The 144,179-nt window shown below is 44.5% G+C and overlaps 2 protein-coding genes across 3 annotated transcripts in view; both read left to right on the forward strand.

The window, feature by feature from the left end:
• Positions 1–14,692: 14,692 nt before the first annotated feature.
• Positions 14,693–67,320, forward strand: GASK1A (golgi associated kinase 1A). The gene is made up of 5 exons (XM_040353062.1): positions 14,693–15,145; positions 44,464–45,855; positions 59,623–59,745; positions 64,885–64,988; positions 66,915–67,320. Exons 1-5 carry the CDS (start codon positions 15,143–15,145, stop codon positions 67,114–67,116), a joined length of 1,824 nt encoding a protein of 607 aa, XP_040208996.1. The 5' UTR covers positions 14,693–15,142; the 3' UTR covers positions 67,117–67,320.
• Positions 67,321–81,939: 14,619 nt separating this feature from the next.
• NUP214 (nucleoporin 214) overlaps positions 81,940–144,179 on the forward strand; it is a 140,011-nt gene continuing 77,771 nt past the window's right edge. Inside the window, exons 1-20 of one of the 2 annotated variants that reach the window (XM_040353063.1) lie at positions 81,940–82,203; positions 86,752–86,947; positions 91,045–91,196; positions 93,880–94,075; positions 96,511–96,581; positions 102,613–102,676; positions 103,689–103,792; positions 105,441–105,550; positions 109,844–109,910; positions 113,537–113,663; positions 115,780–115,938; positions 125,159–125,756; positions 127,581–127,753; positions 129,436–129,518; positions 130,460–130,501; positions 133,924–134,073; positions 134,820–134,978; positions 135,090–135,193; positions 138,552–138,725; positions 142,778–142,866. In XM_040353063.1, coding sequence (XP_040208997.1) covers positions 82,162–82,203; positions 86,752–86,947; positions 91,045–91,196; positions 93,880–94,075; positions 96,511–96,581; positions 102,613–102,676; positions 103,689–103,792; positions 105,441–105,550; positions 109,844–109,910; positions 113,537–113,663; positions 115,780–115,938; positions 125,159–125,756; positions 127,581–127,753; positions 129,436–129,518; positions 130,460–130,501; positions 133,924–134,073; positions 134,820–134,978; positions 135,090–135,193; positions 138,552–138,725; positions 142,778–142,866 — 2,860 coding nt within the window. In that variant the 5' untranslated portion in view covers positions 81,940–82,161. The remainder of the gene's footprint in view (positions 82,204–86,751; positions 86,948–91,044; positions 91,197–93,879; positions 94,076–96,510; positions 96,582–102,612; positions 102,677–103,688; positions 103,793–105,440; positions 105,551–109,843; positions 109,911–113,536; positions 113,664–115,779; positions 115,939–125,158; positions 125,757–127,580; positions 127,754–129,435; positions 129,519–130,459; positions 130,502–133,923; positions 134,074–134,819; positions 134,979–135,089; positions 135,194–138,551; positions 138,726–142,777; positions 142,867–144,179) is intronic. The other variant, XM_040353064.1, reaches the window with a different exon arrangement.

The raw sequence follows: 144,179 nt of genomic DNA on the forward strand, positions 1-144,179 counted from the left end.
TTGGCACCTGGATCTCCTTCAGGTAGTTTTGAATTAGGGTACCGACTGACATGCGGCCAACATCCACCCTCTCAGTGTCAGGTTCCCCTGACCCCCGATGGATGGTCAGGCCCCTATCGGAACACCAGCCTCTCTGTGTACTCCTCAGGCAGACTCTCCACCGTATGGCCTCCTCCAACTGGACGGACGGCCCAGGAACTCCTTAGGTGGGACCCAGTCGATTACTGAGTCCCCAAGTGGCAGATCAATTGCTCCGGGCCAACGTGGTCCTGAAGCCAGGATCCTTGCGTTGCACGCGCACCCCGGCCCGGAAGGCCATTTGCCGGGGCGGCGTGAAGTGGCTACCCTAAAGGTGGGCGCCACACGAGGAGAAGCCCAGGAAGATGACGTCTGCCCCACAAATACTCTCTCCCAGCATGCACAGCGAGGCCAAACCCTCCTGATAGGCTGCACCCAATCCTCGACACCACTGCTGCCACCTGCCGACCTGGGGTGAGATCATCACCTCAGAAACGACAGAATGGACCCACAGCACAGCCAAAGCTGAAACAGAGACTCAAATTTGGACAAATCAACATGGTCAGAGTTAACTAACTCTCTGACCCCCTCTAAATTTAACATAGCACCGGTTCTGAAAAGTAACCAGGTGCTACATTTGTTCCTAAGATTTTATCCTAATTTATATCTTCTAGCAAGGTTCATAGTTTAGGGAAGTTGGCTCTTTTGAAATTCAGTGTCTTTGTGTTCCCCTTGTGTTTCCTATTTGTGTGATTTATACTGCAGCCAATTGACCTGTGATTGTTGTTTCCTAAATTGCCTCATATTTCCATATTAGTGATCAGGTCTGTATTGTTGGTAATCAGAGGATCTCTTAACGCCTTGTTTCTAGTCGGTGCATCTACCATCTGACCAATGAAATTGTCCTGCAAGACATTTAGGAACTGGCGAGCCTTAGACGAATGCGTGGTTCCCTTCGCCCAATCTATGTCTGGATAATTAACACTCATGATAACACTTCCCATTCTTGCTGCTAATCCAAATTGTGATAGAAGGTCCATCACCCCCTCCTCCATCAGGTTAGGGGGCCTATAGCATACTCCCAGTATTATTTTCCCCTTAGCATCCCTTTGGAGCTCTACCCATAAGTATTCCACCTCCTCCCTAGCTCCCTTATTGATGTCATCTCTCACATTCACTTGTACATTATTCTTGATATATAGGCATACCCCTCCCCCTTTTTTACCCTCTCTATCCCTGCCATAAAACGAATACCCTTGAATAGTTGCCAGCCAATCATGAGAGCTGTTGAAACAGGTCTCTGAAATTCCCACAAAAATTCCCACAAAAATCTAAATCCTCCTTGTTCAACAGTATCTCTAGTTCACTCATCTTATCCGCCAGGCTCCTGGTATTGGTGAACATGCCACGTAGTTTAGACCTGTCGCATCCTGTTCTCTTAGTGGGGTTTTCCGAGATTTCAAATAGGACTTGTTACTATACTTACCTCAGGTTTATATGCTTTAGTCAACCTACCACTAATGCCCCCAATACTACCCTCTGGAATATGTTAATTGCTTACTATCTCTACCTCTGTACCTTCCCCCCCCCCTCGCCTAGTTTAAAAACCCCTCTCATTTAGGTGCACCCTTCTCATTTAGGTGCAGCCTATCCCTTCTATAGAAATGGTGACCGACTGAGAATTCGGTCCAGTTCTCCAGGAACCCAAACCCCTCCTTACTACACTAGCATCTCAGCCACTTGTTTATTTCCCTAATCTCCCTTTCTGGTGTGGCTTGTTAGTTTGTTAACCCCTTCCCACCCAAAATCTGGTGTCCCTTTTATAGGGTCTTTACACCCTGGGAAGGGATGGACCAGCCGCACACCTGAACGTGCTCTCAGCACAGAAAGCTCTGCTGACCATAGAAAATTAATATATGTGTAACATGTGGGCTTTGAAGCCAACCCTCTTTGCTGCAGCACAATTGTATTACATGGGTGGCAAGAAGTTAATGTATGCAAAATTCAACAATAGTGCATGTTACTCTTCTATTCATTTTAGCTTCAAGGTTCCTCGCTAATAGCACTGCCTAATGTACTGTAGCAGGAACGTGGGAGAACGATCACAGCCACGAGAGCTAGAACGGGGATGTGTGTGTGTGCAAACACACACATTCCCGTTCTATCAGGAGAGAGACTTTCCCTCCTAATTAAGAACAGCGATATGTCTCCTCCAGTCACTACACTGCCCCCACAGTAAGAAACACACACAAGGAAACACATTTAACCTATTGATCGCCCCCTAGTGTTAACCCCTTCCTTGTCAGTGACATTTACATAGTAATCAGTGAATTTTTATATCACCGATTGCTGTATAAATGTCAATGGTCCCAAAAATGCGTCAAAAGTGTCCGATCTGTCCGCCGCAGTGTCGCAGTCCCACAAAAAATTGCAGATCGCCGCCATTACTAGTAAAAAATAAATAAATAATAAAAATGCCATAAAAATGTCATAAATCTTTCCCATAGTTTGTAGACGCTATGGGGTAGATTCACGTAGATCGGCGTTTCTTTGTGCGGGTGTAACGTATCCTATTTACGTTACACCTCCGCAACTTCCAGGCAAGTGCCGTATTCTTAAAAGAAAGTTGCGTCGGCGAAGCGTAAATAGGCCGGGTAAGCCCGCCTAATTCAAATTGTGAAGAGGTGGGCGTGTGTTATGTAAATTAGGCTTGACCCGACGTGATTGACGTTTTTCCCGAACGGCGCATGCGCCGTCCGTGGAATTTCCCAGTGTGCATTGCTCCAAAGTATGCCGCAAGGACGTCATTGGTTTCGACGTGAACGTAAATGACGTCCAGCCCCATTCACAGACGAATTACGCAAACAACGTAAAAAATGCAAAATTCGACGCAGGAACGACGGCTATACTTAACACTGGTACGCCGCACTTACACCACCATATAGCAGGGGTAACTTTACGCTGGGAAATGCCTAACGTAAACGGCGTAAATGTACTGCATCGGCCGGGCGTATGTTCATAAAATTGGCGTATCTAGCTGATTTACATATTCTAGGCGTAAATCAGCGTACACGCCCCTAGCGGCCAGCGTAAATATGCAGTTAAGATCCGACGGTGTAAGAGACTTACGCCGGTCGGATCTAATAGAAATCTATGTGTAACTGATTCTATGAATCAGGCGCATAGATACGACCGGCCGGACTCAGAGATACGACGGCGTATCTGGAGATACGCCGTTGTATCTTGTCTGTGAATCTACCCCATTTTTGGGCAAATCAATCAATATACGCTTATTGCGATATATTTCACCAAAAATATGTTGAAGAATATATATTGGCATAAACTGGTGAAGAAATGTGTTTTTTAAAAACATTTTAGGGGATATTTATTATAGCAAAAAGTAAAAAATATTGTAATATTTTTTTTTCAAAATTGTCGCTTTTTTTTTGTTTATAGCACAAAAATTTAAAACCGCAGAGGTGATCAAATACCACCAAAACAAAGCTCTATTTGTGGGAAAAAAAGTATGCCAATTTTGTTTGAGTACAGCGTCACACAACCATGCAATTGTTAGTTAATGTGACGCAGTGCCATGTCGCAAAAAATGGCCTGGTCATTAAGCAGGAAAATCTTCCGGTCTGTAAGTGGTTAAACTAAAAAGTATAAAAATATACTAATATGTCTATAGTACAGTATTTTTCCCATTCAATAACTATACAAAAGGACCACCTTGAATTGTGCTGTTAAAATTAATATTCTGAATGCTTTCTTTCAATCGTACTAATATATCTGCAGGCTAAACAAACGTGGCTAGGTTACATCAGGCCAAGTTGTACATTCCAATATGTATGACATCTTAAGGGCAGGATTCATTTTGTAGGAAGATTACTCTTTCACAGAAGAACACATTTTATTTGAGAGAAAAATCAGCTTAACAACCAAATTAACCTGTCCAACAGTATGCGTTAAAAACAAGGGTTTAGCTAGCACACAAACGCCTGCATAAGCTGCAAGGCCTCTTCATGGCACCCTGTATCGCGTGCAGTCCTAACCTTCTAAATTTATGAGGGTCTCCACAATGAAAGCACATGCATTCTAATGGATAGCCCAGTCCTCCTTAAAGGCACAGGGGCACACTGTACACCCAGCACATAGCACAATGGCAGCAAAGCTGCATATTGTGTCCCCTGGTCAAATTTTCACCAGTATCAAAGCGATGGTCCCTGCCCCCTACCTATAACTGGCCTTCCCAGCAAGGAGCATATGGAAGGGCAAACGCATGAAAGACAAAACCAGACAAAAGCAGGGGTTTAGTTAGCACACATTTGCAAACGCATGCGTAAGCTGCAAGGCCTCTTCGCTTGTAGTCTTAGGATCCTAATCCTAGGATTGTAGATAGTGTATATGTGTCTCATACGTTTTTTACATACACATGGTGAGACGCTCCGGGGTTTATGACTGATGTGGTAAAAACAAACATTTTGGAGGTAGTCAAGAAATTAAATGTGTATTTTATGTCTCTAGAACGCCTGATGGTGCTCCCTGCATGGTGGGCCTCTGTATGTGGCCAGGCTGTGTAAAAGTCTCACAGATGGGGGGCGTGTCCAAGATGGCGACGGAGATGGACGCTTAGCAGAGGAGCTCCGCAGCCATACCCGCTAATTATCCTGTTTCCCTGCGATTTATCCTGTCCCTGACGATTGGGGACCTTACCGGATTGCCCCCTGGGCGGGTATGCCCTACAAGCGGAAGAAAACCACCTTTCAGAAGTCTCCTCCAGCCCGCGTTCGTCCTAGTGGCGGGAAGCCCGGATCCCTCGTGGTGTCCAACATGGCATCCCAAACTGATGAAGCAGACCCGGCGCTGCAAGACCAGGACCACTTCGCTGCTCTGATGCAAGCCATCTCCACCTGCCAATCCACCCTGACCGAGAAAATAGATGGCATGCAGCTGGAGATGGGTTTTATCCGGAAGGATATGGATAAGGTCCGGACCAGACTGACGGAGGCCGAGCGCCGCGTGGGGGACGCGGAAGAAGTGCTCGGGGACCATGCCTCCTCTATTCGCACCCTTACTACCAAGGTCAGAGCCCTCGAGCACCGCGCAGAGGACGCGGAAAATCGTAACAGGAGGAATAATCTCCGTATCATTGGCCTCCCGGAGAGGGCAGAAGACCCGGACCCCGTCGCTTTCACAGAACGCCTCCTTCGCCAGCTGCTCCCCCAGGCTCCCTTCTCTCCATACTTCACCGTGGAAAGGGCCCATAGGATGCCGGCCGCCCGAGGCCCCCCGGGTGCACCCCCACGCACTTTCATCCTGCGCCTTCTAAACTTTCGGGACAGGGATGCAGTGCTACGTGAAAGCAGGAAGATTGAGGCCCTGCGCTTCGAGGGAGCTCGCCTAATGATTTTCCCTGATTTTTCTGTGGAGACTCAAAAACAACGGAAATCATTCGACCAGGTGAAACAGGCCCTACGCCAGAGAGGGATCAAGTACAGTATGTTGTTCCCCGCCAGACTACGTGTCCAGGATGGGGAGTCCCATCGCTTTTTTGTGATTCCTGAAGAGGCGGCTGCCTGGCTGGAGACCCTTCCGCGCCATTGATCAGCTATCAACACAGCAGGTGTGCTCTCTTGTGGAGCCTTCCTGACCGTCGCTCCCGATGATCTTCCGGACGGATCCCGCTTCCACTTGATCAGCTTTGTCTCCCCCTGCCCGCCCTGGTGTGGACTCACCTCTCCAGTCTTCACCGGCCGTGCGTCACCACCCCGAGTCCTGCGGGCACCGATGGGTAAGATGCTTCCCCCCGCCATTGGATGCCTGACCATGGACCCATTTGTGAGTATGTGGGGCGCTGGGGGACGAGACTACTTTATTACTTTATTACCTGCTGCCCGGGGACCCGGGAGAGGAGGAGATTCGGGTCCTAACGAGGTTCCGTTACATACGTTCCTTGGTTTGTAACAGTTGACGGGGGACGGAGCTACTTTATTACTTGCGGCCCGGGGACCCGGGAGCGGAGCAGATTCGGTTCCTAACAAGGTTCCGTTACCTACACTCTTGGGTTGTAACAGTTGGCGGGGCACCGCTTAACCCCCCTTTTTTTTTGTTTTTAAGAACGTGCCCCCAGCAGTAGCTGGGTGATTAGACTCCTTCGCAGGGAAAACGTTTATATATACTTTCTCTTATCCGGAATCCTTGCTTCTATGCAACTTTTTATTTGTTTTACACTTCCTTTATGAAGCGGGTGGCATAGATGCAGGTCCATCTAGTGGACATCTTCTGTTGGGCCTCCTAGGCGCCCTGTTGGTGCATTGCCTCCCAGAGACTATTAGTCATGGACTGTTTGGGATTTCAAACGCGCCCGAGTTTTAGCGGTTGCGTGGGGTGGGGGGAGGGGTTCAGTTCTCTTTTCTGTTTTTTCTTTTTTTTCGGTTACTGGTACGGTACAGGTACATTTAATAATAGATGTGATTACAGGCTTAATTTTGCTCCCCTAATGACTATGCAGGGTATGATGTGGTTGCTGGAGGGGGTGTGTCCTTGCTCTCTAACTAGGGGGATGGGCGGGGGTCCGGGAGACGGTGGAGCGCAGTATATTCTCTTCCCCTTGCTATGGCTCCCCTGAGAATATTGTCTTGGAACGTGAGGGGGTTGAACTCTAAATTTAAGAGGTCCCTGGTGCTCTCATATCTCAAGAGATATCACCCGCACATAAGCATACTCCAGGAGACCCATCTTACTGGCTCCAGGGTTCTCTCACTTAAAAAGCCTTGGGTGGGTTCTTACTTTCACTCCACCCACTCCTCTCACTCCCGCGGAGTCAGTGTCCTAATTCACAAAGCGCTTCCATTCGTCCTCCTGGATCTACGCCTGGACCCCGATGGCCAATATGTCATTATACATGCTCTCTGTGACAGACTGGAGGTAGTGATCGTCGGACTGTACCTGCCCCCCTCAATGGGCATGACGGTTCTACGCAAGGTGCAGACAGCCATTGCTGATTACCCCTTGGCCACGGTGCTCTGGGCAGGTGATTTCAACATGGCCCCCAAGCCCATTGTTGACAGATTGAACCCTGACCAAACGACTGACTCAGCATTGTCTAGATGGGCAGAGGTGTATGGACTGACCGATGTATGGAGATGGAAATACCCGCATGACAAACAATACACATGTCACTCAGCCACCCACGCGACACTGTCCCGGATAGACTTGATGTATGTCACAGACCCCCTCCTGTCCAGGGTGCAGGCGATATCCCACCTGTCGCGGGGGATTTCGGACCATGCCCCGGTCCTCTTGGAGCTCTCCACGGACACTGCCGCGGCGCAGGGTCTGTGGAGGCTCTCTAGATACTGGATTACTGACGAGAGACTGGAGCCCCTAATGCCCTCGGAGCTTGGAGACTACTGGACGCACAATGACCGCACGGCGCCCCCTGGGGTGGTTTGGGACGCTTTCAAGGCCTATACCAGGGGAAGATACCAGTTTAACATTTCCAAAGTGAGAAAAGAGTCCAGGTTGGAGCTAGCTGAGGCAGAGAGACAGGCCATGAGATTAGAAAATAGATATGCAGAGACACCCGACCCGGGATCCCACGCCGACATGCTCACTGCCTATAGGGAGTTGGCACTCATCCGAGCTGCCTCCTGCCGCCGTTTCCTTCTGGCTCAAACTCAGCGAATATTTGAACAGGGGGAGCGGGCGGGTAGGATGCTGGTCTGGCTGGCGACTGAGCGATCGGGGAACTCCTGTATAGCAAATATTAGGAACGAGGATCATACCCTGATCTCGGACCCTCTGTTAATCAACGCTAGATTCGAGCGCTACTACCAAGACCTTTACACGTCCAGAGCTTCCTATACCATGGAAGACCTTGACGCTTTCCTGCACGCCCTAGACTTCCCCTCCTTGACCTCCGCTGCCAGCCGAACCCTCGAGGCCCCTGTCACGCTGAAGGAGGTCCAAAATGCAATTAAATCTATGCAGGCAGGTAAGACCCCAGGCCCTGACGGACTCCCCGTGGAATTTTACAAATCTAATCTTGAGGTGGTGGGCCCCTATTTTCACTCTACACTCTGTGCAGCGCTGGAGAGCCAAACCCTCCCGCCTTCCATGATGGATGCAGTGATCGTGGTAATACCTAAGCCTGGGAAAGACCCGGAGCTGTGCTCATCCTACCGGCCAATATCACTACTCAATGTAGACGCCAAAATTCTGACTAAGATCCTGGCCGGTCGGTTGAACACAGTGATCCTCTCGCTGGTACATGGTGACCAGACGGGATTTATGCCAGGGAAGGGCACGGATATAAATATTCGCAGGCTCCACACTAATATAGCACTCTTTAGTGAACAGAACACTGAGGGGGCGGTGGCCTCACTGGACGCAGAGAAGGCTTTTGACTCGGTAGAGTGGGCCTTCCTGTGGAAAGTGTTGTCTAAATTCGGCTTCGGCTCTAGGTTCATAGGCTGGATCAAGTTGCTGTATGGATCGCCTACAGCCAGGGTTCGCACTGGTAGTAATATATCCCCCCCATTCAGTTTGTGTAGAGGGACGCGGCAGGGGTGCCCACTATCTCCAGGACTCTTCGCCCTGGCTATCGAACCTATGGCTATTATGCTCCGTTCGACGCACGAGGTGAGGGGTCTGGAGGTAGGCCCGTTGATTGAAAGGGTGTCGCTCTATGCTGATGACACCCTTCTATATCTTGGTGACGATTCCCGATCCCTTGCGGCAGCCCTTGAAATTATTGACAGGTTCGGTGGGTTCTCCGGGATCCGAATTAATTGGGGGAAATCTAGTCTATTTCGCTTGTCTTCCCTCAACCCCCCCACGGCGGACTTGACGCCGTTGAGTAGGGTGTCTAAGTTCCGCTACCTTGGCGTGGAGATCAGTAATTCCTTGGACCACTACCTCACTGACAATCTATACCCGGTTCTACAGGCCCTAATTGTGAAATGCCAGGCCTGGAGGACCCTTCCTCTGACCCCGGTGGGAAGGGTGAACCTACTCAAGATGGTTTTTCTCCCCAAGTTACTTTACATCTTCCGACATACCCCGGTCCCTATCCCTGCCTCCTTCTTTCGTAAATTGGACAGCGTGGTCTCCTCATTTGTCTGGGGGGGGAAGGTCCCTAGAATAGCCTTGCGTAAGCTCCAGCTCCCCCTGTCCTCAGGGGGATTGGCCTTGCCCTCTTTTAAAAAATATTACTGGGCGGCGGTGCTGGTCACCGTGCGCTGGTGGTTCAAACAGACTAGGTCCAATCCCGCTGTGAATCTCGAAGCTGCTGCCTTGGGCTCATACGCCGCCCTCACGAATCTGGTCTACAGGGGGCCCAGGGCCTCTCCACAGGTTACCCTCCCAATGCGCACCACAGTCCAGGTGTGGGATGAAGTTGTGGCCGCTATGGCGGCCCCTGGCTCCATCTCGCCCCATGCTCCCCTTTGGGGCAACCCGAGGCTCTCACATTTCAGATCTATCCCGGACCCCAGCGTCTGGGCAGGATATGGAATAATTAAAATTCAGCATATCATGCCTGCTGGAACGCTGCTCTCATTTCCGGAGCTACGAGCGGCATTCGGACTTCCGTCACGGATGTTGTTCAGATATCTGCAACTGAGACACGCGGCCCAGACACAGTTCTCCAGGACAACTTTGGTAGAACCACATAGGATAGAGAGGTTCCTTATCTCCCGGGGGATTGACAGGATAGTCTCATCCACCTACCTCCGACTCACGTGTGAAGACTCAGGAGGGGAGTCCCCCCTTCTCAGAGTGTGGAGAGTAGACATCCCGGGTCTCTCGGATGATGACTGGGAGACTGCGCTGACACATTATATTCCAACAGTCATATCTGCTAGGGACAGATTCATCCAGCTGAAATTTTTACACAGGGCCTACTACACCCCCCAGCGGCTTGCCCGGATATACCGCACCCAATCGGACCAGTGTCCGAAATGCCAGGGAGAGACGGGAACGTTTTATCATGTGGTGTGGGATTGCCCGGTGATCCGGGGTTACTGGGAGGAGGTGGCGGGCAAAATTGCTGCCGCCACTGGCCTCCGAGTGCCACTGGACCCTAAGGTTCTTCTCCTGGGTATCACGGAGGGGGTCACACAGTCTACACACGCTGGCCTACAACTGTTCTACCTTAGTTTCTACGCCAGGAAGGCACTTTTGCGCCAGTGGAGACTAACGGCCCCCCCAACGGTGGCTCAGTGGCTTGCCCTGGTAGACTCCGTGTTACCTCTCTTCAAGCTGACATACATGGGGCGGAAGTGCCCCCAGAAATTTGACAAGGTCTGGGGTTCGTGGGTGGCGGCTGGGTCCACCTCTGTGCGGTAGTGTGGCTGACGACACCCTTAGACCTGTGACGCCCTACATGACCGAATGCCTGCCCTTATTGCCGTGTCCAACCCCACGTGCTACCCCCTACATGCTGAGAGTGCCCTGCCCTTGGACGGGGACCCCGGGGTCACGAATCGCTAAATGCCATTGATCCACAATGAAAGACTACCACAAGCTCTCTCCTCTGTACCACTATAGAGACTTGCGCCTCGCCCCCCCCCCCCACTCCGGGGGGAAAATGATTATTGCCCTGCACTACACATGAGCAATCTTCATTTTATCCGACCTCCCGACCTAGACCCGGCTGGGTCTCATTCCAGTGTCATACTCTGTACCTAAGTTAGTAATCATAATGTATTGTACTTCCTGAAATACTGAATTTTGCTGTACCACAGTTCTGTTAAGCTGTTAATCTAAAACTCTGCATTGTCCTGTCTCAAATGCTTCCTTTTGTATCAATAAAAACATTTCTGTTAAAAAAAAAAAAGTCTCACAGATGTGGTATTACCATACTCAGGAGAGGGAGTAGAATGTGTTTTGGGGTGTAATTTGTGGTATGCATATGCTGTGTGTGAGAAGTAACCTGTTAATTTAACAATTTTGTAAAAAAATAAAAAAAATCTTAATTATGCATAGAATTGTAGGAAATACTAATACTAAATACCTTGGGTAAAGGGCTCATTTGAGGGGTATGTGTACTGTCCTGGCTTGTTAGGGTCTTAAGAAATGAGATCTGTCAGTACCTCAGGTGTGATAAATTTTCAGTGATTGGCACCATAGCTTATAGACTCTATTAGGTAGATTCAGGTACAATGGCATTAATTTAGGGCGGCGTAGCGTAGCCTGTTTAGGCTACGCCGCCGTAAATTAGCTAGGCTAGTAATGATTCTCAATATACTTACCTGCTAATTTACAGCGGCGTAGCCTAAAACGAGCGGGCGTAAGGGCGCCTAATTCAAATGGGTTGGGGGGGGGCGTGTTTCATGGTAATTAGGCTTGACCTCATGTTTTTGACGTTTTTTGTCACTGCGCATGCGCCGGGCGACTTCCCAGTGTGCATTGCGGCTAAGTACGCCGTACGGGCCTATTGATTTTGACGTGGACGTAAACGACATAAATCCCGATTCGCGGACGACTTACGCAAACGACGTAAAAATTTCGAATTTAACGGCGGGAACAGCGGCCATACTTAACATTACTATTCCACTAGAGCCTAGCACTAACTTTACGCGGCCTATCTCTTACGTAAACGGCGTAAAAAAGTACTCCGTCGGCCTGGCGTACGTTCGTGAATCGGCGTATCCCCTCATTTACATAATCTACGCCGGCCGCAATGGAAGCGCCATCTAGCGGCCATCAGAAAAATTGCAATCTAAGATAGGACGGCGCAAGCCGTCCTATCTTAGATATGTTTAAGCGTATCTCTGTTAGAGAATACACTTAAACATAGGTCGGTGCAGATTCAAAGTTAGGTCGGCTTATCTGTAGATAAGCCGGCCTAACTCTTTCTGAATCTACCTATATAACTTACACAAAGACCATATACACTTGGATAATAATGAGATAACCCAAATAAGTGTTATTTGGGTTATTTTTTACCAAAGATATACAGTATAGCAGTTCAAATTTTGGCCAAAATGTATCAAGAAAAATTACTAATTTGCAACATTTCATATACAAAAATGGATGGCCGATAACAAGCTAGGCTTCAACGAAGTAAGGACTGAGGTGAGGTTGGTGGACCCTCAATCAACCACCAATTTTCTCTTGGCCTGGCTCATCTCATTTTGTCCCACCCCAACGCCAGTAAAACAGGTCAAGAACCTAGGCATCATCTTTGATTCCTACCTGTCATTTATACCTCACGCAAAACTCTGTATCAAAAACTCCAACTTCTATATACAGAGACTTTGGAAAATTAAAGATTTGTTTTCGTATGAAAACCGGCTAACTCTTGTACAGGGCCTTGTGGATTCCCGGTTGGATTGCTCTAACATCTTTTTTCTTGGACGTCCACTGAAGTGGCAAAGAAAATTGCAAGTAACCCAGAATCAAGCTGCGCGCCTGGTTTCCGGATTCGCCAGAACAGACCACATCACTCCTGTACTGGAAAAACTGCACTGGCTCCATATCGCCAAGCGAGAACAATTCAAGGCACTGTGCTATATGTATAGGGCACACCTGAAACTGGGCCCAATCTATCTGTCTGAATGAGCCTCTCACCATGTACCCTTAAGATCACTTCGTTCAGCCAACTTACATCCCACAGAACCAATAATCAGCAGACTACAATCCACTGGCAACAGACGCCTGGTCACAAAGGGCAATGAGATGTGGAATTCCCTTCCAGTGTCTCTAAGGTCACTCTTACCCTCCCTCCTGAGTTTCAGCAAGGGTTTAAAAACCTACCTCTTTATTCAGGGCTACGGATAATCTGATGAAGAATAGGAATAATGCAATAACATGGACTTTGAATGCTTTTTTTCCTCCTCCATATGGAGAGTTAGCCACCCCTCCCCAGTTTTTTCTCTGTTTTATGTTACCTCTTTCAAATTCTACACCCCTTTTACCTTTGTATTGGTAATTCAAGTTTGAAACGGGGGTCTCTGCGCACCTAGACGCGCTCCCAAAGGAGCGCATTCGGCGCAGTACAAATCCTATATCAAATCAAACCAATCAAATCCAACTGCTCTTACGAGGGTGGGCAACAGGGCTCAAGTCCTGCGGGAACACGTGGGAACGGAGTCCCTGCACTTTTTTCACAGCAGGAAAGCAGTTCCCTTTGCAGGACTAGAGCAGCCTCGAGCAGCCGAGCCGCCCGAGCCAATACGATGCCCAGCTCGAGTCATTGTCAGGGGCAGGCGAACCTTAGTAATCCTTTATGTTACTGGCCACTTCCTGTATATGGATTCATCGGGTAGTGTGCGGGTATTCCGTCACTTCCTCGATGCTGCAATGTCTCCTGGGAGCTTTTGTCATTGTTCCTAGGAGACATTGCGGAGGTCTGCCGCGAGTTATCGCGTGATTTAGAAAGAACTTGAGTTCTTTCTAAATCCCACGATAACTCGCGGCAGACCTCCGCAATGTCTCCTGGGAACAATGACAAAAGCTCCCAGGAGACATTGCGGCATCGAGGAAGTGACGGAATGGCCGCACACTACCCGATGAATCCATATACAGGAAGCAGCTAGTAACATAAAGGATTATTAAGGTACAGTGGATCGAAAAAAAATAAAAAACATGTGGTTTAGTAATTATGCATATGAGCGTATCATTTTTTTTTTTTGGTGGGGGAGTGGATCTTGGGTGGGAGTTCCCACACTTTTTTCCCCAGGACTTGACCCACGGTGGGCTACACATACCTAAAGCAGAGCTACAGCTTTAGTGGACCATTCTTCCTGTTATGGTAACCTTTGTCAGCAAGACAAAAAGTGAGAGGTAATCTAAAGCCTCGTACGCAAGAAAACTGCTGGCAAACCGTGCATGTGTACGAGGCTTTGAGGTTTCTCGTCAAGAAAACTGCCCAGAATCTAGACGAGAAAAATAGAGAACCTGCTCTCTATTTTCTCGTCGTGATTCTCTGCAGTGTTTTCCTGCCGAGAAACCCGAGCGTCTGCATACTTACCTGTCGCCATGGAAACCCGTGCAAGGTGCCGGCAACGGGATCGAATGTGACAAGCGCATGCTCACTGCATTTGTGCCATTCAAAAGAACGGTGGTTCTTTTGAATAGAGTGTGTGTACACTCGGCCGGCAAGAGAATATTTCCAAGAATCTCGTCAGGAAAAGTTTTTTCCTGACAAGATTCTGGGCCGTGTGTACAGGGCTTAATTGTAATACAAATGTAAAATTTGTCACCAGAAGAGGAGGCCTTACAATGGGGACACCTGTTTAGGTGACAACTGCTAAAATTGGAAAGACATCTCACTTTCAGGAACTTTCTCTTCCTTTGTTGTCTCCAGGACACAGAGTGAAGGAGAATCTCTCCAAATGTGACACCAATTAAAGAAAATCTGAGTTTTATCCCTTTCCCTTGCTGTCTATAACTAGAAAAAATATCCACGTAATTCATCCCAGATAAGACAATACTGTAATATCCTGAAACAGAAGTAAAATATGGCATTGACGTCGCTATTGTGCAGAAGCCATGCGTTTATTAAAGGTCTTTCTCCAAACTTTTTAATAAAGGAAAAAAAGGGACTTCTATTGTGAAAAAAAAAAAAGATCTTCATCAAATAAAGGAGCGACTCCTTCCTTGCTGCCTCTGCCAGACCCCCTTTGAAACATCACCCACCCCCTCCTCTGCCTCACCTCCATCCCACCCTCTCCTCCTGTTCACAGTCTGGTCTGAGCTGGCTGCAGCCCTTGCTTTACTGAGTGACACAAATAATTTGGCTGATCCAGCACACTCAGCCCTGGGGGGGGGATCAAATCATCTCAGAACGTATAAATGGAAGCAGGAAGCTAATAGGTTCTTTAGTTGCAGGGGTAAGACCGCCGGCTCAAAAGTTTTTATGCGAAATAAGCAGAAAGTTTGGAAACAGTAACCATTGTCTACAACGCATCTGGATGGGATTTGCAGAGGGAATACAGACAGCTTGCTGCAGGAGTGTGAGCCTTGTGAATCTGATACTCCCAACTTATGAAGCACTTGTAGGATCCTAAGGAAAGAAAGAGGACAAGGCACTCCCTGCCTATGGAAAGGAGGTCCAGAAGAAGGGCACACGACTACTTTGGATGGCCGTTCAGCCTTGTGCACTGTGCTATATGACATGGTATGGATTGCTCAGTCTGTGAAGTCGCTTTTGCTATAGTGATGAGTGTGTGGTGAGTGGCCGGGCATTGTGTTCAGCATTGCTAGGCATCAGCTTACAGCATTTGGCATATACATTTCACATAACCCTTCCAGTGCCTGTAGGGGGTGACAATGTGGTCACTGTCATGAGATAACTACTTCCGCTGACCCCAACAAGATCTGACTTTTACTTTTATATCGCTGTTCACTATAGATGAATTACATTTGTTATATAAATATTGTTACTTGCTGGATGTTGGATAATCAACAACACCACATCTCTAAATTGATATAGATTTAGTAAAGAGAGGATAATGGGATTTTTAAGGCGCCACAGAAAAATTACAAACCGATTTATAAAAAATATATCAAATTTATTAATACAGAGATTAAATCATCAGGATATCATCATACAATAATCATATGATAGATGAACAGAAGTAACTTCTTGCTTTACAGATAAACATCTATTTATATAGGACACATTGTTCAGGAAGGGACACATTGGGTTTATTTTCTTATCCAATGCATGTTCGCAATTTTTTAGATGTGTTCATATACTTGTATTATGATGTGATGTTTTACATCAATTATGCATTTTGTAATATATTGTTCATAACTTGTAGTGACCATACATGCAGTACTTACCTGAAATCTCCTGAGGAAGCCATTATATGGCGAAACATGTAGAGCAAGAAGTTACTGCTGTTCATCTCTCATATGATTATTGTATGATGATATCCTGATGAATTTATCTCTGTATTAATAAATTAGATTTTTTTTTATATATATATGCGTTTGTAATTTTTCTGTGGTACGTTAAAAATCCCATTATCCTCTCTTTTTTAAAATTATTTGTTATATAAAGTAATGAAGATACTTTGATGAAAAACGTTGCACCCCATACCAAAGGCAATATGCTATTAGTGGTTCAACAGAGCTACATCAGGGACAATTGAATGTTCTTAGGCATTTTAATGCAGAACAGCATAGAGTGACATTAAAGAATTCCATTACTTTTTTTAAGATAAGTGTAGTTAGAATGTTAAAAGCTCAATCTGTGAGTTTCTGAATGCAATTTTTTTTTACGTATTGGTATAAGATTTCGCAACTTGCTTAAATATACATTTGGGGATTGTTGCATCATTAGCAATGTTTTACAAAATTGCAAGTTTCAAAAGTTGCAAGAATCACAAAGCACTATGTGCAATTGTGATTAGTGATTATCTATCTATCTATCTATCTATCTATCTATCTATCTATCTATCTATCTATCTATCTATCTATATATATATATATATATATATATATATATATATATATATGTATATATTTTTTTATTATGTCTGCACTGATACTGTATCTCTAACCATGTATAAAAAAAGGCATCAGTGATTTAAGCAGCAACCAAAGTTTCAACAGGGTTACTTTTTCATACTTGGGCTGTCTTTGAAAATCAGGGACAGTTGGCAACTTGGCAGGCCACCTTTATTTCCTGCACTTTGTGGATCAGTCTGCCAACTGAAATGTGTTGCTTTATACATGGCATTTCCAGAGACTGTACTGATTTTATATAGACATAAACTGACACATGCTTTCTACCCAGAAATGTTGACATGTACATGTCACAGCTTTGATCACTGTCTATGTAAAGTTTTCAGTTAATTTGAATGTTGAATGTTGATGTGTAAACTAATAAAATAAAGGGGAGTTGAAAAGTGCCAATTCTCTGAATAGATTTCTGTGGTTAAAGGCTCATTCAGTTTGTTTAGAAGATAATAAATAACAGCTGGCCTTTAAAAGTCATTACCTAGGGCACTAGACTGTATAGTTTTACAGCATTTGCTAAGGTAGGAGGGAAGTTGATATTAGAACAAGATGGGCAATTATTGAGATTGAGGGTAGGTCTTGTAACAGCTAAGGCTGCATTCACACCTGAGCGTTTTGTCACATGAAGCGCGACTCTCAAAAACGCTAGAGGGGAAAAAAATACATTATTCCCTATGGAGATGGTTCACATCTCCACTCCAAAATGCCTGACACCGAACGCCTGAAGCTCAAACAAGTTCCAGACCCTTTTTTGCGCGAATCGGGCGGTTTGGGCATTTTTGAGCGTTTCTATTTCCTATAGAAAGTAATGGAAACGCTCGATTTAAGCGACTAGCGCGACAACGAGCGTTTGCTACGGGCGTTTTGTCACTTTAATCAATAGAACATTTCACCCAGGCAGAAGATAAAAAAAATCTACCAACATAGCAACAAGTGATGAAAAGATGATCATTTTTCCTATTGGCTAAAATAAAAAACGTCGGACGACGCTGTATGCAAACGCGCAAACAAGCATAAATACGCGTGAAAAAACGACCGAACGACCTACGCGCAGGTGTGAATGCAGCCTAAATGGAATGTAGCACAGCTCATCCTTGGCACAGGGAGGGCCATAGATGTTTTCTCAATATGTAATATTTGATCATGATCTTTTTTTCATAGAAAAAGAGAGAACGGAGAGAACAATTGTTTTGCTACATATAGACCTAAACTTTACTGGCTTACTGGCCTTTGGAATGCACTGCCATTTTGCAGATCAAGTGATACTGAAGCAAAAAGCATTAATTTTGTGCTGACAGTGCACCTTAAGGCACCTTTCACATGTAGGGATCCCGTGAAGATCCGTACATGTCTTATCCGCTTGCTCAGCCGTCTCCAGAATCGGAGCATTGCAGACAACGATGAGATCGGGTGTCAGCGGATGTTCATCCGCTGACACCCGCTATCTCATAGGGATTAATGTATGTCCCTTTTTCCTCCGTAAACGGATGGATGAAAAAGCAGACATACAGTCCGCATGTGTGAAAGGGGCCTATGGCACACCGCAGCGTTTTGTAGCTTGAAGCCTGAAGCTCTACAACGCTGGATGAAAAAAATCAATTATTTTCTATGGAGATGGTTCACATCTCCACCTCAAATCGCCTGAAGCCAAACGCCTAAATTGTTGACCTTTTGACCTGTACAAAATCGTGGCAAAAATCGTGGCAAAATTGCGTGACTTTCTGCCTGAAAACGATATGCTCAGGTGTGAATGCAGCCAAAAAAAAGGAGCATGACCATTTTTTAAATGCAGCGCACCAACACTATGCACCATGTGCATTGCACTGTAGCACTGTTCCAGTTCACTGTATTGTAGTTGTTTGTTGGGGTGCTATTCTAAATGAAGTGCACTGCTCATCTAGTGTGAAAGTGTGCTGATGCAATACACACGCACATGATAAGTAGTAGCAACTGTAACACATTTGAATGAGTTTTACCTTAGTTGGGTCTCTCCTTCAACAATCTAACTACAACTCTCTGTGAATCCTTGTGATGCATTTTTTTCTTTGTTGTGGATAGCGTGGGGAAGGATTAGCCCCTCTTTCTGGTTTTACTGCCAATCATATCTCCTTTGGAGAGATTTCTCCTTCCTGCTGACAATCGTTTCCCAGAGAGAAAGTGAGGGAATATCTGAAACAACAAGTGTTCTAGCCTAAAAAAAAAAACAATATTGTCAGCAGACGAAATCTCTCGAATGGATCCCGAGATAACAGTAAAACCTCAAAACACAAAAATGTAGTGCACACTGTGTGTTGTGGTGCGCTGCAGTGTGTTGCAATGTAGGTACATAGAAGTATAGCATATGGCTTATGTGATCGGACTTTAAAGCATTGTAATGCTAGAGAAGAGAAAGGGCGCTTTGGATCGATGATCAGCATCCCATGTTCTATTTCAGGGTATAGTCGGCTATGTAACAGGCCAATATGGAATTACTATTTATACAATGATAGTGTATGTTGACTTTTGGATATGCATTATGGTAAAAATTCCCTTAGTTTGCAGTTTACTCCATTCCGGCTTGGACTAAAAGGGCCAGATTCACGTAGATCAGCGGATCTATAGATCCGCTCAATCTACGTGATTTAAGATCCGCTCCCGCAAGTTTGAGAGGCAAGTGGCTAATTCACAAACCACTTACCTCCAAACTTGCGGCGGCGGATCCTAAATCCCCCGGCGGAATTCAAATTCCGCGGCTAGGGGGAGTGTACTATTTAAATCAGGCGCGTTCCCGCGCCGATTTAAATGCGCATGCGCCGTCCGGGGAATTTCCCGGCGTGCATTGCTCCCACTGACGTCACTAGGACGTCAGTGGTTTCGACGTGAGCGTGACTTGCGATGCGCGTGTTTGTGAATCGGCGTACGCAAACGACGTTAGAAAATTCAAATTCGACGCGGGAACGCCGGCTATACTTAACATTGGCTGCGCCTGATAAAAGCAGGGGTAAGTATACGACGGGAAAGCCGCTACGGAAATGTCGTAAGAAGACTGCGTCGGGTCCGCGTACGTTCGTGAATTTGCGTATCTCGCTGATTTACATATTATTCAAGGTAAATCAGCGGGAACGCCCCCGGCGCCATTTTTAAATCGAAAATAAGATCCGACAGTGTAACACATTGTAACACTGTCGGATCTAAGCCCTATCTATGCGTAACTGATTCTATGAATCAGGCGCATAGATAGGACCAGTGTAAGTCAGAGATACGATGGTGTATCTGTAGATACACCGTCGTATCTCTTTGTGAATCTGGCCCAAAATGTTCCTAAAAAGGACCCAACAGATGTGAACTAGTAAGTGATCTGCAGGACCCATTTACTGGATCACCAAGCAGATCGCTTTACATGGAGGCAAAACATCAATCAGTGTTGACTTGAAGGATTGGCCTGACCCATTTCATATCCTTTTTATATGAACAAATCGAACTTAGTCTGGAGTTAGAGTCAGGCCTCGTACACACGACCAGTTTTCTCGGCAAGAACCAGTAAGAAAACTGCTGGCAGAGATTTCTTGCTGAGAAAACCGTTCGTGTGTACAAGGCTTTCAGGCTTCTCGTCAGGAAATCTGGCCAGAATCTCGACGAGAAAAATAGAGAACCTGCGTTCTATTTTCTCGTTGAGATTCTTGTCGGCCTCTTTCCCGACGAGAAACCCGAGAGTGTGTATACTTACCTGTTGCCGTGGAAACCCACGCATGCTCAAAATGACTTTGGCACATGCGCGGTAGCTTCCACGGCATAGGTAGGGTGAAGCAAGATGGCGGCGACAGCATCGAATGTGGCGAGCGCATGCTGGTCGTATGCGATGACGTCACCGCGTTCTTGTCTGTCAAGAGAACCGCGGTTCTTTTGAAAAGGTTAGTGTGTACACTCGGGCGGCAATAGATTCTTGCCAAGAATCTCGTCGGGAAAAACTACTTTCTTTTCCTGACGAGATTCTTGCCCGTGTATACGAGGCCTCAGAATGTAGTGATGCTTAAGTATTGGTTTGAGAAAGCACAGATTTCATGCTCACCTATGAAATCAGCATAATCAGTATATCCGCTTCTGAACCTGCTGAGACAGGGTGGCCCATACAGGCACAATAAGGTATCTGTATATCGGATGCGGTTTCCGGGTTGGGGGTGTTCTATCGAAAATGCCTCTGATGGGTCTGCGCATGCACAGTATGTAACGTCACTCCAGCTGATATGTTGATCAACTGGCTTCACGTTAACATAGCGCATGCGCAGGTTCTCAGATTTAGTATCCAATGATCTACAAAAAGCCGAGGGAGAACATACTTGTCAGATTATGCCTCGCTGTTGTGGGGCGTGTTATGTGTGTTGAAGGATGAGTTTTGTGTGTGTTGTAGGGTGGGTTCAGTGTGTTGAAGGGCATGTTTTATGTGTGTTGCAGGACGGGTTCAGTGTGTTGAAGGGTGGGTTTTGTGTGTTGCAGGGTGGGTTCAGTGTGTTGAACGGCATGTTTTATGTGTGTTGCAGGGCGGGTTCAGTGTGTTGAAGGGTGGGTTTTGTGTGTGTTGCAGGGTGGCTTCAGTGTGTGTTGCAGGGCGAGTTCAGTGTGTTGAAGGGTGGGTTTTGTGTGTGTTGCAGGGCGGGTTCAGTGTGTTGAAGGGTGGGTTTTGTGTGTTGCAGGGTGGGTTCAGTGTGTTGAACGGCATGTTTTATGTGTGTTGCAGGGCGGGTTCAGTGTGTTGAAGGGTGGGTTTTGTGTGTGTTGCAGGGTGGCTTCAGTGTGTGTTGCAGGGCGAGTTCAGTGTGTTGAAGGGTGGGTTTTGTGTGTGTTGCAGGGCGGGTTCAGTGTGTTGAAGGGTGGGTTTTGTGTGTGTTGCAGGGCAGGTTCAGTGTGTTGAAGGGTGGGTTTTGTGTGTGTTGTAGGGCGGGTTTAGTGTGTTGAAGGGTGGGTTTTGTGTGTGTTGCAGGGTGGGTTCAGTGTGTTAAAGGGTGGGTTTTGTGTGTGTTGCAGGGTGGCTTCAGTGTGTTAAAGGGTGGGTTTTGTGTGTGTTGCAGGGTGGGTTCAGTGTGTTAAAGGGTGGGTTTTGTGTGTGTTGCAGGGTGGGTTCAGTGTGTTAAAGGGTGGGTTTTGTGTGTGTTGCAGGGTGGCTTCAGTGTGTGTTGCAGGGCGGGTTCAGTGTGTTGAAGGGTGGGTTTTGTGTGTGTTGCAGGGCAGGTTCAGTGTGTTGAAGGGTGGGTTTTGTGTGTGTTGTAGGGCGGGTTTAGTGTGTTGAAGGGTGGGTTTTGTGTGTGTTGCAGGGTGGGTTCAGTGTGTTAAAGGGTGGGTTTTGTGTGTGTTGCAGGGTGGCTTCAGTGTGTGTTGCAGGGCGGGTTCAGTGTGTTGAAGGGTGGGTTTTGTGTGTGTTGCAGGGCGGGTTCAGTGTGTTGAAGGGTGGGTTTTGTGTGTGTTGCAACCTGCACTAAGGCTCCATTCACACCTAGGCGTTTTAACGCCTGAAGCCCGATGCTATTGCAGCCTAAAATACGCTGGAGGGGTGATTTAACATTGTTCTCTATGGAGATGGTTCACATCTCCACGCCGAACGCCGAAACGCAGTACGCCTGAAGCTCAAAACAAGTCCCTGACCCTTTTTTTCAGGCGGCTTCGGCGTTCGGCATAGCCGACAATGTGTAAATCACCCCTCCAGCGAAAACAAGGTTAAAAAATGATGCGTTTTGTCACAAGCAAATCGCGGTACAAAACGCTGCAATTTGTCATGGCAAATCGCGGTACAAAACGCTGCGCTAAGGTGTGAATGCAGCCTAAGACACTGCCAAAATCCGCTGTTCAGCACACTGAACCCACGCGACAGCGAGGCAGCGAGGGTGGCTTCAGTGTGTGTTGCAGGGCGGGTTCAGTGTGTTGAAGGGTGGGTTTTGTGTGTGTTGCAGGGTGGGTTCAGTGTGTTAAAGGGTGGGTTTTGTGTGTGTTGCAGGGTGGCTTCAGTGTGTGTTGCAGGGCGGGTTCAGTGTGTTGAAGGGTGGGTTTTGTGTGTGTTGCAGGGCAGGTTCAGTGTGTTGAAGGGTGGGTTTTGTGTGTGTTGTAGGGCGGGTTTAGTGTGTTGAAGGGTGGGTTTTGTGTGTGTTGCAGGGTGGGTTCAGTGTGTTAAAGGGTGGGTTTTGTGTGTGTTGCAGGGTGGCTTCAGTGTGTTAAAGGGTGGGTTTTGTGTGTGTTGCAGGGTGGGTTCAGTGTGTTAAAGGGTGGGTTTTGTGTGTGTTGCAGGGTGGGTTCAGTGTGTTAAAGGGTGGGTTTTGTGTGTGTTGCAGGGTGGCTTCAGTGTGTGTTGCAGGGCGGGTTCAGTGTGTTGAAGGGTGGGTTTTGTGTGTGTTGCAGGGCAGGTTCAGTGTGTTGAAGGGTGGGTTTTGTGTGTGTTGTAGGGCGGGTTTAGTGTGTTGAAGGGTGGGTTTTGTGTGTGTTGCAGGGTGGGTTCAGTGTGTTAAAGGGTGGGTTTTGTGTGTGTTGCAGGGTGGCTTCAGTGTGTGTTGCAGGGCGGGTTCAGTGTGTTGAAGGGTGGGTTTTGTGTGTGTTGCAGGGCGGGTTCAGTGTGTTGAAGGGTGGGTTTTGTGTGTGTTGCAACCTGCCCTAAGGCTCCATTCACACCTAGGCGTTTTAACGCCTGAAGCCCGATGCTATTGCAGCCTAAAATACGCTGGAGGGGTGATTTAACATTGTTCTCTATGGAGATGGTTCACATCTCCACGCCGAACGCCGAAACGCAGTACGCCTGAAGCTCAAAACAAGTCCTTGACCCTTTTTTTCAGGCGGCTTCGGCGTTCGGCATAGCCGACAATGTGTAAATCACCCCTCCAGCGAAAACAAGGTTAAAAAATTACGCGTTTTGTCGCAAGCAAATCGCGGTACAAAACGCCGCAATTTGTCATGGCAAATCACGGTACAAAACGCTGCGCTAAGGTGTGAATGCAGCCTAAGACACTGCCAAAATCCGCTGTTCAGCACACTGAACCCACGCGACAGCGAGGCAGCATCTGACAAATACGTTCTGCCTCCGCTGTTATAGTCGGATAATGCCACGTATGTGTTAACGTCACGCCCGATCAACATATCTGCTGGAGTGACGTTTGGTACTGCGCATGTGCGGACCCATCGGAAGCATTTTTCAACAGGAGCCAGTTTTCGACAGGACACCGGCACTATCATAGTCCGACTATAATGCCGCGTACACACGATCGGATTTCTGATGGTTTAAAATACGATGGAATTTTTCATCGAAATTCCGATGAAGCTGACTTTCATCAGTCTTGCATACACACTATCAGACTAAATTCTGACCGTGCCAAAACGCTACGACGAGCTGAAAAAAATGCAGTTCAATGCTTCCGAGCATGCGTCGACTTGATTCTAAGCATGCGTGGATTTTTGTCCAATGGAGTTCCAAACAGACGATCGGAATTTACTATCGTTTTTTTTTTTTTCATCGGAAAATTTTAAAACATGTTCTATCATTTTACACCTATGGAAAAAAGACTGATGGGGCCCACACACGATTGGTTTCTCCGATGAAAAAAGTCTGTCTGAAAATTTCATCGGAACTAGTATACAAAATAAATAAATAAAAACTCCAGCATATATATACCATAGTTTGTAGATGCTATAGCTTTCATGCAAAGCAATTGACATGTAGCAAAATACATTTTGACCTAAATTTATGAAGAAATAAATGTTTTTTTTTACCTATGTTTTATAGCAAAAAGTAAATAATATTGTTTATTTTATTTTTTTTCAAAATTTAGATTTTTTCAATTATATAATAAAAAAAACTGTGGTGATCAAATACCACTGAAATAAAGCTCTATTTGTGTGAAAAAAATATATAAATTTAATTTGTGTACAGTTCACACAGGGGAAACCCGACTTACAACACGACTTTGCAAGGCAACTTCAGCGCGACTTGGAGCAACTTACAACGTGATTTAAAATTGCCTCCAGGACAGGCGACTTTGGCTGTGGCCAATCACAGAATAATCAGCTCTGTGGGAGGGAGGGGTTTGCCTGAGTAAACTATTTTCTCTTCCTGTAAAATTGCTTCAGTTAAAGCGGAGGTGCACCCTCAATATCAACTATTGCTTATTCAGACCATCTCAGTATTTACATATACATTCTGCTATTCATAATTTTTTAAAGCGTTGCAATACCTTTATTCTGTAGACAATAGCAGACACTTCCTGGTCTCCCTCCCACGGGAGTGGGCGTGTTTCTTCATTTCTCAGTGCCCCAGTGTCTCCTGGGAGCACAGTGTCACGCTTCCCATGAGGTGAAAACATTACGTTATCATCAGCTGCTCAGTGCACGTTCTGAGCTATAGCTGATATCTGTGATGTGCATGTCGTCACAATGGGGCGTGGACTTTTCATTACCTTGGCCTTTGTGATGGCAACTGCGAAGTGTTGATGGCGCTGCTCGCCGTCACTGCTCATGCACGGGTTAGAGCGGTGAATGCTGGGATATCAGCATTCACTGCTTCCCGGGAATATTTGCTTGTGGGCTTCACGCTGCCCACAAGCAAAATGGAAAATTCCTGAGATTTTTATAAGTACAGAATTTCTGACGATTGAGAATGCGGAGGAGTAGGCGCTTTAAACATGTGAGTACAAGCTTGGCAGGATTATAAAAGTTAAATTCACAGGAAAAAAAAACGTCCGCCCGCGGAACCCCCGTTGATCCGACTTTGGAGGCAACTTCTATTGAAATCAATGGGTACAAGTTGCCTAGAAGTCGCCTTGAAGTAGTACAGGAACCTTTTCTGAAGTCGGAGCGACTTCAGTAGTGTATATTAAAGGGGTTGTAAAGGTAAAAAAAAGTTTCTCTAAATAGCTTTCTTTACCTTAGTGCAGTCCTCCTTCACTTACCTCATTCTTCGATTTTGCTTTTAAATGTCCTTATTTCTTCTGAGAAATCCTCACTTCCTGTTCTCTGTCTGTAACTACACACTGTAATGCGAGGCTTTCTCCCTGGTGTGGAGAAAGCCTCTTGAGGGGGGAGGGGGCGAGCAGGAGTGTCAGGACACTCTCTAAATTTGCAGATAGAGAAAGAAACTGTGTGTTAGTGGGCGTCCTGACACTCCTGCTCGCGCCCTCCCCCCTAACGAGGCTTTCTCCACACCAGGGAGAAAGTTTTGCATTACTGTGTGTAGTTACAGACAGAAGAACAGGAAGTGAGGATTTCGCAGAAGAAAGAAGGACATTTAAAAGCAAAATCGAAGGATGAGGTAAATGAAGGAGGACTGCACTGAGGTAAAGGAAGCTATTTAGGGATTTTTTTTTACCTTTACAACCCCTTTAAGACGGCTCTCATTCACTTCAATTAAATTTCTCATGTCGCACGACTTGGGGCGACACAAGTCGGATCCCAAGTAGGGGTAGTGTAAACCGGCACTTACATGACCGCACATTTGTTTCAAACTCAACTTATAATTCTGTAAAACAAAAACATTTTTCTGATGGCCCCAGTGCTCCTCCATATTGGTAGCACCAGTTGATTTAGTCTTGTTTAGGGTGTATGTAAATAGAGGATTCCTCTATGGAACCACCACAGATGTCGTTCAGTAAATATTATTATGGAAAGGGAGTTTAACATTTTTGCCAGAAGCCGTTAATGTGAATCAGCTGTGGAGACGCTTTTTGAAATATGTTTAAGATGTAAAGTGAATTGTTTTTCTTCCTGCTCAGGAGAAGTTTGGAATTTCACGAAGGTGCTCTGCAGGTCAGTCATTGGGAGATGTAAACTTGCAGCCTTCACAATTCAGCTCCTGCATGCCTTTGTGGAAATATGACACTGTCTTTTTCCTCCAGCAAATGTTTAAGCTATTCGTAGTTCTCCTCCACATTACCTTTTGTATAGAAGAAGAGTAATACGTGTCCGTTTGGAAGCATGTGTAAATTTGTTTTACCCTTTCCAAATTTCTGGACACGTAAGCATAAAACAGAGTTAAACTGGGACTCCAGCTGAAACTTTTTTTTATATTTTAGGTGTGTAAAGACTTAGGACCGCTGTCAGGTTTTTATTGCTGTGTCCCCATCGGCAGATTTTGAATTGCTTTCTGGTGGATCAGTAGGCCAAGAAGTGATGGTGAATTTCCCCAACAAAACTAGTGAAAAACAGTCAGAAAAGATGAGTAGGGAAAAAAAATGTCAGACACCTCCACCTAAAAAAACATTCCTGTTTTGGAGGTCGTCTCATTGTTGCCCATCTAATGCACCCGTCATCAGGGCTTTTTTTCAGGGGGAACTTGGGGGAACTCAGTTCCACCACCTCTGGCTCAGACCCTTTGGTGCATGCTCACCACAATCACTTGTAAACACAGAAGTCTGGTTTCTGTGTTTACAAGTGACAGCTCTGCACTGTGTGTAACCCCCCTGAACTCTGTACTCTGTATGTAATGCAATCCCGGTATTTAATGCCCCTTTAAGACCCTTCTACTGTTTGAGAAATCTGAACGGGGTCATGGTTGAGTTCCTGCAACTATTTTCTGAGAAAAAAAGCTCTGCCCGTTGTTAATTTCAATTATCAGCAAAGCAGCTGAAACTGATTAAAGTGGAGGTTCAAACTATAAAAAATTTCTAACACTACACCCAGCACCGTGCTGCATATAAAATGACACTGACCTTTACTTTTTTTTTGCCATAGATATCGTTTAGCCGTGGAATTCACCGCGGCTTCCGGGTAGGGAATCCCGCGGGAGTGGGCGTTCCTATTGTCATGCCAATTGATTGACATGCTAAACGACGGTGCACACAGCGCGTCACGACTTCCCGAAAGAAGCTCGGGTCGGCTCGGCTCTATTCGGCGCCGGTGCGCAGGCGCCGAATCGAGCCGACCCGAGCTTCCTTCGGGAAGTCGTGACGCGCTGTGTGCGCCGTCGTTTAGCATGTCAATCAATTGGCATGACAATAGGAACGCCCACTCCCGCAGGATTCCCTGCCCGGAAGCCGCGGTGAATTCCACGGCTAAACGATATCTATGGCAAAAAAAAAGTAAAGGTCAGTGTCATTTTATATGCAGCACGGTGCTGGGTATATACACCCCTCTCGCTCTGCTACTTAACTGACCAGATCAATATCCCAGGAGTTCTGATTTAAAAGTGTTCCTTTAATTTTTTCGAGCAGTGTATATATATGTATATATATATATATATATATATATATATATATATATATATATATATATATGTGTGTGTGTGTGTGTGTGTGTATTACATCTTCTTTATTTTATTGAAAACATTATTAAGCCTTTAAAGTGTTACTAAACACAGGACCCTGCATTCATTTTATTTGGTCTCCCACAGTAAATAGAATATGGAAATGCATTTATTTTAGAAAATGGAAACTGCTAAATACCTTTTCTCATCAGCAGTATATAGAAGTCTTGTGACTTCTATCAGCACTGGTTAAAGCTTGTAGGAGTTTTCATCCTCCCCTGACTGTCCTATGAGGCTGCAGGACCCCCGACCCTCTGCCTTTCCAGTGCTGATTGGCCCTGTGCTGATCACATGCACCCTCCCACAACAAACCGTGCATGTGCAGAGTGCCCCCAAGGCTCTGTACTATCAGACAATGGATTGTGGACTGTGGAAGAAGGGAGGGTTAGAGAAGACAGGATCAGACAGCCTTTTTACACAATGTGGAGGATTAACCCCTTAGGTTCCACAGTGAGTATCTAGTAAAGCGTGCTTTACTACATAATAAGACTGATTTTACTGTTATGGGTTTAGTTAGTAACACTTAATAATACTTTCTAGATTCACTAAAGAAGCCTCAAGTTAATCTCCTTTTCACGACTGCTTTCATATTGAGACAATTTTAGCCAAACTGTATTGCAAATCCTTATCTGCCTGTGATATGTATATATGGACATAGACTAGTCCAATGGGCTTGCCAACTCTCTTTGATGTGGATGTGGGAGGTTCTTCCTCTACTATCCTTGATCAGAGGATGACGGTAAAGGTGATGGACTGGCCAAGCCTGTCTCTAGACCTAAACCCTTTTGAGCATCTGTGCGGCATCCTCAAATGGAAGGCAGAGGAGCACAAGGTCTCTAACATCCACCAGCTCCTTGATTTCATCATGGATGAGAGGAAGAGGACTCCAGTGGCAACCTGTGAAGCTCTGGTGAACTCCATGTCTGAGAGGGTTAAGGCAGTGCTGGAAAATAATGGTGGCCACACAAAATATTGACACTTTTGGGCCCAATATGGACATTTTCACTTAGGGTTTACTCACTTTTGTTGCCAGCGGTTCAGACATTAATGGTTGTGTGTTGAGTTATTTTGAGGGGACAGCAAATATACACTGTAATCCGGCGTACACACGGTCGTTTTTTGTGATGAAATAAAACAAACGTCATTTAAAATGATCGTGTGTGGGCTTCACATAGTTTTTTGTCTTCTAAAAAACGACCAAAAAAAAATTCGAACATGCTTCAATTTTTTATGTCGTTTTTCAAAATGTCGTTTTTTGTGTCATAAAAAATGATCGGGTGTGGGCTAAAACGATGTTTTAAACCCACGCATGCTCAGAAGCAAGTTATGAGACGGGAGCTTGAATGGAACAGAGTGCAGTCGTACGTGTTGTACGTAACCGCGCTTTGCTAGAGCATTTTCAGAAAATTATGGTGTGTGGGCAACGTCGTTTTTTATGATGAAGTTAGAAAAACTTTGTTTTTTTTTCATGATGAAAAACGTCGTTTTATTTCATCACAAAAAACGACCGTGTGTACGCGGCATTATACAAGCTGTACACTCACTACTTTACATTGTAGTAGAGTGTAATTTCTTCAGTGTTGTCACATGAAAAGATATAATAAAATATTTACAAAAATGTGAGGGGTGTACTCACTTTTGTGAGATATTGTTTTAATAGCATTTAATCTCCTAATCCATTAACATGGTCAAGAAGTAAGGTAAGGAGCCTCGCAGTGAACATAGCAAGCTCAGGGAAGGAACAACCTTCACTCACATGAGGTAAAACTGTATTGTGCTGTGAGAGAGAGCACACAGCCAGGGTTGTATAGCAAAACTCTTGGACAGTAAAAATTGAATGGTCCTTTGAATAGACTTTGGTGGACAGCTGCGATTTTTGAAGAACAAAGAGCCGAAGAGTTGCTCTTCCTGTTTACTCCCATACACATCTGCAGCTGTCTTTATTTATACTACTCTCCTTTCCACTGTCATCCCTCCCAGTAGCTTGTATTAATTATTAGGCCTCATGCACACTGCTGCTCCTAAACTGCCATTTTTGAGGCTTTTGGTGATTTTGGTGATTCTCAAAGGGCTTACGACGGCGCAACGCAATGTGCGCCGTCGTTAGTCCTAATCTGGGCTGTTGTATCTATGCGACTGATTCTTAGAATCAGTTACGCATAGATAACCATGAGATCCGACAGGCGTAAGGCTCTTACGCTGTCGGATCTTAAATGCAATTTTTTTTTCGCCGCTAGGTGTCGCCTTCCCGAACGTACGACCGGCCGACGCAGTGAAGATACGACGTTTACGTACGATTTGCGACGCGTAAAGTTGCCCCTGCTATATGAGGGGCAACCAATGTTTAGTATGGCCGTCCTTCCCGCGTCGAAATGTAAAGATTTACGTTGTTTGTGTAACCAATGACGTCCTTGCGACGTCATTTAGCGCAATGCACGTCGGGAAATTTTAGGGACGGCGCATGCGCAGTACGTTCAGCGCGGGAACGCGCCTAATTTAAACGATTCCACGCCCCCTACCCGGATCATTTGAATTAGGATGGGCTTGCGCCGGAGGATTTACGATACCCTGCCGCAACTTTACAGGCAAGTGCTTTGTGAATCAAGCACTTGCCCGTAAAACTTGCGGCGGCGTAACGCCGCATTTTTAAGCCAGTCTACGAGAATCTGGCCCTATATGTCCATGCACACATAGGGCCGGATTCAGAAAGAGATACGACGGCGTATCTCCTGATACGCCGTCGTATCTCTGAGTTCCGCCGGTCGTATCTATGCGACTGATTCAGAGAATCAGTTACGCATAGATATCCCTAAGATCCGACAGGTGTAAGTGTCGGTGTACCGTCGGATCTTAGGCTGCAATTCCAGGTGGCGCTTCCGTATTTTCACGCGAGGAATATGCAAATTAGGATTTACGCCGTTTCAGAAACGAACGACCGCCCGGCGCTTTTTTTTTAAGCCGTTTGAATTCGGCTTTTTCCGGCGTATAGTTACCCCTGCTATATGAGGGGTAGCTAATGTTAAGTATGGCCGTCGTTCCCGCGCCCAGTTTTGAAATTTTACGTCGTTTGCGTAAGTCGTTGGCGAATACGGCTGGACGTAATTTACGTTCACGTCGAAAGCAATGACGTCCTTGCGACGTCATATAGAGCAATGCACACTGGGATATTTTACGGACGGCGCATGCGCCGTTCAAATAAAACGTAAAAAACGCGGGGTCAACAAAAATTTGAATAAAACACGCCCCCTACATCCCCATTTGAATTACGCGGCCTTACGCCGCAACACATACGTTACGCCGCCGTAACTAAGGGTGCAAGTTCTTTCTGAATAAAGAACTTGCGCCCAAAGTTAGAGCGGCGTAACGTATCGGAGATACGTTACGCCGGCCGGACAGATACGCCATTGTATCTGAATCCGGCCCATAAGGCATTTAGAGGAGTTTGGGAGCAGCAGCAATTGGAGGCAGTCAAAGCTCCTTCTGAACGCAGATGAATCACGTTCAGGAAAGGAGCTTTTAAGCATAAAAAATGCTAATCGCGTCTAGTCACACCTAAGCACTAGGCGTGTTTAGCGCTTGAGCATATATTCATTTAAATAGCCAGAATATAATAAAATTCTGGCCAAATAATTAAATGCCCAAACAACAAAACGCACCTGAATGCATCTAAACACATTTGAAAAAAAATGCAGTTTAGGTGGGTTTTAACTCTGATTTTCTCCTGTCCGGATAAACAGCGTTTACAATAAACGAGTCTGCCTTATGTGTGTGCTTAGACATCTGCCCCACTGCTTTAATCTTCTGCTCCCCTGTTCCTAGTCTGAACATCTCCCCTAACTACTTGATTTATGATATTATACAAAGCATTGTGGGCAAATTGTGTAATTTACAGAATAAAAACATGTGCAAACTTCATATTCCTGAAAGTTAATTCTGAGGATTCCCATTGAGAGCCGGTTCACACACAGGTGGTACGACTTTGTGGGGCGACTCGGCAAGGCGATCTCAAGATGACTTGAGAGGTAACTTGCAAAATGACTTCTGTATTGAAGTCAATGCAAGTCACCCCGAGTGGCCCCTAAAGTCGTATAGGAACCTTTTTCTAAGTCTGAGCGACTTGCGTCGCTCCTATTACAACGGTTCCATTAAATAAAGCGGACCGCGACTTGTCAGGCGGCTGAGTCTTCTGACAGGTCGCCCCTGTGTGAACCGGCTCTTAGGCATGTTAAATTTAAAAGCCAATGGCTGTGGAACTTTAACTGTCATGTACGTGGACCTTCACCCAAGGTTTCTACCTTCAAGAACATTGCTCCCACCCCTTCTCCCACAAAATCTCAGATATATTATGTAACGGCACCCCAAATGCGAAAGGGGTCAAAGCCGTTTAGGATATTCCCTTTCTGAACACAAGGCAGCTACCGACACTCCACAGTCAGGCGAATGAGACCCATAAGAATAATTCTTCCCCAGATGCGAGACACAGCTCTTTTTTTAGGTTTCCAGCAGGTCTGACAATCTTTATTGAGAAAGCAGGCTCTTAAATACACCAAAAGAATAGTGCAGTACCCAAATGAACAATGACCCAACTCCACCCACAACATCACACAATGGTTACATAACGAGCCCCCCAATACACATCTTCTTCAATACATCTCTTAGCAGACACACTGACTCCGGGACCTGACCTAATTTACATGAGCTAATTAACTACAGCTGATGACTCAGACACATGACCTTTAGGCTTCCCAGTCTGGCTGTCTGCTAACTTACAATACACATTATCATCAATACACCTTTACACAATTACAGGGTCAATTAGCACAAGCCACAATTAGATGCAGAGCAGCCACACTAGAATGAGTCACTATTCTAATATGGCATATATCCTGGGAGATATTGTGAATTACAGACCTATTTTAAAGCAATCCAAGACATATGAATGTCCATTATTTTCTGGCTCATACTTTCTAAGAGCTTCTGGGTTCCACGGGCCCTCCCGTTACATCTTATTTTTTTTTGGGGGGGGGGGGGGGGGGTAAAACCTTTCTTGTGGTAAGCAGCCTGCTGTTTCACCTCACTTTTAGCTTCCATCTGGGATACTATCCTTCAGGGATACTCGTGCAACACTCATCTGAGCAGGCAATCTACAACACATCTTGCAGAACTGCATCATCAGGGGGCTGGCTTCAAAAACCAGGACGAGACAGCCAGCTCCTGATGACATAGGAGCAGATTACAGCGGCATGGGACCTGGTGGGCAGCACAGTGGTGTGGTGGATTACAGTAGGGCAAGGCAGAAATGTGTTAGTATGTTTTTCGAGGATAACAAAGCAAACAATATAGGAAAGGAAAAGAAACATGAATATGGGTGGTTACATAGTTACATAGTAGGTAAGGTGGAATAAAGACAATAGTCCATCCAGTTCAACCTGTGTAGGTGTATCTTTGTCAGTGTCGATAATCATTTCCCATATCCCTGTATGTTGTGTTCACTAAGATGCACGTCCAAGAGTCTTTTAAAAATATAACTACTTCCCGCTGACACCACTAATTGTGGAAGAGAGTCACACATCCTTATCGCCCTGGCAGTGAAAAAAACCCTACACAGCTGGTAAAGTTCATCTTTAAGAACCTACTAAAAGTACTGCCTCTGTACTGCTCGGTTGGGGAGCAAGGCTAAACAACTACATCATCATAAAATACAGTGTGCTCTATTGTAGTCAGAAGATGACTGATTACAAAATATACAAGGTATCTATCTGGAAAACCACCATCCTCCAGATGTTGCTATAAAACATAAATATATTTAAGAAGGCAAAAATACCGTTTTTTAAAATTATCACTCATATCTGGCTTACGAGTGAGTGTAAGTGGTCAGTTGATATCCACAAAGTATAGACCTGCCAGTAAAAATGTTTAAGTACACAGCGACCCTCTCGGCGGACGCTGAGGTTTGGATGTGCTTTCTTGTAAACTGGTTAATTTGAGTTATTTCCAGAAGTTTTTTTTTAAGTATTAAATAAATTACATGGTCAGTAACTTTCAACCAACATGTTATTGGAAAAACAACTATTCATAAAGTGGAAGGATACACTAATATTGATTTGTCGTTCTGGAAGGCAGCCAACATAAAGATAATTTTTAACAGGGAGATAACATAAAATACTGAACATAGCAAGAATTATCTAATAAGGCTGTACATAAAGCAAAGAAACACATATATAAAGGTAAAGAAATTCACAAGAGTATATCCAAAACTGATAGATCACACAATTTTATGAATATGGATCACCTTATCTGATGAATGTTAAGTGCCAAACGACCAAGACCATCTAAATCTCCCCACATCCGATGATCTCATAGTGGAGAAATACAAAGGAGAAGGACTGGATTGTATACATGTGCATTCGTTTTCGTCCGAATTTTGGGTATTTTCGTTATAATTTTAACAAACAAAAACGAACACGCAGAATCCGAAATCCGAACGATCCGACATAAAAAATAAAATGCTTTATTTTCGTTGCTACAACATTTCGATATAGATAGGAGATTCGACATGACGCTGACAATAGCAATCTGTGTCTATCGAATTTGCGGTCGAATCTGCCTAACCTTAACTCTATTAGTCCAAGATTATTCTACATAGAGAGGAAAGATTCGACATAGAGAGAAAAGATTTGACATTATAGAGACAGTGTTGGGGTAAACCATTCGACGTGAATGACAAAGATTCGACGAAGCAGCGAAAAACATACAAATGTTGAATGTTACAAATGTTGAATCTGTCATTGAAGGCTTATGGTGTCTGTCGAAAGTCCTAAGAAGATTCGACAAGCAGCTAAATGGAGATTCGACAAGCAGCTACGCCACAGTCATACATTTCCGGTCAAATGCTCGGCCCATAGGCTATAGAAGAATTTGAATGTTGGTTAACTAGCAATAATTATTTATAAATATAATTATTACTAGTGTCCTACAACATTAGAATTCTTCTATAGCTTGTAGGAACATTCGGCCGGAAATGTACATTTGCGGCGTCGTACAGTTTAGCTGCTCTGTCGAATCTTCTTAGAACATTCGACAGACACCATAAGCCTACAATGACAGATTCAACCTTAATTAATTCGGATTTTTGGACAAATGTATTTTTTAACAAAACAAAATAAATAAAAACGAATTTCGGGAGTAACTAAATAAATGGTTGTTTTCTGTGGTTTATGGTCTATACAGATCTTACATAACATGCAATGAACAATTAAGTTTTTCTTTAGAAGTACGTTTGGCTAGTGGCTTGAATTATGTATTTATCCTACTGCCAAGATCCTGTAAAAAAAAAGACGTTTGAGCTAAAGATGTTCTGTTCTTTAGATCTTCTTAGGTTCAGAGCAATACATGTGGAATTAATAACTCCCTTAATTAAATACAATATAACATTCACTCCCTTTTTTTTAACAGACGAGCTTCCTTGTGACATCTATGTTCATTTTCTTTACTTTTTTTTAACAAACAAGGTTGGTCTTTATTAAAACAAAAAAAAAACACAATGTACACGAGACAGGGGAGAACCCACAGGGTGCACCAAGGAACATACAATCAGTCTAGACATAAACTGCAAAAATATAACCCAGGAGATGAAGGGGAGGGGGAGAAAAAAAGGGGGGGGGAGAGGCAAGAAGGGGGGGGGGAAGGAGAAGGAAGCCAGCAGGATCAAACAGGGTCAATCCAAGGTCCCCATACCTGCTCATATTTCAATGGGCACCCTCTATTGATGTACGTCAGTTTGTATAAAGGCAAAACAGCATTAACCGAGTCCATCCAGGCCCCTACTGTAGGTGGCGCCCTGAAATTCCATTTAAACAGAATCACTTTTTTTGGCATAGAAGAACAACATTGACAATAAAAGCTTAGTATACCGTGGCCTCTGGTCATCATCTTGTATCCCCAACAAGGCCAAAGCAGCAGAAACCGGGATATCTAAATGTAGACGGACATTAATTAAGTCAAAAATGGCAGCCCAATAGTCTGAGAGCTTGGGACAGGCCCAAAACATATGTACATAATTAACATCGGGAGAATGGCATCGCCGGCAGTTAGGAGAGCGTTGCGGATATATTCCATGCAGCCTCTGAGGCGTAAAATATACCCTATGCAGGAATTTCGTCTGTATCAATTTATCCCTGGACGATATCACCAGTTTATAGCTATCCTCAAAACATTCTTCCCAGGATTCCCTATCCAGGGATGGGATATCTTCCTCCCACTTTCTCCACAGTGACTCCATCTTCGGAGAATCCTTCCGAAGCAGCGTCACGTACAGCTCCGATAGGGGCTTAGCCAGGGATTCCTGGGCCAAGAGGTCCTCAACAACATCCACTTCCAGGCTAAGAGGCGCCCGAAATTGGGCCCGAAAGGCATGCCGCAACTGGTAGTAGCGGAACAACATCCAGCCTGGAAGGCCAAACTTGTTTGCCAACTCCCGAAACAGGAGTAAGGACCCGTCAGAGACAACATCCTTCAACAGTTTGACGCCGTACCCGGCCCACAACTGCGGATGCCCAAGAGAGGGGTTCCCCCACAGCGGAGTGAAGGGAGACCACCGGCCGGGAGATAGGAAACGGCGCCTGGCCACTCCCCGTAGTCCTAGAGGGGTCCGGCAAGGAGGGATACGCTGAAACCCCTCTGTACACCAGGTTGCTGAGCTCAGTAAGGGAACCCACAATCGCCGCTTCAAGGCAGACAGCCGCATTGGCCCTGGACTGTTCAAACCACCAGCGCACAGTGACCAGTATAGCTGCCCAGTAATACACCAAAAGATTAGGTAGGGCCAACCCTCCACAGCCAACAGGCAGCTGGAGAGTCGATTTAGCCAATCGAGGGGCCGACCCCCGCCACAGAAAAGAACCAATACAGCTATCCAACTCCCTAAAAAAGGAAGGGGAGATCCACACGGGGCAGTTCCTAAAGATATATACGTAAATTTGAGTAGGTCCCAAAAGATTAAGGGGTAAAGTTGACCAACAGGAACAGTGTTCCCTAAGGTGTTCAAAAACCGGTCTCAGATTAAGACGATGAAAGGATTGAGAATCCCAAGAGATCCTAATCCCTAAGTAGGTAAACTCCTCTACCCACTGCAACGCGGTATGGGGGACCAGGTCTATTGCTCTCACGTCCAGGGGAAACAGGGCAGATTTAGTCCAATTAATACATATCCCAGAGAACTTGCCAAACTCATCAAATATCTCAAGGGCAGCGGTCAGGGAAGTCCCCGCATCATGCAAGCAGCCCTCAAAATTTTCACTCGCCTACTAGCATTTTAAGCTGGGGGCGAGTGATGACAGGGCTGCATGACCAATCTCCCTCCAATCTGTGCCTACACTTAGAGTCCCGATGAGATTGGCGGCCGAAGAGGAAAGGTGCATGCTCGGGAAAAGTAGTCTGGTGAGCCACGCACAGGCAGAGCAGTACACAGGTGCTCTCCTTACAATTCTCATTAAGCCATGGGACCTAACAGTATGACCTCTCTAAACCTGCCCCCCCTCCCCCGACCAATGTAGCTGGAGAGCAGAAAGTAATGAGTGAGGTGGAGGATTGCAAAAATGACCACTCCGGTGCAGCGCTCACTGAAAGTTGCCCTGACATGAGAGCGGCAGCCTTCCAGTTTGTACAGTTTTCTTCTCCTTGTGCTCTATGTAAGTGTCCAGCAGTTCAGCCTGAGCACTGTGAACAGACTGGTCTCAATGTGTGCTGTGCTGTGTCAGTGTGCGCTGTGCTATGGTGTCAATGGCTGTGCAGTTGTGTGGATCTCAGCGCTGGATTGTACTCCCTCCCGCTGTGCTGCACCTCCTCTCCTCACTGCCAGCCTGAATAAAAGGGGGAAGTGGGGACATGCAAGCGTGGAGCCGCACACACAGGCTCCTGATGATGAGATGAATGGGAGAGAGAGAGAGGATGGATGGGAGTTGCAGAGGAGACAGCAAGAAAATAGGGAAGAGACCCAGTTCTAATGCCCTGTCCCTCTGATCTGCCCCCAGTGCCCTGTCCCTCTGGTCTGCCCCCAGTGCCCTGTCCCTCTGGTCTGACCCCAGTGCCCTGTCCCTCTGGTCTGACCCCAGTGCCCTGTCCCATTTTGTTAAAGTTGTTGTTGGTAATATTTAATTTTGTAACTTGATTCTGCATAAAACATTTAACAGTGTCATTCCATGAGATAATCTATGAGGGCGTGTTTACGGGTGCAATTAGGTGCAGGGCAGTGTATGAATTAGGTTGGGCAACTGGTGGCGAGTAACTCTTGAGGCCTGGCTAGTAGCTCAGGACTTGAAATTTTGAGCCCTGATGCAAGTACAAAAGGGTGTCGTCCGCATATAAAAAAATCTTCTCCTCCAGAGGGCCAACCTGGAGTCCCACAATGCAACTCGAGCCCCTGACCAGGTCCTACATCGAACCTCCTCAGCACCTCCCAAAGATATTCCCATTCAACAGAATCAAAAGCCTTCTCCGCATCGAGAGGGGCTATGACCCTAGTACCCTCGTTGTCATGGGAAGTGACCAAGTTCAGGAAGAGGCGCCGGATATTGATGTCAGTGCCTAAACCCAGCCTGATGCACTTGAACCAGGTCCTAAATCACTGTGCCAAGCCTGATAGCCAAAATGTTTGCGAGGACCTTGGCATCCGCATTAATCAAAGAAATAGGCCTATAGGAGGCACATTCCTCAGGGTCCTTACCGGGCTTGGGCACCAACACCACTATGGCCTCAGACATAGATTCTGGGAGGGAGTCTAGATTATAGAAAATCTGTAGCATGGAGGCAAGCCTGGGAGCAAGAAGCTCCTGGTAAGTCGAGTAAAACTCAATGGGTATCCCATCTGGTCCAGGGGTCTTCCCGGACTGCATGGAGGCCATGGCCACCTGAACCTCCTCCAGAGAGATATCCGCATCCAACCTAGTACATTGCCCTTCGTCTAAAGAAGGGAGGAAGACCCGATCCAAGTACCGAAGCAGTTCAGCCCTATCATAGCGCGCCCTAGAAGAGTAAAGAGCCTAATAATAATACTCCAGAAACCTGGCCCCAATGTCCACGGCTGACGTCAAGAGCTCCCCACTCCAGCCCTGCAGTCCACCAACATGAGTCATGGGAAGCTGCCCCCTGGCAAGCCTGGCCAGCAGCCTACCATTCTTGTCACCATATTCAAAAACCCTCTGAGCACTCTCCAGCATAGATTTCTTATTCAGGTCCACCCTAAGCAGGAACAAGTCCCTCAGGGTATCCTGCCAGGGCACATAGTGATCCGGGTCAGGACACCGCACAAATGCCGCCTCACGCAATCTCGCCTGCTCTTCAAGATCTCTCAGAGACCGCATGGACTTCCACTTGCGCACCGCTATCCGAGCCATATATTCTCCTCTGAGCCACGCTTTAAAAGCATCCCACCCAGTCAGGGGGGAAGTAGTGTGTTCATTATGCATCCAAAAGGTACAAAGGGCCTCCGGCATCTCTGCTTGTATCTCAGGGTCCATGATCCAGTACCTGGACAGCCTCCACAGCTGATCGCCCACCACCTGGGACAGCTGTATTGTAACAGAAATCGGAGCATGATCCGAGATCCTCCTAGAGAGGATCTCAGCACCAACCAGAGGTAAGAGCAGGGGAGGTAAACTAGAGTGGGGGAGGTAAACGCCAGGTCGATGCAGGACATGGTCCGATAAGTGCTAGATAGGCAGGTAAACTTCCTGGCAGAGGGATGAAGATGACGCCAAATGTCCGTCATATTAAAGGCAGACGCCCAATTGGCGAGGCCATGCTGCTGGGATCCGGAGGCATGAAGTCTGCCCAGGCCCCTAGACGGAACCAAATTAAAGTCACCAATAACCAGGACATTGTCAACATTATACATCGTAGCCTGCTGCATAAGCGAGTGTAGGACATCTAAATCAGCGGGGGGTGGTAAGTATACCCCCACCACCACAAAGGGGACCTCCGAGATCAGAGCATGTAAAAGCATGTATCTGCCCCCGGAGTCCAGCTTCACATCTAAAAGCCGAAAGGGCAGGGATCTGTGCACCAGAATACTAACCCCTCTGGCGTAGTTAAAGTAGGGAGCATGATAGTGCGCACCGACCCATGCTCGCTTCAGACTCAGGATTCTCTTTCAATTTACTTTAGCAGACCAAGCTGTTCAGACAAAGTAGCAATTACAGGGTTGAGACAAATGATTTAACCACTTCAGCCCTGGAGGATTTGGCTGCCTAATGACCGGGCCACTTTTTGCGATTCGGCACTGCATCGTTTTAACTCACAATTGTACGGTCGTGCGACGTGGCTTCCAAACAAAATTGAGCTTTCTTTTGGTGGTCTTTGATCACCTCCATGGTTTTTATTTTTCATGCTATAAACAAAAATAGAACGACAATTTTGAAAAAAATAAGCAATATTTTTAACTTTTTGCTATAATAAATATCCCCCAAAATATATAAAAAAAATATTATTTTCCTCAGTTTAGGCCGATACGTATTATTCTACATATTTTTGGTAAAAAAATTGCAATAAGCGTTTATTGATTGGTTTGTGCCAAAGTTATAGTGTCTATAAAATAGGGGATAGTTTTATGGCATTTTTATTAATATTTTTTTTTTACTAGTGTAGCGCCCTGCTTCCATTGAGTGGGCGCTATGTGTTAAATTATAGTTGTCTGAGCAGTAGTTTTGGCTCAGAATGATTACTCTAAATTGTTGGCTCTGTTCAGTTCAGCTGGGTTGCACAGGTTTCCCCCTGACAGTGGGTGTCGCTGTCACCGCAGGTCACGGTTGGAAAGGCAACAGGCTGGACGTATTGGGTATCTCTCTCTCAGAAGAGGCTCAGGGGGCGTGGTCAACCCGCTGTGAATTCTGGGGAGGGGTACTTAAATTAAAGTCTGACAGTAGCTGATAAAGTAAAAAGTAATGTTTTGCATTATAACTAGTTTGATACCTGTTGAAATCGGGCTGTTTTATTCACCTCCGTCACTCCTGAATCATTATTCTCACTGACTTCCTGGTTTGCGGGGTGCGCATTCATTCTTGCTACATCACGGCCTAATGGGAATTACAGTTCCCATTAGGCTTAGCCTCCATGCCTGTGAGGGATAAGAGAGCATCTTCACGCAGGGCTGTAGTCATAGGGAGGGGGTGAGCACATTCTGCTTTCCACCATGCAAAACGTCTCAGATGCTGGTGGAAAGCAAGAAGAGGAGTGACAGGAAATGGCATTTTCAAACCTGGATTACTGTATTTTGGAGGTCAAAAGGAAAAACGAGGTAAGTGATATTTAAATGCTCTAGCTTACAGCAATCAATTGATCTAATAAAAAACGAACCTTTAGTGTTCCTTTAAGGGACAGACGCCGTTTAGCATGGTTCGTCTTCCGATCCCAACCTGAGGGCCCTTTTGGCCTCAGGGATGTTAAGCTGTTTTGTAGCCTCTGGGCCGACTGGCCTGAGGCCTAGCAACTGAGAGTAGGCTCAGGAGTTTCTGGGGCCTACTGATCCAGGGATGGTTCTTCGCTACCCTGTCTGTGGAAGGAAGCTGAACCAGCGGGATTCAATTGATGGACTTACCCTGGTGAATTTACCTCACTGTGCTGCCTGTCCAGCTGAAGGATTCTTGGCACCGTGAGTCGTGTAACTTTAGTTGGAACTATATCGAGTGTGCAGTCTTGTGGCAGAAGATCGTGGGACGGCCTGACGACACTCATCAAGTCTGTGGCAGAGACTTTGTCGAGCTTCGCATCAGCTGCTAGGTCGGTGAGAGTAGGCCTATCTGGTGGTTGCTACAATCCAGTGTGGAGCTGAGTTAATCCTCTGGATCTAAGTGATACCCGTGATCCGCAAAGTGAAAGTACCTGAGTCTTTCCCTGTCCCTATTGCCCTCTATTGGAGAACTTTGTTAATAAAACCCTTGAAAGAGACTTTGTGTTGGTGCGTACATTCTTAAGGACAACCCCCTACAACGAGCGTATAGAACAGTAAGGTAAAGGCAGGCCCAAATCAAAACCAGCAGCTCCTTTGGGGGGAAGTGCTACACTAGTAATGGCGGTGATCAGCGATTTTTATCGTGGCTTTGGCTGTACTTCTCCTTTAACATTGATATTTTAGGGAATTTATATAAAATCAAAGTGCCATCAAATTGAAATGTAGAGGTAATTTTAATAGTATTAAATTACAGAATGTTCGTAGAAATGATGTATAAAGTATCTTTTTTATTGAAAGTGGGGTTCATCTCTAAGCATAACAAAACTATTAATTGCAAGTCAGAGTATGCATTAAAAGTACATTGGTGAATAAATTGGTAATAATAAATTATGCAATGTAAAGTTCTCTTATCTGCTTATAAATTTTCATCAGAGAACATCCTGGGGTCTTTGGGCTGTACCTACATACCAAGGGGAGGATAAATCAAAGTCCAAACAGCAGCCCACAGTCTCTATTACTCAATACCGAGAAGAAAATGAATAGGTTAGGGACATAAAGTTGAATGTAATGTACTGATTCAGCAATCTCTTTTTCCCCTGCAAGCTTGATATTTTTTTTTTTTTTAGTTAGAGGTAAGAGTTTTAAAATAATATAAATATCTTATATATGGGGAAATATGCTAACAATGTGGAAGAAATCCCAAGTATGACATGATTAAAGTGTTACAAATCCCACAACAGTAAAATCAGTCTGTATATGCAGTAAAGCATGCTTGGTATTCTCACTGTGGAACCTAAGGGGTTAATCCTCTGCATTGTGTAAAAAGGCCTTTGATCCTGTATGCACAGATCTTCCTCTTCTTCTTCCGCTGACTCCAGAACAGGTCCAGGTAGTACAGAGCCTTTGGAGTCAAGCTGCACATGCTCAGTTTGGTGTGTGTTGCTAGAGGTTCTTTTTTCTTTGGAGAGCGCATGTGATCAGCACCGGGCCAATAAGCACTGTCCAGACAGGGGGTCAGGGGGTCCTGGATCCTAATAGGACATCTCAGTGCAGTATGAAAACTACTCCAGCAACACTTACTAGGAACTGATAGAAGTCACAAGACTTCTATATACTGCTGATGAGAAAAGGTATTTAGCAGTTTCTATTTACTAACATAATATTTCCATGTTCTGTGTACTGTGGGAGACCACATATAATGAATGCAGGGTCCTGGGTTTAGTAACAATTTAAATGCAGATAAAGTATGCAATATTTACATTTGACAGTTTGACTATGCTATAAAACAGCAAAAAAACAAATTGTGCAAAAGGTACAAATATTACATCACTTTTAATTCATCACATATAATGAGTGAGAGAAGAGATGGGAGTTACACTCTGAAAGCAACTAATCTATAATAAAGTGTAGTCCGTGCTTGCTAAACCATAAATGTCCGTGATGGAAATGGTTCAATAATGCAAAAAGTTAAAATAGATAGATAATGCAATTGTTCCCATGGATATGAGGCTCAGAGACCTCCTGACGGTCCAAATTTCAGATTCTCCCCTGGTTTCGTTTTAATATTGAACCATGCTGGTGCTCCTCCACCTGTCTCCCAAAACTCTCACCTCCCGGGTCTTTTTGTTAGGCACATTGCATTATTGAACCATTTCCATCACGGACATTTATGGTTTAGCAAGCACGGACTGCACTTTATATAGATTAGTTGCTTTCAGCAACAGTTCACGTTTTGCATTTTATTATAGAGTCGTTGCATCTAGCAACAGTTCACATTTATGTTTTAAGTCACTGTTTGACACAGGAGTACTTTTACATATGTCACTTATATTCATTTATTTATATTAATATTTATTTATTTATATCTGACTCTACACGTTTGTATTATATTGCTTGCTAGTTCTATCAGCAATACGACACATGGCGTCAGCATTATTAATATGTAAGGTTGTACTTTAGGGCTAATCATTTATTTACACATAAGTGATGTAATATTTGTACCGTGTGCACAATTTGTTTTTGCTGTTTCACATTGCACTTGTTACACTTTATGTTACATGTTTAAAGGGGTTGTAAAGGTACAACTTTTTCCCCCTAAATAGCTTCCTTTACCTTAGTTTAGTCCTCCTTCACTTACCTCATCCTTCCATTTTGCTTTTAAATCTCCTTATTTCTTCTGAGAAATCCTCACTTCCTGTTCTTCTGTCTGTAACTCCACACAGTAATGCAAGGCTTTCTCCCTGTGTGGATTGTCGTGCTCGCCCCCTCCCTTGGACTACAGGAGAGTCAGGACGCCCACTAACACACAGCTCCTTTCTCTATCTGAAATGTAGAGAGCGTCCTGACTCTCCCGTAGTCCAAAGGAGGGGGCGAGCACGACACTCCACACCGGGGAGAAAGCCCTGCATTACCGTGTGGAGTTACAGACAGAAGAACAGGAAGTGAGGATTTCTCCGAAGAAACAATCGAAGCGAAATCGAAGAATGAGGTAAGTGAAGGAGGACTGCACTAAGGTAAAGAAAGCTATTTAGGAATAACAAATTGTACCTTTACAACCCCCTTTAAAGGCGATGCTTTGTTTTCTACTTATAAAGAGAATTGGTATACACAATTTTTAGCCGGCTGATTTTAGGTTTATAAACTTAGAGCGGATTTTCTATATTTATTATGCTATAAAACAGTGACAAGTACATTAACTATCAATGAATATTAATATATAATATATTATATAATATGTTAATTTCATTAATAAGTCATATGCCTTTGATTCTTCTTATAGGCCCTGCGGTTGTGGCTCAGAATGTGTTTGAAGAGGAGGCCTATTGCGGGGTTTTTCTTCCTGTTTGCCTTTTCTTTGGTGATAATTAACAGTTTTCCCGCACTGCCAGCAGACATAGCTGAAAACATTGATTTCCAGCAGAAAATACAACACAGGAAAATGGTTCGACACAAACGGCTATTGGCTGACACTATGGACTTCATCCCTAAACTTGCTCAAAATAATAACCACAGAAGCTGGGAATCTGGCCTGCAGAAACACCACCAAGACTTACAGATACATACTAACAGCAGCCGCGACTGCAAGGAGAAGAAACGTTTAGAACAGCTTAACAAGCAACCACAAAGGAAAACTAACCATTATAAAACCAAAGATAAAAAGTCTATGGTCAAAAAACCTTCACATACTGTAAGAAATGCCACAGGAATTAGACCAAAGAATATTACACTAGCAGCCAACGTAAATAAATTTGTAGAAAGGTTTCCAGAAGATCAGATAGGTCTCCATGCTGGCAAGGATCTCCAAAACCCGAAACAAAGGAACGTCTTCCCTAAACCTATTTTGCGTAAGAATAAGCCAGTACAAACCGTTAAAAGTAAAGTGCGCATCAAACTTAAAAATGACACCCCGGTTCTGCCAGATATGCAGAAAACAGATGAACACGTAGTTCCATTAGATACGTTTCCAACCTCATCGAAAGCAGACGCTGTGAAGAATGGGGAAAGTGCCAGAGAAAACTTGAGCCGTGAAACCGTTTTTTTCCAGGATACGTCGACAAAACAAAAACCACATTTGAGATCAGACTGCTTGAAATTGAATTCAAAGCCAGCACCAGTAAAAAGTGAAGGATTTCTTGAAAATTCTCCCCCGTGGTTTTCTTCTGATGATTTACAGAAGATGAAGTTATTGGCAGAGGGTGAGATCGTTGCAAAGTCCAGGATTCCTGCACATGGACAGGTTCTTAAAGTTGCTTTGTGTCAAAGCCAGATAGAAGACAGTTGCCAGAGAACGAGTCACTGCGCACAGGGGTCCTGTGGATTAATCAAAAGACCCAGTGATCTATATGAGGTGTTAGCATTTCACCTTGATAGAGTTTTAGGACTGAATCGCAGTCTTCCAACTGTCGCTCGGATATTTACAAGTGACTTACTGCCATATAAGTACACAAATGGTGCTGCAAGGCCAATTGTATGGTGGGATCCAGACATCAAGCACTTAAATGACACTAACAATGACCAGAACTCTCATGATGTAGGTTGGTTGGCATATCAGGAAATGCTGAAACACAGATGTGGTATGGAAGACTCTGTCACACCTATTGATACTCCACCATGCGTGGGCATCAAGCACACAGAATGGGCCAAGTTGGGTTTGTTTGATTTTCTCCTGCAGGTATGATATTTTATATCCATTCAGATCAGTAAACCATATACACATAAGCATCTTAAAGGAAAATTTGGAGGACAATGATCAATGTATAAACTAACTAGGTCAGTGGTTCTCAACCTCAGTCCTCAAGTCCATGTTTTAAGGTTTTCCTTTGCTTTTCACAGCTGCTTTAAATCAATATCAAATGACATGGTATTGATAAGAGCTATTTTATCTAATGGAATTTCGCAAAACAATGCCTGTTGGGGATACTTGTGGACTGAGGTTGAGAACCACTGAACTGTGTTGCATTAAAGCGGAGTTCCACCTACAAAGGGAACTTCCGCTTTTTGGAACCCTCCGGTGTCACATTTGCCACCTTTCAGGGGGGTGAAGATACCTGTAAAAATACAGGTATTTGCACCCACTTCCGGGGAGAGACTCCCACGGGAGCCACTCCACTTCCCATCCCCCCGCTGCCTTCTGGGAAACACACTGATCCAAGGAGACATCGGGGACTACTGGGAATGCGCTACGCTACTCGTGCATGCGCAGTAGGGAGCCGGGCAGTGAAGCCGCAAGGCTTCACTTCCTGATTCCCTCACCGAGGATGGCGGGGGGGGGGCAACAGAGAGACGACCGATTGCTCGTCTTCTGCTGCCGACATCGCGGCTGCGCTGGTCAGGTAAGTGTCCCTTTATTAAAAGGCAGCAGCTGCAGTATTTGTAGCTGCTGGCTTTTAATATTATTTCTTTCTCTTTAAGGTGCATTGAGGTGAAAAAACACTGGGCTGTACAACCCCTTTAAGGCTCCAGAACCACCTTAAAACATGTGGCAAGTACAGCAAATAAACTGTGATGTGTCAGAAATATTGTTGCTTAAGTGGTTGGTGCTATTTGTGCTGTTTGGGTAAGAACGAGTACTTTTAGAAAATACTTTTAGAAAATTGTATACAGTGAAGCATTCTGCCAAACATAGCAAAAAAATTGAGTTTGGGTTTACCTACACATATAATAGCTATTAAAAAGTGCTATTTTGTAGTAAAGCTGAAAGGGGTTGTAAACCCTCAAGGCTTTTCACCTTAATGCATTCTATGCATTAGAGTGAAAAACCTCCTGTGATGCTGCTGCCCCCCCAGAGCCCCCTTTTTACTTACCTGAACCCGGTCTTTCCAGCGACGGGGAAGAGCACACCAGCCAGTGTCTCGGGTCCTGATTGGATAGATTGATAGCAGCGCAGCCATTGGCTCCTGCTGCTGTCAATCAAATCCAATGACGGGTGAGACGGGGGAAGGGCCGAGTCCTGCTATCTGTGTTAATAGAAGCAGCAACAGGACACAGGAGTGAGCCCAGACGATGTGCCCCAAGGGAGAGCGGCTCTCCAACGGGACTCTCGAGAAGAGGAGGAGCCAGGAGTGCCTCTGTGGGACTCCAGAAGAGGAGGATCGGGGGCCACTCTGTGCAAAACAAACTGCACATAGGAGGAAAGTATGACCAAAAAAGAGAAAAAAATAACTTTTAATTACCCTTTAAGTAAAAACCTTGGTGGTAGCAGTTTAGGCCTCTTGGTTTTCATGTGCCCCCTGTTCAAATCAATAACCTAATCATAGTTGCAGCTGCTGCAATAGCTGTAGTTAAGACACTGAATCCTGAAATTAAGGAGACTTCAACAACATGCATTTTTAGGTGGACCAACAATTATTGCATTGCCATGCATTTAGGTTCCTCTTTAAAATATACGTAGTATCAACCTGTACAGCTGGTATTATCTATTTACTATTTTACTCTAATATATTTCCTGCAAAGCCTGCACTACATCAGGTCTATGAAGTTTTTCAAGATCAGTCCTGGGATGCGTGTTTTCATAAAGTACAAACAGGGGGCACATGGTAGTAATTCAGCTAAGCGTTTCCTTCTGGACTGTTTTACTACTAAGATATACAGAAGTTATTGAGGTAAACTTTGGGTTCTTTTTAAAGTCATTTCCCTAGAGGCACTGATGGATTACTGTTTTTGCTCCTGCAGATAAAAGCAGTTAAAGATAACTCATCCAGTCAAAAATATTTAAAGTAAACCTGCGTTGCCTCTTTGATTCTTGTTGGCTTTATAAAGGTACTGAGATTGATGATTCAAACGTATAGGTTCCAGCAGAGGAAATAGGGCTCTGTCAGGTTATATTATGGATATTACGTTGTACTACTCCTGAGATGAGCTGGCACTAAAGCCCTGTACACACGATTGGTCCATCCGATGAGAACGGTCTGATGGACCGTTTTCATCGGTTAATCGATGAAGTTGACTGATGGTCAGTCGTGCCTACACACCATCAGTTAAAAAAACGATCGTATCAGAACGCGGTGACGTAAAACACAACGACGTGCTGAAAATAATGAAGTTCAATGCTTCCAAGCATGCGTCAACTTGATTCTGAGCATGCATGGATTTTTAACTGATGGACGTGCTTACAAACGATCGTTTTTTTTTCTATCGGTTAGGTATCCATCGGTTAAATTTAAAACAAGATTGCTTTTTTTTAACCTATGGATAAATAACTGATGGGGCCTACACACGATCGGTTTGGTCCGATGAAAACAGTCCATCAGACCATTCTCATCGGTTTGACCGATTGTGTGTACGTGGCATAAAAGTGTGGATGTGATTCACAATAGTAGTAGAGTAGATGGCCCATAAAGTGATCTACGCTTATACCTAATAGCTAAAGAATCTCTTCACAAGCACATTGCATCTGGCTTTTTTTCTGATGTTATTACTGCCCAGCATTGGGTCCTGTTCTTTTATGTGTAAAGGGGGGGATAAAAAAAAAAAATGAAAATATTATAATGAAATTGGGCATACAGAAACAATACAAAATGCAAAAGAGATTGCACTTGATTGCACACGATTGGACATTCCGACATCAAAACTGTGGATTTATTTCCAAAAGATTGTTCGCTCAAACTTGTCTTGGCATACACACGGTCACACAAATATTGACGTAAATTCCGAACGTCAAGAACGCGGTCACGTACAACACTACGACGAGCCGAGAAAAATGAAGTTCGATGGTCTTAAATGGTCTTTTACCATAAATCTGTGTCTTCATATTGTTTTTCCTTATCTTCTTGTAAGTGTATTTTGTACAATGTGTCATTAAAAGAACCTCTTTAATACTGCACTTAGGTGGCGCTTCCTTTCTCTACCCCTCTTTAGGACCAAAGGAGGGCTAGAGCTCTCCTGCTACTGCAGGAGAGGTGCCTGGAGGGCCGAATTCGGCCTGCGGGCCTTGTGTTTGACACCTGTGCTATAGGAGATGACAGATCGTGGTTTCTACTTTGTAGAAACACATGATCTGTCTTCTCTCCTCTGATAGCATGGAAGTTTGTGTGTTTACACACACAAACCCCCATGCTGAGGCTCGTGCACGTGATCGCGTGTGGCCTGCGGCGATCGCGCCCGTCGGCCAAGCTCACTGGTTCCCCTCTGGTGGCTCTCCTCGGCAAAGCCATATATGGATAGGATTTCGCCCAGGAGAGCCATTCTGATGCAGTATATCTGCGTGAGTTGGTCAGGAACCGGTTAAATAATGCATTCCAATTTAACTAAACCCATTAGATTTTAGTAAACGAAAAAGTGTAAAAGAGATTTTAGTGAAAAAATGTATGAAAATTTAAATACATTTTCGTCATAGTTTTCATCAATTGACTTCTAATTTAAATTTTGTTTCGTTTTCATCACTGAGAGCTGCCGATAACTGTGATGAAAATATTTTCGTCGACAAAATGAACACTGCCCCCCCTTGCTGGGTCATTGTATTCTGACAGCTGCACCCACCTGATTGACTGCAATCGATGATTGAGAATTTTTTTCCAATGTGTCCCTTCAACAGAAGTTGATCTAACGAACGACTTCTGTTGAGCAGGGAAAGCAACGCACTGATTGAAATTCAGCTGGTCCCCGTTAACCGGGCAGTGTAAATGGTCTTTTCCCATGAATCTGTGCAATATTAACTGCTATGGGAGAGTTTCTAGCTGAACACACATTCTGTGTGTGCTCTCACTGGTCTAAAGTATGGCAGCCTTCCTAAACCAGCAGGCTCTATTTGCTTCTCAACCGCTCTTTAAACAGAGGGCCGAGCAGAGAAGCAAGTGTTGTCTTTTGTCTAGACTCATGTTACTAAGCTTCATTTATTTCATGGTGTGTACATTGCATCCCAGACTGTCAAAGATTCATTCTTAGAGCTCCCCGCCATACTCTGAAGATATTTGCAGGTCAGACTTCCTAGAAAGGGAGGACAACAAACTTGTATTTTCTGGGTTCAATTAAGTGCAATTACTGTGTGTAGTCTGCAAAAAAAAAATTGGCAGTGTCTGCAAATAACCATACAAACACTCTAGTCTAGAAATCCCTTCAGGAGATTTGTCCAAGTTCATTTATACTTCAAAAAATTGTAACATTCTGAAAAATATATTAGTTACATACTGTGTTTACCCGAAAATAAGCCCGGGTCTTATATTAATTTTGGTAACAAAAGACACATTAGGGCTTATTTTCAGGGTAGGTCTTACCATGTAATGTGATGTCTTCTCTCCCCCTCTCTCCCTGCCTGACAGGAATCCCCAGTGTGAACTGAGTTAAAATGCTTGTAAAATCCTAGAATCCTCTCTATTACAGTTTTATATAATGTACAATGTGTGTGTTTCTGTAATATAATTGTGCCAAATACCTTCGTTATAGAGGCACTCTGCGCTTCTGTGACCCGCCGGAGCTCTCTACCCCGCAATTATATTACAGAAACACATACATTTTACATTATATAATACTGTAATAGAGTGGATTATAGGATTTTACAAGCATTTTAAACTAGGGCTTATTTTCGGTGTAGGGCTTATATTTCAGCCCTCCTGGAAAATTGTGCTAGGTCTTATTTTCAGGGTAGGTCTTATTTTCGGGGAAATACGGTAGCTAGATACTGTATTTAGTCTGGTTGAAAAAAGACACTATTGAATAGTTCAACCAGTAAAAGGGGGAAAAAAATTACAATCCTATACCCACAGTTATATATATATTTTTATTATACACTATTTTGCCAAAAGTATTGGGACACCTGCCTTTACACGCACATGAACTTTATTGGCATCCCAGTCTTAGTTTGTAGGGTCAAATATTGAGTTGGCTCACCCTTTGAAGTTACAACAGCTTAAAGCGGATGTGCCATGGGAACAAAATATTAAAAGTCAGCAGCTACAAATACTGCAGCTCCTGACTTTTAATATTAGGACACTTACCTGTCCTGGAGTCCAGCGCCGATCGCAGCAGAGCACGAGCGATCGCTCGTCACTCTGCTGCTCCCCCGCCATCCACGCTGAGGGAACCAGGAAGTGAAGCGCTGCGGCTTCACTGCCCGGTTCCCTACGGCGCATGCGCGAGTCGCGCTGCGCCCGCCGATTGGCTCACACGCTGTGTGCTGGGAGCCGAGTGTTCCCAGCACACAACGGGCGACAGACGGGATGTGACGGAATGCCCGTCTTTCACCCGTATCGTGTGGCCGGAAGTGGGTGCAAATACCTGTCTTTAGACAGGTGTCTGCACCCCCCTCCCCCCTGAAAGGTGTCAAAAGTGACACCGGAGGGGGGGAGGGTTCCGATCAGCGGGACTCCACTTTAGGGTGGAGGACCGCTTTAAATTCTTCTGGGAAGGCTGTGCACTAAGGATGAGCTCCAGTGTGTTCGCATGGTACACATGCAGAGCCCGCCAGGAAGTCTGCACGGCACTTCGCTAATCACAGCCAGGGAGACATTGTCGCGATGCTCGGCTGCAGAGATCGGGAAATGTCTCCCTGGCTGTGATTAGTGCAGCGCCGTGCAGACTTCTTGGCGGGCTCTGCACGTGTACAATGCGAACACGCTGGAGCTCATCCATACTGTGCACGGGGGGGTTGCTAGGTCTACAAAAGATCATGAGCTAGAGCCCATAGTAGTGAAGTAAAGATAGTCATACACTTGGGCAGGCATACACATGTATATAATATATGTGTGTGTATATCTACTATATATATATATATATATATATATATATATATATATATATATATATATATATTATCATCATTACATCAGTGTCCCCTGAGAGCCCCTCATTACATCAGGGTCAGAGAGTGTCCCCCTTACATCAGAGTGTCCCCCTTACATCAGCATCCCCAGAGAGCCCCCCTCTTACATCAGGGTCCCCAGAGAGCCCCTCTTACATCAGGGTCCCCAGAGAGCCTCCCCCTTACATCAGGGTGCCCAGAGAGCCTCCCCCTTACATCAGGGCCCCCAGAGAGCCCCCTTGTTACATCAGGGTCCCCAGCGTGCCCCCCTTACATCAGGGTCCCCAGAGAGCCTCCTCTTGCATCAGGGTCCCCAGAGAGCCCCCCTTACATCAGGGTCCCCTCCCCAGAGAGCCCCCTCCTTACAACAGGGTCCACAGAGAGCCCCTCTTACATCATGGTCCCCAGAAAGACTCCTCTTACATCAGGGTCCCCAGAGAGCTTCCCCCTTACATCAGGGTCCCCTCCCCAGAGAGCCCCATCCTTACATCAGGGTCCCCAGAGAGCCCCCCTTACATCATGGTCCCCAGAAAGCCTCCTCTTACATCAGGGTTCCTAGAGAGCGCCCCCCTTACATCATGGCGGTAAAAGATGATCTCCTGCTCTGCCTGCCAGCTCTGTCATGTGGCCTGTCCGCTCTCCGGCTCTCCCGTTCTGCCTGCCGGCTCTGTCATGCGGCCCACCCACTCTACGACTGTTTCATGCAGCCTGGCTGGGGTGCCTGGTATCCAGCGGTTGGGGACAGCTGCAGAGATTCAGGGCTATGGGCCCCAGATTCAGGGCTACAGTATAGCCCCAGAAGCCACCCCCTAATGATGCCACTGGCTGTGCCATCCATAAAGACATGGATAAGCGAGTTTGGGGTGGAGGAACTTGACTGGCCTGCACAGAGTCCTGACCTCAACCAGATAGAACACCTTTGGGATGAATTAGAGCGGAGACTGCGAGCCAGGCCTTCTCGTCCAACATCAGTGCCTGACCTCACAAATGCACTTCTAGAAGAATGGTCAAACATTCTCAAAGACACCCTCCTAAACCTTGTGGACAGCTGGATTTTCCCCACATTCAAGGTTAGTGAAAATCCGCCTTGAAAGTTAACACTCTCTACCCTTTTAATAAATCAACTTCACTGTGTTGAGCAGTACAAAAGACGAGAAACAAAATAAGAAACATTTAGAGCTGAAGCCAGTGTACAGCACCGGGCAGATGCAGCTGGCTATGGCTCACACCCAAGCGCTGAGAGCCTGAGCCATCTGTCAGTCAGGCAGCTGGGTGGATCCTGACAATATGGTTGGGATGCTTTCAGAGCCTGGAGTGGCACTGTGACCTCATGTCACAGCAGGCTTTATCCTGCTATTAGCTTACTCTAGGAGAGCAAAAGTAAGTGCACTGCTGTGATCCACGAAAGAAGTTTGACCAAAAAAGCTTTGGTAATATTTCTCTTTTAATATGGACTTTTACTGTAAAACGTGTGTTCATGTAGGATTTTGGTTTTTCATGTCACATCTGCCCCCTGAAGACTGGTGATTTCATGGCTGCTGGAGTAATGGTCAAAAGCCAGCAGAAGAGGTGGAGTCAAAATAAATCCACAGGATTAATAAAAGAAGCGGGGGAATACATGCACTTCGGGTCCTCAGGTAGTTTTTTTTCCAGCAAGCCTTCCGAAGAACAGTGAGCAGCACAGTAGTGACATTACTAAACTGCACTCTAGGTCTTGTGGGACTAGCAGTCAGCGGCAGCAGTGCCTCAGGTGATGTGCACTGCCATTTTCAGGAAAAAATAAAGGCAAAGGGTAGATTTTCAGGGTATTTCTCAGTATAGTGTTTACTATAAAATAGCAGATCTTCACTTTATGGGCCAGATCCACAGAAGAATTATGCCGGCGTATCTATTGATACGCCGCGTAATTTCAAAGTTCCTGCGTCGTATCTTTGTTTTGTATCCACAAAACAAGATACGACTGCATCTGGGCTCGATCCGACAGGCGTACGTCTTAGTATGCCGTCGGATCTAAGGTGCATTTTTCCGCTGGCCGCTAGGTGGCGTTTCCGTCTAAATCCGTGTCGAGTATGCAAATTAGCTAGATACGGCCATCCACGGAACGCACGTCCGGCCGGCGTATTTTTTTACATCGTTTGCGTTCGGCTTTTTCCGGTGTATAGTTACCCCTGCTATATGAGGCGCAGCCAATGTTGAGTATGGCCGTTGTTCCCGCGTTGAATTTTAAAAATGTTACGTAGTTTGCGTAAGTCGTTCGCGAATAGGGCTTTGCGTAGAATGACGTCACCATCGTAAACATTGGCTTGTTCCGGTTTTAATTTGCAGTTGAAAACAAACGTCATTTACGTCGGGTCAAGACGTATTTACATAAAACACGCCCCCATCACATCCATTTGAGTGCCCTTACGCCGCCAAAGATACACTATGCCGCCGTAACTTACGGCGCGCATTCTTTGAGAAATTAAAAAAAAAGTTACGGCGGCGTAGTGTATCTTAGATACGCTACGCCCAACGCAATTATGCGCCGATGTACGTGGATCTGCCCCTTTAAGTCCAGGTCCACCTTGATTACATGCATTCGGTTGTTTTATGTAGGCTCTCTCATGGGATTGCAGTGGTACCATAAGCTTACTACTTGTGGCCCCTGTTTTAACAAAATTATTGCCACAATAGTCTCAGGGTGCGACGAACACAATGCTTTGCAATCGTGGCATTTTTAACTCAGTGTGCAAAGTTTGACAAGCTACGCCGCTTTTCAAACTCACCCATTGAGTTCAATGGGAATGCACCGCAAGTGTGCCCAATGCATGTGATTGTGGCATGGTAGTGCAGCATTATATAGTTAAAGTGTTTGTAACCAAGAAAAAAAAAATGTATACTGTTCTTTTAAAGCATTAACAACAGCGCAGTGCTTGTGCTGTGTCTCACCTGAAATAACTGGCTGATCCTGCCAGTTTCTGCCCTTCCCCCTGTAAACTGACCACGGTTTATCATGGCTGCTGAGCCCTGACACCGTGGTCAGTTTAGAAAGAAAAAACGCTCAGGTGTGGAAATCTTCAGAACAAATGCTTCCCCCAGGACCACGGGTGCAGGCAATGCATATGAGATTGCAAAACAAAAGAAAGGATTGTTCTGGACAGCCGCACTCCGAACAAAAGTTGCCTTTATTGTAAAAATCCAAGAAAGAAAAACAGCACTACATGTCACAGCATACCGGCAGAGCTGACGCGGTTCACACTGTATTTAGTGTTTAATCATAGCTAAACGTGGATCACCCTTCATTGGGCACTGCAATTTTTAGAGTATGCTCTACACTCTTCTCCTGCACATACTCGCTGCTGATATACAAATTCTCAACTGCACAATACTGCGCACTGCCATACCCTGCTGAGCTCTCTCCTGCACATATTTGCCGCTTTCAAACCATCGTCAATTATCTTTCAGTAAGGGTTTCATTTAAGACACTCCATCTATGTGAGTCTAGAGAAAGGAAGAAGATGCAAATGATGACCCCCTAATCGGATCTGAAGCCATGGGTGCTGGCAATGCATGTAGTAATGCAAAATGAAGGGGAATGTCTGGACAGCCGCACTCCAAAAAAAATTCGCTTTTTATTGTAAAAATAGGATCACAGGATACATGCCACAGCAAACAGGATACAAGCTGACGTGTTTCACACTATAACTTAGTGCTTAATCATAGTTTCAATTAGGCACTAAGTTATAGTGTGAAACGCATCAGCTTATATCCTGTTTGCTGTGGCATGTATCCTGTGATCCTATTTTTACAATAAAAAGCAACATTTTTTAGAGTGCGGCTGTCCAGACATTCCCCTTCATTTTATAATGTGAGTCTAAACATGAAGCAGCAGATTTCAGTGGTAACATGGGTTGGAAACATAGGGCCATATCCTCAAAAGAGATACGACGGCGTATCTACTGATACGCCGTCGTATCCCTGTTTCTATCTTTGGAACTGATCCACAGAATCAGTTTCCAAGAGATAGACAGAAGATCCGGCATGTGTAAGGGACTTACACTGCCGGATCTTAGGATGCAGTACCGCATCCGCCACTGGGGGCATTTTGTGTCGAAATGCCGCCTCGGGTATGCAAATTAGCACTTACGGAGATCCACAAAGCTTTTCAGCTTCGTTTTTTCTCCGTAAGTATTAAGTTGCATGTGTAAAATTAGGGCTGCTTTTACAAAGTGTAAACTGTTTACACCTTGTAAAAGCAGACCCTTCTGTCCAGCGACACGTTTTTTTTTTGTTTTAATTTTTTTTTTTTTCGCCGTATCTTTTTTTTTCCCGACGCAACTTTATTGACCCGTCGCGATCCACAAAGCTCGGCGTAACGTAATTTCGCGATATGCACGTCGGGAAAATGACGTCACGAGCATGCGCAGTACGGCCGGCGCGGGAGCGCGCCTAATTTAAATGGGAATCGCCCCCATTTGAAGAGGAACGCCTTGCGCCGGCCGGATTTAAGTTACACCGCTCAAAATTTCTAGGTAAGTGCTTTGTGGATCGGGCACTTAGTTAGAGATTTTGCGGCGGTGTAACTTAAATGGAAAAATTTACGTTGCGCCGGGTTTTTGAGGATTAGGCCCATAACCCCTTGCCCAAATAATAGGGGAGCTACCCTTTAAAACAGTTTTAGTTACTGTTTGTATTATTAGGTAAGGTTTTAATAAAATATTTTTTCCCTTATCCTCAGAGTTGGCTACTTCAGCTTTGGTAATATTTCAGGAAAATTTGACATTAGTGTAAAAATAGTTCACACTACAAGCATCCAGCAATCACAGCTGCAAGCAGAATATTTTAGAATCCAATTCACAGCACGGCTACAGTAATTATGCTGGCTTGGCAAGCAGAAAGAGTTAGGTCATCTCTGTTTTTCAGGCACAATTAGTTTTATAGGGTTATGGTTTACTTATCTACAGTCTGTTCATGAACCACATAGGACAGATGTTAGCGTATTATAAGAGGAGTTCCATGAATATTTTTACATAGCTGCAATGGTCCAGCTTGGACCAATATAACTATGATTGTACCATACCTGTGGGCAGGGCTAGGGCAAGGGGAGGGCAGGAGGGGAGGCTGCCATGGGTACAATGGTTTATTGCAGGGATGTGGGTGCCCTGATCCTAACCCCAAGTTTGACATCTTTGCCCTGGCCGCTGGATGGCCTTGTCCCAAGTCACTGCATAAATGGGTTTATACGCATATATACCGTATTTATCGGGGTATAGCACGCTCCCGCGTATAGCGCACACCCCTAAAGTTGCCCCGAATTCCTGTGGAAAAAAGTTTTTTGTACTTAAAGTTTTGGTGTCTTGCGCGGCGTCCATCGGCGGCCTCATCGGGTCCGGCGTCCGTCTGCGGCTTTGGGTGTCCTCTTCGTCGGGTCCGGCGTCCTTCTGTGGCGTCCTCGCGTCCTCTACGCTCGTTTCCCGCACCGAGTTTGAATACTGCGCCGAAAAAATACCGAGCGCAGTACACTCGTGTATCGTCGGGCAGGCTCGGCTACTCGCGCGCTGACGTCCTGTACGTCCAGGACGTCAGCGCGAGAGGCGCCGAGACTGCCCGAAGATACACGAGTGTACTGCGCTCGGTATATGCTGGCGCAGTATTCAAACTCGGCGCGGGAAAGCGGGTATCGGCGTATACCGCGCACCCACGATTTTGCCCTGATTTTCAGGGCAAAATAGTGCGCGGTATACGCCGATAAATACGGTAACTAATACCGGGTAAAGATATACAGTGGGGACAATTGTGCAAGTACTCCCACCTAAAAAGATGAGAGAGGCCTGTAATTGTCATCATGCCTCAACTATGAGAGACAAAATGTGGAAACAAATCCAGACAATCACATTGTCTGATTTGGAAATAATTTATTTGCAAATTATGGTGGAAAATAAGTATTTGGTCAATATCAAAAATTCATCTAAATACTTTGTCATATATCCTTTTTTGGCAATGACAGAGGTCAAATGTTTTCTTTAAGTCTTCACAAGGTTGTCACATACTGTTGGTGGTATGTTGGCCCATTCCTCCATGCAGATATCCTCTAGAGCAGTGATGTTTTGGGGCTGTCGCTGGGCAACACGGACTTTCAACTCCCTCTATGGGGTTTAGATCTGGAGACTGGCTAGGCCACTCCTGGACCTTGAAATGCTTCTTACGAAGCCACTCCTTCGTTGCCCGGGCGTTGTGTCTGGGATCATTGTCATGCTGAAAGACCCTTGCTGATGGGAGGAGGTGTGCACTCAAAATCTCATGATACATGGCCCCATTCATCCTTTCATGTACACGGATCAGTCGTCCTGTTCCCTTTGCAGAGAAACAGCCCAAAAGCATGATTGTGCCACCTCCATGCTTCACAGTAGGTATGGCATTCTCTCTCCTCCAAACACGGCGAGTTGTGTTTCTACCAAACAGTTCTACTTTCATCTGACCATATGACATTCTCCCAATCCTCTTCTGGATCATCCAAATGCTCTCTAGCAAACCTCAGACGGGCCCGGACATGTACTGGCTTAAGCAGGGGGACACATCTGGAACTGCAGGATCTGAGTCCCTGGCAACATAGTGTGTTACTGATGGTAGCCTTTCTTACGTTGGTCCCAGCTCTCTGCAGGTCATTCACTAGGTCCCCCTGTGTGGTTCTATGATTTTTGCTCACTGTTCTTGTGATTGTTTTGACCCCACGGGGTGAGACCTTGCGTGGAGCCCCAGATGGAGGGAGATTATCAGTGGTCTTGTATGTCTTGCCTTTTCTAATTATTGCTCCCACAGTTGATTTCTTCACACCAAGCTGCTTGCCTATTGCAGAATCAGTCTTCCCAGCCTGGTGCAGGTCTACAATTTTGTTTCTGTCTTTTTGTCTTTGGTCTTCACCATAGTGGAGTTTGGAGTGTGACTGTTTGAGGTTGTGGACAGGTGTCTTTTATACTAATAACAAGTTCAAACAGGTGCCATTAATACAGGTAATGAGTGGAGGACAGAGGAGCCTCTTAAAGAAGAAGATACAGGTCTGTGAGAGACAGAAATCTTGCTTGTTTGTAGGTGACCAAATACTTATTTTCCACCATCATTTGCAAATAAACTCTTTCCAAATCAGACAATGTCTCAGACAATTTGTCTCTCATAGTTGAGGTATACCTATGATGACAGGCCTCTCTCATCTTTTTAAGTGGGAGAACTTACACAATTGGTAACTGACTAAATACCTTTTTGCCCCACTGTATAAAATAAACATTATTTAAGATATACAATACGATAGCTTATTTGTGGATGAGCCCTTTGGTCTCATTATACAGAGACAACACTACACAGTTTGTATCATCCTGTACCAATATCCTTTTATCTTGTTTATCTTACAAAGTGTCCAAAACCTTTGAGTTATAACCTGGGGAGTTTGGTATAACCAGACCTCTTACAAGCTCCCTGTAAGACATAAAATCATTGTCTATTCATAAGCTTATGAACCTAATTTAAACTTTAAAGACACTATGGTTGCCCTTCTGTTCATAGTGTATATGAATAGGAAAAATATACAATATCCGACTTTATATGTATTCTTTTAACCCCAAATGTTCTGACAGAATGTATTTATAAAATAAGTGTTATTGTATTGTGTTAGATTGCATTAAGAAAGACACAATAAAAATAAACACATGCTGTAATGTGCTAATTTCCTAGGTTCAGGACAGATTAGACCGTTACTGTTGTGGATTTAGACCAGACTCTACAGAGCCTTGTGTAGAAGAGCTGCTTCATGACAAATGTCGTAACCCAAAGGAACTGATCTTGGTGCACATTCTGGTAGGTACTTGTATCCATTTCTGGTAATTATTGATTTCAACAGGTCTACGGCAGAAGTTACTCTTTTAAAAGCACTGAAATTAGACTTTCCATGGGAAGACAAAATGGCCTCTTTGTTGGGGATTTCAATCACTGATCAACCAATCCAAAGTGAAAAATATAATCAAGTCATTATTATTTGCTATTATGATATTACTTTACACAGCAAAGTTTCACTCATTTGTGTGATCCTTGTGGTACCTGAAGGAAAAGTTTTTTCCTAATCAATTAAGCCATGTCAATTTAAACAAAAATAAATAAAATGGCAAAGCAGGATAATGCACATAATTGTTTTAGGTCTCAGTGCTTACTATACCATGCTTTCAGCACAGAAATCAAAAGGAATTATTGTACATTTGGTTTGTATTATATTTAGATGTTTACTTTCTAGTAGTTTTACCTTTCCACATTTACAAATTGTGGGGCAGTGAAAATGATATCATGCATTGGTTCTGGGAAGGCAGATAAGCATTTTCTATCAATGCAAAGTACTTGAAGAGCACTTAAAGTGAAACTAAAGGCAAAGCTATTTAAAAAAAAAAAATTGGGATAGAGTAAGGGAGGATTATAACCCCTGTCATTTTTCGGTTTACCGTGTTTGCCCATAAGGGAGATTTTGCTTTCACTTCCTGTTCCATAAAACAGGAAGTGAGAGAAAATCCCTCCAAAGTGAAGGAATCACAGGCGTCACCAGGGTCACCAGAACTAATTGGAAGATTTCCCCTCTTTTACTTTTCTGATGTCAACTCAAAATTTGGGATTTTCTTTTACCATCACTTTCGATGATACCAGTAAACAGGCCGAATTGAGAGAGTGAATCTCCCTAACGGGGACACAGATAGCAATAAAAACCGGACAAAGGTTCTAATCCCTCTCTACTCCATTTAAAAATAAAAAAATTAAGTTACACATTAAGTAGTTGATTTACAAAAGGCAAATTGACTGTGTACTTTTCAAAGTGCAGTTGCACTCTGAAAATGCAGTTGCTCCAGAACTTAGTAAATGAGGTAAAGATTCATTTTGCTAAGAATACCCAATCACATGCAAGAAAAATTAAAAAAAAAAACAGTATTTTTGCTTGCACACGATTGGATGATGGAAGTCCGCAGAGCTTCTGCTCATTTACTCGAGCAACTGCTCTTGCAGAATGCAACTGCTCTTTGAAAAGTGCACAGTCTATTTGCCTTTAGTAAATCAACCCCTAAATGTCTTATTAGGTGATATAGCACTTACCCCTTTGTCAAGATGTTGCCAAAACTTCAGTGGAAGCTAAAGGTGACGTAGACCATAATATTCATTTCTGCAAAATTTCAGAATCGTTTGTAAGTATTGGATTAAGGTCTCAGGTATATTTGCAATATTACAAATATATTACAAATATATATTGAAGCCAAGCCGCAGGATGTTTCATTTCATGGCAGAATGCTGATAAGCCTGATAAGAATGCTAAATGCTAATAAATCTCATTCAAGCTGGACTAATCTGAATGAACCTAAAATTAAAGATTAGGTTATGCATACAAATTAATTTCTAGTAAGAATTACTTAAATTTTGGAATACTTTTTAATCTAAAATAAATTTTATATTGAGTTGGTATGCAAATGCATCTTGGAAAATTATTAATATTGCACCAGAAAATAATTGTTAGTTATTATAATGGCATCTCATATTTTTTTGTACTAAGTTTTTGTTTTCTCTCTCTTTTTGACTCTCACCCTTTTGAATTTAGTTTTCAACCCTTTGCTGCCACAGCAATGTTTTTATCTTTTGCGCACAAGTTAAAGTCTGCAATTTTAGCTAGAAAATGACCTAAAAACCTTGTGATATATTTTCAGAAAGCACAATGTGAGTCTCTGACTCAACAGCTCTGAGCCTGCTAAAAAAAAGAGAAAGCCGTTTAACTTTTTCAATGCTCTTACATGTGGGATACATCATTGGTGGCAAAAGAGTTAAAGATGGAAAATAAAAAATAAAAAAAGTTGGACTAAATACATAATTAAAATACATATATGTTTACACTTGTACCTGCCAAACAATTTGTAATTTTGTTTAATCAATCTTGTGACTGCTGCACAGCTACATACCTCTGCCATATTCTGTTTGGTGGTTCAGCTGTGAAGTTCCCTGGACAGAGTGGGTGATACTGCATCATAGTCAAGTCTGAACAAATTGGTGCTGGAGAGAGGTGACACAGGAAGCCAAGTTCCTGAACCAAAAAATAAGTGTCACCTGTCTGGTTGTGCAATGTGGCAGATGTGTGAAAAGTACAAGCTTGGCTGTACAGAACTACAAATGCGTTAGCAGGTAAAATGGTAAACACATATGACCTGATCTATATAGTTAGTTTTTTGCCTGAAGCGCTGCTTCAACATTAAAGAGGAGGTCCAGCCCACCGGGAAAAATTAAAACTCAACAGCTACAAATACTGCAGCTGCTGACTTTTATTTTATAGACACTTACCTTGTCCAGGGAGCCCGCGATTTCGCTACCCCAGCCGATCTTCAGATCGGCTGTTGGGTGCAGCCACCGCTATTCCTGGTAAGGGAACCCATAAGTGAAGCCTTTCTACGTCACAGCCGGATTCCATACTGCATATGTGCAAATCGCGCTGCACTTTCTAATTGGTCCGGCGGCGGTGGAAGGAGGCAAACTTCTGAGAGACCGGGCTGCATCCCTGTCTCCCAGAAGAGAGGAATGGTGCCTGTCAAAAATGGGTACCTCTTCCCCCTTCCGCCCTAAATGGTGCCAAATGTGGCACCAGAGGGGGAGAGGAGACCGATAAGCGGAAGTTCCACTTTTGAGTGGAACTCTACTTTAATGCTGTTGATTGCTTTTTTTCAAAGTTTTTACTAATTCTAACAAAAGATACTATAATCTGGTCATTTTCATTATCCGATAACTCATTATTTATTATTATTAATGAATAAATAATGATGTCTGCGCTGTGTGACTCAAAGGAGTGAAAGGGACGGTGCGACTGATGGGCGCACTAGTAATGTGAAACACAATAAACCTGTGAAATACACAATATAAAACAATACTAAAAGAACATCAAAAATCTTTTACAATCCATACAATGTGAATAAAAACAACATACGTGAAAAAATTACATGCATGAAAAAATAAATCAAACGTGAGTCATAAAATGACAGATGTGATAAGGTATATGAGCCAAAAATATGGCAGACAACTGGAATGAATTATACAGAGTGGCCCAGATTCAGGTAGATTCGCGCAATATTTGCGTGGGCAAAGAGCAAAAATTTTTCTCTGCGCCCACGCAAATATTGCGCTTTGCCCGCGATTCACGGAGCAATTGCTCCGTAAATTGCGCGGGCGCTATGCTAATTAGCCCTGCGTAAGGGCGCCTAATGTAAATGATCCCGCCGGGGGCGGGAATCATTTAAATTAGGGGCGCTCCCGCGCCGAGCGAACAGCGCATGCTCCGTCGGGAAACTTTCCCGACGTGCATTGCGGCAAATGACATCGCAAGGACGTCATTTGCTTCTAAGTGAACGTGAATGGCGTCCAGCGCCATTCACGGTTCACTTACGTAAACGACGTAAAATTTGAACGTCGCGAGCGGGAAGCGCAGCTATACTTTATCATTGGTTGAGCCTGCTATTAGCAGGAGCAGCCTTATGCTAAAGTCGCCGTACGGAAACTCCGTACCTTGCGTGCGCAGGGCCCGCGCAACTTTTGTGAATCGGTGGTAGTATGCAATTTGAATACTATACGCCGATCACAATGGCCGCGCCCCCTAGCGGCCAACGCAAGAATGCAGCCTGGGATGTGAAGGCATAAGGAGGCTTATGTCTGTCACATCCTAGGCTGCAGTCGGTGTAACGAGGTTCCTGAATCAGGAGCACTCGTTACACCGGAGCAAGTAAGCCCTTGCGCCGCGCAACCTATGGTTGCGCGGGCGCAAGTGCTTCTTGAATCTGGGCCAAAGTCTCTATGTGGTGATCCCAAAAGCCAGGTACAAGTGTTGAAAGGAGAGAAACTCTTCAGTGCAAACACCTATTGTGCTTCCTAGCAGCTCACCTCACAGCTGTAGCACGGACAGCCCAAATGATCCTCAAAAATACACTCAGTGGATGGTGCGATAAGCTAATATGTAGCTAAACGACTCAGAGCCAGATGTCACATGTGGGAAAACAGCAAGGGAATATATAGCGTAAATCTGTGAGAACAATACTGTGATAAATACAAATCGCACAGCAATGCGCTCACTCTGTGCTACAGCTGTGAGGTGAGCTGCTAGGAAGCACACGAGGTGTTTGCACTGAACAGTTTCTCTCCTTTCAACACTTGTACCTGGCTTTTGGTATCACCACATAGAGACTTTCTGTATAAATCATTCCAGTTGTCTGCCATATTTTTGGCTCATATACCTTATCACATCTGTAATTTTATGAGTCACGTTTGATTTATTTTTTAACGCATGTCATTTTTTTACGTATGTTGTTTTTATTCACATTGTATGGATTTTGAAGATTTTTTGAAGATTTTTTTATGTTCTTTTAGTATTGTTTTATATTGTGTATTTCACAGGTTTATTGTGTTTTTTACATTACTAGTGTGCTCATCAGCCGCACCGTCCCTTTCATCCCTTTGAGTCACACAGCGCAGACATCATTATTTATTCATTGACACATTTTTCTGACTAGGACAGTTCACCAGGTGTCTGCAGCAGTGCCCCCTAGCTTAGATTACTGACAGCGCGGGAGTCCCTCTGTTTACAATTTATTATAATTACGTATCAGAAATTTTCATTGCCAAATGCAATATGTATACACATAGAAAAACATAAATAAGTGTGTGTGTATTTTTCTACAATTACAATTTAAACATTTTTTTATCATGAATGCCAATAACGAAGATTATATTAAGCCTACAAAAAAAATCTAATGTTCAAGTATGATTTGGTTCTAAAATGAAACTATGGTTTTAGCCTTGATTCTCATAAACAACCTTATATTTGAATAAAAGATAATGTAATTTTCATTTTTAACATTTTAAAGGTATAGTAAGAACTGCATGTTATTTACCAGAAAAGTACCTGATTGTATAAATATAATCTTTGCTTTGTTTTCATAGGTCCGCCATAGTGACCCTTCTAACTTAGTTTACATTGACAATGCTGGGAGACCAAACCACCCTAAGGACAATCTTAATTTTAGACTCTTACAAGGGATTGATAGGTAAGAAAAATGCAAGCAGATAATAATCTGTAAATTTAGCCAATAGGCTTGTCCTGAGCAGACTGATTTAGGTAAAAATGCAAATCCCCACAAAATTACAGAACTCGCCTTTGGTGAAATCTGCCTCTTAATACAAGAAGGGACTTTGCTCGCTTTGGAAACAGCAGCTTGGCATTGCATGCCATTATTGAGCTTATGATCTACCAAAACCCCCAGATCCTTCTCCACTACGGATCCCCCCAATGGTACTACTCCTAGTATGTATAATGCATGCATATTATTTCAGTGATACTGAAAACTGATACTGATATCAACTAATGGGAGCAGAGACCATGGTGTCAGGCCGTGCAAAAGTGAAGCAATGTAAATGTGTTGGACATTAAAAACCCTTACAACAGTCAATCCAGAGGAACTAAGTTGCAAAATAAGCACAAACAAGACAAACAAGTAAAATACTCCAAAGAGTAAAGAGAGTAAATTGTAGTGGAAGTGGATAGGGAGGCAGGGACAGAAGGAGGAGGTCACCGGGTTGGGGTAGCATCCAGTAACCCAGTGGGTGAATCACAGTTTAACCACTTGACATCCGCCCGCCATCAAATGACGGCGGGCGGAATGCTCTATTGTTCCGACAGGACGTCATATGACGTCCTGTCATTTAAAGCCTCTAGGGTGCGCGTGCGCGCTGCCGGTGGCACGCTCACCCTTCGCATTACTGGGAACACAGTGCGCGTGCCCGCGATTGCCCAGTAACTGAGCAGGGACGTGGAGCTCTGTGTGTAAACACAGAGCTCCACGTCCTGTCAGGGAGAGAGGATACCGATCTGTGTCCCTTGTACATAGGGACATAGATCGGTCACCTCCCCCAGTCACCCCCCTCCCCCTACAGTTAGAACACACCCAGGATACACATTTAACCCCTTCCCCGCCCCCTAGTGGTTAACCCCTTCCCTGCCAGTCACATTTATACAGTAATCAATGCATATTTATAGCACTGTTCACTGTATAAATGTGAATGGTTATAAAAATGTGTCAAAAGTGTCCGATGTGTTCGCTATAATGTCGCAGTCCCGAAAAAAAACGCAGATCGCCGCCATTCCTAGTAAAAAAAAGAAAAAAAATCATTATGTCCCCTATTTTGTAGGCAATATAACTTTTGCCCAAACCAGGTTATTGCGATTTTTTTTTTTACCAAAAAATATGTAGAAGAATACGTATGGGCCTAAACTGAGAAAAAATAAATATATTTTTTAAAAAAATTGGATATTTATTATAGCAAAAAGTAAAAAATATTGTTTTTTTTTCAAAAATGACGCTAATTTTTGTTTTATAGCCCCAAAAATAAAAACCGCACAGGGGATCAAATACCACCAAAAGAAAGCTCTATTTGTGGGTAAAAAGGACGTCAATTTTGTTTGGGAACCACGTCGCACGACCGCGCAATTGTCAGTTAAAGCGACGCAGTGCCGGAAGCTAAAATCTCATCTGGGCAGGAAGGGGGTGTATGTGCACAGTAGGCAAGTGGTTAAGGAGAGAAGCCTGGAGGTAAAAAATTATCTACCCAGGGATTCCAAACCTTCACATGTTTAGGGACTGTCTAGCAGAGTCACCTCAATGTTACTATGAATCGTAGCCTGCGTGTTCCAATTTTTGTGTCCGGGTCTTTCAGATCTTTGCAATAGTTTGTTTGGAGACTGTCATGACCTGAAGTGAGAGTTTTAATTGAGCTCTGGTGAGGTCAAGAGAGCAATGGTTCAGCTGTGCAAATGCCAGCACTGATGCTATAGTGATGTTGATGTTTAACACTTTTAATATGATAGATCATGTCTTATATGAGTATACAACAGTTCTGTAGAAATGGACAGAGTTAATACAATCTTGTATTTCTTCCACCCCATTATGACTGATGCTCTTTTTGCTTTTCATTAGGTATCCTAAATCCGTAGTGCAACTGCTAAAGACGGGATGTTTACACGACATGCTATTGACATCATTGCAGATGGATCACAAATTCTGGGAGAGCCAAGGAGGCTTCCAGGGAGTGAAAGCATTGGTGGAAACCATAGTCCAAAGAGGACAGATTCTAGTGGAATACATAGAAAAGAACAATTTCCTTCTTACTTCTCAATAATATACCTTCAACCACCAGTTAATTTTCTGTAAATACTGTGAATTTTTGGGGGATTTTCACCTCATCTGGCTGTTTCCCCCTAGAGACATATGAACAATGTAAATTGCTCAGAATGGAAGGATTACTGACTGGTTTACCTAGTTGTTATTTTTTTTTTATTAATGGTTATTAAAAGGACATGTTAAGTGTCTCCTAAGCAGCTTATCTCATCTGAATGTTGGTCCCTAGCGACATTTTCACAATGGAACAGAATGGGAGAGTTATTGACTGGTTTACAATGTTGTTAGTATTCATACCCCTTAACAATTTTCACATTTTGTCATGTTGCAACCAAAAACTTAAATGTATTTTATTGGGATTTTATGGGATAGACCAAACCAAAGTGGCACATAATTGTGAACTGGAAGGAAAACGATAAATGGTTTTAATTTTTTTTTTACAAATAAATATGTGAAAAGTGTGGCATGCATTTGTATTCAGCCCCCTGAGTCAATAATTTTGCTGCAATTAAGTCTTTTTGGGTATGTCTCTACCAGCTTTGCACATCTAGTGTGACATTTTTTCCCATTCTTCTTTGCAAAATAGCTCAAACTCTGTCAGATTGGATGGAAAGCATCTGTTAACAGCAATTCTCAACTTTTGCCACAGATTCTCAATTGGATTTAGTTCTGGACTGACTGGGCAATTCTAACATATGAATATGCTTTGATCTAAACCATTCCATTGTAGCTCTGGCTGTATGTTTAGGGTTATTCTCCTGCTGAAAGGTGAACCTCCACCTGTCTCAAGTCTTTTTCAGACTCTAAAGCCTTGTACACATGATCTGATACCTGATGAAATCTAATCCGATGGATTTTTTCGTCGGCTATCCGATGAAGCTGACTTTCATCAGTTTTGCCTACACACCATCAGTCAAAAATCCGATCGTGCCAAAACGTGGTGACATACAACACTACGACGAGCCGAAAAAAATTAAGTTCAATGCTTCCGACTTGATTCTGAGCATGCTTTGATTTTTGTCCGATGGACTTCCACACAGACGATTGGATTTTTCTATCGTTTTTTTATCCATAGGAAAAATCTAGTCCAAAAATCTTGCTGCAGGCATATATGTCACCTCCACACGCGTGCTCAAAGAGATAGAAAGGGTTGTGCAGATAGAAACCCCCTCTTGTCTAAACTCTTACCCCAGAGATTTCAAACTGCTGGCAAGTAAATGTGTACAAGACGATGTCAGGCAGGTGTCTCCACTCACTCCCAATTGATCACTCTGATCGCTCCATGTTCACATAAAGAAACAAAGGGAACTGACATAGCGTAATCCTGCTTAAAAAATGTATTCAATAAACTTTTAAAATTCCATCAAGTTATGCACTCACAAACAAATCTGATCATATCAGCATGAATCACAGTACCGCACGTCAGCTCAGTGAACTCTCGGTGTCTCCTACCACACACTGCCTCCTGTGTCACGAGGATAGCTGCCTTCGTTCCTGATTCTGTCTGACGGCTCCCAGTCACGTTACTTGGCTCCACCCTGACTAGTTTTGTCTTGTTGACATCATCTAAGGGTGGGGCCAAGTAATTTTTTCACCCCATTAATGCTGCCAAGCAATAGCTTGGTGCAAACAACCCATTGGCTACGGCATGTCAGCTGGCAGTCTCACACAGCTTCGGGCTTCCCCGTTCATCCCAGGAACTGGACGTAAATTGCGTTACCACTACAATCCTTAGGGCCAGATCCACAAAAACCTGACGTAACTTAAAAAATCCAATTTAAGTTACACTGCCTTAAAGTTTCTACCTAAGTGCCTGATCCACAAAGCACTTATCTAGAAATTTCAGGCTGTGTAACTAAAATTCCGCCGGCGCAAGGCGTTCCTATTCAAATGGGGCGAGTCCCATTTAAATGAGGCGCGCTCCCGCGCCGGCCGTACTGCGCATGCGCGCCGGCCGTACTGCGCATGCGCGAAGTTACGTTACGCCGAGTTTTGAGGATCGCGACGGCTTAAAGTTGCGTCGGGGATAAAAAAAATGACAGCGGCATGCATTCCTGAGGGAGAACTCCATGCCCATTTTCAAAGAAAAAAAACGGCATGGGTTCCCCCCCCAGGAGCATACCAGGCCCTTAGGTCTGGCATGGGTTGTAAGGAGACCCCCCCCACGCCGAAAAATTGACGTAGGGGGTCCCCCTACAATCCATACCAGACCCGTATCCAAAGCACGCTACCCCGGCCGGCCAGGAAGGGAGTGGGGACGAGCGAGCGCCCCCCCCCTCCTGAGCCGTGCCAGGCCGCGTGCCCTCAACATGGGGGGGTTGGGTGCTCTGGGGCAGGGGGGCGCACTGCGGGCCCCCCCACCCCAGAGCACCCTGTCCCCATGTTGATGAGGACAGGACCTCTTCCCGACAACCCTTGCCATTGGTTGTCGGGGTCTGCGGGCGGGGGCTTATCGGAATCTGGGAGCCCCCTTTAATAAGGGGGCCCCCAGATACCGGCCCCCCACCCTAAGTGAATGGATATGGGGTACATCGTACCCCTATCCATTCACCTGTAGGCAAAAAGTAAAATGTAGTAAACACACAACACAAGGCTTTTTAAAATAGTTTATTATTCTGCTCCGGAGGCCCCCCCTGTCTTCGTTATTAGCTCAATTACCAGGGGGGGCTTCTTCTTCCACTCTCCGGGGGTCTTCTCCGCTCTCCGGGGGTCTTCTCCGCTCTCCGGGGGTCTTCTCCGGACTCCGGGGGGCTTCTTCCATCTTCTCCCCTCTTCCGCTCTTGACTCGGCGAACCCCGGTTCTTCTTCAGCTCTCCGGTGCCTTCTTCTTCAGCGCTGGCTGCCTGCTATGTTTGTGTGTTAGCTCGATTTCAAACAGGCAGCCGGCGCGGTCTTCTGTGGCGTCATCTTCTCTTCTGGTCTTCTGTTCTTCCGATGTTGCCTCGTCGCCTGTTGTCGCTGTAATGATGGAAGCGCGCCTTGCATCACATTTATATAGGCATCACCGTCCCATCATGCTCCGGTAGGTACCCACGTGGTGGGTGCACGTGGGTAGGCACCCACCATGTGGGTACCTGCCGGAGCATGATGGGACGGTGATGCCTATATAAATGTGATGCAAGGCGCGCTTCCATCATTACAGCGACAACAGGCGACGAGGCAACATCGGAAGAACAGAAGACCAGAAGAGAAGATGACGCCACAGAAGACCGCGCCGGCTGCCTGTTTGAAATCGAGCTAACACACAAACATAGCAGGCAGCCAGCGCTGAAGAAGAAGGCACCGGAGAGCTGCAGAAGAACCGGGGTTCGCCGAGTCAAGAGCGGAAGAGGGGAGAAGATGGAAGAAGACCCCCGGAGTCCGGAGAAGCCCCCCCCCGGAGAGCGGAAGAAGAAACCCCCCCCGGAGAGCGGAGAAGACCCCCGGAGAGCGGAAGAAGAAGCCCCCCCTGGTAATTGAGCTAATAACGAAGACAGGGGGGGCGTCCGGAGCAGAATAATAAAATATTTTAAAAAGCCTTGTGTTGTGTGTTTATTAACTTTTACTTTTTGCCTCCAGGTGAATGGATAGGGGTACGATGTACCCCATATCCATTCACTTAGGGTGGGGGGCCGGTATCTGGGGGCCCCCTTATTAAAGGGGACTCCCAGATTCCGATAAGCCTCCGCCCGCAGACCCCGACAACCAATGGCAAGGGTTGTCGGGAAGAGGTCCTGTCCTCATCAACATGGGGACAGGGTGCTCTGAGGTGGGGGGGCCCGCAGTGCGCCCCCCTGCCCCAGAGCACCCAACCCCCCCATGTTGAGGGCACGCGGCCTGGCACGGCTCAGGAGGGGGGGGGGCGCTCGCTCGTCCCCACTCCCTTCCTGGCCGGCCGGGTAGCGTGCTTTGGATACGGGTCTGGTATGGATTGTAGGGGGACCCCCTACGTCAATTTTTCGGCGTGGGGGGGTCTCCTTACAACCCATACCAGACCTAAGGGCCTGGTATGCTCCTGGGGGGGAACCCATGCCGGTTTTGTTTTTTACAAATTGCCGTGGAGTTCTCCCTCGGGAAAGCATACCAAATGCCGTCGCTGGAATGGGCCTTTACAAGGTGTTACTAACTTTACACTTTGTAAAACGAGCCCTAATTTTACACTTGCAAAATAACACTTACGGCGCAAAAAGGAAGCTAGAAAGCTTTGTGGATCGCCTTAAGTGCTAATTTGCATACTAGCAACGGCATTTCGACTCGAAATGCCCCCAGCGGCGGATGCGGTACTGCATCCTAAAATTAGGCAGTGTAATTCAATTACACATGCCGGATCTTCTGTGTAACTTTGGAAAAAGCCTTTTGAGGATCGTTTCCAAAGTTACACACAGACTGAACAGCAGTTAAGTCGGAGTATCTCTTTTGAGGATAACCCCCTTAGTTCCTATCTGACTGCAAACATGCCGGAGTAAAAATGAACATTGACAATATGTATAGTATATCGCTCGCACACATCGGTGCAGAGCTACACATACAGATTAATGCCGGCTACCAGATATTACATGTTTTTAAATGTTTACATCGGGTTATAGCCCTAATATTCATCATAAGGATGGAAAACCATTAGTTATAGCAAATCTAACAATAAATTCATTGATATTACATAAAACATTCCTAAATAAATATAAATCCATAAAGAAATATGCAAATGCATATAAGATAATATATACTATATAATGTGGGATATGTATATAGAACCACTGCTACGGCGAATAGGGGTCCACATAATATTATTACTAATAATTGCTCAGTACACGGGTTCAAAGGTTACATCTCTAAGTTACAAACGATATTTAGAGTATGAATTTAAAATAAGCATCCATACTGATAACCCATCATCCCCATTGGCCACTCGGCGTTAAACATGCCTATAGTTAACCATATAAATTAGGATGAGGCTATCAGAGAAGCATGACCACTGCCAGTCATAAACAGTGTCATGATAGCTACTAGCTTTGGTGTCAATATATAAAAAAATTGAAAATGTATATATAAAATGCCACACCTAACTGAAATGTCAAAACACTTCTCTCTATAGGGGGCACTGATTAAAATTGTATTCTCATATATATATATATATATATATATATATTTAAACTCCAACAACTAGTTTTAAAACGAAAACAAAGGAAAATGCTGAAATTAGACAAACTGATTGAAGATCTGTATAGGAAATTGGATACCATAAAAGACACTCAACAGTGGACTGATTTTAATAGTGTGATTACTAAAAAATTTGACAAAGTCGATAAGGATACACAAAGAAAAAAGGTTAAAAAATTCCATAGGGATATGAATGATTTTAAAAACGAGTCCATTTACACCTGGCAGATTAAAATCAATTCTCCCCCTGGAGTTGATAACAATATAGAGACCTCATCCATACCTCCAAAGAGACAAGTGGAAAGAAATCCAATACCTTTTGAACACTCTACCCCATATCAGCCGATACAAAATTGGGGACCTATACCACCTCAATTTAAAGCCAAACAAGGCAAAGGAAGAGAGACAAAAGGAACAAGTAGAGGGGGCACTCAAAATACCCATTATCAACATCCAGAAGTGTATAAAGAACATTATGATGAAACACCTGTCTCAAATATATTTGAACCTTTGAATAGACAAGGTGATTGGAGAAATCCTAATTCACCACGTCCTTTTTTAGGGAGAGGGAGGAGAGGGAATCGAGGACACCAAACAAACAGGCCTTATGGATACCACCCTTCAGGGCCTGTGGCATCCCAGCAAGCCCCGCCTCCCCAGCAGGGATGGTGGAGACCTCCCCAGCGAGAGAGAGTACCAGTACCCGCCAGACTCCCCAATAAGGGAAGGAGAGGATGTAGAGCAGGCAGGAGAATCCAAAAAAAGAAGGCTGGACCAATAGGAATTTACAATCGAAGCAACACCGTGCTAACACAAAGAATCTAATATCCTACAATCAGGCCTTAAATGTGCCCCTAATAAACCATTGAATAAATTTGATGTCTATATGGATATTCATAAATATAACCGTAAGATTAATCTAAAAAAGTATTTCCTAAATAATGGACCAACGGCAACTAACAGATCTAATCCAGGTATAGTTGGAGTTTATAGTGGCCAAAAAAATCGGTCATTTAAAAGTCTTGTGTTGAAAGATTTAGAACAAGTAGTCCCAAGGAAACTTGGAAACCTTCAACATGTGCAGGATGGTATCAAATTATTAGAGGAAAGAAAAAACATAATTATTAGACCAGCAGATAAAAATCTTTTACAAGCAATTAAGGAAATGGATTTATCTAACAAGCAAGATGTCTTTCTGGTAACAGCTGATGTGTCATCTCTGTATACCATAATTCAACACGATGACGCCTTATTGGCGTTGAATTGGGCTTTATGCCAAAGGGATGATATCCCATTTGAACAGAAGGTGTTTTTGAGACAGGCTCTTGATTTTTGCCTGTCTCATAACTATTTCTGGTAGGATCAACACTTCTACTCACAATGTAAAGGAGTAGCTATGGAGCGGTAAGTTCGCTCCTAGCCTGGCGAACCTGTTCATGGGTGAGTGGGAGGACAAAACTGTCTTCTCACAAAAAAGAGATCAGTTACTCTTTTACAAGAGGTATATTGACGACCTCCTGTTTATATGGGAGGGTACGGAAAGCTCTCTAGAGGATTTTATGAGAGAACTGAACTCCAAATACCAATAACATTGTGTTGGATTATGAGTATAGCAAAGATCAAATCTATTTTTTGGATGTAAACATCATAAGACAAGGAGGAAGCTTAATTACTACTGTCTATTTTAAAACGACGGACAGAAACAGTTATCTCCCAATCACCAGTTGGCATCATCCTCATTGGCTGAAAAACATCCCAAAGGGCCAAGTTATGAGGATCAGGAGAAACTGTACGTTAGATGTCAATTTCCATTCCCAATCTGAAATCATCAAAACTTGTTTTATGCAAAAAGGGTATAATGAACCAGCCTTGGATAAAATCATTACTGAAGTGGGTAATATACCACGAGAGGTATGCTTATTAAATAGAATACATGAGAAAAGCTCCAAACATGAATGGGGCTTTATTTCCAACTTTCACGAACAATACAAGGATGTTGAAAAGATTTTCAAGCAATACTGGCATATACTATGCATGGATAAAACTTTGAATCAATCTCTACTGAAGAGCCTTATGTTTATATACAGAAAGACTCCCAACTTTGGTGATAAGATAGTTAAAAAAGTGTTAGATCCCCCAGTGAGACCAGTGATGTTCTGGCACTGTGCAGGTTTTTTTGCCTGTAGAAAGTGCAAAACATGCGTTAAAGTTGTTTCTCCAATTCGTGGTTTGACCGAGTTTATTTCTACTGGCAACAATTTGAGTTTTAAAATTAAAGAGTTCATCACGTGTAGTACCACACGTGTGGTTTATGTGCTACAGTGTCCGTGCAATTTGATGTACGTAGGTCGCACAAAAAGGACACTAAAAAAGTGTGTTTCCGAACATATCTATAATATAGAAATAGGCTATAAATACAACAGAGTCTCTCTCCATTTTAGAAAATATCACAATCGTGATCCCTCCAGTTTGAAATTCTGGGGTATAGACAACATTTTTCCAAACTGGAGGGGTTCAGCTTCTCTAGCTAATTCAGTGCACACCTGCACTCTCTGGGCCAGATTCTCAAAAGAGATACGACAGCGTATCTCCAGATACGCCGTCGTATCTCTGAGTCTGGCCGGTCGTATCTATGCCCCCGATTCTTAGAATCAGTTACGCATAGATTTCTATTAGATCCGACCGGCGTAAGTCTCTTACGCCGTCGGATCGTAACTGCATATTTACGCTGGCCGCTAGAGGCGTGTACGCTGATTTATGCGTCGAAATATGTAAATCAGCTAGATATGCGAATTCACGAACGTATGCCAGGCCAGATACGCCGTTTACATTAGGTTTTTCCCGGCATAAAGTTACCCCTGCTATATGGTGGCGTAAGTGCCGCGTACCCACGTCGAAATTTGAAAATTTGACGTCGTTTGCGTAACTCGTCCGTGAATGGGGCTGGACATAACTTACGTTCACGTCAAAACCAATACGTCCTTACGGCGTATTAGGAGCAATGCACACTGGGAGATTTCCACAGACGGCGCATGCGCCATTCGTGAAAAACGTCAATCACATCGGGTCACAGAACATTTACATAAAACACGCCCCCCAGTTCCAAATTTGAATTAGGCGGTCTTACGCCGGCCTATTTACGCTACGCCGATGCAACTTACGGAGCAAGTGCTTTGAGAATACAGCACTTGCCCGTCTAAGTTGCGGAGGCATAACGTAAATAGGTTACGTTACGCCCGCACTCCGGGTGGAGTTTTTGGGTGTGTTCACACGCCATAGGCTTTTCAAAAAAAAAAAAAAATTGTCTATAAAAAGGCCAGCACACACCTGACCAGTCAGTGTGCTGGTAAACCTGAAAATCTGGACCCAGGACTGGGGATTTCATCCCACCCAGATCTCTATGAAATCCCCGGGCTCCAGGTCCCAAAGTGGACTTTATTAACAACTGAGGAAACTGGAATGCCAGTTTCCTCTGTAAACTGCAAGCTCCCTGGAGCCCCTCAACCAGTCCAGTTGAAAACCCTGGGTCACCACACCCCTGGGGTACCACACTACTACAATATATACACAAAGCCTGGATGTATATATATACTAAATACACTAGAGCTAACTGAATCGCCTGCCTGCTCAAACTAAATCAAATGACACACTCTCTCTCTCTCTCTACGCCAGCAACACACTACACAGGGCCGACATGCAGGCAGACTTATATAGTGTAAGGCGTGGACTTAACCTCCTGAGCCATTATTGGCCAAAGGCACCTTGCCTTTGGCAAATTATGTCTCTCTTTGCTGACAGCGCTGTGATTGGCCAAATCATGCCGGTAATAGTGCCGGTCATAGTGCATGCTTGGCCAATTATCAGACAGCAATGCGATGTCGCAGTGCATTATGGGGCGTTCCGCGCCGCTCAAATTTGGTGCAAACATGTAACGGCTCTAGGGAATGCGAGTATACCACAACTGCGGTAGCAAGGATTTCAATGCTCTTCTCTATGTGAGAATTCAGTATTAGGCCCCAGACGTCACTCCACACAAACAGGAGTTTGGGGGTTCTCTACATCATCTCTCTCTCTCACATTAAGATAGGCGTTGAGCTACTGAGCTTGGACGCATTACAACATGCGACCAGAGCTTATCGTTTAAAATTATAGTATGCACTAAAAGATACGAATGCACAACTGTATGCAAATAATTATTAGTATTACATAGCGTTGTGCATTAGGCCACTAAGGGAGAAGGTATGAAATACGTCAACCCTTAGCATAGAAAAGTTTAGGCGAACATGTTCCACAACTTAGGGCATAGGCTCATAAACAGGTAGCCCTTATGTCAAACACGTAGTAAATAGGCGTTGTTCAGACAACTAATAATTACATATGAGAGGCAATTATAGCTCAGGTACTTTGAGAGTACACGTAGTAAATAGGAGTTGTAGCGACAACTAATAGTTGCTTCTGGGAGGCAATTATAGCACAGGTACTTTGAGGGTACTCGTAGTAAATAGGAGTTGTAGAGACAACTAATAATTGCATAAGAGTGGCAATTATAGCTCAGGTAATAATAGTTGCATATAAGAGGCAAATATAGCTCAGGTAACAATAGTTGCATATGAGAGGCAGTTATAGCTGACTTAATAATAGAGTAAATGTCCCTTTAAGATATTCCTTAGCAAAGAGCCATAGGCACAACAGTCTATCCCAAGTAGTATGTTGATAGGCAAAAAGGCCTAATAAATAACAGCAATTGTATTAGATGGAACATAAGCAGCAGATCTTCCTATGGCACTACAAGTGACACAATGGCTACTTATCCGTTTGCAGGCTTTAGTGTAGTAAGCAGGGATTCCGTGGTTTAAGGTGTTCAGCAAGGAAGGCTTCAAGGTTGTCCCCAGCAAAAGCTCTATGTTGCAGTAGATGTAACAGCTCTAAAGTAGTAGTTGCAGCTGGAGCGGTGTTGCAGCATGGGGAGCGATGCAGTCCAGGGATTACTGGTAGCTATAGATTGGTTGGCATTAGCACTGATTCAAAGAAAACCGCCGATTCGCGCGAGCGCCGTATGCGTTCTAGCACGGAATGCATTACAGCGCTGAAAGCGCCTGTTATTACAGAAAGCAGCCAGACGAGGAGCGTCTGTTTACAGTACGCCCCATAATGTTTGCTATTAGGCGAACATGGAATGTTCAAGTCAAACTCATGTTCGACTCGAACATAAAGCTCATCCCTACTGGGGATGGGGAACAGAGACTGGGATTGTTGGTTCTAGAACCATTGGCATTACCCATGTGGGTCGGAAGGTCTGGGTGCGTTCGGACCTTCGCTCCCAAAGCTGTCGGTCTAGTTGGAGAGAGATTAAGATGAGATTCTCTAATGATGTGGGAGCCTCGATCCTAGCTAACTCGTCCTTGAGAGTCTCGGATAAGCCCTGTCGGAACTGGTATTTCAGGGCAGCATCATTCCAATGACCACTGATTCAGCTGACCACTTGCGAAACTCCACAATATAATCCTCCACCGGTTGTCTGCCTTGTACTAGGGCATGAATGGCAGACTCAGCGGTAGCATACCGCTGTGGACCATCATATAGGGTAGCCATAGCTTTGAAAAAGGTGCCAACTGAATCTAGTACTAAGTTCTTTTGCTCAAGGAGGTTATGAGCCCAGGACTGTGGCTAATCTGATAAGAGTAAGATGATGAAACTCACCTTGACGGTCTCAAGACAAAAAGTCCTCGGTTGCAGGGCAAAGTAAAGTTCACAGGCGTTTTTGAAGGCCCTGAATTTACGGCGGTCACCTGAAAAGTGCTCAGGAGTGGGGACTCTGGGCTCCGGAGGAGGTAATCCCACAGCAGGTGTGGCTATGGCAGGAAAACTGGCCGTTGAAGCTGAAACAGTGGAGCAAGTAGCTTGGGTAGAATCCACAGGAATCATAGAGGTAGTAAGGGGGTGGAGGCGTCCTTCCAGCTGAAAGTAGCCATCTTGTAAGCTCTGGACTGCTTGTATAAGAGCCGTCATCTGCTGACATAGGACCTCCAATGCGGAAGCACCTCTCTCGGCCTCGACATTGTGGCTGGTTGATACTATCACGTACCTGGTACTGGAGGCCAATGAAGAGAGAGGGCTTCCCTTGCGGCCAAGTTCCAGACCCCCCCGAGGGTGAAAACAGAAAGGTCGGGCCCAAAGAGGCACGGGTGGCCTGCTGGACTGTATGCAGAATCTTCTGGAGTACAGCTGATGTGCTGGCGTAGAATCAGCAGACAGGTGGCACCCATGAGGTGTTGCAGGATTCAGATAATGCTGCGACTAGAGCATGGTCAGAAGGAAGCCTAGGTCATGAGCCGGGTTGGTATCAGAGCAGACGTGGTCAGGTGGATAACTGGAGTCAAACACAGGAAGAAAACAGGAGACAGGTCAAGGACAAGCAGGAACAGGAATATCACTAAGATAGCACACTGGAGGAGCCAAAGATCAACCAGCAAATGCAGACACTAGCAGACTTCCTTATATAGGCCCATGTGACCTGCTGGTAGAGATACTGGGTCCTAAAGTCCTTCTCCTGCCAGAGATGCTGGGTCCTAAAGTCCTTCTCCTGCCATAAGTGTTGGTAGAGATGCTGGGTCCTAGAGCCCTTTTTCTGCTGTTGGTTCCCTGACACAGGGTGTGTGGCTGGTCAGAGCTTTCAGCAGACTTGCAGCAGGAACATTCAGCGTGGTGCAGAACTGGAGCAGCAGAAAGCCGAGCAGACACTCGAGCAGGGCAGTAAGTCAGGATCAGAGGCAGGAACGTGGTCATCGGACAGCCAGGGTCATCAACAGGTGTACAATGAGGTATCAAATCAGGAGTAGAGCCAAAGTCAGGAACGAGCAGGGTCAGGAACTAACGACAAGAGAGAAGCGCGATCCGATATCAGGTTGGGGTAAGCTGGGTCATCAACCAAGGGAACACAATGGAGGTACACAGGACACAGGCAAAGCTGAAGACCAATCAGCATAGAGCACAGGCAGAAGCATCCTTAAATAGCCCGTCTGGTGCCAAGAAACATTGTGCACGCGCCTGTTCACGTGCGCGTATTCATGCGAGCATGCGCATACCTGTTAGCTGTTCTGTGAACATTCATTCTGACAAGCACATTTCTATTAGCCAAAAGTCTTCTGACATGCACATTTCTGTAAGCCAAAGAGCTGGTTGATATTCTCTGACACCATTATTCAAACACGTTCTGCAGCCAGTTTGCAGCTCTGACTAAAGTTGAATAATACACTTGTTATAGGTGTAGGTCATTATTTACCTCATGAAGCCTGACTGGAATAGTCCCAGCATAATGCTAAGTGAGGTCTGGTCGCTACTGCTAACCTCCTCCATCACTGGAGTGAGCTTTTTCTCTAACACAAACCCCCTCACACGCTCTTTCTCTCCCCTGATGCAGTAGCACTGAGCTCAGTGCTTGAGAACTCCTGTGATGGAGGAGGTGAGCACTAATGACTAGGCCTCACTCAGCAGCGTCAATGTCATTCCAGTCAGGCTTCAGGAAGTATGTAAATGGCCTACACCCAGGGCTTTTTCCCCCCAGGGAATAGGTGCAGGAACTCAACCATGGCCCCACCACCTTCCCCCGAGGAAAGGGGGGGCCGGTTGCACACGCCGCAGCAAAAAGGTGTAGGAGGGTCTTAAAGGGGCATTAAATACCATGAGTGTGCTACATACAGTGTGCAGAGTTCAGGAGTGTGCTTTGTACTGAGTGCAGGGTTCAGGAGGGTGCTATGTACAGAATACGGGGTTCAAGAGTGTGCTACGTACAGAGTGCAGGGTTCAGTAGGGTACTACATACAGAGTGTAGGGTTCAGGAGGGTGCTACGTACAGAGTGCAGGGCTCAGGAGTGTGCTTCATACAGAGTGCGGGGTTCAGGAGGGTGCTACATACAGCGTACAGGGTTAAAAGGGTGCTACGTAAAGAATGCAGGGTTCAGGAGGGTGCTACATACAGAGTGCAAAGCTCAGGAGGGTGCTACGTACAGAGTGCAAAGTTCAGAAAGGTTGCTACATACAGAATGCAGGGTTCATATAAATCCTTTTCCCCCTATCTGTACAAATGCCATTAATGCTTTTTCTTCTGCCCCTCAAATCTCTTCTCCCATCACAGTCCCAGGCTCCTCTTCGTGATCTGCCATAAGAGACGTCAGAGCCAAGAAGCCTAGGGGAAGCTTCCCAGGCTCTAGTGAAGGGGTCTCCAAACTGCGGCCCAAGGGCCAGATGTGGCCCTTTGCTAGCCTTTATCCGGCCCTCAGGGGACTAATCCTCCCAATGATATGAGGCACTATTCCTCCCACTAACACCAAAATGGGGCACTATTTCTTCCACTGATTACAATAATGGGATACTATTCCTCCTACTAAGAGGGGCACTACTTCTCTTCCCACTGACCACCAACAATCACAGCGGGTCAACGCTGGATGCCCAGCATTAGTTGCAGCGGCCAGGACAGGGACACTTTCACTTCTAGATACAGAAGTGGGGCTTCTGTGTTTAGAAATGACGATAGTGATCGGAATGCACAGGGCAGTACCGGAGGTGGTGAAACGGCATTCCGACCCATTCTGGCAAACGAAAAGTGCCCGGCCTACACCTATAGCAAGGGTATTATGCAACCTTAACCACTTCTGGGCCGCTTCACGACTATATACGCCGGCACTTTGAAGAGGGATATCTCTGTTATGGCAGCAGCTAGCTGGCATAACCCAGATATCCTCGTCTTCAGGCGGCGGTTCGGTTTACGATAATGGTGCTCTATGCGGAGGATTCGCTGAAAGATCACTGTTATCGGCCGCAGGAGAGGGGCCCCCTTCTCGCCGCTCTCTGGTGCCCTCTGCTGCTTCCCGAAGTCGTCGGTAGCAGCGGAGGCAATCGGGTCCTTCTCTTTCCTGGGTATAGATACAAGTGAGGGGAAGATGGCCCACACCTGTCTCTATAGCAGGGCGGTAGCAACGTCAAAACGTTTTTTTTTTTATATTGCATTTTAGTCCAAATATGAGTTCAGGAGGCAATTTTTTAAACAACAGTGTAAAAAAATAAAATAAAGGTAAAATAAAAAAAAAAAAAAAATGTAACGTCTTATATTTTAAGTCCAAAAAGTGTATTTTTTCCAAAAAAAGTGCGCTTGTAAGATTGCGGTGTGACATAAAGTATTGCAATTTTATTCTCTAGGGTATTAAAAAAAATATTTTTAACTTGTAAGCAAATCTCAGAAGGAGATTTAAGTTTTATGAGGTATGAATAAAGAAAACTATTTCTAGATTTATATACAGTATATGTGTGTAGTGAAAATTGGTTCTCCAAAGCCCATTTTTGCTAAAGCTGCAATATATGAGATTTCTGTTTCTGGGGGTTCCTTGTCTGTGAATCTGCTGATTTTTGGGGTTCTCACTGAAGGCGTGCCTCTGCTTTAACCTTTTTTCAGGGTTGTCACTTGTTATTATGAATAAAGATTCTAAAGCATAATATGATTTTTGCCCTATTTAGAAGACGAATAATACGCCCCCGTTCTTTTTTCATAGTCATCCGTGTTTCCATCATCGCACCGCTACTTCTCCGGCGTCTATTCCGCACCGATATGCCCTCCTCACCAAGGGTTGGTACTGTGCAAGCGCCACGCTTGCGCAGTACAGGGGGGTCCTTATCCGCCGGGGGAACTTTTCCGGAAGGACACCTGGCTGGCCTGACACTGCACATGTGCGACCCGGGGGTGACAGAAAGGAGATTGCCCTAAACAAAGATGGCCGCACTGTACACGGAAAGTGTCATCTTTTCATTTCATTGATGAGCGCGAAGCTTCTACGTACGACTGCTGTGGTGAAAGAAAGTTCACGGAAGAGCTGTGAGGGGATCCGCTGTGTGAGGCCTGTGTGAGATATACGGCCACATGGAGGAAGATACTGATGCCCCCCCTGAGAGGGACACAAAGGTGAGTGCGGGGGAGGGGATCGGTGGGTGACTTGACCAGTGCCAGGCATGATGGGAGGACTTTACCCACCACAGTGCCAGGGCATGCTGGGAGGACTGTACGCACCACAGATAGTGCCTGGCATGCTGGGAGGACTGTACGCACCACAGAAAGTACCAGGGTTGCACCATACCATAGCTGATGGCAGGGTAGTTGGGAGTACTTCTTATTACCACAGCTGGTGCCAGGCATGCTGGGAGGGCTGTACCCACCACAGTGCCAGGCATGCTGGGAGGACTGTACCCACCACAGTGGCAGGGCATGCTGGGAGGACTGTACCCACCACAGCTGGTCCTAGGGCATGCTGGGAGGACTGTACCCACCACAGCTGGTCCTAGGGCATGCTGGGAGGACTGTACACACCGCAGCTGGTCCTAGGGCATGCTGGGAGGGCTGTACCCACCGCAGCTGGTCTTAGGGCATGCTGGGAGGGCTGCACCCACCACAGCAGGTGCCAGGGATGCTGAGAGCACTGCACCCACCATAGCTGGTGCCAGGGCATGCTGGGAGGTCTGTACCCACCATATCTGGTGCCAGGTCATGCTGAGAGGACTGTACCCACCACAACTGGTGCCAGGGATGCTAAGAGCACTGCACCCATCACAGATGGTGTCGGGCATGATGGGAGGATTGCACCCACCATAGCTGGTGCCAGGGCATGCTGGGAGGACTGTACCCACCGCAGCTGGTGCTAGGACATTCTGAGAGGACTGTACCCACCACAGCTGGTGCCAGGAATGCACCATGCCATAGCTGGTGGCAGGGCTGTTGGAAGTACTTCTCATTACCACAGCTGGTGTCAGGGATGCTGGGAGGACTGTACCCACCACAGCTGGTGCTAAGGCATGCTGGGAGGACTGTAGCCACCACAGCTGGTGTCAGGGATGCTGGGAGGACTGTAGCCACCACAGCTGGTGCTAAGGCATGCTGGGAGGACTGTAGCCACCACAGCTGGTGTCAGGCATGCTGGGAGGACTGTACCCACCACAGCTGGTGCTAAGGCATGCTGGGAGGACTGTAGCCACCATAGGTGGTGCCAGGGTTTACAGGGAGGACTGTACCCACTACAGCTGGTGCTAGGACATGCTGAGAGGACTGTACCCACAGCTGGTGCCAGGAATGCACCATACCATAGCTGGTGGCAGGGCTGTTGGAAGTACTTCATTTTACAACAGCTGGTGTCAGGGAATGCCGGGAGTACTCATTACTATAGCTGGTGGCAGGTATGCTGGGAGGACTGTAGCCACCACAGATAGTGCCAGGGCATGCTGGGAGGACTGTACCCACCTCAGGGCATGCTGGGAGGACTGTACCCACAACAGCTGGTGCTAGGGCATGCTGGGAGGTCTGTACCCACCACAGCTGGTGCCAGGGATGGACCATACCATAGCTGGTGACAGGGATATTGGGAGTACTTCTCATTGCCATACCTGGTGCCAGGGATGCTGGGAGGACTGTACCCACCACAGTGCCAGGGCATGTTGGGAGGCCTGTACCCACCATAGCTGGTGCCAGGGTTGCTGGGAGGACTGTACCCACTATAGCTGGTGCCAGGAATGCACCATACCAAAGCTGGTGACAGGGATATTGGGAGTACTTCTCATTGCCATACCTGGTGCCAGGGATGCTGGGAGGACTGTACCCACCACAGTGCCAGGGCATGTTGGGAGGCCTGTACCCACCATAGCTGGTGCCAGGGATGCACCATACCTGGTGGCAGGGCTGTTGGGAGTACTTCTCATTGCCATGCCTGGTGCCAGGGATGCTGGGAGGACTGTACCCACAGCAGATAGTGCTAGGGCATGCTAGGAGGACTTTACCCACCACAGATGGTGCCAGAGATACACCATACCATAGCTGGTGGCAGGGCTGTTGGGAGTACTGTCATTACCACAGCTTGTGCCAGGGATGCTGGGAGGAGTGTACCCACCACAGCTTGTGCCAGGGATGCTGGGAGGAGTGTACCCACCATAGCTTGTGCCAGGGATGCTGGGAGGAGTGTACCCACCATAGCTTGTGCCAGGGATGCTGGGAGGAGTGTACTCACCACAGCTGGTGGCAGGGATGCTGGGAGTACTCTCATTACCATAGCTGGTGCCAGGGATGCTGGGCGTACTCTCATTACCATAGCTGGTGCCAGGGATGCTGGGCGTACTCTCATTACCATAGCTGGTGCCAGGGATGCTGGGCGTACTCTCATTACCATAGCTGGTGCTGGGAGTACTCTCATTACCAAAGCTGGTGCCAGGGATGCTGGGAGTACACTCGTTGGCACAGCTTGTAGTTAGAAATTCTGGGAGAAGCATCTCCCTCTTGCTGACAGAAGGACATGTGAGGAGTATTCTTCCTAGCACAGCTGGCAGAATGACATTTGTAGAGTATTCTTCGTTTTGTAGGTGACAACAGGACATGGTATGGCAGCCGTACACGGTGTAGTTTTATATCTGATTGTATTTTCAATAGAGTTTCTGTCTAATCAGAAGTTGGAACAGATTTTTTGATGATCCATCCCTCTACTTCCCTCTGATCAGATCTTCCACCCAGACCCAGCACAGTCATCCTGATGAAAAGATGGAGGAGCCACTTCATAGTAATAATTCATAGATGTGATCAGATCCTCCCATTCTTTATCAGTCAATCAGATCCGTACCTAAGGGCTTGTTTACTTTGAACACTCTTTTCTTAAAGCACTCTGAATGCCAATCAAAGCAACCTGCCACTAAATAAGATGGTTACCTTACAGTCCTGTTCACACGTTGTGTATACCCCATGTCGCTTTCTTGGTGCTTCAAAGCCTCCATTGAAGTCTATGACAACGCTCGCTTACTGCAATACTGAAGCTTATGAGGGGCTTTTCTTCAGCGTTAGCTTCTCTTTGTTTTGGAGGTATTGCAGATATGAGATATCCCAAGATACACTAGGAAACCAACAAGCAAACCTAAAAGATGTTATCTACAGTCACTTCCAGTTCATGTGTATATATTCTGGAAAGTGTCTGGTGTAGACGTCACATCTGGTGTGGAGCAGCAGTAAGGTGATTGGGGTCCGGACTGGAGAAGAGCAACTAGCAGACGGCACATGTGTGCAACATGGGAACGCTATAGTAGAAGGTGATCGGGGATCAGAGAGAGGACTGAGCAGCAGAGAATCAGCAGAGCTGAGGGACCAGAGCAGGAGAATCTAGCAAATGTCACATGTGGCTGGGGATCTGCTGAACGAGGGAGCGTATGAGCTGGGGATCTGCTGAACGAGGGAGCGTATGAGCTGGGGATCTGCTGAACGAGGGAGCGTATGAGCTGGGGATCTGCTGAACGAGGGAGCGTATGAGCTGGGGATCTGCTGAACGAGGGAGCGTATGAGCTGGGGATCTGCTGAACGAGGGAGCGTATGAGCTGGGGATCTGCTGAACGAGGGAGCCTATGAGCTGGGGATCTGCTGAACGAGGGAGCCTATGAGCTGGGGATCTGCTGAACGAGGGAGCCTATGAGCTGGGGATCTGCTGAACGAGGGAGCCTATGAGCTGGGGATCTGCTGAACGAGGGAGCCTATGAGCTGGGGATCTGCTGAACGAGGGAGCGTATGAGCTGGGGATCTGCTGAACGAGGGAGCCTATGAGCTGGGGATCTGCTGAACGAGGGAGCGTATGAGCTGGGGATCTGCTGAACGAGGGAGCGTATGAGCTGGGGATCTGCTGAACGAGGGAGCGTATGAGCTGGGGATCTGCTGAACGAGGGAGCGTATGAGCTGGGGATCTGCTGAACGAGGGAGCGTATGAGCTGGGGATCTGCTGAACGAGAGTGCCGATAAGCTGGGGATCTGCTGAACGAGGGAGCGTATGAGCTGGGGATCTGCTGAACGAGGGAGCGTATGAGCTGGGGATCTGCTGAAGGAGGGAGCGTATGAGCTGGGGATCTGCTGAACGAGGGTGCCGATAAGCTGGGGATCTGCTGAACGAGGGTGCCGATAAGCTGGGGATCTGCTGAACGAGGGAGCGTATGAGCTGGGGATCTGCTGAACGAGGGAGCGTATGAGCTGGGGATCTGCTGAACGAGGGAGCGTATGAGCTGCGGGTATTCTGGGCCCTAAATAGAAAATCGACAGACACAAGGCATTTGCCAAGCTTCAAAATGCACCACTGAAGGCATCAAAAAATGCATGCTGAAGCGATAAGCGCTTTAATATGTGTGAAAGTCTAAGGAAGTGTAAATGAGCCCTCGGTGCTATATTGTAGAAGGAGTCGCATTCTTTCCATACTCAAACGCTGGTGCTATGTGGGGAGCTACCATGGTATAGGTAATTGGATATGCTCTGGCACCTTGTGTTATATTTTCATGCTATCAGTACCCGTTTACTCAGTCATGGTTGAAGGTGGCCTGACTTGTCACTGGTGCTGAGGAGTTAAGCTGACCATACACTACGTATGGCATCTTACAAATGCAGGAACTGTTATTCGTTTGGTGACATCCTACCAGACCTGCTGCTTACAGAGATGTTTTGCTTATTTAACAGGATTTCGTGTTCAGACAGTTGACAAAGTTGCGTATCTTCGAACCTCCACAAGACCTTCCCAAAGATCGCTCCGCTCTCTTGGCCATATCCAACAAGTATGGGGCCCTGTTTATTGGCAGTCCTTTTGGTCTGAAGATTTTCTCTACCAGCGATGTTCTGATTCCTATAAAAACTGGAGTGGACCCAAACAGCATTGGTAGGTTTAGTTATTTTACTAACATCAGAGTCTTTCATGAATGTGGAAAAAAACAAAGGTGGATAGTCACCTTCTATCAGAGATCAGCTTCATTCTGTAAAAGTCTAGAAAATGGACATCTGGATTCGGACTGCTCATTTGGCACTATATGCCCAATTTGTGCTGCTGTGTCATAAACCAGTTCAAATTTGTTTAACCACTTAACCCCCGGACCATATTGCTGGTCAAAGACCAGAGCACTTTTTGGGATTCGGCACTGCGTCGCTTTAACTGACAATTGCGCGGTCGCGCAACGTGGCTCCCAAACAAAATTGGCATCCTTTTTTTTTTTCCCCCCCTACAAATGGAGCTTTCTTTTGGTGGTATTTGATCACCTCTGCGGTTTTTCGTTTTTGCGCTATAAACAAAAATAGAGCGACAATTTAAAAAAAAAAAAATATTTTTTACTTTATGCTATAATAAATATCCCCCAAAAATATATATTAAAAAAACATTTTTTTTTCCTCAGTTTAGGCCGATACGTATTCTTCTACATATTTTTCGTAAAAAAAAATCGCAATAAGCGTTTATTGATTGGTTTGCGCAAAAGTTATAGCGTTTAGAAAATAGGCGGTAGTTTTATGTTATTTTTAATATTTTTATTTTTACTAGTAATGGCGGCGATCAGCGTTTTTTTTTTTTTTTGGTACTGCCACATTATGGCGGACACTTCGGACACTTTTGACACCTTTTTGGGACCAGTGCTATAAAAATGCATTGGATTACTATAAAAATGCCACTGGCAGGGAAGGGGTTAACACTAGGGGGCGGGGGAAGGGGTTAAGTATGTTCCCTGGGTGTGTTCTAACTGTAGGACTCACTAGGGGAAATGACTGATCGCTGTTCAAGAACACAAAACCTCCTGCGCTCTGGTGTTTCGCCAAACCGGGTACAGCAGTGTGGTCTAACGGCAAAATCAGAAGTCTTGCAGCCATCCACAGAACAAAGGGTGTTCATATGGCTAAAATGAAAAGAAAGGAGGGCGCACCGACCTTGATACCGGTATCACGGACTATCTAGACTTTGAAGAAGGGGGTACGCCCCAGAAACGCGTCAGCCGTTCAGATGTCAGATGTTCCACTGGCAGGTGCCGCGAGGTCCAGTCCAGCTGTCTGAAAAGCGCTTACTCTTGATTGTCTTGTGAGTAGGACTATTGCTTTTTATTGTGTTTTTTAATAAATTTTAAGTGGTAATGCACAAGGTCGGTGCGCCCTCCTTTCTTTTCGTGATCGCTGTTCATACATTGCATGAACAGACGGTCAGGCATTTCTCCCCTGACAGGACTGGGAGCTGTGTGTTTACACACACAGCTCCTGGTCCCCACTCTGTAACGAGCGAGCGCGGGTGCCTGGCGGCGATCGCGCCAGCCGGGCACGCACACAGGAGTCAGGGGTGAGCGTGCCTGCCTCCGGTGGCGCGCGCGTGCCACCATTGGCTGCTGGGCGAGGTGACGTATAGCTACATGCTCTCGCCCAGCAGAGCCGACCTGCCGCCGTATAACTGCGGCGGCTGGTTGGCAAGCAGTTAATGAGCCTGAACTAAACCCATAAGAGTTTCCCAATTCCTCTAGAACTGGTCAGATTGGGAAATGATTGCCAATCATCTCATGTCTATGGACATTTCAAGAAAGGGTTTTTATTTTACTGATGGATAACACGTCCACTATTGCTGCTGTACAACATGAGTGATCTGCTTGGCACCCCTGCCAGTGAGTTCCTTCAGCAGCACTGACCAAGCCCTTAGGCTGCATTCACACCTGAGCGTTTTGTCGCCTGAAGCGCGACGCCCCAAAACGCTAGAGGGGGAAAAAATACATTATTCTCTATGGAGATGGTTCACATCTCCACTACAAAACGCCTGACGCTGAACGCCTGACGCCCAAACAAGTTCTGGACCCTTTTTTGTCGCTCGAATTTGGGCGTTTTACATTGGTGACCCTAGACCTGTAAAAAATTGCGGTAAAAAACGCTGTGTTTTGTCGCGGAAAATCGCGGTAAAAAACGCAGCAAAACGCTACGCTCAGGTGTTAATGCAGTCTTAGAGGCTGCCACTGTTTAGAGATGTGTGGCTACTCTTTGTTGCTTTTCAGTAGGTATCCAAGTCCAAAATGATATTGCACAACACAACGTACTATGAGGAAAAAAAGGTTGTCCCCTCAAGAAAGCCAGGCAGCGTTGTCCTAGCACAGATAACCTCAAAGCCCCTCATCAGTGCTGGTAAACCAGCCATTTGGCAGGCGTTTGAAGCAGAATGCCCTTGGCTATCAGTAGTGAGGATGAAAAGGAGACTAGGTAGGAGGTTCTTGCCTCTTTATTTTGAACATGAAATACTGTTTAACGCTTTCGCTGCTGCACACAGTTGAATGCAAATTTTAGGCCCAATGATTACGTACACCCCCAAAACATATATTTTCTGAAAGCAGAGACCCTGTAGAATAAAATGGTGTCTTTTTTTTACCTATTTATTTTTATGTCACATGTTAATTGTGTTACGGTTTGTCATATTAAATTTTCAGTGAAAAATACACTCAAATAATTTTTTTATTACTAACGCAATGTAGTAATCGGTTTTTGGCTAAATTATAAAAGATGAGTTTGCATAGAGTAAACAAATACCAAATATTACAAGGCTTAATAATTGCCTGCTTGTAAAATGGCAAAGGACTACAGTACCCATATTTTCCCATAGGCTCATCACTTTATAGTTAAGGTGGTTCTAAAGGCTGAAGGTTGTTTTACCTTTATGCATGAAGGTAAAAAACCTTCAGTATACAGCCCCCCCCCCCCTAATACGTAAAGGCATAGTTTACCTTTACCACAAAACTGCCTATGCAGATAAGGGGCATCTATAGATAAAGAAACAAACTATTCAGCTCTGACTGAAGTTGAATAAGGCCATTTACATACATTATGAAACCTGACTGGAATACTCCCAGGACGTTGCTAGGTACTCACAGGATGTTGCTAAGTGAGTCCTAGTTGTATTAACTACTTGGGACCCGCGCTATAGTCAATTGACGGCTACAGCGCGCATCCCAAAATCCAAGTGGACGTCAATTGACGTCCGCCCCTTTGGGCGGTCCCCGCGCGCGCTCCAGAGCGCGCAACGGGGAAAATCTGTGTTGCCCGTGTCCCTTGGACACAGCCAATTACGGATCGCCGCGAACGGCCAATCAGAGTGGCCGTTTGTGATGCGATCTGTGCGGCCAATGAGAGATGATCTCATATGTAAACATATGAGATCATCTCTCATTGCCGTTTTACACAGAGACAGCGGTGCTGTCTCTGGAGAGGAGACCGATCTGTGTCTCTTGTACATAGGGACACAGATCGGTCACCCCTCCAGTCACCCCCCCCCCCCTCCACCTACAGTTAGAACACTTTATAGGAAACATATTTAACCCCTTCCTCACCCCCTAGTGTTAACCCCTTCAATGCCAGTCACATTTATACTGTAATTAGTGCATAGTTATAGCACTGATCGCAGTATAAATGTGAATGGCGCCAAAAATGTGTCCGCCATAACGTCGCAGTCCCAATAAAAATCACAGATCGCCGCCATTTCTAGTAAAAAAAAAAATAATAATAATTCTGTCCCCTATTTTGTAAGCGCTATAACTTTTGCGCAAACCAGTCGCTTATTGCGATTTTTTTTTTTTTTTTTTTACCAAAAATATGTAGAAGAATACGTATTGGCCTAAACTGAGAAAAAAAATGAGTTTTTTTTTTTTTTTTTTTTTTAAATTGGGATATTTATTATAGCAAGAAGTAAAAAATATTGTATTTTTTTCAAAATTGTCGCACTTTTTTGTTTATAGCGCAAAAAATAAAAACCGCACAGGCGATCAAATACCACCAAAAGAAAGCTCTACTTGTGGGAAAAAAAGGACGTCAATTTTGTTTGGGAGCCACGTCGCACGACCGCGCAATTGTTAGTTAAAGCGACGCAGTGCCGAAAGCTGAAATTTCACCTGGGCAGGAGGGGGGTATATGTGCCCAGTAAGCAAGTGGTTAAACATCACAGACTGATTATTTAATTTTTTTGCCTCCTTTCTGCAGCTGCCAGTCCACCTGGGATTGATGTGCCAACAAAATATCCAGTGCATCATGTGGCCTTGAGTTCTGACAACCTCACTCTGTCTGTCTGCATGTCCTCCAATGACAATGGCTGTATAATCTCCTTCTATGATACTCGTACACTACTGAACAAGGTATTTTTCGATCAGACTTTTCAGATTTTTTTTTTTCAATTATTAGTATTCCTATAGTACAGAAATTATTTTACAGATTTGTTCTGTTTTAACAGTACTGGCATAAAGAAAACATTTGTTGCCTAATGCATATCTAAACTTAAAAAAGAAAAATGTCATATGTTACAGCTTATCAGTCCTTTGACTTGGTGGCTGTCTTAGTTTTCATTTTTCAGGCTTTTCCCTTTTTTTTTCACCTGGTGACCCTGCCAGTAACACACTTTATGTCCTGGGGTGACTACGCTCACTTCTCAACTGTATCTATCGAAGGATCCATGGTTGCCATCCAGGCTGAGTTTTAAACTTGATTGATCTACAGCAGGGGTGTCTAAACTTTTTTGAAAGAGGGCCTGATTTGCTGAGGTGAACATGTGTGAGGGCCGACCATTTTGCCCAAAATTCTTTGAACCATTAAAATGTGGTCTAAGTGTGTTTGTCCGAGCACTAATACACTGCCCTATAAGAATTATCTTGCCTTTTGTGGCTGTGTGTGGTGAAGAGGTGAACTTATGTTATTTGGCTATGCTGTATTTATCGGCGTATAAAACACACCATCTCTTTCAGAGGGAAGTTTCAGGAAAAAAATTACATTTTAAATAAGGAACTTTAAAGCAAAATAATGGTCGGTGCCCATCTGCAGCCCCACCGTTGCCATGAATGCAGCACCCCCATTGCCAGGAATGCAGACTCACCATTGTCATCAGTGCAGCCTGATTGATGCCCATCTGCAACCTCGGATAGGACAGGGAGGGGGCAGGATGAGCGCCAACATAGGTCCCGCCTCCTATGATGGACAGAACAGTCATCCAATGGCAGCACAGGAGACGGGACTTCCAATTAGAGAGGCCGCTGTGCAAACATGAAATTCACCTGTATGAATGGCACTCATCCCGCCTCCTCCCTGTTCCCTCAAAGGAAGAGCCAGCATGTATATCTTTTGTATCCCCTGGCGCTCGGGGAATCGTTAGTGCCACAAAAGATATACAAGTCCAAATTACCAGGCGGGACATTCGAAACCGGAACACGGGCCGGACTTTGGACGTGCCTGATCTACAGTATAAGAAATAAACCTTTAAGCTCATCCAGCTGCCACCAGGAAATGAAAGTTGTCAGGGTGGCGCCCTCCCCTACTTCTACGTACAAGATCCACACTCTATCCACTTCCAGTCATCAGCAGCGTTGCTTCTTAAAAACCCTAATTAATATTCATCGGAGGTAGTTTATCGAACATTGTTTGTTTAAATATTTTTCCACATGTACATTTGTAGCTGCTTGAGTGCCCCAGAGCCTGGCTCTCTATTAAGAAAATCTTGACGGGATTGTAAAGTCTGAAGGTTTTTAACCTTAATGCAATCTATGCATTAAGGTGAAAAATCTCTTTGCAGCAGCTGCCCCCCAGAGCCCCCCTTTTTCTTACCTGAGCCCATCCATTCCAGCGATGTGCACGAGCCCAGCGGCTGTCTCTGTCCTCATTGGATAGGTTGATGGCAGCAGGAGCCATTGGCTCACGCTGCTGTCACTCAAATCCAGAGATGCGGGTGCAGGGCTAAGTCCCGCTCTCTTTACCAATGAACACAGCAGCGGGACTCGGGAGCGCGCTTTCACAGGTTCCCCTAGGGAAAGCGGCTCTCTGTGGGTGCATGCAATGAAGGGGAAGAGCACCTGGTGGTGCACCCTAGAAGAGGAGGATCAGGGCACCATTTTTCAAACCTTCAAAAAAATTCAAACCTTTACATTTAATTTACCTTAAGCAGTCAAGCTCTGCCCCATCCTGCACTTTACTTTTGGTCAGGGAGGACACTGATGACTTTGAAGTGGAGGTAAACTCCACTTTTTATCTTGTACCTACAGGTAAGTCTATAACAAGGCTTACCTGTAGGTACAGTGAATATCTCCTCAGCTTTAGGAGATATTCGCAAGGGATGCTGCCAGGGACGTCACCGTCGCATGCACTCTGAAGAGACAGCATCCCACGCCGTCCCTTCAGAGCTTAATTCTCGAACTAAGGGCGCATGCACGAGATAACCCTTCTAATTGTGCCAGCGGACCGGGGATCTTCTCCCCGCACCCCCGGCCACGTCATTCATTAACAGATTACTATATTGGGGGAACTACAGCTATTGCCAACCATTGTGGCTGATGGCTTACAGTTCTCAATGAACTACCAGGGTGCTGATGAGCGTTCTAGGTAGTTCATTGATGCTTCCTGTCATTCAGTAACTCCCTGCCTGTACAAGTTATGGGCAGACAGCTACACTGAAAGTTGGCAGGAACCCAAGTTTGCATCTGTGATCTGCTGATCATGAGTACATTGCTTTACAGGTTCCTAATAAAAAAAAAAAGTTTTTGCATAAAAAAAAATAAAAAAAAAAGATGTGCATTTATTATTATTATTATTATTATTATTAGTAGTAGTAGTAGTAGTAGTAGTAGTAGTAGTAGTAGTAGTAGTGTATTTAATTTTTTTTACGAAAGGTGAACGTATCCTTTAAATTAATCCTCAACTTTTAGTAGAATAAAGGCCTTTAGGGAAGATTTGCATTAAAAAGCACAGATATATAGTAGTGTTTTTAAAAAAAATAAAAACCTAAACTGTCAGTGTCTTACTGAATTCTGTGTGTCTCTCTCTCTCTCTCTCTCATAGGCCAGGCAACCTAAACAGGCCTTTGCATCTCAAAGACTTTTGCAAGATGCTGGCAGTTTTGTTTCAGACCTTAAATGGAACCCAGTAGCTTCTAATGTGGCTGTCTGTCTAAGTGATGGGAGCATCTCCGTGCTACAGGTCACAGATACTGTAAGTCTGTATGCCAGCCTGCCCGTAGCTACTGGGGTTACCTCAGGTGAGTATCTTTTTTTTTTTTTTTTTTTTTTTTGTACAATTAAAGTGAATATTTTTGTTTCTAAACATTTTACTCCTAAAGGCTCCATGCACACTGGGCATTAAAAAAAGATGGCAGTTCCCTTGAAAAAAGTTTTGTACGGAGTTTAGCAGAGTTTTGTGTTTTTTTTTTTTTTTGTTTTTTTTTTCTGCCAATCAAAAGCGCAAACCAGAAGGTTTTTTCTTTTTTCTTTTCTTGCCTCCAAACATTGAGCTCAAAATATGCCTGTAATTGTCCTAATGCGCATAGACACATAGGATAACACTAAGCTGCTTCTACTGGCAGAACACAAAGCTCCTGTAAAAGCAGCGTTTTTTTTTTTTTTTTAAGCCAGTGTGCATGGAGTCTAACAAAGGGAAGTGTGTTTTATTTTTTATACAAACATTGGTGCATTTTTGATGAGCCAAATTACAGTGTTCAATGTGTCGTGGCGCCAAATCACTTAAGTGAAATGCTACAGTTTCTATGAGTCTCTAATGGTGTGCACCAAAATAATCACATGGCAATATTTTAAGTTAGAAGTTGTTCTAAATGTATTTCATTACCGCAGTGGGCTAACTGCTATAGCGAGGAGGGGTGAACAGCTAAGAGCAGCACTACAAGATTGAGTGGACCGTTGCATGTGTGGACGGACAGCGTACCACTATTTAACAAACTGTCACGCAAAACTTTGATACTTTTAAATGCCCATATAAAAGTTGGCACGTTTTTCTGTGCACGCTAATCTTTGTATTATAGTTTGTAATAAAATTATTTCTGCCTAAGCAGTTTGTATCTGTTTGCCAAAAAAAATAATCCTACCTCCTATGCTATTGGGGATTCTTTGGAAAAATCTGATTGGACCCTTTAATGGTTAACCGTATAACTGTTAAAGTGGAAGTTCAGTCAAACACTAACTATTCTTAAATCTACCCCCACCTCCATTCTAAGGCTCATGCAATAGAGGAAATCTCTCACTCCAGTAAAAAAAATATTTATTAATTAAAATCAGTCCATACAGCAGTCAAGGACAGTGGATGAATCAACTGATGCATTTCACACCCCTTACTGGTGCTGAGTCCTGTGCGTTTTCTGAGCACTGCCTGGCTGGTGGTTGTGGGTGTCTGTGGGGGGGCTTATTGGGATCTTGAAGCTCCCTTTAACAAAAGGGGCTCCAGATCCTGGCTCTTCCCCACCCCTATGTGAATGAGTATGGGGTACATTTGTAACATTTTTGACAGTTCCTTTATTAAAAAAACAAACGAATAATGTCCCCTGGTGTAGATCCAGCATCAATCATGATGAACACTACCGTTGACCCGAAAGAAGGGCAAAAAAACAGGTCCAAATGCGTCGCTGGCTCTCGTCGTCTGGCAGCTCTACCATCTGACAGTTCTTAAATAGCTATGGGGTGGGGCCACCCGGCAACGTCACTAGATGCCCCTCCCCACCCTGTGACATAATTAGCCAGTGCCTTCTCAGTTAATGATGTTACAGTGGACTGGTCACCCAGTTAAGTCATCTGGTGGCCCCGCCTCTTGGTTATTTAACCACTTGCCGACCAGCCACAGTACATATACTGCGGCAGGTCAGCTCTATTACACAAAAAGACGTACCTGTACGTCGCTTCATGCAATAGATAGTTTGGACACGCACCTTGCAAACAAGGCAGATCCCCATTCTGACAGGGGACAACATTGTCATCTGCTGTCCCTATTAATCGGGAATAGCGATCTCTGTGTTGTATAATTGAGCCCATCCCTCACACAGTTGGAACACAGTTAACCTCTTGATTGCCCCCTAGTGTTAACCCCTTCCTTGCCAGTGTCATTTATACATTGATCATTGCATTTTTTTTTTTTTTTAGCACCAATTACTGTAATAATGTCACTGGTCCCCAAAAAGGGTCAAATTTGTCCGCTGCAGTTCCACTAAAAATTTCAGTTTGCCGCCATTACCAGTAAAAACATAAAAAAATAAATAAGTCCATAAATCTACCCCCTATTTAGTAGACTCTATAACTTTTGCACAAACCAATCAATATATGCTTATTGCAATCCAACATAAAGATATAAGATGATGTCAAATATGTAGTTGGCTCATTTTAGGAACTATTCTATCCTTGTGAGCAAGCCCATTGGGGTGAAACACATTTAGTGAGTGTGATTCTCTTCTTTTTTTTTTTTTTGGTGCACTTTATCTCAAACAGAATAAAGTATCAAAGAGTTGGCCTTTAAGTGACTGAGCTAAACAGTGTCTGCAAGTCATTATGTTTCGATGTTCAGGCTTATTTGTCAAAAGTAAAGATAAAAACTAATCGGGTGCCTGTGACTATGGCAGAAGAAACACCAAAAATCTGACTTTCCACTTGTTTTATGTATAGAATTTGATATTTAATTTGATATTTTTGTTTATAGTGTGTTGGAGCCCCAAAGGAAAGCAGCTGGCTGTCGGCAAACAGAATGGCACAGTTGTGCAGTACCTCCCGGTAAGTGTGGCTTGTCCCTCATAATAAAGTAAGTTTGCTTTGAGATTTTAGCAGTTTTGCTCGTATTTATAAACCGGTAATTCCGTTACATTTCCTTTTCTAAATTGGTTCCTTTAACCACTTCAATACCGGGCTTTTATACACACCTCCAATACTGGGCCTATTCTGGCACTTCTCTCCTACATGTACAAATCCTCATTCTTTTGCTAGAAAATTGCACAGAACCCCCAAACATATATATGTTTATTTAGCAGACACCCTAGGGAATAAAACGACAGTCATTGCAACGTTTTATCTTGCACGGTATTTGCGCAATCATTTTTCAAACGCCTTTTTTTGGGGAATTTTTTTTTTTATGAATTAAAAAAATAACAAAACAGTAAAGTTTGCCCAATTTCTTTGTAAAATATGAAAGATTATGTTACACCGAGTAAATAGATACCTAACATGCCACGCTTTAAAATTGCGCACACTCATGGAATGGCGCCAAACTTCGGTACTTAAAAATCTCCATAGGCAACGCTTTGAATTTTTTTTACAGATTACCAGTTTAACCACTTGCCCACCGGGTTAATTCTGGCACTTCTCTCCTTCATGTGAAAATCACAATTTTTTTGCTAGAAAATTAATCAGAACCCCCAAACATTATATATTTTTTTTTAGCAGACATCCTAGGGAATAAAATGGCAGTCATTGCAATACTTTTTGTCACACCGTATTTGCGCAGCGGTCTTACAAGCGCACTTTTTTTGGATAAAAATCACTTTTTTGAATTAAAAAATAAGACAACAATACATTTTGCCCAATTTTTTTATACATTGTGAAAGATAATGTTACGCAGAGTAAAATGATACCCAACATGTCACGCTTAAAAATTGCGCCCGCTCGTGGAATGGCGTCAAACTTTTACCCTTAAAAATCTCGATAGGCGACGTTTAAAAAATTCTACAGGTTGAATTTTTTGAGTTGCAGAGTAGGTCTAGGGCTAGAATTATTGCTCTCACTCTAACGATCGCGGCGATACCTCACTTGTGTGGTTTGAATGCCGTTTTCATATGCGGGCGCTACTCGCGTATGCGTTTGCTTCTGCGCGCGAGCTCGTCGGGACGGGGCGCTTTAAAACATTTTTTTTTGGTTTTCTTATTTATTTTTATTTCGTTTTTATAATTTTTTACACTGAAATAAAAAAAAAAAAAATTGATCACTTTTATTCCTATTACAAGGAATGTAAACATCCCTTGTAATAGTAAAAAGCATGACAGGTCCTCTTAAATATGAGATCTGGGGTCAAAAAGACCTCAGATCTCATAATCAGACTTAAATGCAAAAAAAAAAATAAAAAAAAAAAAATGTCATTTTTTCAAATGACAAAAAAAAAAATGTTTCTTTAAGAGGCTGGGCGGGACTGACGTTTTGACGTCACTTCCGCCCAGCAGAGCTATGAGGACGGGTGAAGGAGATTTCTCCTTCAGTCCCGTCCCCGCTCAGCTGCCGGACACATCCGATCCCCTCCGCCGCTACCGACGGCTCCGGTAAGCGGCGGAGGGCGCGGGAGAGCGGCGGGAGGGGGGGGGGGCCCTCTCCCGCCACCGATAACGGCGATCTCGCGGCAAATCCGCCGCGGAGACCGCCGTTATCGTGTACACCACCGCCCCCTGAAAAGATGAATATCTCGGTTGTGGCAGCAGCTGCTGCCGTTATCGAGATATTCAACTTTAAAAAGAGGACGTCTTTTTGACATGGGGCGGTGGTCAAGAGGTTAAATTTACAGAGGAGATCTAGTGCTAGAATTGTTGCTGCCACTCTAACGCACGCGGCAATACCTCACATATGTGGTTTAAACGGCGTTTACATATGTTGGCGGGACTTGCGTGTGCGTTCGCTTCTGCGCGCGAGCTACCGGGTGCAGGGGCATTTTTTTATTTTATTTTTTTTATTTTGTTACACTTTTTTTTTTTATTCTTATTACAAGGAATGTAAACATCCCTTGTAATAGGAAATGTGTTTGACAGGTCCTCTTTATGGAGAGATGCGGGGTCAAAAAGACCTTGCATCTCTCCTCCAGGCTGGAAAGCATGAGATCAGTGAAAAAAAATTCACCGATCTCATGATTACTGTTGCTCACTAGCCGCAATCACGGCTTTGTTTACTTAAAGCGGTAGTTCACCCCCCCCCGACACATTTTACCATCGAGACAGGCATTGTAGCGCGAGCTACAGTATGCCTGTCCCGATTTTTTTAACCCCCGTACTCACCTTGTAGTCGTCCATCGTAGATTTCGGCTCCCGCGGGGAATGGGCGTGCCTATGGAGAGGGAGGATGATTGACGGCCGGCCCTGGCACGTCACTCTCCCCGAAGACAGCCGGAGTAGGTCTCGGCTCTTCACGGCGCCTGCGCACAGGCTATGCGCACGCGTCGTGAAGACCAAGCCTATTTCGGCTATTTCCGGAGAAGCGTGACGCGCCAGAGCCGGCCGTCAATCATCCTCCGTCTCCATAGGCACGCCCATTCCCCGGTATCTTCGATGGACGACTACAAGGTGAGTACGGGGGTAAAAAATTCGGGACAGGCATACTGTAGCTCGCGCTACAATGCCTGATTTTAAGGTAAAAGAAATTTTTTTTTTTTTTTTCCCGTCGATAGGGTGAACCCCCCCCCGCTTTAAGGGGACCCAGGCGTCATCACATCGCGCCCGCGCCCGGGCCTCCGACGGTCATAGAGATGACTGGTGACCATCTGGTCACTAGTTATCTCTATGCTTCCTGCCTACGCCAGACGATTCTTTCTCTGGGCTCCCGATGGCACGGGAGAGCCCGGAGAAGCACCGGATGGCGGCGGGAGGGGGGGATGTCCCCTCCCGCCGCCTATAAGAACGATCAAGCGGTGGAACCGCCGCTATGATCGTTCTTATGGTGCGCAGGATCGCCGGCACTAAAGAATGATACCTGAATGATGGCTCTAGCTGCAGGCATCATTCAGATATCCCCCCCGCAAAGCCCAGGACGTCACATGACGTCCACCCAGGATGGGCGATCCCATCTGTGGACGTCATATGTCTATGGGCTAGTATTGAAGTGGTTAAGCTAGTGCATTGTTGGTTCACTTACCTTTTCCTTCCATTTCCCTTCTAAATGTTTTTTTCCTTTGTTTGAATTTCTCACTTCCTGTTTCTTCTCAGTAATGCCGTGTACACACGATCATTTTTCGGCATGACATTTTTTTTTTTTTTTTTTTTAAACTTCATTTAAAATGATCGTGTTTTTTTTTTTTCGAGCATGCTGCATTTTTTAACGTCGTTTTTCGGGTTGTAAAAAATGATCGTGTGTGGGCTAAAACAACGTTTTAAACCCGCGCATGCTCAGAAGCCATTTATGAAATGGGAGTGCTCGTTCTGGTAAAACTACCGTTCATAATGGAGTAAGCACATTCATCACGCTGTAACCGACAAAAAAGCGTGAATCTTCTTTTATTAACACGGAATCAGCTAAAAGCAGCCCAAAGGCGAATAGAACTTCCCATTCAGAGTGGCGTCGTACGTGTTGTACTTCACCGCGCTTTGTTCATCATTTTTAAAAAACGAGGGTGTGTGGGCAATGTCGTTTTTAATGATGAAGTTGGAAAAACGTTGTTTTTTGGACATGCTGAAAAACAACGTTTTCTTTTTAATGCCGAAAAATGATCGTGTGTACGCGGCATAAGCTTTCCACTAACATTCGAGCGGTGGAAAGTCATTTCGAACAGCTTACTGAGGAGGAACAGGAAGTGAGAAATTCAGACAAAGAAAACAAAGAAAAAAAACATTTAGAAGGGAAATCTAAGGAAAAGGTAAGTGAACCAACAATGCACTAGCTTAAAGGAACCTATTTAGAAAATAAAAAACAAACCTTTATAACCCCTTTAACCACTTGCCGTCGCCGCACCGTCATAATACGTCCACAAGGTGGCTCTCCTAGGCGAGAGCACGTAATATGACGTCCTGCCTTTTAGCCGCCACTAGGGGCGCACGCGCGCCGCCCGCTCGCCCCCGACTCCCGTGCGTGTGCCCGGCGGGCGCGATCGCCGCCGGGCACACGCGATCGCTCGGTACAGAGCGGAGAACGGGAGCTGTGTGTGTAAACACACAGCTCTCGTTCCTGTCAGCAGGGGAAATGCTGATTTTCTGTTCATACAATGTATGAACAGAAGATCAGTGTTTCCCCTAGTGAGGCCACCCCCCCCCCCCCACAGTAAGAACACACCCAGGCATACTTAACCCCTTCCCCGCCCCCTAGTGTTGACCCCTTCACTGCCAGTGGCATTTTTATAGTAATCTAATGCATTTTTATAGCACTGATCGCTATAAAAATGCCAATGGTCCCAAAAATGTGTCAAAAATGTCCGAAGTGTCCGCCATAATGTCGCAATACCGAAAAAAAAATCGCTGATCGCCGCCATTACTAGTAAAAAAAATATTAATAAAAATGCCATAAAAATACCCCCTATTTTGTAAACGATATAACTTTTGCGCAAACCAATCAATAAACGCTTATTGCGATTTTTTTTTTTTACGAAAAATATGTAGAAGAATACGTATCGGCCCAAACTGAGGAAAAAAAATGTTTTTTTATATATTTTTGGGGGATATTTATTACAGCAAAAAGTAAAAAATATTCATTTTTTTCAAAATTGTCGTTCTATTTTTGTTTATAGCGCAAAAAATAAAAAACGCAGAGGTGATCAAATACCACCAAAAGAAAGCTCTATTTGTGGGAAAAAAAGGACGCCAATTTTGTTTGGGAGCCACGTCGCACGACCGCGCAATTGTCTGTTAAAGCGACGCAGTCCCGAATCGCAAAAAGTACTCTGGTCTTTGGGCAGCAATATGGTCCGGGGGGTAAGTGGTTAAACCTGCATGGTTTAGGAGATATCCCCTGTCCCCTGCATGTGCAGGGGATATCTGGGGCACTGGGGCAAACTGAAGCAATGGCACCTATGTGCCGTTGCTCCAGTCTACACGCCATTATCGGCAAGTCCCGTGCACAATCTCCATACACAGTGCTGGAGCCGCGATACCCGGAAGTAACTCCGGGAAGACATGTTGGAGGGGGAGACCGGGACCACTGCGCGGGCTTCGATCTGTGGTAAGTAATCTATAATGAGCTAGTATGCTATGCATACTAGCTCATTATGCCTTTTTGTCTTGCAGGGTTTTTTTTTTTTTTTACTAGGGTTTACTTTCTCTTTAATCAGTAGAACCTGTAGGCCTAAACTCTGTGCAGTGTAGCCTAAATTTGGTAAACCCTTTACAATATAGGCTAAAATGTATGGGTTAAATGTAAACCAGTGATCTATTGTCCTACCTGCTTTCCTGTTCTGCAGTCTTTGACTTTTCCCCAAAAGTGATGGAGGAGAGATGGGTTTACTGTGTGTGACATAATTCCCAAATGTAAAGAGAATTAAAAGGATATCTGCTGGCTCAAAAAATTTCCCCTTTTAACCTCAACCAACTAATATTACTAACCTTTTGGAAAGCATTGTACCCATGATAAGGGGTGCAGTGTTAGGCTTCTGCAGACAAGCAGCTTTCTGCTAGTACCTGCATACTGTCTGTTGGCTTGAAAGCAGTAGTGCTTGTAAATTAACTATGGGAGAGCTCATCAGCACCCTTGCAGTTTATTCAGAAGTACAGGCCGCTGGCCATAGTGGATAACGGTACTCTCTTCCTGTTGTCTCCCTCCGTTTGTAAGTAGGGGACCGCCTGTATACATCTATTGGCATTTAATAAACGTCTATAGTATTGGACTATTCCTATATGACTAATTTTTGTGGTTGCTTTTTTTTTGGCTTAAATATATTGTTTTTGCTGACTTTTTGTTTTTATTAATTTTTATAATATTTTATAATTTTATTATCCATTTTCCGAAGGAAGTTTATTATAGTTTGTAGGCGACTTACCCTGTTGAGATGTCAAGCTTTGATTATTTCCTTGTTTGTTTATTTGCTTCTTCTGTCTTTTCATTCTGTGCTAATTGAAGTAATGTTCTCTTTCAGAATCTCCAGGAGAAGAAAGTTATTCCCTGTCCTTCCTTTTATGATTCGGATAATCCAGTTAAAGGTATAAATGATTCTGCTCTGTTATTGATGTTATGGTGCATTCCCTCACGGCAGAACAGAAATGCCAAGCATTAGGAAGTAGTCTAGGTTCACACATATACTGTGCAGGAAATGCAGCCATCCCTGCGTGTTTACTACACTGCATTGTAATCGCACTGTGTTCACAATATGTTGCGGGTGTCAATACAAAGTTATTGGCGCCCCAAAAGGATCGAAAATGCAGTGTGGTTTGCCAGCACTGGATTGCATGGTACAAGACAGCCATGCAATACGGTTGGAGAGCGGCTTCAAAAAGGTTGCCTGCACTTTTTTGGTGCGATTCAAGCCCATTGAGTCTGAGTGCGGGAAATGCACTGCATTGCAATTGTACTGTGTTTGCGATCTGCTGAAGGTGTCAATACAAAGTTAGTGCCCCAAAAGAATCGCAAACGCACTTTTATATATATATTAAGCTGATCTATTTTTTTACCCAATGTTAAAGGGGTTGTAAACCCCCCTTTTACTTGCCTGAATCTGATCGCTCCAGCGATGGGGACGAGCAGAGCAGCTCCAGCCGCTGTCTCTTGTCCTCATTGGCTGGCTTGATGGCAACAAAAGCCATTGCCTCCCACTGCTTTCAATCAAAGCTAGTGACACGGGGGGGGGGGGGGGGGGAGCGGTCTTGGCAGCGTGCCCACACGAGTGCTCCCAGGGAAAGTGGGGGCACTCAAAAAGATAAGACAGGAGCACCGCTGGGGAACCCCAGAAGAGGAGGATCAGGCATAGGATGAATTAAGGTGAAAAAACACGAGGGTTTACAACCCCTTTAAACCTTTTGATAAGTCTTCTATTTTTTTTTTTCTTTTGTGGATAAAATATGGGTTTATGAGAATTGCAGATCATTGCATTCTGTTTTTTCATGTAGATTTTACACAGCTTTCTGACTTTTTTCAAATTGAGGTTGTATGTGGTGTATTGTGTAAACAGTCTAGTTCTTTAGATGTTCAATACTTACTATGTGTTTGTATCTTTAGTGCTGGATGTTCTATGGATCAGCACATACGTCTTTGCAGTGGTGTATGCAGCTGCGGATGGCTCTGTGGAAACCTCTCCTCAGCTTGTGATGGTCTTGCTTCCGGTATGTCACTTTAATTTTATCTGCCTAATATGTAGTGTAAATGCAGATTTTGTTCTAAAGACATATGCTGCAAATCTAATACCATTTATGTTTACCCTGCATGTTAGGAACAATAATTCTGTAAGTGACGCTGCATTCAGAGCATTTCAATTTACTGCAGCATCTTGGTTCATGCACAGTCTGGGTCCTACATAACTTCTCATTTTCCATCCGGAGTGCACTGGAACGCTTCAATTTGCAAACGCACACTTTCACTTGGTGCTTAGCCCTGCCTCTCCCAGATCCTCTAACTCAGTGGTCCCCAACCTTTTTGGTACCGGGGACCGGCATTGTGGATGAAAATTGTGCCAAGGCCCGATGATGCGGGCAGACGATGCGGTTTTTCGCGGCCAATTTGTCAGGAAATGGCTGGTGTTAGCACTTCAATCATAACAACACCATGGTTAATATGGTGTCAGGATGATTGAAGCACATTATTTTTATTTTTATATTGTAATATAAAATTAAATAGTTAAACGCACCATAATGCAGAATCTGCCATCAGATGCAGCTTGCCACAGTGCCTGTCACCATATTGCCACATGCCTCCAGATGCAGATTGGACCAGGCGCATGCCTCCAGATGCAGATTGCCACAGTCGCATGCCTCCAGATGCAGATTGCCACAGTCGCATGCCTCCAGATGCAGATTGTCACATGCCCCCCCCCCCCCCCAGCCTGGGATCCCTGCACATTCCCCCCCACCACCAGCTCTGGACTCCTGCACATTGCCCACCCACCCTCTCCAGCTCTGCACACTGTCTCTCCCCCCGCTCTGCGGTGTAATGTGATAGCGCACATACTGATCCCCCCTGCCACAGCTCACCTCTCTCCCTGCCCTGGATCTCACAGCGCCGAGCACTGCTGCCTGTCGCCTGGCTTCACTCACGGAGGGCAGGGGGCGCTGTGCTGTCATCCCCCCTAATGTACGGCATCCAGTGCAGAATGCACCCTCGCCCCCCCCTTGGTACGTTGGCCGGGCTGTTTGGGCGGAACAGCGGTGATGCGGGCGAGCAGTGGGAGATGTCATCTCTCTGCTCGCCTGCTTCACCCCTAACAGCGGCGGGACTGTGTGGACGGAAGTGCGGCGGGGCTGTGTGGGCAGAAGTGCGGTGATGGCGGCGATCTCTCTGCTCGCCTGCCACCGCCGCACCGCAGGCTTCGCGGCCCACCAGTAAACGGGCTGCGGCCCGGTAGTGGGCCGCGGACCGGGGGTTGGAGACCCCTGCTCTAACTGACAATAGGCCACCCAGGTGTCAGAGGAGGCAGGGCTATCATTGTCTTCATAGTAGTAAAGTCCATACAAGGGCACACTGGGTTTATTGTTTCCATGTTCACCCTGGATGGAAACTGAGGAAATGTGTAGGTATCGCTGAGCGCATGCGATTCCGAAAGCAAAATGAGAGTATGAAGGTTTGGATTCCTGAGAGTTGATGCCAAAGCTCACTGATTATTATGTAATTTTGTACACTAACAATAAAATAAAGCCGTTGGATAAGCCAAGCAGTTGGCCTTTTCTGAAGGCAATATCAACAATGGCAACCATTGTAAAAGTTTGCTTTGAAATTGAACTATTTATTTTGTTGAACAAATACCAATATTTAATGCAGAAAAAGGAAGACAAACGAGGGGAGCGCTTCCTGAATTTTACAGAGATCTGTTACTGCAGCGTCAACAATGAAAGGCAGCATCATTTCTTTATGAATTACATGGAGGATTGGTAAGTTGCACTTGCAGACTCCAGTTTTTTAAGCTTAATATTCATTGTCATTGGTGAAACTTCATGATCTGCATTATTTCTCAAAGTTGCATAAGAATTAACATCCAAACAATAATTTTGCTTGTAAATTGACAGCTTTCATATAATCATAGGTGTCCATATCTCGCACTGTTGACAGTACAGGAAACCTCAAACAGCTGTACTTTCTGGGCTGTGTGACTAGCTTTCAGTTTTTTTTTTCCTGGTTTAAAACACCTGTGGTGCAAACACAAATGGTTTCCCCTTTTCTCCACCCCACCTGTGGGAGGATAAAGTGACAGGTGAAGAACGTGATTTTGATGAGGAGGACAAGATTCGTGATGAAGATCTCTCTTCTTTGGATGAGTCTCAACAGGAAGAGGCTGAGGGTTCTGGCCTCTCTCTGGCATAGAGAACCATACGTTTTTTTTTTGTTTTGTCTTTTTAATTTGGCGGGTGCAGTCAGAACAAATTTAAAATTCAATTTTCCTATGGTCACTGGGTTTCAGTCCTGGCGTCTGGCTTACCACCCCAAATCTCTTTCTGTGCATCCTCATTTGAGAAGGGTGATATATGCTGATTGAGCTCATCTGTAGAAGATGTTTTTTCACCTAAAGCGGTTTACTCAGCAGTACCCCATGAAAGAGTTTTAAAAAAAAGTTCCCCAGCCATGGATTAGGCTGTTGCATACCTGAAGAATGCTCTCACGATCCCGATGGATCTAGTTCCAGGTTTAATGATGCTATGGATAAGAGGTTTGAGCCTGTCTAAAGACTTAAAAACATGTTTTCTCCTAAATACAGATGTAACGTGTTCCTAAAAATTAAGTAGGCACCTGCCTCCCATCCCCCAAGATCCCCCTACCTGTGACGGCATGCAGAGTTTCCTCGTCCTCACCGCCACTGTCGCAGATCTGTGAATGAATATACTACAAGTTCTATCGGCCACCGTGCAGACAGACTTGTAGTTCTCGATGGACTATGGGTGCAGTATTCAGCACACTTGTAGTCCATTGACTCTTCAGCTTTCTAACTGAAAGCTCTTACTCATGTATGGGTAAGAAGCTGGAGAAGTGTGCAGGAGCTTGACATTGCTCTGATCACTGTTGCAATGCTTTGCAGGTGGAAATCTGCTATGCAGTCAAGGTTCAGGAAAAACGTATGCTCTAGTCCAGAGAATCGGATCCTGAGGACAATACCTGGAGTAGTTTTCAGGAGCTTTGAGTTTCTTGGTCCGTGCCTTGTAGGATTCCATTCAGCTGGATGGAATGCCTGTCCATATGAGGAGAATCCTGTGGCTCAAATGTTGATCATCTGAGCTTCTCTATAAGGCATCATGCACGCTAAAGCTTTTATAAACTTTTCTCCTGGCTGGTTTTTGAGCTCCAGAGTGCAAGAGGCCTAAGAAACAACATTGGCGGCTATCCTTTGACAGTGAGCATTTTGTTTGGGCCATGCCTAGATGCTTTCATGCAGAAGGTGACTGTGGATCAGAGCATGTGATTTCCCCCGAAAAAGAAGGCAAAGCCAATGAGTTAAAAGCTGAGGCCTTCTTCAGCTCCCAAGAAGCAATCCTTTCATCAGCTACAGACCTCTGGCTTTAAGCAAAAGCCTACCACCCAGTTTCAAATAAAGAACTGGACTCCAAAGACCTCCATTCCTGGTAAGAAGTCCTTTTTCCAGTGAAAGGATGCCCCCACTTTTATGGGTGAGAGGAAGCTTGTGGGCCTTCGGGCTGTCTGGACTCAGGAAATTGTAGATGAATTTCTTTGGTGGTGTCCAGAGGTTACAAGCTAGAGCTCTAACACTTTTCCTTTTCATGCTTCCCCCATCATGCCCACTCTGAAAGGGGAAAGGTTTTACAACTTCTATTCAAACCTCCTTTACGGTTTTCAAGCCAACCCGAGTTGTCTGGCCTATTCTGGACCTCAAGAATCTCAACAAATTCTGCAAAAATTTAGGATGGAGTCCACCTGGTCGTGATTGCTTCACTCCAGCAGGGGGAACATCCTGACCACAGTGAATATCAAGGATGCCTATCTGCACATCCCTGGTTTTTCAGCTTCCCCAGTGGTTTCTATGGCTTGCTGTTGAACAGCTTTACCAGTTAATGGCACTGCCATCTGGCATTTCCACTACCCCCAGAGCAGAGGAAGAGATCAAGCTCGCGTGTGGTAGTGACTACTCTTTACTGCCATCACCGTTGATGTTCGGGATGTTGCTGCGAAATATCTGACAATATAATGGGCAAGATCCTGCGCATGTACGGTAGTGAAATTGCTGACCAGGCCACTACTGCGTATGCATAGGATCTCACTAGCACATTGTGTTGTGCTGCTCAACAGGTGTCGCCATCCACTTGAATGATTGGTGATATCAATTAAATATGCTAATGTTCTGTGGTACTAACCTGACATGCTAATTGTACAAAGGTGGAGCCTGTGTGTGTGTGTGTGTGTGTGTGTGTGTGTGTGTGTGTATATATATATATATATTATATAATCTCCTGCCATATCATTTTCAAAATACAGTGGAACTTCGGATTATGTGCATAATCCGTTCCAGGAGAATACTCGTAATCCAAAGTACTCGCATATCAAAGCGAGTTTCCCCATTGAAGTCAATAGAAACTAAAACATTTTGTTTTGCATTGACTTCAATGGCATGCAATACTGCATGCGACCAGAGGTGGGGCGCCAGAGATCCTCTGAAATGTCCGGAAAGGCCCAAGGACAGCTCGGCTGACCTCGGCAAACTTTGTAAAGGCCCGGGAACTGAGTATTTGTGTCTTTCCAAGCATTTCCGAACGGCGGCGTTCGGCTCCGGCGCCCCCCTCACCTCTGGCCAAACGCGGTACTGCACACCGCTTTGGCCTGAATCCTGCTCGTTTTGCAACACAACACTCGCAAACCGATTAAGGATGTTTAAAAATACAGTGCTCGTATTGTGAAACGCTTGTTAACCGCGTTAAAGGAACACTAAAGGTACAATTTTTTTTTTTTTTTTAAATAACATACATGTTATACTTACCTCCACTGTGCAGATCGTTTTGCACAGAGTGACCCATATCCGTGTCTTCTGGGGTCCCTCGGCGGCTGTCTCGGCTCCTCCTCGCAAAAGCTTTCCACGTTCATGCGAGCTCCCTCGCATGGTGGAAAGCCTTTGCGAGCGCGCTCCCGTGATACAGCAGCGGCCATAGCCGCCGACTGTATCACTCGGCCCCGCCCCCCGGCGCGCCGCGTCATCCGCTGTGATTGACAGCAGCGCCAGCCAATGGCTGCGCTGCTATCAATCCGCCCAGCCTAGCCAATCAACGGCCAGGCTGGGAACCGAGCAGGATGACAAGCACGCGCCCGGGACTTTCGAACGGTGAGGTAAGTAAAACGGGGGCTCGGGGGGGGGGGGGGGCGGTGCTGTCAGATGTTTTTTTACCTTAATGCATAGGATGCATTAAGGTAAAAAAACTTTTACCTTTACAAACCCTTTAATCGCAATCTGAGGTTCCACTGCTAAGGCTACTGCTGAAACGAGTTATCGTTTTACTGTCACTCTGATGTACCAATAAACGTCAATTCAGGGATTACGATTTTGCCGGATCATCTTACTATTTGGTACATGTGCAGGATCTTGCCATTATGTTGTCAGCAACATCCTGAACCTGTAATGCATCATGTGTATCTGATATGTTTTCTAGGGGAGGATTGAGTTGTTAAATCTAATTGTTTGTGTATTCATTGGCACATAGAGATGTATATTTATTAATCCTACATCACAGAATACAGAGGACTCTGATTTTTGATAGATGTGCCTCCCTGCATATCTTAGATCTCTCATGGGCTTTGTTTCCTGTAAATCCTGGCCTGTTCCAGAGCCAGATGCTATATGTTTAGCATGCCAAGAGGGGCTGTACTTGAACCCCACATGCAAGAGTGGGGATGACCTGTAATGTTTGCTAGACCCTGGGGGGTTGGGGGGCAGTGATCTCTGAGATGAAGTGAATCCGGTGACCTAGCTGGCAGAGTGCTCTACAGGTCAAGGGCAGTGATCCCCCTTGAAAATGAAGTGATCCCCCTCTGGGCAGGGATTTTTCTTTTTCTTTTTTTTTTACAACATCTATTAATCTAAACTTTGTAGCATCAGAATAATCATGAATATCAGAGTCCTCTGTGACCGGTAATGCACTTCAGGAGAAAATTATTTTGCAGGTAAACAAAAAAATTGAAATTATGTGTCGGTGAAAAAGTGACCTGATGACATTTCTTTTTCTGTCACTTAGGGAGGTCCTTCTCGGAGCTTCTGCAGCTTCCATAGAAGTCAGTGTAATTGCCAAGCTACCTGACCAGGTATTTTTATTGATTTATTTTATAAGTAATTTTTATTAAGTGTGTTTTTTTTTTTTTTTTTTAGATTCAATACAAGAATAACACATTGTGATAATTATTGGCCAGATTGCTAAATAAAGGCAGACATTACACCTTTTAAATCAAAAACATGTAAATAGAGGGAGGATGCAGTAGATGAGCTAGCGTTTACTCTGTTGTAAAAGTAAAGGATAATTGTTTCAATTCTAGATATTCATTATCAGAATCAGTACTTCTGAGTAACATCTGTATTAGTTTCAGAGTAACTGGATGATAAAGGAGGGGTATAAAATAAGGGTTTTGGCTTAAGGGAGAGCGAACAAGCACTTGTGGGGGGGGGGGGGAGCCAGAGTGTCGGCGGAGTACCCGAGAAGAGGAAGATCGGGGCTTCTCTGTCCAAAATCGTTGCGCAGAGCAGGTAAGTATAACGTGTGTTTTTGGTTTTGTTTTTTCCTTTCATGCTATAGCGATTACTTCTTTGGAGATGTAATGATATGTGTTATTAAAGGATAAGTTCACCTTTTCGTAACATGTTACACCCATATTCAGGGTGTAACCTGTAACATGTTACGAACAGACCGACTCCCTGATCTCCGCTGTGACAGCCAGCGGGTTTCTTCTCCCTCCCCGCTAGCGGTCACAATTTAAAAAAATAAAAGCGTAGCTAAGAGTGGCTCCGCCCACCCAGCCGTGGCATTGATTGAGAGGGCTCTGCATTAAAAACTACAAGGTCCAGCAGCCTTTGTGGCTGTCAGCTTGTAGTTTTCAATGAACTATCATGCCGCTGTGGAGTGACGTGGTAGTTCATTCATGCTCCCTGTCAGATTGTATCTGCTTACCCGTACGGGATGTACGGGTAAGAAAGGTGATATAATTTGCTGCTATGACTAAGCACTAGTTCCAGTGCGAAACGCGTCAGGCTAGGTTTTATTTTCATTTTTGCTGTGACTTTTAGTGCTGTCCTTCTTTTAATAAAGGCTACAATTTGTTCAGAGTGTGGCTGTCCAGAGAAATTTTTTTGTTCCTGCTTTGCCAAGGGGGTGTCATGTTAAATGTTTACTTTCATACCAGATGCTCCAGTATATGGGAATCTTGGGGGCACTGCCTGATCCATACCACAGTCAATAGAGCACCAAGTTCGCAGATAGGGTGGCATTGGACCACAGAGGATTATTTGGTGAAGCAGACTGTGGAGTCTTGGAAATACTGGTTGTAATGGCGAGAAGGAGAGAGGGAAGTTTGCATCATAGCGGTACCTTTTGCAGGGAGGTACTTGACATCTATAGATAATGTTTTAAAGAGGGACAAAACGATGGCGACTGCTTCAGTGGTTGTGCAGGTATTAGCCAAGGAGGGATGAAGCCAGTCATGAATGTGAACTAGTTGTGAGTAGTCAACATCAAAATTGGGGAAAGCAAGCCCCACTAAATGGGCCAGTAGTTTCAGGACTTCCAGCATTATTCTAGGGGTTTTATGTTTCTAATGGAATGTTGTGCATATAGCATCAATCTGTTTGAAAAGGGACTTTGGCATTCTGCAGGAGAAGTTAAGCCAGTGTAAGGGGTTAGCTCGGTAGCGGGGTGTGTGACCCCCTGGATGGGTTCACTACACACTGAATTTATACAGACAGGCAGTCGAAGACGGTTGAAAACAAAGGTTTTGGTTTATTCTTCCATCTTGCTGGAAACAAGTGCAAGCATCCAAACGGCATAAACAAAAGCAAACATAAAATAAACCCTGGCCACTTGGGGCGTCTACCTTCACCACAGAGGACCTATCTAGGGAGTCTGGCACAGCCTAGTGCTGGGCAGACACTGCTGGTCATACAGCAGAAAAACAATAGTCTCTTTTTGATTTTTATCACACAGAAAAGTCTCCTCAGAAGACTTTCATCTACTGCTCTCCTTCACTCACAAAGCCTCAGGATGCAGCAAATCAGTGGTAATCCTCTGGATTACTTATAGAGGCCTTAATTGCCTCATTCTGAACAGCTGAAGTTTTCCAACGCCCTTAAACCTTTCCTGGCTACTTTTGCAGCCGACGCCTAATAACAATTGCCTTATTGTCTAAACAAGGCAGAAATGTATCTCCCGTTTGTGACAACACCCACAGATTTACCTGACTTCCTGTCACACCAGCCATAGATAGAGTGATTTTCTTCTCTGCAACCATGGGTTTCAAGATAATTGCTTGATTTCCCCCATCAACACAGTGTTGATGGGGGAATCTCTCTCCCGGAAATATTGTGTTCTCCCAGTGGGGGGAGCCATCCCCACTGGGAGAACACAGTGATTACTACTAGCAGCTATAATAACTGTTGGCAATAATCGCATGTAGCATCCGATAGGCTGGTTGTACCCAAGTTGATCTATTGATCTAATTTGGTGCCTTCAGCCTGTCCATACATGGTTCAAATCTCAGCCGGTCCATGCTGAACTGGCCGAGATTCGAACCGTCTATGGCCAATTTTAGCCAAGACATATAACATATAATTTTAAGCATATTGACTCTACCCATAATATCCAATGGGAGATCCATCCTTTGCCTGGTCTTTTGTTGTAACAGAGAAATTAAAGGACAAACGATATTTGTTATATACAAACTCAAAGGTAATTGTACAGTGATTTCTAGGTATCTAAAGGTGTGTACAACCTAAAGCTGGGAGTTTGGATGGATCACTCGAAGGGCCGCTTGGTCTAGGGAATAGGCGATTCACCCATTGGACAGTCTTCATTGATCCACCAAACAATAGTTGTAATGGCTCCCACCTCTCACTATACATGACTCCATGCAGGCCATTCCATAGGTAAAGAAAAAACATCATAAAAATAATTAAAACAATGTTTTTCAGCAAATTAAAAATGCACTCACTTTGATAGGAGATCAAGGGAATTCAATAACAGACTTCTGAGCAAACAAGATGTTTCCCTGGGTACTTCCTGTGTGATGTCATTGTGTAGGCTCCTCCCACCTGCAGGCTTGCATCCCTCCGGACTTCCTCAAAGGTCCTTCAGGTGGGAGGATCCTACATAGGAAGCACCCGGGGCAACATCTTGTTTCCTTTTTGCCTTATTTTCTTTTCTTTTGTGTTTTTTAGAAGTTTTCCTGCCCTTTTAATTGCTTGTGCACAACTGGATTGATTTTAGTTGATCTTCTCCCTACTAGATAGTAAACCAGCTAGTAAGGGATGAGTGACTGCAGCGATGACTCATTTGAGTTCTATAAACAGGCTTCTTTCAGTATTGTCTCAGCAAAGATAACATTTAAAATTATAAAAAGAGAGTTACAGATCCACCTACTTGTTCTAAAGAATAATGTAAAATCTCAATATGCAGTATTGCCTGATAAACAAAAACAACTGCAGAAAACCACTACACATAGTTACTAGTGTGTATCTTTTAAAATGTCAGTTGTGTCTAAATATGTTTGAGGACAGCAGGATCATTTTTACATGCCCAATAGTGGTCCGAAAATGAACACCGGTGCCAACAACGCCTTTTTTGTAAAGCAGAATTTGACGTTAATGCAGCTTTGATCTACTTTTGGTGAAACAAACTGCTGTTGAGAAAACACTGCTTCTCTTCTCTCATGCATGCTCTCTCTTGCAGAACACCTGGGAACTATGGATTTTGGAAGATGCAGGCCGAGCTGAGCTACCGTTGTCTGACAACAGCGATGACACCTTGCCTATGGGAGTTGTACTAGATTTTACCAGCCGGCTAGAAATAGCAATCAGTATGTGCTTTTATGGTTCAATTTCAATAGTATCCTTCTGAGCTCCTAATGTCTTTGGTTGTACACAGTAGGTCAAAGCAACCATGTCTCTAGGTGCTCAGACAGTTGGAGGCTAATCATAGCTTTTAGCAAACTCTAGTCTTGGCTGATGTGATTTGCTGTAAAACTAAATATATATATGGGCACCTTTTTACGCAAGAATGTTTGTTTCTTAACTCTGTAGCTGGCTTTGCATACACAGTGCCAAAGAATGTAAATGCAGTCAGAAGAGATACAGGTGTCAGGTCTTCATCAGACTGGATATTGCTTATGTCAGTGGTCATCAATCCTGTCCTCCGGGCCCACTAACAGGCCAGGTTTGCAAGATAACTGAAATACATCACAGGTGATATCATTTGCTGCTCAGTGATTGCAGTATTCTAGTCTGCATCTCCCCAAGGTAATACAGAAAACCTGGCCTGTTGGTGGGCCCTGAGGACAGGTTTGCTGACCACTGGCTTGTATAACCCTGCTATAGCCATATAAAGTGAAATTTTATTAAATGATCACACCAACATAAAGCAGTTGTAATCATGGTGAATAGTAAATTATTCAGTTTTATAGAATTAATCTCTGATGCTGTTCCAAATAATATTAGTTCAGGGGCCCAGAATCGCTTGTGCATATCTCCTAGAGCTTCTAAACCCGAGGTCTCAAACTGGCGGCCCTCCAGCTGCTGCGAAACTACAAGTCCCCATCATGCCTCAGTCTGTGGGAGTCATGCTTGTAACTGTAAGCCTTGCAATGCCTCATGGGACTTGTAGTTTCACAACAGCTGGAAGGCCGCCAGTTTGAGATCCCTGTTCTAAACCATGTGCTATAACAGGCAGATATTGACTTGAATGATGTTGCTTGGTCCTACCATTGATGGCACCAAATGAATTGGCTGACCAAGATACAGTAACATGAGGGAGTTGGTTAATGCCTTCTAGTGAAAGTCTGTTTGCATTTTAACCAGTAGGCTACCGCCCGCTGTCAAATGACGGCGGGACGATAAGCCTCTCTTTCTGTGAGGACGTCATATGACGTCCTTGCCTTCTCGAGTCACTAGAGGGTGCGCACACCCGCTGCGTCACTGGAAACCCGATGCGTGTGCCACCGGGCACCCACGATTGCCCAGTAACTGAGCAGGACCGTGGAGCTCTGTGTGTAAACACAAAGATCCACGTCCTGTCAGGGAGAGAGGACCGATGGTGTGTCCCTTGTACATAGATCGATCACCTCCCCCAGTCAGTCCCCTCCCCCTATAATTAGAATCACTCACTAGGGTACACATTTAACCCTTTGATCGCCCCCTAGTGTTAACCCCTTTCCTGCTAGTCACATTGACACAGTAATCAGTGCATATTTATAGCACTGTTCGCTGTATGAATGTGAATGGTTCCAAAAGTGTCCGATGTGTCCGCCATAATGTCAGTCACGATAAAAATCATTGATCGCCACCATTGCTAGTAAAAAAAAAAAAAAAAAAAAATGCTATAAATCTATCTTCTATTTTGTAGCCGCTATAACTTTTGTGCAAACCAATCAATATAAGCTTATTGCGATTTTTATTTTTTTAACCAAAAATATGTAGAAGAATACGTTTCGGCCAAAATTTAGGAAATTTTTTTTTTTTGGGGGATATTTATTATCGCAGAAAGTAAAAAATATTGCTTTTTTTAAAAAAATTGGCGCTCTTCTTTTGTTTATAGCGCAAAAAATAAAAAACGCAGAGGTGATCAAATACCACCAAAAGAAAGCTCTATTTGTGGGGAAAAAATTATTACAATTTAATGTGGGGACAGCATTGCATGACCGCGCAATTGTCAGCAATCGGTTGTCTTAAATGACATGTTGGCAGTAGTTTCCATAGTTTCAGTCTGGATAATACCCAATACTAAAAAAATAATAATAAAATAAATAAATAAACTTTGCCCACCTTCGCTAAACCTTTGGCTTTATAGTCAAATGAATAAAATGCCTGCTGGTTATTAGATTGGGCTAACGGATTGCCAAGATTAACAATATCTAGTACTTGCACGTTATACGCTGTTGTGAAAGTAACATGAATATTTTCTTTGCCTGGTTTCTACAGATGAAGAGAAAGTCCTGCCTCCTTCCCCCATACTTATGATACTTTCCACTGATGGTGTCCTCTGCCCCTTTCATGTGATCAACTTAAATCCAAATGTAAAGACTCTCACCACACCCCTGGAGGAACTTCGTCTGGAGGGGGAGCGACTGCCTAGAAATGGTAAGTTTATTCTTGCTGTCTACTTTGGGGACATTTGGAAAGTGGGTTTGCAGGTTGGCAGTTTCCAAAATTTGGTATTTACAGATCTGCACTCTTACTCCCTAAGTAAATTCTACCAGGTGTTGTAAGTGTACCACAAAGATACTAGCATATGCAGTATCAATAAACAGTATACAGCACCAGAACCTACCTAACCACTTGCTGACCGCCCTATAGCAGTTTTAGTGCTACAGGGCGGCAGCTGTGTGTGTGTGTGTGTGTGTGTGTGTGTGTGTGTGTGTGTGTGTATATATATATATAGACAGACAGACAGACAGACGTGATCCCCGGGTGTGAGCTGTTTCTACTTGTTTTACAGCAGAAACCTATCTACGGGTGCCAGGCACTCAATGTAGTTTGTCATGATGCTGTTTGTTCACTAAGGTTCTCTAACAAACCTCTAAGGGGTTCACAGAACAGCTGTATTTATACTGAATAAATTGCACACAGGTGGACTCTATTATAGGTGACTTCTTTTTCCTTTTAAATTCTTTATTTTTACCATTTTTCCAACACTTCACATTGCCTCATACATCGGTTATTATCACATCCTACACATCTTACACATCAATCAACTTCATAGTTTGCATTTTTCACTCTCTTGTCGAACCCCCCTCTTGATCCTAAACATCTTTACCTTTATTTACAGTCCTCAGAGTCATTGCTAATGGATCTAGACTTTCTTCCTTTTTAGATCCCACGAAATGTACGTGTGCTCTTTTCCTTTGAGACATTAATACCCCAGTTATTCCTCAAAAACCTCTCATTCATTCCCACCCTCCCAACTTCCCATCCTGCTATTAATAGCAGCATCCAAGAACAGAAATAAAAAAAAAAAAAAAAAAGGTGGATTCCCCTCTCTGCCCCACACTCCTTCTCCCCCATCCTATTCTTCTCTTTCCCTATATCTAACATATGGTGCCCATATCTCCCTCACCTCTTCTTCTTGTTCCCTCAGAGCCGCTGTAAGGTTCTCCATAAGTTGCATCTCTGCAATTTTTGCCATCCATTGTGGTCTACCTGGGGGGCAAGTGCTCTTCCAGAGGGCTGGGATACATGCTCTAGCTGTGACCAGTAAATGCCTTACTAGGGATTTTTTATACTTCTCTATTGATATCGGAATGTCCAACAACAGGTACGTCGCCGGATCCTCACCTAGAGACATCTCAGTTATTTCTTCTATCACTTCCGATATCATTTTCCAAAAATCTTTAACTCTTTCACAGTTCCAAAAAATGTGTAACAGGGTTCCCTCTTCTTTTTGACAACGCCAACAGAGATTGGTCACTTCTGGGAAAATCTGGTTTAAGACTTCCGGTGTCCTATACCACCTACTCAAGATCTTGTATCCTCCCTCCTGAAATTTAGATGCCAATGATGCTTTATGATTAAATTGAAATATTTTTTTCTTCTGGTTTTCCGTAAAAGTTACCCCTAGATCTCTTTCCCACGCTTGGATGAAACTTATCTCTTGTGGGGCTTTTAATTCATTTATTATGGAATAGAACAGTGAGAGCGAATGTCTAACCGGTTCTCCCTTAAGACACAATTTCTCAAATTCCGACAGTGTTACTCTCACCCTTGTTTGTCCTTGGATTGATCGGAGAAACCCCTTTAACTGTCTTCTCCTATATGGGTCTAGAGCCTCGGACAATTCTCTTTCTATTTCTTCATTTGACATTACTCGATTCTCTCTTGAGAAATGTATCACTCTGGTTTTGCCCTGGTTTTTTAAATTCCTAAACGCCGAGTCCCTCAGGCCCGGGACAAACGCTGGATTCCCCAAAATTGGTGTCATCGGGTTCCCTTCTGTTTTCCCTTCTGAATTTCTGAATATTTTTTTGACTATGCTAATTGTCGTCCCTATCGTTGGATGTCTCTTGACTGTCTGTGGTATCACTGATTTAGAGAGCCAAATTAGACCCTCCAGTGGGATCTCCGCCATTTCCTGTTCTAAAAGAATCCAAGGTTTGTCCTTCGGGGTCCTGCACCAGTCTAATGCTCTAGACAAGTGCACTGCCTCATAGTAGGTCAGTGGGTCTGGGAGACCCACCCCCCCCTTTTCTTTTGATAGTGTTAGTATATCTCTCCTCACTCTGGCAGGTTTCCCAGCCCAGATGAATCCCGCAAATTTTGCTCTAATTTCTTTCAGGAATCCCTGAGGTATTCTGGTTGGGAGTGTCTGTAATATATATAGTAACCTTGGCATTGCATTCATTTTTATGATATTGATCCTCCCGAACCACGTGAATACCTCCTTATCCCACTTCAGTAAGTCTTTTTTAATTTGTCTTGCAAGTGGGGCCAGGTTTAATTCTAAAATTCTATTTAATTTCTTCGGAATTTTAGTCCCCAGATATCCTATATGTGAGTTTGTCCACTTAAATGAGAAAAAATTGGTCAGTTGTTGTTGTTGTACCATGCTCATCTCTACCCCCATTGCCTCCGATTTATCATAGTTCACTTTAAAGTTTGATAGTGCACCATACTTATCTATCTCTGCTAGCAATGGAGGCAGAGATAATGCCGGCTCAGTTACAAAAAACAGCAAATCGTCAGCGAATGCTGCAAGCTTGTGTTCCCCCCCTTTCACGCTAATCCCTCTGATATCTGTTCTCATCCTTAGTGTCCTTAAAAAAGGCTCTAGCGTTAAGACGAAAATAAGTGGAGATAATGGGCATCCTTGGCGCGTCCCATTGCGTATATCGAGGGGATCTGACATAATCCCATTTATCTTAATTTTCGCTTTCGGTCGGGAGTACAGACTCATAATCCATCTTTGCATCCCCTCTCGCAGTCCAATATGTTGTATGATTGTTTTCAAGAACTTCCAATCCACCCTATCGAACGCCTTTTCTGCGTCGATAGATATCAGTACTAAAGGCTTTTTTTTGGACTGCGCTAGGTGGATTGCATTTATCACCCGCTGCGTATTTTCTCTACCTTCTCTTCCTGGAATGAATCCTACCTGGTCCTGGTGTATCAGACCTGGAATATATGGTAGTAGTCTATTTGCCAAGATTTTTGTGAAAATTTTTAGATCTGTATTCAATAAAGATATTGGGCGATAATTTGCGCACTGCGCTGGATCTTTCCCCTCTTTTTCTATAACCGCTATGTGTGCCATAAGGGCCTCTTCTGGCATCTCCCGCCCTTCTCTTATCGAATTATATGCTTCCAAAAATCTTGGCATCAACTAATCTGCATAGGTCTTATAGTAGAGAAGGGTGAATCCATCAGGACCAGGAGCTTTACCTGATTTTAGCAATTTGAGTGTATTTGTGAATTCTTCTGCTGTGATCGGGTTTTCTAAACTTCTCCCTATTTCCTCCGGTAGTTTCAGCATTCCTGATTCCTCTATATACTTTTTCGTCCTTTCCTCCTTCATCTGTATCTTTGCTATATTCTGTTCCTCCTTCAATTGGTACAAACTCTCATAGTAATTTCTAAATATTTTCGCAATTTCTCGTGAAGACTTAACTATCCTGTCTCCTGTTGTTTTAATTCCCTCTATGTGGTTGTGGGCCCTTGTTTCTCCTAGTGCTCTCGCTAGCATCCTACTTGGCTTATTGCCATATTCATAAAACGCACGTTTGCTTCTTTTTAATGCAGCTTTTACTTTGTCGGTTAATAGCAAGTTCAATTCCTCTCGGACCTTCTTCAGCTTCTCCTCTGCCTCTATTGCCAATGACTTTTTGTGTATTTTTTCCAATCTACGGATTTCTCCCATCAATCCTTCTATCTGAGCTCCTATCTGGCGTTTCCTATATGCTCCCATTGATATTAGTACTCCCCTGATATAACACTTATGTGTTTCCCAAATACAAGTTGGGGTCACCTCCCCCACCTCATTATTAGAAAAAAACATCTCCAACTCCTGTGTTATCTTTCCCTCATACTCTGGATCTTTTAAAAGGGACTCATTGATTTTCCAGTGCCACTCACGTGCTACGGGTTTCCCCCATTCCAATACACAGTTTATCGGTGAGTGATCCGACAGTGAAAAAGACCCAATAGAAGCCTCTACTATACCCTGTACCAGATTTCGGGGTATAAATATGTAATCTATTCTGGAATAGGTTCTATATTTAGCTGAAAAGAAAGTGTAGTCCCGCTCGTGTGGATGGGTAGTCCTCCAGCAATCTACCACCTGTATCTCTTGTAACAATTTATTTGCTTTACTTAATTTGCTGTATGCTATGTGCGAGCTTCCCTTAGATGTATCTAGTATAGGGTCTAAAGCAATATTTAAATCACCTGCCATTATTACGATACCTTCCATATTCTGATGCACCCTGTCTGTGTATTTCTCCAACGCTGCAACCTGTCCCTCGTTAGGCAAATACACATTAACCAGAGTGACCTTCTGATCATTTATGTATCCTTTCACAATAAGAAGGCGTCCTTCCTCATCCCTCATTACACTTGACTCTTTCCATATTATCGTTTTTGAAAACATAATTGATACTCCCTTTGTTTTTGTTGTCAATGAGGAACTATGATACACAGTTGGGAATCTGTGATTTCCCAACTTTGGAATTTTATTTTTTTTGAAGTGAGTCTCCTGGAGGAATATTACCTGCGCCTTTGATCTCCATAATTCTGCCATCAACTTAGATCTTTTCTCCGGGTTATTTAACCCATTTACGTTGTAGGACATTACCGATATCTTTGCCATTTTAATGCTTTGCTAAGATTTTCCCCGTCCAACCCTCTATTGATGTGGGGGGGGGGCCGATAAGGGAGTAAGGAGTGTGGAGGAAAAAGAAGGGATAAAAACACCAAAAAAAAAAAAAAAGGAAAAAATAACCCCGCAAAAAGGTGGGCAGGAACTCCCGCCCCCTCCTCTCTATTTGTGTACCAATCTGATAGATCCCCTAGGATCCCAGATAGGACTAAGAGAGAAAAAAAAAAAAAAAAATTATTTAGCGTCTCCGACTTCCCTCCACACGGAGGAGAGGCGCTCTAATGGGGGTAAATGTATGAGCACCAGGGAGAGTCACGCCTTTCTATCGGTCCGGGTGTACCCCGTTAATTGGCCCTTATAATCTTTTTCTCTATTCCACTTTACCACCTCCCCTTAAACCCTTAACCCCTTCTCTCCAAAAAAAAAAAAAGAAAAAAAAAGATGAGAGAGAATAGAGAATAGGGGGAAAGAACCATAGCAGAAGGCCCAATGAGTTCATATAGAGGGCAAGGATTACCTCTTCCTTCCCCTCAGTTCCCCTTCCTTCCTCTCTCCCCCTTCTCCTAAAAATATAATCAGGCAAGCACAGGTAAATTCTGTGTATTATCTCCGAGCACCAGCTACCAGATCTTTCACACATTATTTCTCTCATCCCCCCTATCCCCCCCCCCTGCCTGTATCCCCTTTCTCCCTCTTTCTGATATTGGTTTATTCTACTCCCATTACTTCCTTAACCCCTGAACTTTCAATCTGATTTTTCCCTGTACCTTATCATTCCTTATCCTCATTCCTTATCATACCGGGCAGCCTGCTGGCACTCTGCTAGAACCCTCCCCACCCCCTCCCCCCTTTCCCCCTTTACCCCCTATCCTTCTCCCGTCCTACCCCCCTCCCTCCCTCCCGTGTCACCCGCTAAACTTAACCTTCCCTTAGTATACCTAATTAACCCTGTACACACCTAAATGTGTTAACCCTTAGTGCGTATCTTATTATACTATTAAGTGACTTTAACTAGTCATTAAATCAAGTGATATCAAGTGATACATTGTGTTCCGTTATTCTTATATATCCTCCCCAATAACCAAAATGTCAAACATTGGACTTCAAATATCAAAAACCCCTTCCCCCCCCCCCCTTACAATATTAATTCTCTATTTATTATTACCTCATTAGTTATTATAATATTACCGTGATAACCAACCCCCCCAGTTAACCCCCCCATAGTCCCCCTCCAACCCACAAACCCACTTTCCCCCCCGGGTCTTCAAACACCCCCCCCCCCCCAAAAAGCACGCCCACATATATCCCTCCCTCCCCCCCCCCCCCTACCCCTGTCCCTCCCTATAATGGGGGCAGGTATCTGATCATTGAAGATTCTATCTAACATCAAGCCCTTCCGGTACATATATATATATATATATATCCATACAAATAGAAAAAACAGATTAAATACCAAGAATACGGAGCAATACCAAAAAAAATATATAGACCTATAATGGCATGTGAACATTTGAACTTCCCCAAAAGAAGGGCCTAAAAAAAAAGAAAAAAGGGGAGTAATACTTTTGGCACCTTTCACCTGTAACCGCCCCTGAAAGTTTATTAACCCAAATCTGAAAAGGAATTCTTCTCAATTCTCCATTCTCCATTCTCAAAAAAAAAAAAAAGAGAAAATACCAAAAACACAGGGGCCCAGGAGAAAAAAAAAAAGACACAACCGGGCGCCAAAAAGAGAAGGAGAGCGAGACTGGCATATCCTTTTTTTTTTCCCCTTTTTTTCTTAGGATATGGATTATGAGTTGATATATGGGACTCCCTCCTGCTTGGAGGCTATTGATAATACTATCTTCTCTCTTCTAGAGATCAAGGGGGGCGCTCTACCCTGTTGCTCCCAAAAAAAAAAAAAAAAAATTCTCTTCTCTCTTCTTTTCTTTTGTCCGTCATTCTATCTCTTGGGCTTATGGCCTATGTCCTCTCTCTGTCCATCTCTTTCCATCTGTTTATCTAACGTCTCTTTCCCCTGGGCCTGGTAGCTCCAACCAGTTAGGGACATCTACTGGCGTTGATCCCAAAAATTCAAACAGTGCTGGGAGCTGGTAGGGCTCCCTTAAATTAAAAGTTCTTCCTTCTCTTTTTATATTTAAGGATAACGGATAGCCCCAACTGTATACCGCATCTTGACTACGTATATGTTCCAGTAGTGGTCTTAGCAACCGACGTCTTGCTTTGGTTTGCCAGCACAGATCAGGGAATAACTGTATGTTCACGCCTTCCCATAACACCTTTCCTTCTTTCCATGCCTCTCTAAAAATTTCTTCTTTTATTCTGAAAAAATGTATCCGACATAGTACATCACGGGGGCTAGTCTGTTCAGGGTTCCGAAATGTAGGGATCCTATGAATCCTATCCAGCTCCATTGGGGATTCTGGATTTTTTTTTAAGATTTTATTGAGGATAGATAAGACCGCTTCCCTAATGGCCATGCCTTCAAAACTTTCAGGGATCCCTTTTATACGTACATTATTCCTCCTACTTTTGTTATCTGCCTCTTCAGCTTTTAACTGTAATCTGATCAGTTGTTGTTGCTGCTTGCCACATTTTTCCTCAAGGGCTGCCAACCTACCATCCACCACCCCTTGCTGACTCTCCAAGATACACATTTTCTGTTCACCCATCACCACTTTTGCACGGACCTCCTCCATCTCTTCCTTCAAAGTACTGGTGATAACCGATAACATTTTCTGAATATCTTCCTTAGTCGGGAGAGCCTGGATGAGCCTGCTTAGCTGACTAATATCCGGTGTCGCTTCTATCCCATGTATATTCCTTGTGTCACCGAGGGTCTGTGTATCACGCTGCACTCCCTCCTCCTCTCGTGGGTATGCATTTACTTTAGCCATTGCAAAACTTGTATTGCTATTACCCCCCTTAACTGCTAAGATAGGTGGTGGAGCAAGTATAGTTACAGGTGTAGTAGCAGGTATAGTTAGTACGGAAAGTGTCTCTGTTAGTGTTAGTGTCTTTGCTGTCAATGGTTCTGCAGATGTCTCTGTAGATTCTATTATAAATCCCCCTGACCGCCTTGATGCTTCTGGTATGTTAGGAAATATAGATAAAGCCGACAACAATACCTCAGCCGTGCGTTGGGGGGGGCTCACTCGTCCGCTCCGTCAGCTCTGCTGTCCTCTGGCCCTCAAGGGATGTGGGAATACTTCTTGTCCCGTCCTGAACCTCCAGCCTAGGTATATCCCCTCCCGCTTTGTCTGCTGGGGCAGATAATGCCGTCAGGCTGGTTCTTACTAGCGGCTGTTGTCCACCGCTCGCCTCTCCTGTCGCCCCTGTAGCTGTAGCAGTAGCTGAGGTATCCGACGCTAGTCTCTCTGCAGCGTCTTGTCGGATGCTATCTGTTAGGGACTCCCTCCTCAGAGCGTGTCCTCTACGTGCGTCGTCCTGCTTCGCGTCGCTCCTCTTCACCGTCATATACCGGGTGATATATGAATGGCTAGGCACAGACCCTCCCGCACTTCTCACAGTGCTCTTTCCTCTCCGTGGCATCGGATGCAGCGTCCGCTGCGTCTACTGCTGGTTGTACGCTCCCTGCTGTAGATCAGAGAGGGCGGGTGAATATGGGCATATTTGCTGCTCTCCTATCCAGGTACACCACGGACCTTCGCTAGGCTCTCCTTCTCTGCGCTCACTCCTCCATGCTCACTTCACTTCCCCCCGGAAACGGAAGTCTCACTCTATTATAGGTGACTTCTGAAGGCACTTGGTTCCACTAGATTTGAATTAGGGGTATCGGAGTTAAAGCGGGGGTTCACCCGAAAAACACATTTTTAACATTAGATTGAGGCTAATTGTGGGAAGCACAATCGGGTGTTTTTTTTTTTTTAAATCAATGCAGTACTTACAGTTTTAGAGATAGATGTTCTCCGCCGCTTCCGGGTATGGTCTGCGGGACTGGGCGTTCCTATTTGATTGACAGCCTTCCGACCGTCGCATACAGCACGTCACGAGTTGCCGAAAGTAGCCGAACGTCGGTGCGCAGGCGCCGTATAAAGCCGCACCGACGTTCGGCTTCTTTCGGCAACTCGTGTGTGTATGTATGTATATATATATATATATATATATATATATATATATATATATATATATATATATATATATATATATATATATATATATATATATATATATATATATATATATATATATATATATATATATATATATATATATATATATATATATATATGGTTTTAATGAATAAAAAGGCTTCTTGAAGAAAATCTACAAGACAAATATGAGTACGACCATTGCTGAAAAGTTGTTTGGATGCATGTTGCAGGAAAATTTACTATTAAATCGTATATCTCTTGGTATGGGAAAAATGGTGGTAACTGTAGTGAAACTATAACTGCAAGATTGTCTATTTTTGGATCAGAAAATAGTTTACGTGCATAATTTTTTATTTTGTTTTTTTTATCTTTGCAGCATCAAGTGTTCCTTCCCATCCCCCCCAGGGTCCTGGAGCTCCATCTAGTACACTTTCGGCCAGCAATCCAGCTTTTAGCATTCCTGCATCTAACCTTGCTTCCAAAGTTCAGCCAGCATCCCCAGCTTTTAGTTTGCCTGTCACTACCAGCAAACCTGCCCAGGTTTTTACTCCTGCCACAGCAAGTTTTCCCAGCAAACCGCAGACCACTTCACAGGTGTTCGGCGCTCCTGCAGCAAGTTTTCCCAGCAAACCTCAGGCTGCTGCACAGGGATTTGGTGCCATGGTTTCAAGTCTTCCCAGCAAACCGCAGGCTAGCGTTTCACATTTTGGTGTCACAGGCCCTGTTGGAAAACCCCAAGAATCGACTACAGGTTTCAGCTTTTCCACAAATTCGCCATCTGCTTCAGTAGGAACAGCCCACCCTGGCTTTTCTGTGCCATCAAATCCCCAGGGTTTTTCCTTCCCTGTCCAAGGACCTCCAGCTTTTGGAACCTCCACTTCCAAGCCAGACAACGCCACTAACATTGCACAACAAGCAACCAGCTCCAATTTTGCATTTTCTACTTCTAATGTCAAAGTGAACCTTAGCGAGAAGTACGTACAAAAAATTAGAAACTATCACACTTGGCATAACTTGTATTGTGTTTATAAATGGATTTTTAAATGCTATTTCTGCAATTTTTATTCGTTTTTGAAGTGGTGTTGGGTTGGAGCCTCAGTTTTTTACTTTTTATGTCCCAGATACAGAAGCTCACTCTTGATTTTCTGTTCAAGGCCAGAAAGTAAGATGGTAAAATCTTTCCCTAAGTGATACAGACAGTAATAAAATATATTTTAAAGTGGTTTTAAAGGCTGATGTTTTTTTTTTTACCCTATTGCTTTCTGTTCATTAAGGTAAAAAACATTCAGTATGCAGCTCCCCCTTATACTTACCTGAGCCCCATCTCAATCCATGCGCATGAGGGCAGAGGCTCTCTTGGCTCTTCCCTCAATGGCTCCCACTGCTGTCAATCACAGGCAGCGAGGAGGGAGTGAGGGTGGGGCTAAATAGCACACCTTGTGTCTATGGACACGCAGGGCTCAGGAGCAAGCATGCAAACGACTTGCTATGGGGGCACTTGGCAGGAGGGAGGAGCCTGGGAGCATTGGCAGGATACCCGAGAGGAGGAGGATCAGGGCTGATCTGTGCTAAATGATTGCATAGAGCAGGCAACTGTAACATTGTTGTGTGTTTTCTTTTAATATATACACTTTTTGCGATTCGGGACTGCACTGCTTTAACTGACAATTGCGCGGTCGTGCGACGTGGCTCCCAAACAAAATTGGCGTCCTTTTTTCCCCACAAATAGAGCTTTCTTTTGGTGGTATTTGATCACCTCTGCGGTTTTTATTTTTTGCGCTATAAACAAAAATAGAGCGACAATTTTGAAAAAAATGAATATTTTTTGCTGTAATAAATATCCCCCAAAAATATATAAAAAAACATTTTTTTTCCTCAGTTTAGGCCGATACGTATTCTTCTACATATTTTTCGTAAAAAAAATCGCAATAAGCGTTTATTGGTTTGCGCAAAAGTTATAGCATTTACAAAATAGGGGGTATTTTTATTAATATATTTTTTTTACTAGTAATGGCGGCGATCAGCGTTTTTTATTTTTTTCGGTACTGCGACATTATGGCGGACACTTCGGACACTTTTGACACATTTTTGGGACTATTGGCATTTTTATAGCGATCAGTGCTATAAAAATGCATTGGATTACAATAAAAATGCCACTGGCAGTGAAGGGGTTAACACTAGGGGGCAGGGAAGGGGTTAAGTATGTCCCTGTGTGTTATCTTACTGTGGGGGGGGGGGTGGCCTCACTAGGGGAAATCACTCATCCTCTGTTCATACATTGTATGAACAGAAGATCAGCATTTCCCCCACTGACAGGACCGAGAGCTGTGTGTTTACACACACAGATCCCGGTCCCCGCTCTGTAACGAGCAATCGCGGGTGCCCGGCGGCGATCGAGCCCGCCGGGCACGGGGGCGCGCGCGCGCCTCCGGCGGCGTGCACGCGCCCCTACTGGCCACTCGAAAAGCGGACGTATAGCTACGGGCTCTCGCCCAGGAGAGCCGACCTGCCGCCGTATAATGATGGTGGCTGGTCGGCTAGTAGTTATTGAATGTTAAAATTCCATTCTCGAGTACATCTTGATTGAGGGCAGCAGTGGATACAATATTGTAGCATTTGGGAACCAGGAAGTCTTTCCAAGAAGCCAGTACGATCTCAGGCAGCCAGGAAACATTTATAGTGAGTCAATAGTCTGAGTTTTTGAAGTGCACTAGCAGTAATTTCTTTGGTGATTATTCTCTTTATATGTGACCATATTTGTTGCATATCTGTATATTCATTTCTTCTTTCTGTTCTAGATTCAGTGCCGTTGATGCAGCAGCCACGAAACCTGGTTTTACTCCTCATAGCCAGTCATATCCTTTAACCCCTCCTGTGAAGGCCACAGTGGCAGCTGTTCCCCAGAGTAGTATTGGGCCTCCATCAATTCAGTCACCGTCCATGATGACTCCTAACCGCTCATTTCCTGATGGTAATTTACTGCTGTCTAAGACCAAATTTCGTGTAGCGCAAAATATGATCTCCAATAACTAATTTGTATACAGTGCTATGCAGAAGTCCCGACTTTCCTAGTCCAATTGAATTTTCTGTATTTAACCTGAAGCTAAACAATGAACTAGTAAATGTAAACCATAAGGACCCTTTTACAAAGGCTGTCCAATCGGGTCCGCCTGTCAGTTTTTCAGGCAGACCTGATCGGACCCTCCAGTCCCTCCCATGGAGAGGCAGATGTCGGCAGACTCTAGTCAGTCCGTTTCTATCTGATTTCCCCATCGAGAAAAGCTGGACTGTGCCCATGTCACACAGACCTGTCATCCGCCTACTCTGTGGGATCAGCGCAGCGATCCCCACTGAGCAAGTGGCATCCGCTACATAGGCGCCCATGTGAAAGGGGCCTAACTTGGTGACACTTAGTGTGCTAGACATTTATTAATTCTGTTGCAAGGCAAAGCAATGCTAAGCCTGAGCAGCGAAAAGCACTGACAGATTTATTACAAAATTACAGTCTTGAGTCTTCCTCCTTTGCCAGCAACTAAATGAAACATGACCCTGATCACTTTTTATTCATGTATCTTTTTGGGATGTAATTCTGTCTTCTCTTCGGTCTGTTGTTGAACTTTGCAAATGGTTTCAGTTGGCTGCCCAGGAATAAATGTCACAGAAATGTTACTGAAGGAGACGCAGCCTAGTTTGCAACTAATTGGGTTGCTAATTTGTTTGATAAATGTCCCCTTTTTGTGTATTGTAAGCAAGTGCCCTGTTTTGTTTTTAAATTGCCCAGTTTGTTTTATTCTCTGTTGCATTATAACACTGCTGGATTCCCTGCAGCCGCATGCATTCGCTCCAGTAAAGGCTGCATGTCATTGCTCAGGGACAGCTTCGGCAAAAAACTTTGCCAATACAACTTTTAGGCTTTATTGAAAGTGCATGTGACAGGGTGACGGTGAGCAATTGGGAGGAAGGGTCTGCTTGAATACTTAGCTTTTTTTGCTGGTTAAGGTTTTTTTCCAGATACTGTTGGGCCACTGTTACTGGGATGGAGCAGCTGGTGAGATCTGTTTGCAGGCAGGGGCACTAGCTGGATGCTGTGGCATAAATCCAGTCTGTGATGTCTAAACTAATTTTGGTTCTCTAGTTTAGTTTCCTTTTTTCCAGTGCAATAGTGTACGATGAGGTGCCATGAAAATTGGTTTTCTTTTTTGCATACATGCAAATTTTATTTCCAGGTTCATTGATTGTGTCTTACAAATGATCACATTCCCTCTGTTCTCAGCTGCATAAAGATCTTAGAGAGCTGGGGGAGGGGAAGCAGCAGTATACAGATTTTTCTAGTGAAAGGCTCTGCAAGTTGGGACGGGGATGCCAAAAAAAGGCTCATCATTGGAGGGGAGAGCAGGCTGAGTTCCCAGCACAGCTAGAGAACTGACCTCACTATGCTCCCCTGCTTAGTGTAGTCAGTTTTTAATAGGAAAGCAGAGGGACTGGCAGGAACACCAGGGATTTAACACAGGAAGCAATACAAAGAGAACAGGATACTTTTGCATACAAGTACATGGTACAGCAGGCACATATCAGGTATATGAAATATTGGATTTACATATTCTTTAACAGGTATATCTATTTTTTTTTTTTTTTTTTTTTTTTTTTTTTAAGGCCATCCGCAACAAGCAACCCCAGTAATGCGCCAGAAGGCTTTGAAGATCAGCTCATCAGAGGTGAAGCAAACACCTCCTCAGGTAATCTTCTGAGTCCCATTGAAGGAAAATGTAAAACATTTGTTTTTGTTCAGTAGCTGAAAGGATAAAAAAAAAGTCCCGCGGTCAACAGTGCTTTTAGAACTGCTTTAGAACAAATACTTTTGAGTACTTAAACTTTTGCAGGTAATAAAAAGTGCATTTATTATTATAAAATTATGGGGCAGGGCAAGCGTATACACTGACAGAATGAGTCAATTATCTACCACGGCTCTCCACAAAGGATGTCGGGACTTGTAGTTCATTGATGCACAGAGCCCCGCACAGCTGGGCTGATTTAAAAAAAAACTGAAGGCTAGTATGGGGAACTTCTCCATGTACGGTCACGGGGAGTGCGGGGAACAGGCAGCGGCTGCAGCATTGGAAACATGTTACATGTTCCCAAAGATGAAGTAGTCCTTTAACCAAAACTTTGTTCTATAAAGAGTCAGTCCTACATTAGAAACTTATCTCAGACTAACATACTACTGCAGGTTTCAGGCACCAAACTATGTTTTATACAGTATATGGTGCAGTTTTATTTAGCGCCGAAAGGAATTTCCTCTCCCCATCCCTCCCTGCAATCTTCCGGGACACGTCACAGGTCCTAGAAAATTGCCCGACCATTCGCATCACGGCTCGCGCATGCGAAGTGCGCGCCTGGCTGTGAAGCCACAGCCGGGCGCCCACAGTTAGAATGTCTGTGCCTTGGAGAGGAGGAGCATAGGACCAGGGGCTTCATGAGCCCGCATCGCTGGACTGTGGGTCAGGTGAGTGATTCTTAAGTCAGCAGCTACTACACCTTTTGTAGCTGCTGACTTTTAAATGGACGGAACTGCTTAACTGGCTTCCACCTAAACTTACTTTGAAATATTTTTGGTATAAAGTTTTAATTGTGAAAAGGTTGTTGCTTTATAAAAAAAAATTTTTTTGTTTTCTTGCAGCCCCAAGCTACCAACCCTATTATAAATGCAATACAAGAAGAGGTATGTGGTTTTAGAAAATGTGAAATATAAATAATAATTTTTTTCTGGTCTACACAGGAAGTCTTTCACCTTCCGGTTATACTGCCAGCCCAATAGAACTCCTCTTACTACCAGCATGGGTAGGAGGATGGGTGTCTTTCATGCAGCTCTGCTGTGTAAAAGAGTAATCTTGTTTTCTTAGCCGCTAGAGCGGACCTCTTCAATTGCAGCTATCTAGCATGACCATCATCAGCCTGGCTTTTGGAATGCCATGCCATGTACAGACCCCACTGGACTGGACGATGCAGGGAGAGTCTGCAAGTCAGTGTTGGTTCCACATGGGTCACTTTCCGGACTTTGGTTTGTAAAAGGTTAACAATAGGCTGCTTTACAGGTCAAGGGCCATTGAAATTGCCTTAGTGCCTGCCCTGTCTCTGAAGACTCACTTTGTGAGTGGGCCAGTCAGGCTAAGCGCTGGGGGCTACCTCAAGTAGCTGGACGCCTTTCTTTAAAATATCTTGTTTTGTGTCGGTTTTCATTGCGAAGGGGTCAGTTCTGACATCATCTGCTGGAAATAGTCAGGAGCCAGCTTTTAGCAGTAAGGTGCTTGGAGCTGCTCTTTTTGAGTTTGGAACCTAATTTCCTTGTTTTGGTAGTGACTTTTGATGCGACTTTACACTCTCTGGCACTTGAGTAGCATCAGTCGCATCAAAGTAATGCAGGAACCTTTGTGTTCGCACTAAATGTTAGGGTTAATGGCTAGGGTTCAAGTGTTATATGTTTGGGTTAAGGGTTAGGATTATATGTTGGGGTTAGTGGGAATTGTCATGGTTATTATTATTACCGCTAACCCTAACTCAAACCCTGACTGTTGTCCTGGCCCTTGGCCCTAAACCCTGGCCCCTAACCATAACATACAACTTTGGTCACATAAAGGTTCCTGCACTACTTTGATGCTACTCGAGTGCCAGAGAGTGTAAAGTCGCATCAAAGTCACACTACATGAACATAACTGCCATACTTTACTTTTAAACCCCCCCCCCCCCCCCCCCCAAATAAAACTCATCCAACAGGTCAAAAATGCAGAACACACCTAAAAAATGCATCAACCTGTATAAATGTGAACCTAGCCTTAGAAGGGGGAGGGAGCTGGTTTAAGCATAGTTAGAAATAGTTGTTCCTTCCATATTTTAGTGGGATTTTTCAAGTCTGTTTCGTTTTTCTTGTACGTCACACACATCTGATCTGCTTTACTGCATAACCAGAAACTTCTCTTTACTTCTGGTTCAGTCTCACGGGTACATTGGGGAACCTCCCTACTGAGTTTACAAAAGTGGTGATGCGGATTTAATTTTTTTTATTGGGCAGACTTGGGAATCTCAATCTGCAAATCTAAACCAGGAAATAAGGACATCACTTGCTTTTTGCAATACAACCTGTGTGTAGGTAAACCCATTGCAGGGCTTGGGTAGATGGGTGCATTCATCTTGTGTTTTCCTCTAAGTTCCTTCACATGTGGATTTGACCTGTAATTTTCCTCCTCCCATCTACTTTTTTTGATTTGAAGAAAAGCAGTTTTGACATAAATCATAGCCTGTGTGCACAGGCCACTATACCTGTGTTAATATGTTTGCTTTGTGTTCCACTTTAAAGCTGACAGTTTTCTATCCCACTGCTGATTATACAATGATAAATATGTGAATTAAAAAATGAAAATGATTCACTGTCTCAGTGAAGGAGATTTACTAAAACTGGAGCACGCAGAATCTGGTGCCGGCACAGCTGTGCATAGTAATTAATCGGCTTCTAACGTTTAAGCTTTGACAAAAAACGGGAAGCTGATTGGCTACTATGCACAGTAGGGATGAGCTCCAGCGTGTTCGCACAGCCCACGTGCAGAGCCCGCCAGGAAGTCGGCACTGCACTGCGCTAATCACAGGCAGTGAGGCATTGTCCCGATGCTTGGCTGCAGAGATTGGGAAATTTCTCCCTGCCTGTGATTAGCGCAGCGCAGTGCTGACTTCCTGGCGGGCTCTGCACGTGGGGTGTGCGAACACGCCAGAGCTCATCCTTAACCTCTTCCATACAGGGCTTTTATACACACATCCATACCAGGCCTATTCTGGCACTTCTCTCCTACATGTACAAATCATAATTTTTTTGCTAGAAAATTACGCAGAACCCCCAAACATTATATATGTTTTTTTAGCAGACACCCTAGGGAATAAAACGACGGTCATTGAAACGTTTTTATCTTGCACGGTATTTGCGCAATAATTTTTCAAATGCCTTTTTTTTGGAAAAAAATTGTTTCACGAATTAAAAAAATAACAAAACAGTAAAGTTAGCCCAATTTTTTTGTAAAATATGAAAGATGATGTTACACCGAGTAAATAGATACCTAACATGTCGCGCTTTAAAATTGCGCACACTCATGGAATGGCGCCAAACTTCGGTACTTAAAATCTCCATAGGCAACGCTTTGAAATTTTTTACAGGTTACCAGTTTAGATTTACAGAGGAGATCTAGTTCTAGAATTGTTGCTGGCACTCTAACGCACGCGGCGATACCTCACATATGTGGTTTAAACGGCGTTTACATATGTTGGCGGGACTTCGTGCGAGCTACTGGGGACAGGGGCGTAAAAAAATATATATATATTTTTTTTTTTTTACATATTTCTTTTTTTTTTTTTTTTTTTATTATCACTTTTATTCCTATTACAAGGAATGTAAACATCCCTTGTAATAGGAATGTGTGTGACAGGTACTCTTTATGGAGAGATGCGGGGTCAATAAGACTCCACATCTCTCCTCCAGGCTGGAAAGCATGAAATCGGTGAAAAAAAAATCACCGATCTCATGATTACTGTTGCTTAGCAGCCGCAATTGCGTCTTTGTTTACTTACGGGGACCCGGGCGTGACGTCATCACATCGCGCCCGGGTCCTCCGACGGTCATAGAGATGACTGGTGACCATCTGGTCACCAGTCATTTCTATGCTTCCTGCGAGCGCCGGACGATTCGTTCTCCGGGCCCCCGATGGCACGGGAGAGCCCGGAGAAGCACCGGATGGCGGCGGGAGGGGGGGCTGTCCCCTCCCGCCGCCTGTAAGAACGATCTAGCGGCAGAACCGCCGCTATGATCATTCTTACGTTGTGCAGAATCGCCGGCAGAAGAGAAGGATATCTGAATGATGTCTCTAGCTGCAGGCATCATTCAGATATCCCCCCACAAAGCCCAGGACGTCATATGACATCCACCCGGATCGGTAGAGGTCCTTTGTGGACGTCATTTTACAATGGGCTGGTATTGATGTGGTTGATGCACAGCTACACCAGATTCTGCGTGCAACAGCTTTAGTAAATCTGCTCCCGGTGTCTCTTCATTGTCTCTTTTTTTTAAACATGTTCAAACATTGTGATAAATATTTTGTTGCCCAGATTGCTCACTTTCAGAAAGAGATGGATGAATTGAAAGCACGGACAGCAAAGGCCTGTTTCATTGTAGGGACTGCTGCTGAGATGAGACATTTGATGACCGAGTGCAATGATCTTGATTGCTTTGTGCGGGATATCAAAGCAACCACAGAGGTAAGTACAGTAATAGTGTTGTGCTTTTATTGCTGGGCATATCCCATCAACCATGTAGCCAGTAATCTGTCTATGGGCAGCGAACATAGTGTGGTGGCATATAGCACTATGACGCAGGAAAAGTCACAAGGAAAAGTCTGAAAGAGTTTTGTTACTCATTTCATTTGTTGATGGTATAAACTCTTCCCAAATAGCACATATAAAGCTGGACAACATTTCCAGCTCTTCATGGTTTTGATTACCTTGCTTTTATGCTCTCAGCCAGCTTAGTTCAGTCACTTTCCCCAAGCAGCATTCCTATGAGATAAGGTGCTAAATGGGGTGTGAGTACATATTAACCATTTTCACAGTGCTATATACACTTCTAGTGATCTTTCCAGAAATTAAACCTAATTTCATTGGGTTGTATGGTAGAATGTGCTAATTTGTATGGAGTGCTGCATGGTGGGGTGAGTTCTTCATACACTATGCTGTGCGTAACATTCCAGATTGCCCCATTCTTTACACAGTGAAGTACATATTCTGTATACTCCACATCTCTCCACTCAGAACACTGTGCTCTAAACTATATAATTCATCTTGCTAGTCCATCACAGTAATGTCTGAATTAAACCAATTTAATGACTAAGCATACTTTCTAATATACTTCCTATACGCGTGTATAAAGACCTTAGAATGTGTTTATTGTATGTGGCTTGTGCTTTTTTAGGAGCAGTCTTTTCAGGTGTGTCTCTTTTTTTGTGTAGTCACTACATAATGATAATGGGTGTCTACAAACCACCCTGCGCGATGCATTTACAACTGTGCAGGATGCAAAAGAGCTGAATGAAAAAAAAAAGAATCCAGTATACTGCCGTCTTCTGCAGCAGAGACCTCTGGACCCTAAGAGTGAGGCACAGATGCAGGTAATACTGGGGACCGGTGCTTCTCTACAGTAAAACAAAATGGAACTGAACAATGATGTCTTTCACCAGTGTGCTCTTCTTATGACCCAATCTCTTGCTTTACTTATACAGGAAATTCGCAGACTCAATCAGTATGTGGAATATGCTATTCAGGATGTCAATAATGTCCTTGATTATCGGTGGGATCAATATTTGTACAACAGGAAAAAACAGAGGTAGGTATTTTTTTTAGATACATCTTTATTACAGAGACATTTTTTATTTTTTTTTCATAAATGGATACCGAACATGTTAAGTCTTAAAATTGCATGGGACTATGGAATGGCTAAAAATGTCTGTGCCCAAAATTGTCCATAGGCAATACTTTAAAGTGGTTGTAAACCCTGCAAGACAAAGGCATAATGAACTAGTATGCATAGCATACTAGCTCATTATGAATTGCCTACCTGAGATCGAAGCACCTGCAGCAGTCCTCATACACCCCTCTGGCTGGTGACATCTCTCCCAAGGGTTACCTGCGGGTATCGCGGCTCGGGCGATGTGGTTGGCCGGAGACGCGATTACGTCATTACGCATGCGAGCCACCGGTAACGGCACACTCACTGAATCAACGGCACATACATGCCATTGCTTCACTTTGCTTTAGTGCACATTAGAGCTGCACGATTAATTGAGATAAGATCGCAATCTCGATTCACCCCCCAACGCGATCTCCAGGCTGGATGACACGCGATTTTCTTATCTCGCCGCCGGTTGCACATAACCTGCGTGGAACGCAAATGGTGCCGATAACGGAACCGACGTCAGCAGCGAACGCAAATGGTGCAGATAACGGAACCGACGTCAGCAGCCTGCGCCGCTGGATGGATGCGTGGGCTTCATACTCACAGTTCTGTACAACTGTAGTGTGTATCCATGCGTCACCCAGTAGTTGCTGGCGGTACTGCTTCTGATGTATAAAAAAACAGACCAGTGATATGTCTATAATGTTAAAGACCATATAACTCCTATGAAAAAAAGCAGAATCAACGTTTTTTTTATACATTCATATTTTCAGATATAATCACAGGTTTATTTATTTATTTGGGGGTTTCTGGCATTCAGTTTTTGAGAATCGTGATCTTTAGTCTAAGCAAAAGAATCGTGATTCTCATTTTGCCCAGAATCGTGCAGTTCTAGTGTACATGTGCCAATGATATCAGAACATGCAGGGGACAGGGAATATCTCCTAAACAGTGCAGGTTTAGGAGATATCCGGGGTAGCTACAGGTAAGCCTTATAGGCTTATCTGTAGCATAAAGTGTTTACATCCACTTTAAAAGCCTTTACAGGTTATGGCACAGAGAGCACGGCGCACATTACGCCGCCGTAGAGTAACCCATATATGCTACGCCGACGCAGCACAGAGAGGCAAGCATGGGATTCAGAAAGCCAGTGCTCCCAACGCTGCCCCAGCGTGGTGTGGGTATCAAAGGCGCAGGCCGACGTAGGTGGAAGTGGGCTTGGCTCATGCAAATGAGGCGTGACCCCATGTAAATGATGGGCCGAGCGCCAGACAAGTACTTATAACGAACTGTGCATGCGCCGTAACGTGGACGCATCCCCCTGCGCCTGCTCACAACCACGACGGAACAACTGCCTAAGATTTGCCGGATCACTGCGTACGCCGTGAACGTAACCTACGCCCAGCCAGACACACGTCCAACGTAAAATGCGCCGGCTTGTGTTCCATGGTGCAGACCTTTGCATGTCTGCTGCTGGGTTGCACCTCCTTTATGGGGCATAACTTTACGCCAGACGTACAACTTACGCGCACCTCTCGTAGCCTGCGTCGGGCGCACACAGGTTCGTGAATCGCCGTATTCCCCTCATTTGCATGTTTGAATAGCTAATCAATGGGAGCAGCACTATGCGCCCAGCCTAAATGTGCGCCCACTCTACGCCGGCGTAAGCAAGTTACGTCTGCAGGGTGAAGCCTATTTTTAGGAGCATCTCTGTTTGTGGGTCTTGCGCACAGATATAACGGCGCACATTTGCACTTACGTCGGCGTAACTTGATATACGTCGGCGTAAGTGCTTTGTGAATCTTGGCCTATGAGTTTATAATTACCATAAGATACAAGCCAAGATTTATTGCTCTCACACTGCAGTTTATGACGATACCTCACACATTTGGTGAAAAATTTTCTTTACATACACGTATGTGCGCTTGCGTTTGTGTGTATGTTCTGGGTGATAGGGGTGAAAACACGAGTTGTCTCCTAAACCCGGCCAACAGGTTCAGCAAAGATCAGACAAATTCCAATCCATGTAAGGGCAGGCTGGTTGTACAGAAGTTGATTTACTGATCAACTTCTGTACAACCAGCCTGTTGGATCTTCTCTGCTCACCACCAGCTGTAACTGTCAGTGCTGATTAGTGTATTTTGACAGCGGGTAGTCTCCCTACTGTCAGGCTACAATAATTCAGTGGGGCGGATTCCCCCATTCACATGTGTGGATGAGGGAATCAATAATTTTTTTTTTCATTCAACCAGCGGATTTAACTAAGCAAAATGACTTGCCTATGGGCTGCTTTTATGTGTGAATTGATCCTGTTAATATAGTGTGTTTACCTGAAGTTGTCTTTAAGGCTTCTTTTACACGAGGCGACTCAGCGGGAGATCTCTCCACTGATCTCCACTGAGCCGGCAGATGACAAGTCCCTCTCTGCTCACTGAGCGGGGATGGGGCTTGTGCATCACCGCTGTCTCCAATGGAGAGATCTGATAACGTACAGCATGTCCGTTTTCATCAGATCTCACCCGATCCGATCCGCCATGGACGGATGGGGACATATCACCATACGTCTGATTTTGGCGGATCGGGTCGGATGTCAGTGGACATGTCTCCGCTGACAACCGATGCTCCATAGGATTGCATGGAGCGGCCGTTCAGGTCTGCCGACGAAGCTGACAGGCGGACCTAAACGATCTGACCGTGTGAAAGGGGCCTTATACCACTAACAGGTAAGAGAGCTGCCGCTCCAGGTGAGCTCACTAGGGTAATTGATGTCCACTCAGAAGCAGATGGGTGCTGGCAATGCACAGGATGTGCAAAAACAACAAGGATATGGACAGCCGCACTCCAGTACCTTGAAAAAGACGTGCCCTTTATTGAGTACAGGAAAAAATGCACTACAGGAAAAAATGCACTACAGGTATCGGCACACAGTGGGATAAACAGCTGACACGTTTCGCATTGAGTGTCAATGCTTAATCATAGCTATGATTAAGCATTGACACTCAATGCGAAACGCGTCAGTTGTTTATCCCACTGTGTGCTGATACCTGTAGTGCATTTTTTCCTGTACCCAATAAAGGGCACGTCTTTTTCAAGTTACTGGCGTGCGGCTGTCCATATCCTTGTTGTTTTTGCAGGGCCTTATACCACTGTTTGTTTGTTTTTTACTGGTAATATCTTACCTGTTTTGATAGTGTTTTTTTTTTTTGCTTGTTTGTTTTTCTGCTAGAAACTTTCATGTTAGAATATATATTTATGTGGGCCCTTTATACACTTTTTTTGCTTTCCACAGGGGCATTGTTGTTCCGCAGCGAGAGACGCTTTTTAACACGTTGGCTAGTCATCAGGAAATCATCAGCCAGCAGAGGCAACGATTAAACCAGCAGGTAGACAAATTGCAGGAGCTCGGCCTGTACAACCAGACCTCTCAGTGGACTGTACAGATGGACTCATCCAATGGTCAAAGGTATGGTAATTGCCATATATGTTTGCACAAACCACTGTGCTGAGCAACAAGTAGCTTGGCTCATGGGTGAATGAAGGAGCTTTTGGAAACATGGCTTCGAACATGTGGTCAAATTTTTATTACAGTTACAATAATTGACAAACACAAATTCTTTATTAAATGCAAACTTAATCTGTGCCTGAGAAATTTATCTGATCCTATTGCATTTATAGACCCTGTTTCCAGATTGTTTTTTCTTTTTCTTTTTTCAAAAGCAGTCTATATGTATTTAACTTATATTAGGCATTCTATTTACTTGTAAAACCCTCCCTTGTCTATACACAACATTTTAAATGTAAATGAGACTGCTGCTGGGTACCAGCATATTGGATGTGATGTCAGCAGCCCCAGCAGACTTGGAGCTGTTATTACGGGGGGTTTTGCCAGCACAAACAATAAGTAGACACTCAGAAACTTTGTGGGAGCTATGCTAGGGTAATGGCCCTTCCTGAAGCAGTGAAATTTGCTAGCAATTTCAGAGTTACTTTGATCAGCCATAATAATCTGATCACTGACAAGTTCAGAGAATAACATTTATTATCTGGTTACAATGCCATTTGAAAGTCGACTGGATATATAATGCAGCAAGTAAACAAGTTGCCCCTGAAATTGATGTGTTGAAAGCAGAAAAAATGGGCATCACAATTTGTGTGTGCGGGCTGCATCACCGCAGACTGGTCAACGTGCCCGTGTTGATCCATATTTACACTCAAAAAAGCTCTGACTGTGAGCATCTATTGAGTAATAGAGAAAGGTGGCCTGGTCTGCTGACTTGCGTGTCTTTTGCATCATGCGAATGGCTGGATGTGCACACATCGCTTACCTGGGGAAAAGACGGCACCAGTATGCAGTATGGAAAGAAAGCAAGCCAATGGAGGCAATGCGATGTTTTGCGCAATGTTCTGCTGGGAAACCTTGGTTTCTGCCATTCACATGGCTGTTTCTTTGGTACAAATCACCGACCTAAACATTTTTTTTTTTTTGAAAACTTCAATTTTATTGAATTTTCAACATTTTCTAGGTAAAGGATACGACCTAAACATTTTTGCTGACAAAGTACACCCCTTCATGGAAATTGTGTTTCCTGATGCCATTGGCCTCTTACAGAAAAAAAAATGGTTTAGGGAAAGTTTGAGGACCACAAGAACAAGTTTGAGATGTTAACATGGCCTCCAATATCTCATGAGCTTAATCCAATCAAGCATCTGGGTGTTGTGCTAGGAAAGCAAGTCTTAACTATTAAAACCCACCTTGCAACTTACAGGACTTGAAGGATCTGCTACTGATGGCTTTTGTGCCAGATATCACAGCATACCTTCAGAGGTCACGTGGCGTCTATGCCTCAATGAGTCAGGGCTGTTTTGGCGGCAAGAGGGGGACCTACTTAATAATAGCTGATGGTCATAAAGTTATGGCTGATCGGTATACATTGCAAGTCAATGAAAAAACATAATGAAAGAAAGAAATCACCGCTCTAGGATACCAATCAAAAAGTCTCCTCACCTGATCCAAAAGTCTCAATGAAAAAACATATTTATGGAATGAAGGAGTGCTTTAAGTAAGCATTTAAAATACTTGATTTTTCTGTGCCTTTATGCAAATTTTTTATAAGTTGGAGACTGTTCCTTTTTAAAAGTGGTAGAACCTCATTCCGGTAGCTGCACACAAGACCTGCACAAGGGTTAGGAGGGATTTTAGACTCTCTCTTTTTTCAGTTCAATGATACTTCTTGGATTTTTTTGTAGGAATAACTACTACAGCATCTTTTGTGTTGAGGTCATGACTTTGTGTTGATCTTTTCCAGAATACAAATTTTGTTTTATTTAAGCTCCGGGTCACACTCGTGCGATCTCAGACATTGCATGTGATTTGCACCTGCACCGCAGGTGCCGATCACATGCAATGTCTGTGCAATGCAAGTTCAGCCATACAGTTGTATTGCTGAACTCACATTGGATTCGCAGCAAAAAAGGTGCAGGGACTTTTTTTTCCCCCGCACTGTCCAAATCCACAGTTTGCACTGCAATCTGTGAACTGATCTGGGGGTGTCATTAACATTGTATTGACACCCGCAGCAGTTTGCAGTGGGCTGTGTGAACTGCCTGCGGGGGGGACATGCGATGCAGGAACCGGCGCTGTAATCGCTTCAGTTCCCACATTGCATATGTGTAAACCTGGGCTCAGGGTCCTTTCACACGGGCAGACTCTGCCAGTGGATCTGTCCGCTGATCCCTGCTGAGTAGGCAGATAACTGAGAGGCCCTTGTTCACTCCACTTGTGCAGCGCTGACAGACAGAGCCCACTCTCCTCTATGGGCGGTCAGATTTAAACGGACCGCCTGTCCATTTACATCCAACTGTCAACTGATCCACCAGATGGATGGGGAACTGGTCCCCTATCTGTCTGTTTCTAGCAAATCGGATCAGATGTCGGTGGATGTAAACACGTCAGTTTTACATCTGCTGCTCCATAGAGGGCAATGGATGGCCTGTTCGGGTCTGCCTAAAGAAACTGACAGGTGGACCTGATCAGTCCGCTGGTGTGAAAGAGTTCTAAGCAGTACCATTAAAGATTTACCCCTTGTCTTCTATTCCTCCTGAAAATGGCAGTCTGCTTACTGGTATGTGTCAGTATCTATAGAACTCTGTGCTTTGAGCCTTATATCTGTATATCTGCAGTGTGAGATCTAAGACGCTGTGCTTCTGCTAGTCATGGGAGATTTGCACCAAGATTTGATGATGTCACTTTTTGTGCTGCTCACTGATCTTCCTTGAGGCTCTGACATGAGAATACAGATCTCTCCCTCTAGCAAGATGGCCACCTCCGCACTCTTAAAACAAAGGCATTGTAAAACGGCAATGGGGAATAGAGCAGGTGCAGGGAGACCAAAGGCAATACTGGGGAATAGACCTTTGCCCCCCGCCTGCCTTTTTGTGGACACTGCTTCCATAGTTCAGTTGTGCTTTAACCACTTAACCCCCGGACCATATTGCTGGTCAAAGACCAGAGCACTTTTTGCGATTTGGCACTGCCTCGCTTTAACTGACAATTGCTCGGTCGTGCGACGTGGCTCCCAAACAAAATTGGCGTCCTTTTTTTCCCCACAAATAGAGCTTTCTTTTGGTGGTATTTGATCACCTCTGCGGTTTTTAGTTTTTGCGCTATAAACAAAAATAGAGCGACAATTTTGAAAAATAAATACATTTTTTACTATAATATCCCCCAAAAATATATAAAAAAAACATTTTTTTTTCCTCGGTTTAGGCCGATACGTATTCTTCTACATATTTTTCATTAAAAAAAATTGCAATAAACGTTTATTGATTGGTTTGCGCAAAAGTTATAGCGTTTACAAAATAGGGGGTAGTTTTATGCAATTTTTTATTAATATTTTTTTTTTTTACTAGTAATGGTGGCGATCAGCGTTTTTTTTTTTTTTTCGGTACTGCGATATTATGACGGACACTTCGGACACATTTGACGCATTTTTGGGACCATTTTTATAGCGATCAGTGCTATAAAAATGCATTGGATTGCTATAAAAATGGTACTGGCATGGGAAGGGGTTAACACTAGGGGGCGGGGAAGGGGTTAAGTATGTTCCCTGGGTGTGTTCTAACTGTAGGGGGCGGTGGCCTTACCAGGGGAAATGACTGATCGCTGTTCATACATTGTATGAACAGACGGTCAGGCATTTCTCCCCTGACAGGACCGGGAGCTGTGTGTTTACACACACAGCTCCCGGTCCTCGCTCTGTAACGAGCAATCGCGGGTGCCCGGCGGCGATCACGCCTGCCGGGCACGAGAGTCAGGGACAAGTGGTCGCTTCGAGAGCCGATGTATAGCTACGGGCTCTCACGCAGGGGAGCCGACCAGCCAAGCGTATAACTGCGGCGGCTGGTCGGCAAGTAGTTAACGTGTCCCATGGTATTTGTTTTTGTTTGTAGACACCACTGATTTTTTTTTTTTTACGCATTATTGGCATTAAATCACATTTATATATCTATTCTCAGACAATTTGAAGAAGAGCTAAAAAACCTGCAAATTGCAATGTCGAAAACTGCTTTGGAGGCAAAACCCCAGCCCTCACCTAAAGTGCAGCGTAAGTACCATACTTTGTCTTATGTGTTGTTTTTTTCATTGTGAAACATAGCATCAATAAGCATATGTCCTCCCAACAGAAAACCTGACACTCAGAAAAAATTTACTCTTCTAGTTTGGTCTATTCTCCCCTGTAGTACGGTTGAATAGTATTTAAGGTAAAACAACACCATGAACCTGTGCTAGTTTGCAGGCTCCTATTTGTATAAGGGCAACACAGGCTGTTGCTTTAATTGTCAAAATTGTCGATTTTGCTTTTAAATGTCCTTATTTCTTCTGAGAAATCCTCACTTCCTGTTCTTCTGTCTGTAACTAAACACAGTAATATGTTTGGTGTGGAGAAAGCCTCTTGAGGGGCGAGCAGGAGTGTCAGGACGCCCACTAACACAGCTCCTTTCTGTATCTGCAAAGTAGAGAGTGTCCTGACACTCCTGCTCGCCCCCTCCCCCCTCAAGAGGCTTTCTCCCCACCAGGGAGAAAGCCTTGCATTACAGTGTGTAGTTACAGACAGAAGAACAGGAAGTGAGGATTTCTCAGAAGAAATAAGGACATTTAAAAGCAAAATCTAAGGTTGCGGTAAGTGAAGGAGGACTGCACTAAGGTAAAGGAAGCTACTTTGGGAAAAAAAATTACCTTTACAACCCCTTTTAAGTGAAATGTTCCTGGCAGTAATAAAAACATGACCGTAGTTCTTATTCTTCCTGTTTTTTATCCAAAATTATTTATAGATATTTTTCATGGTGTTAGTTGAAGTTCCATTTCATAATATGTAAATATTAGAGGAAGTAAACTCTACTACTGAATTTTACCTATAAGTAAGCCTAAAATAAGGCTTACCTATAGATAGTGTAAATATCTCCTAAACATGCACTGCTTAGTAGATATTTACTGTACATACAGCCAGTGAAATCACTGGTGCATATGCTCTAAAGGAATGGCTACCTGTGCTGTTTCTTCAGAGCCCTGTCATCATGGCTGCAACCACTCAGTGCCAGAGACTGTGAACCTGGAAGAAACACGGGAAGATGTGAACTGTCTCAGTGGTGTGCAGACACTGCTGGAGGGCTTCACGGCAAGGTACCGTATATACTCGAGTATAAGCCAAGTTTTTCAGCACATTTTTTGGTGCTGAAAATGCCCCCCTCGGCTTATACTCGATTCACCAAACACAAACTTGGCACACATATAGCACCACTTTTCCTCTACAAGTGTGCAAAGTTTTTTGTCCAGGGGACCTACGGCCAGGGAGCACCTTTTCTCCCCCCCCCCCCCCTCCCAAAGCTGGGCACCCCTTCTATATACTCCCATGTTAAA

This window comes from Rana temporaria, chromosome 5 (assembly GCF_905171775.1).
Source record: "Rana temporaria chromosome 5, aRanTem1.1, whole genome shotgun sequence".
In the NCBI taxonomy this organism is placed as follows: Eukaryota; Metazoa; Chordata; class Amphibia; order Anura; family Ranidae; genus Rana; species Rana temporaria.

What these genes read in the sequence shown, in the direction of transcription:
- GASK1A (XM_040353062.1), top strand. An exon ending in TGTTTGATTTTCTCCTGCAG is followed by an intron (nt 45,856 to 59,622) that starts GTATGATATTTT and finishes CTAATTTCCTAG; the next exon opens with GTTCAGGACAGATTAGACCG. An exon ending in CTCTTACAAGGGATTGATAG is followed by an intron (nt 64,989 to 66,914) that starts GTAAGAAAAATG and finishes GCTTTTCATTAG; the next exon opens with GTATCCTAAATCCGTAGTGC.